Genomic DNA, 144179 nt, shown 5'->3' with positions numbered 1-144179 from the left:
TCTTGGCATAAATATATAGGAAAAAGAAAACCCAATAGTGTCCCAGGAAATTTGATTAAGAAAATCAGATCAAGCATGTGAAAACTTGGACTTAAACCTACTTTCTTCCATAATCTGGACAAGTTGCTTTGCCTCTTTGCTGAGGCTTTCCTTTCTGCATAGTAATATATGGGGAGTAACCAGCCACCAAATCCATCTCCGGCATTGTGTCAGTGGAGCAGGGCTCTGATCTGCATGGAAGAATGCAGAAAAGCCCCATGATAGTGCTGCTGACAGTACCAGCTTGAGCCATGTGTTTAGCAGAGTAATGACTCTGAGTATAGTGCTCGGGAAGGTGGAGGCCTACCTCCCAGTAGGGTCCACTTTTCCATCAGAGAAGCTGGGCTGAAGTTGGAGTAGGAGAAGAGGAGGTCAGTATGTATTTCAGTGCCTGAGAAGTAGGAAGAGTGATCAGGTACCTAAGACCACTTATCTTGAGGTAGGGAAAACTCTTTAGAGTGATTGACGGCTATTTGTCAATAGCAAAGAAAGGCCTTTGGTGTGCAAAGGAAGCAGTGCTACCCTTGAGATTTCCAAAGGGCTGAATTCCATATCAGAGAGAGAAACTTCCAGAGGAACAATTCTAAGGAAATACCTGGATACAACTGTGACTCCAAGATAAAGGAAGATGGTGGAAGTGGAGCTATGGCTTGAGTCGTAGGGAACTAGCCTTGAGCAAAAAAAGCTCAGGGACAGAGCCGAGACACTAAGTTCAAGCCCCAGACCCAGCGCGCACGCGGCGCGCACACACACACGGAAGGAAGATGGTTAGGGTTATTCCACCATCAACTTCCTCTCTAATGGCACTCCCCCAAAATTAATTCTTGGTCTATACAAAGAATTAAGACCTAAATTCAAATCTAAGCTCTGCCAGGAATGGGTTTGTGGTAGATAAGGAGACCCCTATAATGGGAGTACTGAAGAATTTGGCACCAAAGGTCAAAGCCTCTTTCACCTAGTCACAATCATCAATATACATAAGTGAAAATGGAAACAGGTAACTTGAGGCAAGGGTGGGGTTAGGAGAGATGAAGGAGATTGATGGAAGAGGTGGCATTGGTTGAGATATACTATACTCATATATTGACAGGTTGAATTGAAACTTCTTTGCACACTGCTTAAAGATAATTTAAAAACTTAAAATAACAAAGCCTCTTCCAGTCCTGGATCTATGAGAATCTTGTGGTGAATCTTCCCTTTCCCCATATTGAATATAACATATGGGAGAAATGAGTGTGGTTCTGTTTGGCCTGGTACTACTCAAACTCTTTGTGTAAGTGTGTTAAGTAGGTGTTTACTTGCAGAAGGACTGTCAGAAAGTCCAGGCTAACTTTCATGTCAATGAGCACCCGATGAGCTGAACTCAGTTGTGGCCTTCTAAAATGTCTGTTTCCTTCTTTGTATCATTTTCTTAAGTGCAAGTGCCAGACAGACTTAAAGTGTAACAAGGACTATTGAGTCTTGCTTTATAGATTAAACAATTGAGAACAGAACCAAAACAAGACATTACTTAGACTCTGTATTAATACAGAAAGGCATTATATACTTTCATTCTGCTGTGACAAATCAACTTTTGTTGATGAAAATCCATCTTATAATAGTGACTCTATTCATTTTCCATAACCTTCACCTTCATCCATTTAAGTCACTCAGCCCCATGGTCAAATACTTTTACTTTCTCCCATCCAAGATAATCTAACTACATTCAGTTCTCATTCAGCTGCTATTCCAGAGGCCTATCACCTCCTACCCACCCAGTGTATGGAAGCTTGCCACCCCCAACCTCTCTGTCCCCCAGGGCCAGACTTCTTTCCCTCCTCCGTCCCTTTTAGGACTTGTCCCATCTTGTAAAAGATTTCAACCTAAGTTGAATCTACTTCCTATTTTATTTAAGAATATAAGTAGCTGCAAAACACTGCTGGCAACACACCTATACACATACATTCATGTCCTTGGTGAACTCATCTTTGTCTCCAAGTCCAACTGAGCTTTCCTTATCAGTCATACATCCCATTTTTCCCATCTTCTGAGAGCCATTTCAAATTGTGTCCACTCCTCCACAAATTCTTGCTGCTTTATTGACCTACTCTTAGATGTCTTTAGGTCCTTTGCTGGGAAAGCTGAAAGCTTCACTAGACTGAGTGATTGTTCAAATTTTACTATACCTCTAAGCTCTCCTTGGTATGTACCTCATCCTCGGCTCCCGCTTTGCTAGTGAAGGCATCTTTCAACATAACTTGAGCAATGAATTCAGTCTGACATTTTAATTTCCTCTCTGCTGTATCTCTAACCATTTTGTTTGTTTTACTGGCTGACTTTTTTTGAGGCAGGGAGGGGAATGCCAATAATAGGGTCCTCACATTCTTGCTTAGCTTTCCACTCAAGGCTGGTACTCTCCCAATTAAGCTTTTTTACTGTTTTTTTTTTCTGGTTAATTGAAGATAAAAGAACCTCATGGATTTTCCTGCTCTGCCTGGCTTTAAACTATAATCCTCAGAACTCAGCCTCTTGAGTAGCAGGAATTACAGGCACTTACTTCTCTTCCAAATTTTAACTTACTATTTTTCTCCCCTGGGCTGAGCCATCTCCTTCACTTTGTTTCTTCTTTGAGTCAATGACATTACCACCATCCATCTGCTAACTAATTGAAGCCACAATGCTGGCTGCCAATCAGTCCCACTTTCCTCATCTTTTCCTGAATACTGCATTAAAGAAGTGGCCAGGATCTGCTTATTCTTCTTCCTATGCTAATATCTTTAAAACCTCTGTATTCCATATGTGAGCAGTCCCCATCTTCCCTGACTTCTAGTCCATTCTTTGGGTGATTTATTGGATGTTCAGTGGGAGATCTCATTATGCCCAGCCCACACTAAATATCACGGTTTCTGATCGCTTTTAAGTGATGAACGTACATTTAGGGGGACAATTCTACATAAAATCACTTTCAAAGTGCCCTTTACTTTTGTTTCACTGAAAGTTTATGGAGAAAACTGAGCACGTCCACCATCTTTGGATACAAGCTAAGCATACCCTAAAATTCAAGTTCTATGATTTTTAAACTGAACATGCTCGGGAATGTACTTGTTAACTGAGCGTGGCCAGGGACGAGTCCACCCATAAACTATCATCATATGAATATGCATAGGCTTCTTAATAAAATTCTCACATTTCCTTTGTTTAAAAAGGGCATGGATAGCTGGGCACTGGTGGCTCATGCCTGTAATCCTAGCTACCCAGGAGGCTGAGATATGAAGATCATGGTTCAAAGCCAGCCCTGGCAAGGAAGTCCATAAGACTCTGATCTCTAATAAACCACCAGAAAACTGAAATTGGTGCTGTGGCTAGTAATAGAGCACTAGCCTTGAGCTGAAGAGCTGTGGGACAGCTCCCGGGCCCAGAGTTCAAGCCCTATGACTGACAAAAAAGGGGAGGGGGCATGGCTTTAGAAATAATTCCCATTCTCCTTACCTGCTGCAGGTAATAGATTGTTCTTCACTCTTATTTCCTGGCCATGCCTGTTTTTGCCTTTGTACTCAACAAGACTTGAATTCATTGTTAAATTTCCTCTAAAGGGAAAGCCAAACTTCCCAAATTGAACCCCACAATCCTTCATGTCCTGACCTCTGTTCTAGAGACCAGGGTTTCTCAACTTTGGCACTTTGACATTTTAGGATGAAAAACTCCTTGTTCTGGAAGGTAATCATAGATATCCTGTATGTTTACAGCATGTTTAATGACAGCCTTTCCATCTACCCACTAGACACTGGTAATATGATCACTCTAATGGTGATAACCAAAAATTTCTGAAAAAGATGACCAACTGTCCCTTCAAAGTCAAAATTAGCCCTGGTGGAGAGCCACTGCTTTAAATATTCTCTTGGGAGGCAGAGATCAGAAAGATCTTGGTTCAAGGTCAGCCCAGGAAAAGTTAGCCAGAATCCTATCTTAACCAATGAAGCAAGCATGGTACTGCACAATTGTGATCCTAACAACATGACAGGCATATGTAGGAGCATGGGTCTGAGAATGACTTTAAGTAAAAGTATGAGATCCTATCTGAAAAAATAAACTAAAGTAAAAAGAGCTAAGGGGCATGGATGAGGTCATAGAATGCAAGACTAGTAAGTGTAAGACCATGACTGAGTTCAAACCCTAGTCCCGCCAAAAAAGTAATAATAATCATAAATATACAAATCAATGATTTTAGAATGAATGTGTAGAGTAGTTAAACATTACCATAACCAATTTTAGAATGTTTACATCACTCAAAAAGAAAATCAACATCCATTTATCAATCACTCCCAATTTTCTTCCAATTTCCCCAGTCCTGGGCAGTTATTAGCCTATTTTCTTCTAGATTTCATGTAAGTGAAGTCATATCATACATGATCCTTAGTGACTGTTTCTTTAACTTATTCTTCAAGGTTTGTCCATGTTGTCATTCCATCTATACCTTTATATGACTTAATATCATTCTATATAGTGATGTTTCTGAAGTTTGTTTTGATGGGCATTCTGCATTGTTTTTTCAACTGTACATTGATCTTACCTTTACTACATGACTCTGCCTTCACACACTGCCAACCTATGATCTCTGCCTTCAACTGTAGAAACAAAGACAAAAGTCTTTGACAAGCCCTCATAGCTCTAATCTTATATAGAACTTATACAGAACTTCCTTTCTCCCTGGTGACTTTCTTCTCCTCTTTCTTCAGCCTGTCCTTATTTCTCATCTCCCCCCTCATTCTTGCCACTAAGTCTGGTAAGGTCAGAATTTTTGAATGGTCAAATTGTAATTTAATGCCTATTTTTCTAACTACAGATGTTTCCTGTCTTACAATAGTTTAGCAGGCATTTTTTAAACTTCACAATAATGCCAAAGCAATGTTCCTTCAGTTAAAACTATGCTCTAGCATGCAATAACCATATACAAATGGTGAATACCCATCCAACTATTCTGCTTGTCACATTTGGTGTAGTATTTATTTGTACCTTACATGAGATATTCAACTCTTGATTATAAAATGAGCCTTGTGTTAGATGATTTTGCCTATGAGCTAATGTAATTTTTCTAAGCATGCTTGCAGTGGTCAGGCTAAGCTAGTATGAACAGTATATTAAGTATATTATATAAAGTATATTGTTTTTGTACTGGTCCCAAGGCTTAGACTCAGAGCCTTGGACTCAGGGCCTGGGTGCCATCCTTGAGCTTTTGTGCTCAAGGATAAAACTTTACACTTGAACCACAGCTCCACTTCTGGGATTTTGGTTGTTAATTGGAGATAATAGTCTCGCAGACTTCCTGCCCAGGCTGCCTTCAAGTGACAATCCTCAGATCACAACCTCTTGAGTACCTAGGATTACAGGAATAAACCACTGATGTCCAGCTCAGTGCATTTTGACCTAGGATATTATCAATGTATAATGGGAATATTGTGATATAACCCCACAGTATATATATAGAATAATCTCTAGCTTAAAACTTTTGATGATAGAGACAATAGATTAATATCAGTTATTACCAGTGCACATTTGAGCATTTTAATAAATTATTGTTACAAAAATGATTAGAAATTTTTCATCACTTGATAACCTGACAGAATTTTGGCTTTCTGGGACCTATAGCAGCTCTGACTGTGATTAGGATTCCAAGAAATGGAGGTTTTCCCTCTTCCAATGAGGAAATGGGAACTGGGACGGGGACTTGCTATCAGTCTCTCTGATCACATGTCCTGTATCGCTGACTGATGCTTTGCATCTACTTTTGGCTGAAATGCACCCGAATTTGTCTCTCTTGGATCACACTGATCATGTAGACATAGTGACTTCTGTCACCCGAGCCTCACAAAGAAGCCAGTGACAGTGCCTAGGCCCTGAGTGCAAGCCCCAGGACCAGAACCAAAGAAAAAAAGAATTAGATTTCATTAGTCAGGCACTTGTGGCTCACACATATAAATCCTAGCTACTCAGGAAACTAAAAGCTGAAGATTGTAGTTGCGAGCTGGGCTGGCCAGAAAAGTCCATCAGACTCTTATCTTCAGTTAACCACCAAAAGCCAGAAGTGGATCTGTGGCTCAAGTGGAAGTTTTGAGCAAAAAAGCTAAGAAAGAGGACAAGGCCCTGAGTTCAAGCTCCAGTACTGGTACCAGAAACAAAACAAAAAAAGTGGACAGCACTATTTTAATAAGCAAAATGGTTATTATAGAAGACTCACAAAGCTGAAGAAATGTATCCCTGAAGTGTCTATACCACTTCTGAACTTGTTTTTAGCCCCAGACATGTTAAGAGGCACATTAAAAACGAGCATATTACAGAAGATTCTCCATTCCTTACTACCCATTTAACCTTTTCCCCTGGGTAGCAGCTGTGTGATGAGGCCAGCAGTGGTAAGTGAACTTAACTCACCCCTAGCCACAGAGGAAGTGTCAAGACAGATCTGTCAATTTGTGAGATGTATTTCCCTTTTAACAACAAGATGTTTCAGTTCTCCAGCCTGAGCCAGGTGGCTGTTTCTCCTGCTGGGTCATATAACAAGTAGAGGCAGCTCTGAAATTGCAGCATCTACATTATTTCCTTAAAGAAAGCCAGCTTTGGGGTGAAAGCAACATCCTAGAAGCAGAGAAGGGAGTTGAAAAGAATTTGGTTTGTGACAATAACATTAAGATTAAAAAATAGCAATAACAACAACAACAAAAACCCTTGTACAGCTCAGCTTATCTCAGACAACTGAACACCTGTTATGTAGAACTGTTCACGTTAAGTTTCCTAGCCATTATAACATAAAGAGTGAACCAGTATATAGGAGCCTACCTAAGAACATGTGAGCTAAGGGCATAGAGCATGAGGACAGACCAATGAGGCTATTACCCAGATCTAACCTAAGTAAATTCCCAAATCACACACAAAAGGGAAGAAGCCAGAGCAAAGAATGAGAACATACTAGTAGGATTTGTTGGCTCATGCCTCTAATCCTAGCTACTAAGTAGGCTGAGATCTGAGGATCTCAGGCAGGAAAGTCCTTGAGAGTTTTATCTCCAATTAATCACCAAAAGCCAGAAGTGGAGCTGTGACTCAAGTGTTAGAGTGCTAGCCTGAAGCAGAAAAACCAAGAGAAAGTGTAAGACCCTGTATTCAAGCTCCAATACTAACACACAAAAAACATCAACCATGTGCCAATGGTTCATGCCTGTAATACTGGCTATTTGGGAGGCTGAGATTTCAAAGCCAGCCCTAGCAAGAAAGTGAGACTCTTACCTATAATGAAAAATGCCAGCAGTAGAGCTGTGATTGAACTTGTATAATACTACCCTTGAACAACAACAAAAAAAAAACCTCAGAGACAGCACCCAGGCCATAAGTTGAAGCTCCAGCACCAACACACACACACACACACACACACACACACACACACACACACACACAGGCCATAAGTTGAAGCTCCAGCACCAACACACACTCACACACACACACACACACACACACACACACACACACACACACCCAGGCCATAAGTTGAAGCTCCAGCACCAACACACACACACACACACACACACACCCCTAAAAGAAATTGACTATTCTACCTTGTGTTCCTTGCCTACAGTTCCCATACCTCTGGAATGCAGGATGCCAGGGAAATACCAATGTAAATCTAAACCTTACTAGTTCCTTACAGTTTAGACCAAAATGTTTTAAAAGATTCACAGATAATTCTTGTGGGATTCAAACTTCACATCTGATATGGAGAATGTACAGGTTTCTGGAATCAAAGCAACATCTTTCCATTAAACAAAATTGCTTTTTTATCATGATTTTTAATTTGTATCCTGAACTTGTATTTCTTTGAATACCACCATGAAGTTTTAATAGGAAAGACCCCGAAAATAACGAATATCATCAACAAAACATAGCCAAACAAGGGGATACTAGATACCAAGGAAGCCCAAGTCTGGAAGAGAACATTAGGGTCTCCCCAAATCAGTAAACAACTGAACAAAAAGGTATAAGAAAAAATGCAGTTCCTATTTATATATAAAATAAAATATGGACAAAGGGGAGAGGAGAGGAGTAGGAGGAGAAGAAGGAATGAGGAGGAGAAGGAGGGAAAGAAAAACAATAAAAGAGGTAAGAGATCAAGCCAAAGGATTTCATAAAGAGCAATCAAAAGTAACTAAAAGAATTCTACAGGGGGGGACCAAGATGGCGACGGGGCAGTAGGGAAATGCCACAGCTCTCTCCAACCAAAAAGAGAGTTCGAGTTCCTACGCTTAATCTCCCCAAGAGACCTACAACAACAAAAAGACGAACACTCAGAGAAAAACCAGAGGTGGAGAATAACAAAAAAAGAAAGAGAGAAAAAGAAGAATTTCAAAACAGAGAAAAGCGAAGACCCCTCCCCCAACCTTTACTGGCCGCGCGGCAGTGCGCCAAGCCGCCGGCCAGCCGGCCCCGGCGGGGGCTGGGGGAGCCCCAGAGACACAGCAGAGACACAGGGGGCCGCTTTCAGAACATCAGGTACTGGTTTGCAGAACAGCAGATCGCCAGGAACAGAGAAACCTACCAGCCGGGAGTCTCCACGAGGATCCCACCCCCACCCCTCACTCTCCACCCGAGCAGAGAGGCTCCATCCCGCCAAAGCCGCTCGGCATCAGCAGAGTGACAAAAGGACCTGCCAGCAGACCACCCGGCCCGCCTGATCGCGATCGCAACGATCCAGCACTCTCCACCCGAGCAGAGAGGTTCCATCCCACCAAAGCCGCTAGGCGCCAGCAGTGCGACAAAGGGTCCTGTCTGCAAACCACCCGCCCGCCCGATCACGATCGCAACGACCCGGCGGGGTCACTTGGGCCCCAGAGGTACCGAGAAGAAGCTGCCTGAGCGTGGACACTCTTGACCCGATAGCTTCGACAGAGGCAGAGACAGAAAAGAATCACACAGAGCCACCACCGCCCAACCCAGCCCGGATTGCAACAACAACTGACGACCTACACCACACAGAAACAACCAGCTCCAGGGTGAGTACCCCACAGGGGAAGTGTATCCCTCAAGGGAGACCAGAGCTGGAGGGAATCCCCAGACCCTGACCTAGACTCCCTACCCCAGCACCCGGACCACAGGACCCACTAAAACTGGGAACTGTTTGAGAGCTCCACCAGCCCGTGGAGCACACTCAGCTGGCCAGGCTAGAGCAAGAGCACCCCTGGAAGGGAGCTTAAATGCCCAAGCCAGGAACAGCGCCCCTGGGTCAAGACTACCAACAGTAGAAGAAATTCGAACTGTGTCCCCCAGGCTGTATAACCTAGGTGGTATACACATCAGCACAGGCCTAACGAGTGCGCTCCAGGCTGCATAACCTAGGTGGTATACACATCAGCACAGGCCTAACAAGCGCGCTCCAGGCTGGGGCCGGAACCAGGCCCGGGGATCCGGCGCCTGAACAACACAACCACCTCCTCCCAATTGAAGTAAAAAGCTGAGCATACGCCTCAACAGAGGGGAGAAAACCAGGAAACAACACTCCCCCGGGAAGCACGCCTGTGACAACAAAAGACCTGGAGGCCCAGGACAAGAGAAGCCCAAACCCCACCAAAACTCCACCCATATACCCTAGACTGAGAATTGGGCAACACAGGCTGCCAGCACCTGATAGTAAGCAGGAGCTCAGACTGTTAAGGCGGCTCAGCAATAGAGTGATAGTCTTGGATGTATGAGGCCCTGGATCTGATTCCTCAGCATCACAAAAGCAAAAAGGGTCAGAAGTGGTGCTGTGGCTCAAACGGTAGGGTGCCAGCCTTGAGCTGAAAAGCTGAGGGACAGCACCCAAACCTAGAGTTCAAGCCCACAACCAGCCCAAAACAAATAAACAAAAACACATCAGGAGCTCATAGCAGACTCCAGCATTTGGGAGAGTGCATCCAGAGCATCTGTTCTTCACAAGAGCACCCGTAGGAGCAAACACAAGCAGTCTAGGCTGCTCAACCCTTCCAAAGGCGGGAACTGCCAGCAATCTACAGCAGAGAGCTGAGAATCCTAAGTAGGTCAGAATAGCAGCTGGAAATAGGCTCCCAACAGAACCCAGATCAGGCACAGACTCTCTCTACCAATACAGAATCAGCAACCAAGCAAAGACAGACACACCAAAACAAAATTGAAGAGCAGTCTCCTGAACCTCCATGCGAAAATCACAGAGAAAAATCACAAGGTTTACTACCACCCAGGACAGCAAGCCCACCTCAAAAGCCAGCAGCCACACAGGGGAGAGCCCCAGTGGGAGCAAAGCAGGAATGGAAGACAAAGGCTACTTCCAAGGGTTGCTGGAGGCAATGACTCAAGAAATAAAGCGAGAAATTGATCAGAAATTGAAAGAGCACAAGGATGAACTATCCAAAGAGATACAGGGTATCAAACAAGAGATGCATGCAAAAATAGAAGCTGCACAAACCTCAGTAAGAAGTGAGATAAATGCCAAATTAGAGGTAATGCATACCTCATTGAGAGGTGAGATCAGTACTCTGAGAACCAACATTGAATCCATAAAGGGATCCATTTCCTCCATGCAAACCACAATAGAAGCCACTGTCAACAGAGTGAATGAAATGGAAGGTAGGGTGTCAGATACAGAAGACAGAATACACCAACTGGACCAAAAAGTGACAGATATGGAAAAAACACTCAAATTAAACCAAAGGGATATTCAAGAGCAAGCAGATAATGCTAAAAAATTTAACCTTCGCATAATTGGAGTGGACGAAGGTGAGGAATTCCAGAGCAAGGGAATGCAACACGTATTTAACAAGATAATCAATGAAAATTTTCCCCACCTCAAAAACGACCATCTTAACTACATCACAAAAGCTTATCGAACACCCAACAAGCAAGACCCCAGGAGAAACACTTCTAGACACATTATAGTAAAAATGATAGATCTGAATAATAAGGAAACAATCCTGCATGCAGCAAAAATGAAGAAGGAGCTATACTACAATGGGAAAAAAATAAGAATTACTGCAGATCTCTCCACACAAACAATGAATGCAAGAAAAGCCTGGGAAAGCACCATACGAGCCCTGAGAGCCAATAACTGCCAACCCAGACTGATCTACCCGGCAAAGCTAGCATTCACATTTGATGGAGAACTGAAAACTTTTAATAGCAAAGAAAAACTAAATGAATACATAAACATTAAGCCAGCATTACAAAGAATTCTAAGAGGGGGGACACAACCTGAAGAAAGCAGCCAGGAACTGGGGCCTGCCCCAAACAGGCGTTACTCAAAGTCTAACTGAGCAAGCACAGGAGGAAAGGAAAAAAGAAAAACTTAGGAAAACAGAATGGCAGGGACAACAATGCATCTCTCTATACTTTCTCTTAATATAAATGGGCTGAATTCTCCAATTAAAAGAAAACGAACTGAGGACTGGATAAGAAAACAAGACCCATCCATCTGTTGCCTTCAGGAGACCCACCTCTCAGCCAAACATACAAACAAACTCCGAGTGAAGGGGTGGAAAAGGATCTACCAATCAAACGCCCCCAGTAAGAAAGCAGGTGTAGCTATCCTGATATCTGACAAAATAAACTTTTCATTAAAATCAGTACAGAAAGACAAGGACGGACACTACATATTAATAAAGGGAACAATCCAAGAGGAGGATATAACCATCATCAACTTATATGCCCCAAATATTGGTGCACCCAGATATGTCAAACAAATGCTCTCAAACTTACAGAATAAAATAGATCCCAATACGATAATACTAGGAGACTTTAACACACCACTCTCACCAAAGGACAGGTCTACCAACCAGAGGATTGGCAAAGAAGCTACCGAATTAAGAGAGGCCATACTTCAAGCGGAATTAACTGACATCTACCGAGTATTTTACCCTAAAACAACACAGTACACATTCTTCTCAGCAGCTCACGGAACTTTCTCCAAAATAGACCATATCATAGTTCATGCAAGGAACTTAAGCAAATACAAAGGGATCGACATAATCCCCTGTATCCTATCTGACCACAGTGGAATCAAGCTAGCTCTCAATAACAAAGCATACCGCAGAAATTTCTCCAATACATGGAAATTGAACAGCACACTCCTTAACAATGCCTGGATAACAGAAGAGATCAGAGAAGAAATAAAGCATTTCCTACAATTCAATGAAAATGAAAACACCTCACAAAGAAACTTGTGGGACACAGCAAAAGCAGTCCTGAGGGGCAAATTTATTGCCCTCAGAGCCCACATCAAGAGAATGGAGACAGACCAAGTAAATAATCTCATGTTGCAATTAAAACAGCTAGAAAAACAGGAAAAAATGGGACCTAAAGCTACTAGAAGAAGCCAGATAACCAAATTAAAAGCAGAGATTAACCAATTAGAAAATCAGAAAACCATAACCAAAATAAACCAAACAAAAAGCTGGTTCTTTGAAAAAATAAACAAAATTGATGGCCCATTGGCTAGATTAATTAAAAAAAGAAGAGAGGAAACCCATATTAATAGGATTAGGGATGCCACGGGAAACATCACCACACGTACCCAAGATATCCAAACAATTCTAACAGACTACTTTCAAAAGCTATACTCTCTAAAGGAAGAAAATCGGGCAGAAATGGATGCATTTTTAGAGAAATACAAGTTGCCCAAACTGAGCAAAGAAGAAGTTAACCAATTAAATAAGCCAATATCCTATAATGAGATACAGGAAGCTATCAAAAGTCTTCCAACAAAAAAAAGCCCAGGACCAGATGGATTCACAGCAGAATTCTATAAGACCTTTAAACAAGAACTAATACCCATACTCCTCAAGCTCTTCAGAGAAACAGAGAAGGAAGGAGCTATCCCAAACTCATTCTACGAAGCCAATATCACACTCATCCCCAAACCAGGCAAAGACCCAACCAAAAAGGAGAATTACAGGCCAATCTCCTTGATGAACACAGATGCAAAGATCCTTAACAAGATTCTAGCTAACAGAATCCAGAAACACATAAAAAAAATAATTCATTATGACCAGGTAGGCTTCATCCCAGAGACACAGGGATGGTTTAACATACGTAAGTCAATAAATGTAATCCAACATATCAACAGAGCCAAGGTCAAGAATCACATGATTATCGCTACAGATGCAGAAAAGGCCTTTGACAAAATTCAACATTCATTCATGCTAAAAGCTCTGGAGAAAATAGGAATAGAAGGAACATTTCTAAAAACAATAAAAGCCATTTATGACAGACCAATAGACAATATTATACTTAATGGGGAAAAGCTGCAACCAATTCTCCTAAAATCAGGAACAAGGCAAGGATGCCCACTGTCTCCACTCCTCTTCAATATAGTCCTAGAACCCTTAGCCAGGGCAATAAGGCAAGAAAAAGACATTAAAGGGATCCGCATAGGGAAAGAAGAAGTTAAACTATCCCTTTTTGCAGATGACATGATACTATACCTCCACGATCCCAAAAACTCCATCCCCAAACTCTTAGAAATCATAAATCACTTCGGCAAAATAGCAGGATACAAAATAAACCCACAAAAATCAGTTGCCTTCCTATACACTGATAATGTACAGGAAGAGAGGGAAATAAAGGGAGCAACCCCATTCACAATAACCTCCCGAAAAATAAAATATTTAGGAATTAACCTAACCAAAGATGTAAAAGAACTATTTAATGAGAACTATAAAAAGTTAAAGAAAGAAATTGCAGAAGACACTAGGAAATGGAAAGACCTCCCATGCTCCTGGATAGGCCGACTTAATATAGTAAAGATGGTAACTTCCAAAACTAATATACAAATTCAACGCAATTCCTATTAAAATCCCAATGACGTACATCTCTGAAATACAGAAAACAGTCCAAAAATTCATATGGAACAACAAAAGACCTAGAATAGCCAAAACAATTCTAGGGGATAAAGACAATATGGGAGGGCTATCCATGCCGAACTTCAAACTCTACTACAGAGCTATAATAACAAAGACAGCATGGTACTGGCACAAAAACAGACCCGAAGACCAATGGAACAGAAGATCCAGAAATAAACCCACAGGCCTACAGCCAGCTGATATTCGACAAAGGAGCCAAAGACATACAATGGAAGAAACACAGCCTCTTCAACCGCTGGTGCTGGGAAAACTGGGCAGCCACATGCAGAAAACTAAAAGTGGACCCCAGCCTATCACCATGCACCAACATCAACTCAAAATGGATTAAAGACCTTAACATTAAACCTGAATCTCTGAAACTACTGCAGGACAGAGTAGGAGAGACACTTGAACTAATAGGCACAGGAAGGAACTTCCTGAACAGAGTCCCAGGGTCACAACAAATTGGAGAGAGACTCGACAAATGGGACTACCTTAAAATAAAAAGCTTCTGCACAGATAAAGCTATCGCAACCAAGCTAGAAAGACAACCAACTAATTGGGAAAAAATATTTACCAGCAATATATCAGACAAGGGGTTAACATCCTGTATATACAGGGAACTCAAGAAACTAATCCCTCCCAAACCCAACAAACCAATTACTAAATGGGCAAGGGAACTAAAGAGGGACTTCTCAAATGAAGAAATAAAAATGGCAAAGAAACACATGAGGAAATGTTCATCATCCCTGGTGGTGAAGGAAATGCAAATAAAGACAACCCTGAGATACCACCTTACCCCAGTCAGAATGTCCCACATCCACAAATCAGCCAACGACAAATGCTGGAGGGGATGTGGAGAACGAGGAACGCTATTACACTGCTGGTGGGAATGTACACTCATACAACCACTTTGGAAAGCAGTCTGGAGGGTCCTTAGAAAGCTAAAGATTGACCTCCCTTACGACCCAGTCATACCACTTCTAGGCATCTACCCTGAACAACAGGAACCAATATACAAGGACACGTGCACCTCCATGTTTATTGCAGCACTGTTCGCAATAGCTAGGATATGGAAACAACCTAGATGCCCCACCACAGATGAATGGATCCAAAAATTGTGGTATCTATACACAATGGAATATTATGCAGCCATTAGAAATGACAAAATAATGGCATTTGCAGGGAAATGGATGGAGCTAGAAGGAATCATGTTGAGCGAGGTAAGCCAAGAACGAAGAGACAAACAGTACATGGTCTCCCTGATAAGTGGATGATGAATCCAAAATGTTAGGTGATATGACAAAACTAACAGGACTTAAGAAACAAAGAACTCCCACTCATCTGGTTGAACCACTACTAAATATCCCCATGCTGCTGATCACATATATGGTATATAACATATGAGCACCGTTATATATTACAGACTGTGATAGACAATTTGCTCCAGGAAAGTTAGAATGAACTTGTGACTTTAAATGAGCATCATTATTCCACAATACTGTGAATTTCCGGAAATTAAGTAATCACTTAATCACAATCAAAAAAAAAAAAAAAAAAAAAGAACCTTGGGGAAGGGAGGGAGGGAGGGGATGGTAGGGGGAAAACAATGGAGGGGGTAACAATGTTCAAGAGGAAGTGGAAGTGTACTCATTACCTCACTCATGTAACTGTAACCCTCTGTATAGTATCTTTACAATAAAAAAAAAAAAAAAAAAAAAAGAATTCTACAGGGCTGGGAAGATGGCTTAGTGGTAGAGCACTTGCCTTGCATGCCAGAGGCCCTGGGTTCTATTCCTCAGCACTACATAAGCAAAAAGAAAAAAGCTGGAAGTGGCGCTGTGGCTCAAGTGGTAGAGCGCTAGCCTTGAGCTGAAGAGCTGAGGGACAGCGCCCAGGCCCAGAGTTCAGGCCCACGACCAGACCCAAAAAAAAAAAAAAAAAAAAAAAAAAAAGAATTCTACATAACAATCCCTGATAAATTTTTTTTAAAAAATATGAATGGTGGGAAGGGATAGGAAGGGGAAACAAAGGAGGAAGCAACGATGCTTGATAAGAAATGTACTCATTATCTTGCTCATGTAATTGTAACCCCTCTGTTTGGTATTTTCATAATAAAAAAATTAAAAAAATATGAATGGGTATTGGAGAGGTCTATATGCACCCAAGCAGAGATGGGAGGAAATGGCTTATTTTAGTGGCCTTGGCTTACACTATAATCCTATCTACTCAGGAGGCTGAGATCAGAGGATTGCAGTTCAAAGCCAGCCTGGGCAAGAAAGTCCATGAGACTTTTATCTCCAATTAACCACCAAAATGTTAGAAATGGAGTTGTAGCTCAAGTGGTAGAGTGCTAGCTTCTTTGTTTTTTTTTTTTTTTTTTGAAGCTGAAAGAAGATTTTATTTTATTTTTTCAGTTCAACATGAGATTTTTTAAAAAGATTTTAGTGGAATGTTTATTATTCACTTATTTTTTTTAATTGTGAAAATACTGTACAGAGTGCTAGCTTTGAGCAGGAAAGCTCACAGGCAGTGCCCAGGACCAGCACACACACACACACACACACACACACACACACACACACACACACACACAGAGTTAACTTTAGATGATTTATTTATTATTTACTTAATATTAACTTATTAATATTATTAATTCTATTATTAATTTTAAATGCCAAATGAAAGTTAAATAACAGTTGTAGTTTAAAGGAAAAATATTCAAGGCTGAAAAACTACAAAGATATTTTTACTTTCAAAGGAGGGAAGAGCTTGTCTTAACTCTGACTATATTGGGACTTCCAGAAACCTTGCTTAAACTGTGCTCAGAAAAACAATATGAATAAAAACTCTAGAATAAGGATACCCTTAGTACCTTAATATTTAATATAAAATTGTATTAGCAAATGACATTTTTACCACATTTAAGATACTTCAAATGTTCACTGCTTTGCATTCAGGATTTTGTTTTTGTTTTGCTTTTTGCCGGTCTTGGGGCTTGAACTAAGGGCCTGGGTGCTGTTTCTAAGCCTCTTTGGGCTCAAGGCTAGTCTTCTACCACTTGAGCCACAGTGCTACTTCTGGCTTTTTTGAGTAGTTTATTGGAGATAAGAATCTCACAGGGACTTTTCTGCCCTGGCTATCTTTGAACCTCAGTCCTCAGATCTCAGACTCCTGAGCAGCCAGGATTACAAGTGTGAGCCACCAGCACCTCCACAAAGCAGGAAATTTGCTCAATTTTAGATCACTTCTCTTTTTTTTTTTTTTCTTTTCTTTTCTTTTTTTTTTTTTTTTTTTTGTCAGTCATGGGGCCTGAACTATGGGCCTGGGTGCTGTCCCTCAGCACTTCAGCTCAAGGCTAGCACTCTATCACTTGAGCCACAGTGCCACTTCTGCCTTTTTCTGCTTATATGGTGCTAAGAAATTGACCCCAGGGCCTCATGTTTGCAAGGCAAACACTCTACCACTGAGCCACCTTCCAGCCCTCCAAATAGGAAAGCATCTCACATATAGTTGATGCTCAAGAAAGAGGAATGAGCCAATTAACTCAAAGCAATGCTGCATCAAGTTCAATGCCTTTCCCTCATGTACTTTCTCTTTCTTCATAATGTTCTGATTTACATTCATTGACCTGCTACTATTGAACCATCATATAGTGGTAGATGCATAGTTTATTCTTATCCAGTGTTGGAAATGTCTTGGGATACATATTAAGGTGTCACATAGGAATAAGGACACCAACATGAAAGGAATGTGGCAAGGCAAGATCTTCTGAAGAAGGCCATATTACTACAAACAGCAAAGTAAACAAGCATGTTAGGTAGGCAATTCACCAAGGTTTATCATGAACTGGTTATTGTCCTTTGAACTGGTCAGTATTTACTTTCACAATCTTGTGAGATTGGCTAGTTTGAAAGGGATTAGAAGTTAACCTGCACAGTAAACCAAAACCAGGACACTTGTTTAGGTAACTGCATTGCCAGAAAAGAGTTCCCAGTCAGAACACTAGATTTCCTGGCCATAATGGTAATGATGGCATCGGAGTCATGCTGGACCAGTTAGGTCTCTTCTATGGATTGGAATTGTTGGTAGACCCTTCTGTGGACTGGAATTGTTAGGAGAAAGCTGTTGGGAGAAAGAACTCTAAGCTGATAGAATGTCAGCTTGTACCTTGTGGTAGAGAGCTTGCCAGCACCAGGTAAAATGTGCTTGAAAAGGAAGCAAACACAATGGGAAGCCTTAAATACTTGTTTCTAGCATGCCAAAGGACACATTTCCATATTTTCTGATAACATGAACAATTCTTGTCAGTTTGACAAGAAACACTTTCTAAATTAGAATGACCTATCATTTAGGTTCTGTGTCCTCACCTTATCAAGTTTACTGTCAGGTCCATTCTAGTCCCACAGAAAGATAGAGGGAAATTTTCATTTCATTATACTCTGGACTATCTTAGAAAGCTGATACACCTGTTCCACCCACATTCAGACAGACTGAGAAATAGATGCAGGATTTAGAAAGAAGGAAATTAAACTATAGCACATTCTTTTCTACATGTATGTCTATTTATTATATTCAATAATGGGATATACTAGGAAGTTTTGGTATATGTATACCGGATAGGTGGATTATAGCATTTAACATATGTATCACCTCATTTTTATTTTTATTTTGCCGGTCATGGTGCCTGAACTCCGGGCCTGGGCACTGTCCCTCAGCTCTTCAGCTCAAGGCTAGCACTCTACCACTCGAGCCACAGCGCCACTTCCAGCTTTTTCTGCTTATGTGGTGCTGAGGAATCGAACCCAGAGCCTCATGCATGCAAAGCAAGCACTCTACCATTAAGCCACCTCCCCAGCCCTCATCTCATTATTTTTGTAGTGAGAACATTTAAAAGTAATTTACAAGTATGCACTGTATTAAGTTTTTACTATAATTGTCAACCTAGACTATGGATCTCCCTTTTTCCTTTTAAAACGCCATACTAGATGGAGCTGAAGACCTTACATTTGCTTGGCAGATGCTCTACAATTTGAGCCAAGCCTTAAGCCCCTTGTACTCATTGCTCTTTGTCTTGCCTTACCACAATATCAAAAATCCTTGAATAATTGTATATGCAGAATGTCACGTACTGTGCTGAAATATAAACCTTCCCCAGACTGTGGTCTGAATCGGCCGGGGAGGCCGCTTTGAGGCCCCTTCCTTGGGGTTTGGGCATGAGATTAAGTCATCTTAATATAGGGTTAAGACAGGGAATTGGTTCAAAATATACAGAGTAATTTCAATTCTCCTCTGCATTCTGAGAAAATACTTCTCCTTGCCTGAAAAATAGAAGATAAAGCCAAGAACTGGAGACTCACACCTGTAATTCTTGCTACTCCAGAAGCTGAGATCTGAGGATCATGGTTCAAAGCCAACCTCAGGCAGAAAAGTCCCTGAAACTTTTTTTGTTTTTTTGGTCATTCATGAGGCTTGAATTCAGCCTAGAGCTCTTTTGCTCAAGGCTAGCACTCTAGCACTTTGAGCCACAGCTCCACTTTCAGTTTTTTGAGTGTTTAATTGGAGATAAGAGTCTCGTGGGACTTTTCTACCCAGGAAGGATTCAAACCTCAGATCTCAGCCTCCTGAGTAGCTAGCATTACAGGAGTGAGCTACTGGATTCTAGCTTCAATGAGACTCTTACCTCCAATTAACCAGCAAAATAAGATGACAGTGGAGATGTGGCTCACGTGGTAGAACACCAACTTTAAGTGAAAAAACTAAGCCAGAACACAAGGCCCTGAATTCAAGCCCTAGTGCTGGCAGCAAAAAGTAAAGGGAGATAAGAAAGTTATCTTTAAAAAGGGAAATTGTAGTTGATACCATCTCAAGTGTAGGATAGAACACCCTGTACTAGATTCATTGATTAAAGCCTGAGGAGCTTGTTTATTCTTCTTTTTTTTTTCCACCTTTGGGATCCCAAATTCTTTTTATTTATTTATTTTTATTGTGAAAATACCATACAGAGGGGTTACAATTACACGAGCAAGGTAATGAGTACATTTCTTACCAAGCATTATTGCCTCCTCCTTTGTTTCCCTTACCCATCCCTTCCCATCCCCTGCCCGCCGCCACCCCCCGCCTCACACCAAAGTTGTAAAGTTCGTTTTTTGACATAATTTCTTGTACATCTCATTGTTGCAATGGGTCCACCTGTATCCCTAAACAATTGTTTTTATCCCTTCCCCCTCCCCAAATTGTGCCAATATCAAATATAGTGAAAGCATGGGTTATACCGTGGGGGAGGGACATACAAAGCAACAAAGAAATCATCTTATAAATATGTTAGAAACAATTGCATGAAAAGAAAAAAAACAAAAAACATTTGAATACTTATCTTGGGGTTCATTCCCTCAACATCAACTTATCTGACCTTTTCTGCTTGTCTCAGACATATACTAGTTATTGCAAATAAGGGAAACCATGGGACCTATGTTTCTTTGGGCCTGGCTTACTTCACTTAATATAATTTTTTCCAAGTCTTTCCATTTCCTAACAAATGGGGCAATGTCATTCTTTCTGCTGGAGGCATAGAATTCCATTGTGTATATATACCACATTTTCTTGATCCATTCATCTACTGAGGGGCATCTGGGTTGGTTCCATATCTTAGCTATGGTAAATAATGCTGCAATAAACATAGTTGTGCTGGTAGCTTTAGTATGGTCTTGTTTGTGATCATTCGGGTAAATGCCCAAAAGTGGGACTGCTGGGTCATAGGGGAGCTCTATGTGGAGTCTTTTGAGGAGCTTGTTTCTTCTTGATGAAACAAAGGGATATGTTCAGGCTTCTTCCCACCATATTTGTGAAAATCGAACAATATGAATGTGAAAATGCCTTCTTGGATTAAATCACCAGGAGAATGAAGGTGAATGCCACTGTTAATATCGATGAAAATTAGAATCATAATAAAAACAGGATCAAAGCTCCTCATCACTAGAAGTGCTCATAAAGAAGTTGTACAGCTTCCTTCTAGGGATTCATGGGACATTATAATCATTAATCTCAAGGTCCCGTTTCAATTTTCTGAAAGCTGGTGACTCATTTATCACTTGGAAGAACCCTAAGCCTGGGAATAAAAACCAATCTCTCAAGTTAAACTCAATTCCAAGAATTTGACATCAAATAAGAGCAAATACTCATTGTAAATTGGGGTAAAAGATGGCCTTGTTATGTGGCTGATGCACACAGTCTTCTTTTCCATTAAAGACAGAAAAAAATTATGATGGGAATTTGCTCAACAATATAAACAGTTGCAGCCCATCGGCATCACCCTGGCAGGTTGGGAGAAGAATAGATCCCAAATTTAATTAACAAAATTTGACAAATTCTCTTGCCCTAGGCACCAAGCTAACCTGCTCCTACTGCTTTGCAGGCTCAGATCTCAAAGTCTCCAACCTGTACCTAGATGTGGTATAAATTCATGAGTTTATAGACTACAAGTCATCAAGAAAATGGCGTCTCTATAAGTTCACATATGCAATAGACTCTAAAAGTGAATGAGTTTTGTTAGACGCGCCTTGGAAATTAAACAGCCCCCTCCTCAGAAGTCAAAGTATCAGAGGGCAAAGGAAGGGAGAATCAATCTGGCTATTGAGGTTGGTTGAACAATTCATTCATTCAATCAATATTAACAAAGAATCCTCTATTATGTTGAGACTCTTGGCTCAGGTCCATAAAGACACCCAGAGAACACTGGTGACACATCTTGTTTTGTTGTCATTGTTGTTTGCTTGTTTTTACAGAAAAGTTATTTTGGTTCTTAATGGTGGATAGAACTTTTGGCCAATATTCAAATTAGAACAATTTAATTAAATATGCATTTTTTGCTTTGCGTTGTATTGTTTGAAAGCCTGATTTAATAAGATAGTTCAGTTCTTTCTCCTTTTTTGGGGGGGTAGGTGATTTTAATTGTTGCAATAAAAGAGAAAGAGTCACAGATCCACATGGAAGAAGTTGGCTTACTTAGCTAACTTAGCAAATCATGACACTTTTCCCTTTTCCAGGTATAAGAGGTTAGTCTTCATGTTCTGTGGGCTGTTTCTTTCTCTCTCTCTTTCTTTCTCTTTCTCTTTCTTTCTTTTCTTCTTTCTTTTTTCCTTCTTTCTTTCTTCTCAAATAAAATTCGGGTTCAGTGTGAGTCAGCAGAGCTTGACTGACTTCTCCCTCCAGAAGACCAGTGGGGGGTGGGGTGGGGAGAGAGACTCCTCCCATGGTGCTCAGCTTCCTGTGGACTCAGAGCATTCACCCAGACTGTTCACTGCCCTGGGAACAGGGCTTTCTCTTGCTCCTGCCCCGCCTTTCAGGTCTCTACTCAAAGGTGATTTTCTTCAGGATTCTTCATTCCCATTTCCCTGCGGTCCAATTCCATTCAGTGGGATGCATCAGGACACCTGATCCTTTGGCTCTTCAGCTCTCAGAGGTCAGCGTTTCCGTCCCTCTCCCAGCTGTGTCTCTCTCTGTCTCATCCAGGGCCCAGAACTTAATAGTTGTTCAGTAAGTTTCTGTTGAAAGAATTCTTTCCCTCCCTGCCTCCCTGCCTCCCTGCCTCCCTCCCTTCCTCCCTTCCTTCCTTCCTTCCTTCCTTCCTTCCTTCCTTCCTTCCTTCCTTCCTTCCTTTCCTTCCTTCCTTTCTTCCTCCCTTCCTTCCTTCCTTTTTTCCTTCCTTCCTTTTTTGTGCCAGCAGTCCTGGAGCTTGAACTTAGGGCCTGAGCAATGTTCTTGAGCTTTCCAGGCCTGGGCACTGTACCTGGGCTTTATACTCAAGCTAGTGCCCTACCACTTGAGCCATAATTCCACTTCAGCTTTTGGGTTGTTTTGTGAGATAAGAGTTTCATGGACTTTATGGCCTGGGCTGGCTTCAAACCAGAACTTCAGATCTCAGCCTCCTGAGTTGCTAGGTTTACCAGCATGAGCCACTGGCACCCTGGCTCTGGGAGCTTTTCAAGAAGTTGCTAGTCAAGAATCACTTCACTTCATAATTAGACACAATATACACCGGTTGGTAGCCACCACTAAAAGTAAATGTAATTCCATATTTAAAATAATGTCCTTAATTTCCAAATATCAATTCAAATGGATGAAAGACCTTAATGTAAGACCTAAAACTACTACAGGAAGGAGTGAAAGAAACTTTAGAATTTTTTTTTTGGGGGGGGTCCGGTTGTGGGGCCTGAACTCTGGGCCTGGGCGCTGTCCCTCAGCTCTTCAGCTCGAGGCTAGCGCTCTACCACTTGAGCCACAGCGCCACTTCTGGCTTTTTTCTTTTTGTTTATATGGTGCTGAGGAATCGAACCCAGGGCTTCATGCATGCAAGGCAAGCGCTCTACCACTGAGCCCCTTCCCAGCCCCAAACTTTAGAATTTTTTAGCATTCTATTTTCTAAGAAGAATTTCAGGGACTCTACAAATCAAGAGAATTGGCAGATGGGACCATACTAAGCTAAAAAGTTTCTGCACAACACAGGACATAGCTAATAAGCTAAAAAGACAGGCAGCCTATAGAATAGGAGATCTTTGCCAGCTATAACATTGACAATGGCCTGATAGCCAGAATATGCAAAACTTTAAGAAATAAACCCTCAAAGAATCAATAACCCTATTAATAGCACATTTACTAACCCACTTAATGACACATTTTGACCCTAAAATATTTACAGTATCAAATGCCAGAAGACTATGACAAAGTAGAAAAATCACTGTGATAAGTAGAACGAGGTGAAGGGGTGAGTGGGACATAGGAATGTTGTTTCTCTTGAAAAGAATCAGGGAAAATTTCCTGGCCAATCAGTATCTATGCTCAATTTAGAATAATGAGAGGAAGAGATATACTAACATCTTACCTGAAAAGTGACTAAGTAAAGGAATTGTTCATGAGACAAGGAGTCAAAATAAGGTATTTAACCAATTTTTGCTATATTCTAGAAGATACACAATGCTCTTAAGACAGTTATTTCATTTGATTGGAGAAACTGAGGCATAGAAAAGTTCAAGTTAAATAGCTTAGAAATGTTTAGAACTGATACAACAGCTGGTGGTGGTTATGGTGATATGTAAATGCTACCAATGCTAGATCAAGAGGACACTGGATAACAAATTTAAGAGTCAAATATGCCCTACTCCAGAAACTTTCTCATGCTTTTGTGATGAAAGAAAATATTTAACCTATTTCCTACAAACTGCATTTTCCATGCATCAAAGTAACAGTTAATGTTCCATTACTGTAGCAATATGCCTGAAAGAATCAACTTTAAAAGAGGAATGGTAGCTGGGCACCTGGTAACTCACACTTGTAATCCTAGCTATTCATGAGGCTGAGATCTGAGGATCACTGTTGAAGCCAGCCTGGGAAGAAAAGCCTGTAAGTCTCTTAGCTCTAATAAGCTATTCAGAAATAAAGGCAGAAGTGATGTTGTGACTCAAGTGGTAGAGTGCTAGCTTTGAGCACTAAGAGGCTCAGGGATAGCGCCCAGATCCTGAGTTCAAGTACCAGGACCAGCACAAAAAGAGGAATGGTTTATTTGACAGGCAGTGTTAGAGCTTTCATTCCATGGTTGCATGATCCTGTTACTCATGGGGCTGTGGTGAGTTAACACATGGTGACCAGATCGTGTGGTAGAGGAAGTCTTCACTTCCTTGTGGTTGGGAGCAAAACCAGATAGGAAGGAGTGGAATCTCAAAATCCTCTTCAAGGGGTATGTGTGTAGTGACCAGACTTCTTCCCCTGTGTTCCACCTGCTCCATTAACTCCTGACAACTTCATAGGCTAGTAACACAGTCTATGGCATAAGGGCCATAGGAGACAATTATCCAAACCATAGTAGTTTTGGTATATCTAGTAAACCTAGAGTTCTTTGACAGAAGTGGAAACTATCAACTGTTGTCATTTTTTTTTTTTACCACATGTTTCTTAACGGTGAGTTAAACAGAACCCTGAAATGATCTAAGGGAAGTCTTAGGCAGAGGAGGAATGTACAGCTTTGCCACAAAGGAAATGACTTCCTGGACTAGAATGGGGCCCCACTACCACCTACAGCAAACTGAAGAAGACATGTTTTTGGAAAATAGGTAGAATAGGGTAGAACAAGAGTCTACAAACCAGGGCTAGGTGAAACAAAGTTCAGCTTACCACTCATTTTATAAATAATGATCTACTGAAACTGTTCACTCATTTATTCATTATCTCTGCTTTGCATTTAACAGTGTTTCAGTGCTGAGAAGCTGCAGGAGATACCATGTAGTTTACAAAGCCTAAAAAATCTAGCCCTTTATAGATAATATAGAAAAATCAGGAAAATTCCTACTGCAACAAAGAATGCAATCATTTAATCTATTCTCCCCTCTTGCCCTCCTATTTCCTTTTATCTCACAGTCTGAGCCCTAAAAGAAGAGATTTGCCTAACATCACAGAACTGGGAAGAGGGCATAAACAAGGTCCTTAATATGAGACCAGTGTTCCATCTGCCACATCAATCTTGAAAGTGCAAAGCAACTTGTTTTCTTAACAATTACCCAAAACTTCTGGAGCTATCATATAACCAGCACTGTGTCTTCTAAGAATGCTTTGAGAAGCACAAAAGCAGAAGACTTGATGTCTTCTCATCATGGGACTTACTTTAGAACTGACAGTGACCTCAACACCCTTGGCACATGAGGGAAAATAACACTGCAGTGAAATTTCTCTCTCTCTCTCTCTCTCTCTCTGTCTGTCTCTCTCTGTCTGTCTGTCTGTCTGTCTCTGTCTCTGTCTCTCTGTCTCTCTCTGTCTCTCTCTCTGTCTCTCTCTCTCTGTCTCTGTCTGTCTCTGTCTCTTGTCTCTCTGTCTCTGTCTCTGTCTCTGTCTCTGTCTCTGTCTCTGTCTCGTCTCTGTCTCTGTCTCTGTCTCTGTCTCTGTCTCTGTCTCTGTCTCTGTCTCTGTCTCTGTCTCTCTCTCTCTCTCTCTCTCTCTCTCTCTCTCTCTCTCTCTCTCTCTCTCTCTCTCTCCTCTCTCTCCCTGTCACACAATGGAAACATGGACATTTCTCAACAACCCAATGACAGCCCTTAGCCTTTTAGGACTGGACATGATTTCTGCATTTTGGTAATGTCTCAGGTGAATTCACTGACTTGCCTATAACAGCCATAGGACTCAGGAAGCCTGTGACTCTGCCTGGCATATCTGAGAATGAGGCATGGAGACAGCATGGCAGGCCTCCACTCCAGCAAACTGGGCCTTGGCTTCCCAACTAAAGGCCAGGTAGCATCTTGACACTAGTCTAATTATTTGCCTATTCTTCTCAAGTAGAATTTTTTCTGGAAATAGAAAATGGTGTTTGTATCCAAGATTTACAAAATCTTGGGGTCCACATGTCATCTGAGGTTAAATTGATTCCCATACTAAGGCCAGGGTAGACACTGGGGACAGGATCCATGAAATACTACAGGTGTCTCAGGCTCAAACAACATAAATGGTCAAATATTATTACACTGAAATAAAATTACAAGTTTTAGTGTCAAAGCCACATGAAAGCTGGACATTTAATGGCTCTTACTTGTAATACTAACTACTCAGGAGGCTGAGACCTGAGAATCACAATTCTAAGCCAGCCAGGGCAGAAAAGTCCATGAGACTTTTATCTCCAATGTGTGAATGTTTAGAGTCTTGTATAATTTATCATATCCTTTGCCTTTTACCATCCAATGTGTTACTTGTAGATTTATAGGCACAATCCAGTTATAACAAATGAGGGAAAACAACATTGAGATACCACCTCACCCCAGTTAGAATGACTATAATCAAGAATTCTAATAACAACAGATGCTGGAGGGGATGTGGACAGAAGGGAACCTTACTGCATTGTTGGTGGGAGTGTAAACTTGTTCAACCACTTTGGAAAGTAGTATGGAGGTTCCTCAAAAGACTCCACATAGAGCTCCCCTATGACCCGGCAATCCCACTTTTGGGCATTTACCCAAATGATCACAAACAAGACCATACTAAAGCTACCAGCACAGCTATGTTTATTGCAGCATTAGTTACCATAGCTAAGATATGAAACCAACCCAGATGCCCCTCAGTAGATGAATTAATCAAGAAAATGTGGTATATATATACAATGGAATTCTATGCCTCCATCAGAAAGAATAACATTGCTCTATTTGTTAAGAAATGTAAAGACTTGGAAAAAATTATATTAAGTGAAATAAGCCAGGCTCAAAGAAACATAGGTCCCATGGTTTCCCTTATTTGCAATAACTAGTTTATGTCTGAGTCAAGCAGAAACAGTCAGATAAGTTGATGTTGAGGGAATGAACCCCAAGATAAGTATTCAAATGTTTTTTTTCCTTTCATGCAATTGTTTCTAACATATTTATAAAATGATTTCTTTGTTGCTTTGTATGTCCCTCCCCAACGGTATAACCCATGCGTTCACTGTATTTGATATTGGTATAATTTGTGGAGGGGAAGGGGAAAAACAAATCGTTTAACTAGGATACAGGTGGACCCATTGCAACAATGAGATGTACAAGTCGTTATGTTGAAAAACGAACTTTACAACTTTGGTGGGGGATGGGGGGAGGATTGGGTAGGGGAGGGTTGAGTATGGGAAGGGATGGGAAGGGGAAACAAAGAGGAGGCAACAATGCTTGATAAGAAATGTACTCGTTATCTTGCCCATGTAATTGTAACTCCTCTGTACGCTATTCTCACAATTAAAAAAGGAAAAAGAAATGAGGGAAACCATGCAATCTATGTTCTTTTGGTCTGGCTTACTTTGCTTAATATAATTTTTTCCAAGTCTTTCCATTTCTTTACAAATAGCACAATATCATTCTTTCTGATAGAAAGATAAAATTCCATTCTGTGTATATACCACATTTTCTTGATGCATTCATCCACTGAGGGGCATATAGGTTGATTGTTTATCTTGGATATGGTAAACAGTGCTGCAATGAACATGGTTGTGCTGATAGCTTTAGTGTGGCCTTGTTTGTGATCTATAGAAGAGTTTTTTATCAAGTTTTGCAAAACTTGATAGCTATGTGAATATGATCATATAAAATACTGTTTATCAAAATGAACTCCAAGAAATGGAAACAAGAAGTTTTTTGTTATTTTTCTTTTTTCTTTCTCTCCTTTGTTTTTTATTTCTGTACCTTTTGTCTTGTATGTAAGTTTATCTGTTTGGAGGAAGGTAAGGGGGGACACCGAAATGGTGGGACAAAGGCTGAACAAATGCAGCAGTGATACTCACTAGACACTACATTGAAAATGAACTATATAACTTGTGGAGAAGGAGAGTCAGGTGGGAAAAATTGGGAGAAAACAAGGGAAGAGGTGATACTGTTAAAAAAGAAATGTACTTATTACCTGACATATATAGCTTTAACCCCTCTGTAAAACATTTTTACAATTAATAAAATAAAATTTACAACAGCTAAAAGTGGAGGTGTGTTTCAAGTGGTAGCATGCTTTGAGCAAAAAAGCTGAGCAAAAGCGCAAGGCCTTCAGTTCAAGCCTCCATACCTTCAAACAAAAACAAAAACAAACAAAAAACATAGATCAGTCTTTTCCCTTCTACTTCACTCCAGATGGTTCCTAAGGCTTTTGCCTAAGGTGACAACAAGATGCCCTTCTGACCACATCTCCTGATGATAGAGCAGCAGGATGGGTGGATAATGTGTTCTTATGCATGGATATGACATGTGTGCACATGTACATCTGTGTTGGGATGTATATGGAGGAAGGAGACAATTACAGACATTCTATATTAGCAGACTACAAAATCTGGCAGTGGGGAAGAGGTAGTAGAGAAATTTGAAAAACTAGACAGGTTGTATTTCACAGGACATTACATGCCAAACTCAGATGGATGGGATTTATCTAGAAGATTGACATAGCCAGACAGGCAGTGAAAAGATTATTCATCTACACTATAGAGAAGACACCTGTAGGACCAGGATAGAACAGTCCACTGGAGAAGTACTATAAGAGTTCAAGTAGAGGATGATGAATGAGGCTTGAGCAAATGAGAGGACACAAGATGGAGAGGCACAGAGACCTTTGAGAACAGTTCAGGAGAGAAACTTGGCAAGCCTTCAAGACTGATGTGGAGTGTGAGGTAGAGAGACCGTGTGGGGATCTGGCTAGAGTGATAGGGTAGTGAGTGGACGCAATGCCTCCAAACAGTTGCCACCACAAAACAGTTTTATTCCACACACTCCTTCGAGCCTCTGCAGGAAAAGTTGATGCATTAACTGTGAGAGTTGGTTAGAAGCAAGATAAAGAAAACACTAATTACAGGCAAAGATAATTAACCAGCAAGTCTGGGATCAGCTGCATGTAACCTCAGCTCATCTGTTCCTGAAAACGGTCCAGTGAGGATGCTGGGGAAAGAGTGTGGGCAGGACATTTTGCAAATACTAAGGGAGCAGCTGAGCTCAGACCTCGGTGACACTTGAGCTTGATGGGCTTGGCACTTGGACTCCGGTTACTGGAACCCTTGGGGTACCAAATGCAGGCCAGTTGTTCAAATGTCACTCATGCCTCTGTTCCATTAATTACCAGGCTCTCCTTTAGCCTTACTGCAGCACTCCATTAGAGGATGGTTGGGTGACACACACAGGAAATGGATGGAGGCCATTAGAACATTCAGGCTGAGAAAGGTCAGGTCTTGCTTCCTGGGAGAAAAACCAAGGCATTAGCTTTATAATCCAGTGCATGAATGAGACAAATTTCTCAGAAGAAAAAAAGGGGGAAAAAATTCTTGTCCCAGGCCAGCCATAGGACTTTAGGCATGAAAATCATTTCCCTTCACACAGCCTCTAATTGCTTCATCTTAGTCCTGAAGGTCAAACAATGTCATGAGCCCAGAAGCCCCTAAATAAATAAGCCCATAAATGAATGAGCTGAAGGAGTTGTTGTGACTGTTAATGTTATTCCTTAACATAAACAGTGAAGTATATTGAACTTGGATTGAAGAAAACAGGGTTCTATGCGTATTCCTTCCAATAATAGTTGTATAGCCTGGGCAAGTCACTTCGCTCTATGCTTCTACCCTCCCATCTGAAAACTAAAAAAGAAAAAGAAAGTAAGAAAGAAAATTGGTTTAGATCAGTGATTTTTAATAAGGCTTACCTGTGGAGTTTTGTAAGAATTCCCATCCACACTAGACAAGCTAGGGTAAATTCTCAAGGAAGTCAGACCTTTGTGCTAACTAAGAACCATTGAATGAATGTTAGTCTCTGCTCACCTCTCCTGTGCACACCTGCTTCCCTAACAATAGGAACTACATGAGCACCATACTCAAGGAAGACCTACCACAGCCTCCAGCACTGATCCAATTCTCAGAGGCGAAAGTTCTGAACTTCAGTATCTAAGTCACATGACATTGAGTTGCCTCTGACCTACTGAGTCTATCCACATTTAAACCACCAGTGCCAAGAGGTGATGTCCCTCTTGCTCCCGAGGTGAACTGCATGATATTCTCCTCCAGCCCTGCCTTACATGGTTTGGTCTTGAGTTCAGTGTAAACCCTTGATTAATGATAGGAAACGTATGAGTAGCTCAAGATTACTGTGGGCCATCTGATGGATAGTCCACCATCTTGTATCACTGAGCCCCTTCTTTTATCATGCTATCACCCCCACAGAGCAGTGAACACCTTCTGACCTCATATTAGACACTGTGTTACACTCCCTTTTCAGAACTACATGTGACCTTTTGCCCAACCAAACCAATGGCATTTTCTCCCTGAAGTTTGCCTTCTCTAAATCTTTGCTTCATTCTCTCCTCATTCCCATTGGAATCCTACCCTGTCAAGTTCATTGTGGTTTCTAATAGCCCTCTCAGCTGAAAAGTCAGAAGCAGAGTAGTTGGTCTGGGACTCAGGAAAAGCACCGGGCCTTTCTGTGTCTTTGCTCATGTGTGAAACAGAAGTGACAATATTTGCCTTTGAAAGAATTACCCAGCTCCTATCCCCTTCTGTAATAGTTGTTTGTTAGTTTGTGATAGAATCTCACTATGTAGCCCATATTAGCCTCAAACTCACATTTCTCCTGTCTCAGCTTTCCAAGTGCTGGAATTATAGGAATGGACCACTCTGCCCAGCTGTTAGTGATGGTTAATGTTTTGGTAATACTATGGTTTGAACTCAGGGTCTCATGATTGCTATGCAGGTGCCCTACCTCTTCAGCCACATACCCTAGTTATAATGGTTAATCTTGATTGTCACCTTGTTAGATTGAGAGACACCTAGAAGATTAGTGAGACATATTTCTATGTATGTTGGTGAGAGATTCCAAGATAGCAATGGTTGATGGTTGAGGGGAGACACACTCTCTCTCTCTCTCTCTCTCTCTCTCTCTCTCTCTCTCTCTCTCTCTCTCTCTCTCTCTCTCTCTCTCTCTCGCTCTCTCTCTCTCTCTCTCTCTCTCTCTCTCTCTCCATCATGATGTTCTGGCCTACCATCATGGAGTCAGCAAATCATGAACTAAAAGTATAAACCAAAATAAATCCTTTTTTTCCTCTAAGTTGTTTATTTCAAGTATTTTATCATAGCATCAGAAAGCCAACTAACACAGCATCAATTAACTGAAGAAACTCCACACCCTTTGGCCTTACGTCTTAAACATCGATTCACAATACAGATTTCTGTCACCAACATTCCACCCCTTCTACTGTGTGCTCTGGTAGGAACCTGCACTTTGCTATTTTAAAATAATCCTGTAGTGATCCCTGTAAGCAGTCATGAGTGAAAACCACCGATCAAGTCTAATTGCCATTTTTCCTATGTGTCTCCTTAAATTTATGTAATAACTAGTTATTGGTTTAAAGTCATTCTCCAGATCATAAATTTCATGGAGCCAGAAACCTCTTTGTTCATCACTATTAAAATCTTGCCTGGCACACAGTAAACTTACACTATATATCTGATTTGCAACAAATGAAATGCTGGATTGTCCCAGTGTAATGGCAAAGTCCCAGTGAATATTGCTCCCTTCTTTCTTGTTTTTTCATTTATTTGCATTTTTTTATTTAGCCATGCTCTATAAGAATTCTTTATGAGACCATCTGAATATTTATGATATTAATAATACAATTGTCAGTTATGGGGCTTGAACTCTGGGCCTGGGCGCTGTCCCTTAGCAATTCAGATTCAAGGCTAGCACTCTACCACTTGAGCTACAGCACCACTTCCTATTTGCATTTATTTTATGCTAAATTTATTCCCATGCCATAAGTTTTTATTTCCTCCATTTCTTCTGGGATACCTCTTTCTTCTGTCCAATCACCTCTTCTGGTTTAGGAACAATTTGCTCCTTTTCAGTAATGATCATCTCAGTGTGGCAGGGGAGCTCATGGATAGGTTAATTCTCCCATGGGCTCCATAAATTCAATGGTACATCTTGGGTACTTTGTTCACCTGGAGGTGTTCAGTGACCAGAGAGTCTACATCTAAACCCTTCAGTTCGACATCACTCCCTACATATGTAAACATGTACAGCAGAAGTTCAGCACTCTTTTGGGGCCACCAACCCTGTGTCCAGCCCCACTGTCTGGCCTTGGCACACCTGCTGACTCTACCATTTGTAACACCAGAATGGCACCCACTTTTTCTTTAAAGTGACATTTTTCAGATATGTGGTAGCTTTTCAGATATGCATATCCTGGGTGGACTGGGCTATTTCTCTGGTGTTCTTAAAGTGAACGCAAAGATTTGAACCTCTGGACTTGCATGATTTTGTGTGATTTTCTGGGTGAAGAGAGTAGAGAAGGGCTGGGAATGGGGCTTAGTGGTAACATGCTTGCCTAGCATGCATGAAGCCCTGGTTTGATTCCTCTGTACCACATAAACAGAAAAATCTGGAAGTGGTGCTATGGTTCAAGTGGTAGAGTGCTAACCTTGAGCAAAAGAGGCTCTCAGGGACAGTGCCCAGATCCTGAGTTCAAGCCCAGGACTAGCAAAAAAGACAGAGAGTAGAGAATCATTTTCACAGGTCACCTCAGACTGTTCACAGGAAGAGAAAGAGCTGCTCCCTCCTTTCTGTGGCAAATAAAGCATCACTGAGCTGTTCACAAAGAGGGAACTATAAGCACTGAGAACACAGGACAGACCAAAGCTGTGGCTGGGGCCCAGGTCTGCCTTCCTCTGAGCCCTGTGCAATCTGCAACCCAAACCGGAGCCACAGCAACCAGAATGAAATCCAGATCAGTGGTTAGAACCCTGATGTTTTCAAAAGAGGTCTATTTGGTTTGTTTGTTTTTTGTTTTGTTTTGTTTTTGGTCGGTCGTGGGGCCTGGGCACTCTCCCTCAGCTCTTCAGCTCAAGGCTAGTGCTCTATCACTTGAGCCATAGCACCACTTCAGGGTTTTTCTGCCTATGTGGTGCTGAGGAATCGAACCCAGGGCCTCATGCATGCCAGGCAAGCACTCTTCCACTAAGCCACCTTCCCAGCCCCAAGGGTTTACTTTTTTAATACAACACACAGGGCTAAGTTTTGTGGTTCATTCCTAAAATACTAGTTAAGAATAGATACACATAGGGGCATCCCAGTCCAAAACTTGTCCTGGGGGAAAAATTGAGAAACTATTTCAGAAAAATAAATAAAACAAAACAAGGATATGGGCATGACTCCAATGGTTGAGTGCCTGCCTAAGCAAGCACAAGGATTGTGTTCAAATCTCAAAATCCTACCGCCCCCATCCCTCCAAAAAACCCACATAGAGCTTTTCATGTGGTGGTTTGGAACGTTGTCTGGGTTTTTGTACTTTTAAGTAAGTCCTCCAGGTGATCCATACATGTAGCCATAGATGCAAATCATTTGCTTGGGCCTATTCTCCATTTTTCAGACAAGTAAAAAGCTGAAGTTGGGGAGGAAAAGGAATTTAGCCTGAAAACCCACAGAGCTGGAGCTAGAATTTAAAGACCAACTTTCCATCTCTGGCTTCTTCCACAGCCCGAGGTAACAGAATAAATAAAATCCCCATTATCAAGGGTCCATGCAGCTTTCCTGGCCTCAAACAAGGCTGAGGGCAGAGAACTTATTTTATTCACTCTAGCAGGTCTCTTATTAAAAGCTTGTTTATGCAAAAGGGATATAATTATAAATGAATGAGTATAATTCCTTTATCGTGAGGAATATTAATTGAAGGTAAACACAGCATCAGTATTCATTTAGAGAAAGGTTGAAGCTGAAAGGCAGAATGTTCATGCTAGGATTGTCAATCACATTAGCAAGCTATGAGATGAGAGAGACCTGATAGCACAATGTACCTCTATTTCCTTCACATCCTCTTGACTGCAGAAGTTAGACAAAATGCAAATCTGCCATCAGGCTGGGTTCCATAGCTGTGCTTGTCTGCTTGGGCACAGAGCTGACTTGCTCAGGGCACAGACCTCATGGGGTTTGGGTCTATAAAGATTTCCTGATGTGGGGATAGAACTAAAGGGACAGCTGGCCTCTGTAGCCTTCCACATGGAGGAAGGAGCCAAAGACACCCAGTGACCAGCCATGTTGCCCAGGACTTCCTTCTTCCCCAGGATGAATCTGTAAGGATTCCCCAGGGCTGGTAAATGAGACTCATTGGTACTCAGTGCCAGTTCTGGGGCTTGAGTTCAGGGCCCCGGCTCTGTTCTGAGCTTCTTTGCTCAAGGCTAGTGCTCTACTACTTGAGCCACAGCCCCACTTCTGGCTTTTTGATAGCTAATTGGTAATAAGAATCTTGCAGCCATTTTTTGTTCTTAATATTTTTTATTGTAAAGATACTGTACAGAGGGATTGCAGGCTTTTTTTTTAACCTGGGCTGGCTTTCAACTGAGATCCCCAGATCTCAGCCTCCTGAGTAGCTAGAACTAGTCATGAGCCACTGGCTCATGCTAAGCAGAACATGTTCATTGTAGAAGTTACAGCACATTCAGAAAAGAAAATATATTGAAGAAAACATCCAAAACTCTATTATAGCCAACAATAACTTATGAACTGTGGCTCAGGGAGAACCATCTATCAGGAAGCAGATAACTGGCCCATTTTCTTCCATCTTAGGCCTCTGTTCTCTCTGAAGTAGGAACATTTTGACTTTTTTCCCCTATTAGTTGGAGAAACATATGATTGGCTACAAAACTGAGTAAACCTACCATCTCAATGAGCCCAAATGAGCTCTCAGTCTTGCCTGTTCATGCTCTTTTTCTGTTAGTTATCTTGTGTATGTCCTAGATTTCATGGTCTCTCAGAGCTCAGGAAATCTTTCTACATTTGTGTGTGTGTGTGTGTGTGTGTGTGTGTGTGTGTGTGTGTGTGTGTGTGTGCACCAGTTCTGGGCTTGAACTCAGGTTCTGTCCTTGAGCTTTTAGGCTCAAAGGTAGTGTTCTACCACTTGAACTACTACACATGACATAAACAATAGTGTAGAAACCATGTGTATATCATAATTAAAACATTTTGTCTAGTCTTCCTTCCATTAACATACTCATTAATTAATTCCTGGATGTATCTAGAATCAAAAGTGGAAGGTTGTGGTAGTTACTTGCTGCAACATCACAATCTGGTTGATATTTGTTCTTCAGAATTCCAGAGAGATGATCATCTCAGTTCCTGAACTTTCCCAGGTCAATGTTCATCTACTTTCCAATTCATCCAATTTCAAGTTCAGAAATACACAATATTTTTCTAAGTATTTTAGGAGCTAGAAATAAAACAGAATCTAAAATCAAAGGTTTCGATTTAAAGTCTAGATTTACTATTATCCAACTGCTGGGTTTATCTCTTTAGCATTTTCAACTTCATTATCTTATGGTGAAAGTGGAAGGCGAGTGTTGAGATTCACAGAACTTGGCAGGAAGAAGGTGAGTCTGAGTCTGGCCTGAACGACATACAAACTGTCTCAAAAGAAAAAAGTAAAGCAAGAATGATCATTGATATCAGAAAGTGAGAAATGAATATAAAATATTTGGTGAACAGTGAAACCCTTCGTACTTTTAAGGAAAGAAACAAAAGGAAAATGAAGATAGGTAGAATCAAATAGAAAAGATTCTTTTGTAAGCCAGTTATAGTGGTACACATGTGTAATCTCAGCTACTCCTAAGGTAAATGTAGGAAGATTGTCATCTGAAGCTAAGACAAAAATCACAAGACCATATCTGAAAAAACATAAAACAAAGTACACACACACACACACACATACACACACACACACACACACACACACACACACACACACACGTCTAGGGGGTATGACTCAGGTGATAGAATTGAAATGCCTGTCTAGCAAGCCAGAGACCCTGAATTCAATCCACTCCAGTCCCTCCAATTCAATACTTCTCCAAAGAGGAAGAAATCATTACAATCATAGAATGTCATAGGAACTAGAAATGCATTGTTTTACAAAAGCAACTGAGAGAATGGTCTCCAGATATATGCAGTGCCATCTTCCTGCTTTTGCCCTGTCTCTCTTACAAGTTAAGACCATAGGCTCTGAGTTTGGATTCCAATTCTGCCATGGATGGAATCTTATACAGCCTTGAATTGTCCTGGGTTTCCCTTTCCTGATTCATACAATCAGAGTAGTCATAGCATCTCCATGTAGTGCCCTCTCTTCCTCTTACCTGGTTTTATTTCCAGGACATGTTATTATATCTTCCTATCTCCTCTCCCTTGCCTATCCTTCTCTCCCAAACCCTATACCCACATGGAAAAACCACAAACCTCCTTACTCATAACTCTCTTTCCCACATGCTGCTGCATAGCGTGTGAAAACAATTTATAAGCATATACAAACTGTTCTGCTTAAATTTTAAGACAGTACAACAGGTGCGCCCTTCAGGCTGCCTGGCTGCCATATTGCATTTCCCTCATCTTCTCCCTTGCCCAGCTGCTAGAAACAATTTCACAACTCTTCTTTCCTCAGTCCACCATCACTCACACCTTCAGCTAATGACTTTGCTTTTCAGATTGTGGAGAAAATTGAAGCAATCAAAAGAGCATTTTTAGGAACTCTCACAAATGTATCTGTAAACCTGGCAGCATTTTCGCACAAATGGTCTAGCTTCTCTTCTATTACTTATGATGAGTTGTCGATTTCCTGTTGGAGGCTGTGACGTCTTGAGCTTTGTACTCAGGAAATTCATATGTTGAAATCTTAACCCACTGTACTTCAGAAGGTGACCCTATTTGCAAATAGGGTTGTTGCAGTTATTAGTTGAGGTCATCCTGAAGCAGATGGGTCTTGACCTAAATATGATTGATCCTTAAAGGAATGGAAATGTTTTCCCAGGTCATGGGGAAATGTCTAATAACAATGGGGCTGAGATCACAGTGATGTGCCTGTAAGCCAAGGAAACACAGACTACCAGCAAAACCAGAAGCTAGCAGAGAAGTGTGGAATACATTCTTCCTCCAAGCTCTTAGAAGGACCAGCCATTGCTGGCAGCTTGATCTGAACCTTTTTGCCTCCAGAAGTGTGGGAAGGGAGTTTCCACTACGTAAGCCGCTCAGTTGGTTGTCCTTGGTGTTAGAAGCTTAGCAGCTACCCTAGAAGCCAACCCAGAAGTATCTGAATCTCACACCTTCCCAAGATGCATGTCTGGCTCTCAGCAACATCTACACGGTTTCTTACATATCGTATCCTTATTTGTTTGCTGGTTTCTTTGTTTATGGTAGTACTGGGGTTGACCTCAAGACCTCATACTTGCTATTTAGTTATTTTCGCTATTGAGTTATTTTTTTGATACAGGCTTCCACATTTTTCCAGGACCCACACAGACCATAACTGGGATAGCAAGCATGCACCAGTATTCCCAGTTTCTTTTGTTGACATGAGGCTTAATTTTTGCCCTGGCTGGTCTTGAACTCTGACCCTTTCCATCTCTGCCTCATGCGTAGTTGGGATTACAGATGGGAGCCAATGTACCCAGCTTGGGCTCAAGGGTTCATTATGTTGTATATGTCAATGATTGGTTATGTTTACACCTTCACTGGGCTTCTCTGAACTCCTTACTCACATAGCACAACTGTCCCTGTAATAGACACCACAAACTTAGCATGTCCCAAAGTGAAGTTTACATCTTCTTCTAAAAGAGCCTGTTCACCAATGTTCATCTCCATCTCAGTAAAAGACAACCCTGTTCATCTAGGTCAGAATCTGGTATCATTTTTAACTCTTGGCTTTCTCTCAAATCACTAAATCAAGAAATCCTGTTGGCTCCAGTCTTAAAATGCACTTTAAAATTGCCCTCCTTCTCACCCTCTGTGGAGCTGTAAGTGGGCTTCTCCATCACTCCCGTCATCAGTAGCTCCCTAACTTGTCTCCCTCTGTCCTGGCATCATTCAGTCTAGTCCCCCACAGCGTCCCTAACTGCATTAGGTCAGCTCCCTTTCAATTCCAGTGTCTCCCTGTCTTGTCTAACTTGACTCAGAGAGAATGTTGAGCCATGCAGAGACTCTGGCCTCACTCCACCCCTTTGTCTCTGTCCTTATCCTTCTGTTCCCCTCCTCTTTTCACACTACTCACATGGAGCCGTCTTGGCCCTAACGTAACCGGGTTGCTGACACCTCAAAGTCCTTGCTCTGATAGATTCCTTTGCCCCCAAACACTATGTCCTCAGGAACCCCCCTCCCACATAGTCATCTCCGCTCACATGTCATTTCTTCAATATTTTCTACCTGGAACAACAAAATGATCTTGTGATCTCTGCCTCCCAGCACCCCCTTCTTCTCCAACACCTTCTAATGGGTACTTTAACTTGTTCATTATGGTTAGTGTATGCTTTCTGCTTCTCTATGCCAGAATGCATGAGCTTTGATTTTTGTTTTGTTTCCTGAAAATACTCAATATATAGAATAGAATGGGTGAATATAAAAATGAGTGAATGGAGGGGGGAGTGTAGTTGTGGAGGTGGGAGGGCAGGAATGGGAGGGGAAAAACAAAGGAGAAGGCAGCAATGCTTGATAAGAAATGTACTCATTACCTTGCTCATGTAACTGTAATCCCTCTGCACAGTATTTTCACAATAAAAAACTTATTAAAACTGAGTGAATGAATGACTATAAAATGCTTAGAGCAGTGTCTGGTACCAAATAAGTGATTAATAATCATTAGCCACTACCCATATTACTACGATTATTAAATTGGCTTTTTTGGTACAAAGATCTAGGAACTCAGCTGTCAGAGCACCCCAGGAAGGAGAAACAATGGATGAGGGGTGGAATACTGGAATGAGGCAGGGAATACTGGCAGGTTAATGAAGCTTAACCAAGACTCATTTATTTCCCATCGACTTCGTAGGGGTTCTTTCAGTTTTCATCCAACTGCTCTCCTGTGCCAGCCTTGGATGGATCCCTTGGACTTAGCTTGGCAGGACTCTGCTAAAATCACTGCTCTGTGCTTCTCAGGAGACCCACTGGCCCAATTTAGCCAGCAGGAAATAAAAATTAATAACCTCAAAGAAATCTCAGCCTATTTCTACTATTACCTCATTTCTAGGATTTTTTAGTCATTAAGAATATATAAGAGAATTAAGTTCAAAGCTAAGAGTTGGTAGTGGTTAGTGCTACTGAATAAAAGACCTGCCAAAACAGTCTAATGATCAGCAGAAAATACAAATTGGAATTTTGTTGTTGTTGTTGTTATTGTTGTTGTTTATAGGGCTTAAACTCTGGGCCTGGGCACTGTCCCTTCAGCTCAATGCTAGCACTCTACCACTTGAGCCACAGCACCACTTCCGGTTTTCTGGTGGTTAATTGGAGATAAGAGCCTCAAGGACTTTCCTTGCCTAGGCTGACTTTGCACTGCTATCCTCAGATCTCAGCCTCCTGAGTAGCTAGGATTAAAGCCGTGAGCCACCGGCACCCAGCGCAAATTGTTTTTAATATTGTTATTGGAGGGAAAGATTTATTGACTTACTTACCTTTTTCAGGAACATTGAACCTGTGGGTTTTTAAACACAGACTAGGGAACAAAGGTCAAGAGAAGGGTTGGGAGACCATTTCCATCTTCCCAGAAAGATGATGGCAGCTCTGCTCACAATGGTCACAATACAGGAGGTGAGAAATGGGCTGGTTCTCGGTATGGCTTGAGCGAGATACCATCAGGATTTTCTCACCAGTTGGATCTATGGCAGAAGAGAACAAGAGGGGTCCAAAGCAACAGCATGGCTTGGAAGCTGAGCCCTGGAAGAGCAGAAGTGCCCTTAGAGTAGATGAGGGAGCCGTTCCCCTCACAGGAACTCAGGACACGGTTGGAACTCAGGACACAGTTGGTATGTGTGGCTTGAGCCACTCGGGTTATATTGGATTGTTTCATACATAAGCATGTCACATTTCCAGCCTGTGAATACTTTTGTTCTGTTTCAGAAATGAAAGGGAAGGGACTGGGAAGGGGGCTCAGTGGTAGAGCGCTTGCCTTGCATGCATGAGGCCCAATTGCACGGGTTCAATTCCTCAGTACCACATAAGCAGAAAAAGCCGGAAGTGGTGCCGTGTCTCAAGTGGTAGAGTGCTAGCCTTGAGCTGAAGAGCTGAGGGACAGTGACCAAGCCCAGAGTTCAGGCCTCACAACGAAAGAAAGAAAGAAAGAAAGAAAGAAAGAAAGAAAGAAAGAAAGAAAGAAAGAAAGAAAGAAAGAAAGAAAGAAAGAAAGAAAGAAAGAAAGAAAGAAAGAAAGAAAGAAGGAAGGAAGGAAGGAGAGAAATGAAAGGGAAGGAGTCATCATCAGAGTCTCTAACCTGTAATTCCTCCCCTCTTTGCCTTTTGACTCTGTCCAGGGAAATGACTTTTCTGAATAATTGTCACAGAAAAGAAGCTCTAAGACCTGCACTGCACACAGTCACCCTCTCTCCTGGGTGAACACGGATCATAGAAATACAGTTCTTTCTTGAAACTTCCAGGGTCCACTTAATGGCATTCGGGAAGGGTAAGTCCATACTTGCATTGCAGAACAAGAAATCAAAGAAAAGTATAGATAATATTTTGTATTTCTAAACACGTTGTGTAATGGGGTAGCCCCATTTTCCAGCCAAAAGTCTTCTGGGCAGATGGATCTATGATGCTGCTCATTTATCATCTGTCCACTGATAGCTCCTTGTCCAGAGACAGAGCTAGCCCACAGGAGGGAACTTAGAGAGATGAAAAATAGATTAAAAGTAGGAAATGGAAGTTTAGGGTCTCTGATCCACTCATTACTCATCCACTTTATATATGCTGCTTCTGCTTATGGAAATTTAGGAGCTTATAAAGCCTCAGGATCAAATGAGCACCCTGTCTTGGTTGTTTAGGGGAGTCAACTTGCCTGGGAGGCTCAGGGGGGGAAATGCATGCAATACATGAATGTGTGGCTATCACTGGCACCCAGAAGGCCCCAAAGGAGCTGAGTTACAACCAGGAGCTCTAACCAGAGCCAAGAAGAGCCTCTTTCAAGAATTATGCTGTGGCCATGTGCAGATAGGAGGGGTGCTACTGACTCGTCAAACTCACTGACTCACAGGTCTCCAAATCAAGCTGCAATCATGATTGTTCCTTTAGTAACATCACCCTCAGCCCCTTCCCATTTATCTTCTGAAGGGAGTAGAAGGTGAATTGGGCTCTTCATACTGGAAGTGTTGGTAATTCACGATAGTATCTCAGGAAAGTGGGTATCACTGAAAAGGTGAAGAACAGCTTCACTGGGATGTTGAGATCCACCTGCCTCTCATCTTTCTCCAACCAGAGCAAAGGGAAAGAGGCATTGATAAGTTTAAAAAGAAATATGCTCATTACCTTACTTATGTAACACTAATTCATCATCACCTTTACAGTGATTTTTTTTAAGAAAAGCTGTCATTCTCTAGGCTTGTCACTAGGAGGCACTGTTTCCCCAAGCCTCATTAGAGAAGAAGCACCAGCCCAGGGCAATGGTGGTTTTGTTTCATTTGGTTTTGTAATTATCTTTAAGTAGTTATGCAAACAAGTTGCCATGTAACAATGCAGTTTATGAATATAATGCATCTTGATCAATGTCACCCCTTCAACATTCTCACCCATCCTTCCAACCCACCCCTTCCCTTAATTTTTCTTAATTTCATAGTATATACATTGCATCCCTGACTGCATTCTTCCTGTTCCCTTCTACTCTCCATTCATCTATCCTTCTCCCCTTGGCCCCACCCCTTACAAGTACTCAAAGCAATGCACTTGGGTAATCCTATACTAGTTGTTTTTGACATTTGAGGAAAGGTCTTGGAACTTTTGGAATGCCCCTCAAGAAAAGACCATAGCCATGTTCTACCAGGAAAGCTGGTATGGTTTAACATTTGGGAATGTGAGATGGAAATGAGTGGAAAAGAGCCTTAAACACAGAATCCAACTTTTTCAGTCTTGGGGCTGAATGAACCTACCACTGAGACTTGGTGGGCTTCTCTATGCCTCCTCTATTTCTTACCTGTGAAAGGAATAACATGATTCTGATGGGTTTTATCTCCAACCAAAGAAAGACAAGAAAGCAAGACAATTGTATCAGCTAGTGACTGCTTTTTAGCAAGTCATCCTATAACCAGGCATCTATTCTTTTTCAAAAGCCTACCCAGCAGCTGAGTGGTTCTGCTGGACGCTTAGCTAGACTTGACCAAATTAGACTGGGCTCCATTTAAGTATCTGGGGTTAGTTAACTGGCATGTTTCTAGGGCTCTGTCTTTGGCTCTCATTGCTTATTTCAGCCTAGCACAAGCATGTATTCCTAGCAGTAGCAGGAGTCCAAAAGAAAACAAAAAATCTCTGTAAAGCCCCTGGGACGCTGAGTTTTGCCTCTGTTCCACTGTCAACTATAAGCCTCCAGGCAAGCCAGGCTCTGATGAGTCATACCAATAATCCTAGCTACGCAGCTACTCAGGAGGCCTCAGCTTCCGGATCTGAGGATCATGGTTCAAGGCCAGCACAGACAGTAAATCTGTGAGATTCTTATCTCCAATTAACCACCAAAAAGCTGGAAGCAGAGCCATAGCTAACAGGTAGAATTCCAGCCTTGACTTTGAAAACCTAAGGGACAGCATCTAGGCCTTGAGTTAAAGTCCTAGTATTGGTACAAAAGAGAAAAGAGAAAGAAAAGGGGGAAAGAAAGAAAGAAAAAAGAAAGGAAGAAGGAAGAAAGAAGGAAAGAAGGAAGGAAGGAAAGAAAGAGAGGGAGGGAAGGAGGGAGGGAAGAAAGAAGTAGGGGGAGGGAGGGGGGAGAGAGGAAGGAAGGACGGAAGGAAGGAAGGAAGGAAGGAAGGGAGGAAGGAAGGGGAGAGAAAAGAGGAAAGGAAGGTAAGAAGGGAAAAGGAAACGTCTGTCTCTTTCACTGTCTCTGTTGTTCTTGGGATAGTGTGTGTGGTATAAAAGCAGCCAGGCGCTTAATATTTATTTGTTAAATAAAGAAACTATGAGACAAAAACTAGGAGTCATTATCCTCCTTGTATATTTGAGACTCAGAGTCCCACAGTTAATAAATGGCAGCGAGGATCAGGCAGAGCTTTCTAATCCCAAGTCATGGCTGGTCCTGTTGTCTTATGATGCTTCTGGGTCACAGGCTTTGGGATGCAAAGAAGCTCACAGGCCCAGGCAGGCATGTGTGAGTAGAGCTCTACAGCAGAGAGCAGCAGACAGAGTCTCTGGGACTTCCTAGCACTGTAAAACCCAGGACAGAAGTGTGGCAGCGGACCTGGGAAGAGTCAGCCTGGGTAAGTTCCCAGCAGGCAGGTGGTATTGGAGACATGCATGGCTCTCTAGTGCCCCCTGCAGCACAGCTTCCACATCAGCGCTTCCAAGGAAGCCCAGATAAATGGATGGTTCACAGCCAGGCACCAGTGGCTCATGTCTATAATCCTAGCTACTCAGAAAGCTGAAATCTGGGCACTGCAGGTCAAAGTCAATCTGGCAGGAAAATCTGTGAGACTTATTTTCAATTAACCATCAAAAAAGCACAAGTGGAGCTTTGGCTCAAGTGGTAGAGCACAAGATGAGTGCAAAAGCTAAGAGGCTGTACCCAGGCTCTAAGTTCAAGCTGTAGTACCAGTACACCACATACACCACACACACACACACACACACACACACACCCACCCACACACACACACACACACACACACACACACGATGGCCCAGTAGATAGCATCACCTAAGCTGCGGCACTCCTGATCCCTATTGTTCATTTAGAGGCAACAACTTTATAAACTTATAAACTAGGAGGCTGAGGCCGGCACCGGTGGCTCACGTCTGTAATCCTAGCTACTCAGGAGGCTGAGATCTGAGGATCGCGGTTCAAAGTCAGCCCAGGCAGGAAAGTCTGTGAGAGTCTCATCTCCAATTACCCACCAGAAAACCAGAAGTGGCGCTGTGGCTCAAGAGGTAGAGGGCTAGCCTTGAGCTGAAGAGCTCAGGGACAGTGTCCAAGCCCAGAGTTCAAGCCCCACGACCAACGAAACAAAATAAAAATAAAAATTAGAAAAAGTAGGAGGCTGCTGTTGTACATAGCTGTAGAACATGACTGTGGTCTGTTACCTGAGACTCTGGATCACAGGTCTTAGAGCTGCTAAAATAACATGTATATGGTGAATGTTTTAGGATAGCAGATCCACAGAGGGCTTTCTGATTCAAATCCAGCCTCATGACAATCTAGAATTACCCCTTAACCTCACAACTGCCCAAGTTTAGCAAGACACCAGCACCGTTTGCTGTGTTCAGGTCTGTTCCCAGAGAGTGGGGGGTACACAGGTTCTCCCACTATGCCCAGAGCAGAAAACTTCCTTCCCCTGTGTCCACTCTGCGGGGCCGAGGCAGAGCTGTGAGGTGAGGGGACTGGGAAGGTTCCAAAACACACCTGCAGGCATCTTAAAGGGCTGCTTTACATTTTTGTATTCAAAGACATCTGATGACAACTTTCAGTGCATCTCTCCAAATGACTTTTCAATAAGAATTTCTACCCACACTTTTCAAACTGGCTTTACATACAAGATCAGGTATGGCCCCAAATTTAACTGGAACATTCAGGAAAAGGTTCAGGTACTGTAGACATAACCCCAAGTTTGTGCTGAAAGAGATCCTCAGGTGCCATCTGGTGGCTCCTATTATTACTGCACCTTTCACAGTATATTTGTACCTGCCATATTAGGAATCTCAGAGATTCCGAAATTGAAATCAGTACCCACTGTTCTTACACATGAACTGGGGCTCAGGGATTTTGTAATCACTGTCACAATCAAATAACTTTTCAATGGCAGAGCCAAAGCAGGCTTAGGCCTTTCTTCTCATTCCAACTTGTCATAATGACTCCATGTGTCACCTTTCCAATCGCTTGGCCACCTCCCCTGGATAGAAATTTCTCATCTGAAACTGAGGTCTGGCTGTTTGCATCTCCTCATGCTATTAGGTTCCTGAATCTCCCTGTGTACCAGCACCCTCTGCCCCCAGGAAGTCAGTGTCTCCGCAGAAGATACTGCACCCCAGGGCCCGTCCTGGAAGCTGGAACCATGCACAGATGGAGAGCAGGACAGCCTGCTTGAGACACCTGTCATAACCACCAATCACCACCTTTTGCCATGGAGCCTGGGGAGAATGGGATGTGGTGCTGTCATTCTGAGCTTGCAATGCGGCAGGAGGCAAGCCCACCACTGGCCACAACACCGAGGGGTCTCACACATGGCACCCTGAGCACTCAGGTTGTCAAGATCAAGCTGGGTTTGGAGACTGGAGGGTGACTTTGGATGGGCCTTGCTAGAGGGTGCATTGGCAATGGCTCAGAGGTGTGAGCTGTGCGTGTGTTGAGGGGTCCCTGAAATGCAGGGAACATTCAAGAGTACAGGGGCAACCCAAGAACTTTACAAGGCCAAATCACAAGAGGTGTGCCAGGATACAGAGCTCAGAACCTGAGTCTGGGGCTTGGGAATCCATAAAGGGTTTGAAGAAGCATGGGGAAGGGCAGCTGTGGAGCAGTGATGGGGATTTGTGCTGAGACTCATTTTTCCTCATGACTGGAGTTCTACCACTTGAGCCAGACCTCCAGTTGTGGCTTTTGGGTTTTGGGGTTTTGTTTTTTGCTAGTTAATTGGAAATCAATCTCTCAGATTTGTCTACCTGGACTGACTCTGAACCCTGACCCTCAGATCTCAGCCTCCTTTGTAGATAGGATCACAGGCATTGGCCACCAGTACCTGGCAAGAGAGGTAGCTCATAGATTATAGCTCCTCCAGAGCTGCCACTACTGCTGCTTCCTCTTCTTCCTCTTCCTCTTCTTCCTCCTCCTCCTTCTCTTCTTCTCTTTCTTTTCCTCCTCCTCTTCTTCTTCTCTTCCTCCTCCTTCTCCTCCTCTTCCACCTTCTTGTTCTCTTCCCCTTCTAGTTTCCATTTTCTCTTTTTCTTTTCTCTTTTATTTTTTTTTTGGGGGGGGGGTCCAGTCATGGGGCCTGAACTCTGGGCCTGAGCACTGTCCCTAAGGCTAGTGCTCTACCACTTGAGCCACAACGCCACTTCTGGCTTTTTTCTTTTTGCGTATGTGGTGCTGAGGAATCGAACTCAGGGCCTCATGCATGCAAGGCAAGCACTCTACCACCTTCCCAGCCATTTTCTCTTCTTCTTTCTTTCCTTTCTTCTTTTAGTACTGCACATTGAACCTGAGGCCTCAAGCTTTCTGAGCAAGTGCTCACTTGAGCAACACCCCCAGTTGTGTTAGCATTTTTAGTTTATCTTTCAGATGATGTCTTCTGCTAACACTGCCCCACTGGCCTCCAATAGCTTTCCCACCATCCCTTCTGAGCTGGCTATGATTACAGGCACGTACCACCATACCCAACGTATTTTTTGAGATAAAGTCTTATTGACTTTTTGCCTAGACTGGTCTGGAACTGCAACTGTCTCATCTCTACCTCCTGAACAGCTAGGATTACAGGCATATGCCAACAGCCCTGATACAGATTAAGAACTAGGACCCCAGGAACTTGTACCTTCAGCAAGCTCTTGGGGTGCTTCTGATACAAATGGCTCCTGAGCCACATAGGAAGAAAACTTGAAGAAGAATGGGAGGACAAGAGCCAAGACAGAGGCCTTGTCAGAAATAATGAGAGAGAGAGTTGGAAAGGAAGTATGCCAATGAGAAAGGGGAAAAATGGTGCTAGAAAACTAAGGGATCATGGTTTTTAAAAGGAGAACATAACTCTAAGCCCAACAGAAACGTTAAATTAGGTGTGAACAGAAGTGGTGACTGGATGTGAGGAACTGCAGGATTGTTCATGTTGTCTGGGATAGAAGCCAGACAATGGAGAGGACTAACTAGCTCGAGAAGTAAAATGTTAACACTTGGAAGATATAGTCCTCTCTCTGGATGATGCTTAACTAAGGAAGGGAATGAATTATTACTATTATAATTTCTATTTTATTATTTTTATTTTATTTTATTACTATATTTTCTCTGTGTGTGCCCATCCGGGTTCTTGAACTCAGGTCCTGGGCATTGTCCCTGAGCTGCTTTTGCTCAAGGCTAGTGCTCGATCACTTGAGCCACAGCGCCACTTGTGGTTCTTTTGGGTAGTTTATTGAAGATAAGAGTCTCACAGACTTTCCTGCCCCAGCTGTCATTGAACAATAATCCTCAGATCTCAGCATCCTGAGTAGTTAGGTTTACACACATGAGCCACCAGTGTTCAGCTACTACAACAAAATACAGAATCTTTTGGGTTTGGCTTATTTTGCTTAATATAATATCAAGGAGGACTGTTCTCATTGATCTATGAATACATAATTTATTCTTAATTTTTATGCATCATGTCATGTTGACATGCATATGTTTATGTATGTATATACTATTTTTGTATATAGAGGTTCAGATACTCCATCAGTTTGTAGACTTTCTCCAGATTGCATTACCAATTTGGCCATTTTGGTGGAAACCTTACTTGATTGTAGTGAGTTCTATTATGGCATTTTCTTACCTGTATTTCATGTATCTTGATTACACCCATTCCTCTTCACTATCTATTGTCTCCCCTCACACACAATTTCCCCCTTCCTCTTTTTGGAAATCTTCCTCCATTGGTCTACATATCTTTTTCTATAGGAAGAATAAGTCCTATTCTATGAAACCTTCATTTCATTGCTTAGGATAAGCTCAGTTACTGTGTTAAAAGTTCTTCTTAGTCAGTCCCACACCTGTTATCCTAACTACTCAGGAGGCTGAGATCTTAGGATTGCAATTCAAAGACAGCCCAGGAAGGAAAGTCCATGACGAAGTTGGAAGTACCACTATGGCCCAAGTGGTTGAGCACTAACCTTGAGCAAAAGAAACTCAGAGACAGTACTTAGGCACTGAGTGCAAGCCCCAGGACCAGCAAAAAAAAGAAAAGAAAAAAGTGTTTTCTTATTGAGGACTATAATAAAAATATTTTTTTGAGGGGAGGACAGTTAGGCACTAGGAATTCAGACCTGTAATCCTATCTACTCCAGAAGTTGAAATCATACGATTGTGGTTCAGAGCCAGCTCAGGTAGGTAAATCTATGAGACTCTTACCTCCAATAAGCTACCAAAAAGCTAGAAGTAGATCTGTGAGTCAAGTGAGAGTACTAGCCTTGAACAAAAAAAGCTAAGGGACAGTACCCAGGCCCTGAGTTCAAGCCCTAATATTAGCATTGTACATCTGTATTTATTTATTTATGTGTATTTTTATATATTTATTATATATAATTTGTTTAGTCAGTACCAGGTAATAAGACATAAAAAAGAATCCTAGAATAAATAAATAGGCTACTGGCATTTACAAGAGGTCATGGAACAGAGTACAATGTCATGCTATACTCTGCAGAAGGGGAAACTGAGAGCCATGGAGAGGAAGTAGTTTTCTGAGATTGGTAAGACCTGGTAGTGCCTAGAGACGCCCAGGTTCCCACTACACCAGCTGCCTTTCTTCCCCTTGGCAGCACAAAGATAAAGAACTAGAGTGGACCAGAGATGATGGGTTATGCATGAGCCTGTGGTATACAGGACCAGGCAGGGGCCCCAGAAGGCAGCCAAGTCCTTCCCTTCGCTCCCGTGTGTGGGAGCAGTCTCCCTGCAGTCACTGCAGTGCCTCTTGGACCCAGCCACGGGCGACTGTGTCCTCTGCCCTTTGGTGTGCCCCTCCTCCTCAGGCCATGGAGGAGGTGGCTTTCCTCTCCAAATGAAACAAAGGAGCATTATAGACACCAAAAGGCATCTTGCTGAGAATCTTATAAATAACCCCTGGACATATGAATTGAATTTCCCTCAACTCACCCAGGAATGTAATAAGCCAGAGCTGTGGAGGAAAGCTGCCGGCCCAGGCCCTCTAAATGCTTAAAAAGGTTCTCATGTTCTCAAGACCAGAGACTTTGTATCTGGGGAAAATCCCGGCCTTTTCAACTTCCTCGAGAGCCTCTACTCAGCAAGGCTCTGAACCTTGGGCGGCGTGGCCCTGTCCCTGCCAGGCTGGGCCCAGTTGTGTTGGCAGCGACCCAGGCAGCCCAGACCTCATTTCAGAGGAGGATGTGCTTCAGACTTCCCTCTATAGCAGAGTGGCCTGCACCTGTTCACTAGTTCACTCATTCACCCCTTAACTAAGCTCACCGTCACTGCGTAATGGGTCAAGAACATAGCAATGAGCCAAAAGACACAGTCCCACTTTCGAATCTAGTGAACGATCTTACCAGCACAAAGCTTTTGGAAAGAGGGTGAATTTCCAACACCACAGGTGTTGAACCAACTACTTGTTGTTAGCAATCTACCATAAGACAAAAAAGAAAAAGGCGGTTGGCCACCGAGATCTCTCCAAAGCAAGCTTCTAAGAGCATTTTCAGGCTGTGCAAGCTGCCCTTGCTCCTCCTCCCTGCCTGTGCTGGTCTCCACTGCAGTACCTACAGGTAGACACAAGAGGTCTCAGGAGAAGCAAGGATGGGTGGGTCTGGGAGAAGCAGGTGACCACATTTCCTGCTTGAGGAAAGCTTTAACTGTCATTTCTTTCTGTTGCTTTTGATGTTGTTATTGTTGTTTTCTCTTCTCTGTTCCCTCTGAAGAGATCTGAGAGTTTTCTCCTAGGTAATGTTAGATCTGAAGAAAAAGTTATGAATAGAACATTCTCATGGGGGAAAACTGACCCATGGCGAGATTCTACAGGGCATCTTTCTATTATTTCTTATTACTGGATGTAAGTCTGCAACAACCTCAGATTAAAAAGCTCAATGATCCACAAGTTCTTGATAATTGTACAATGCTAAAACAAAAAATTAAGAGGTTGTAAGCATTATGCCCACCTTTGGTCCTCAGCTCCACCCACACCTGAGCTTCTCCCTGCCTTGGAGTTCCTACCATACAGCTGGCCCCTCCCTCTCTCTGCCCAGACCAACCTGAACTCCCATCTACCTCACTTCCTACCCCAGACCCTGCTGCTACCTAGATAGTGGAGGCTGCCAGGTGCTCTCTCTCTCTCTCTCTGGGGAAATATGGCTCCTCCAGTAAAGCTTGTAATCATCTTTCTCCTGTGCCTGCCTGCCTCCGCATGGTCCCCTGGCATGGATGTGATGGATCCTTTCATTGATCCTTTCAGAGGTCACCACCGCAGGAAGAATGAGGGAATATAAGGGAACTTAATACACATGATTTTCAAAACTTTTCTACAAATTCAAAATGACTTCACACAAAAAAGTTAAAAAATGGTTTTTTTTTACCAGGCACTGATGGCTCACTCTATGAGGATCTCAGTTCAAAGCTTGCCTGAGCAAGAAACTCTGTGAGACTCTTTTTGTTTGTGTTGATGTTGTTGTTGTGTTGTTGTTGTTGTTGTTGTTGGTCAGTCATGTGGCTTGAACTCTGGGCCTGGGCACTGTCCATGAGCAATTTCATTCAAGGCTACTGGTCTACCACTTTAAGCCACAATGCCACGTCTGGTTTTCTGATGGTTTATTAGAGATAAGAGTTTCATGGCCAGGGCTGGGAAGGTGGCTCAGTGGTAGAGCGCTTGCCTTGCATGCATGAGGCCCTGGGTTTGATTCCTCAGCACCACATAAGCAAAAAAAAAGCCGGAAGTGGTGCTGTGGCTCAAGTGGTAGAGTGCTAGCCTTGAGCTGAAGAGCTGAGGGACAGTGCCCAGGCCCAGAGTTCAGGCCCCATGACCAGACCCAAAAAAAAAAAAAAAAAAAAGAGTTTCATGGCCTTTCCTGTCTGACTTCAAACCATGATGCTCAGATCTCAGCCACCCAAGTAGCTGGGATTACAGACATGAGCCACCAGCACCCAGGCTGTGAGATTCTTATGTCCAATTAACTAGCAGGAATCTGAAAGTAGAGGAGCAGCCAAGTGATAGAGTGTTTTGAGTGAACAAGCTAAGGAACAGCCTAAGGGGCCTGAGTTCAAGCCTCTGTGCCAGCATTTTTTAAGTATTTCTTTTTATTATCTTTAAGTAGTTGTACAAAGAAGTTACTAGTCAACATATGAGCTTATGAATACAATGTGTACAATATATCTTGATAAGTATCATCCCTTTTGCCATTCCCCATCACCCCTCCCAACCCAGCCCCTCCCCTCAATTTTCTTAGTTTTATAGGATATACATATTGAATATTATGACGGCAATCTCTCCTCTTCCTTTCTTGATTCATCTAAGTCTCCCTTCGATCTCCCTGCCCCTGGCCACAACCTCTCAAGAACTAGTTCCCTGGTGTTCATTTTGTTTGACTGTGAATTCGTTTTTGAAGGAATCGCACCATTTGAATTCTTCCCTGTAAATACTATATTTCAATTAATGTGTTTGTGTACACTTGCATACAGCCCCGTATGTGTTTACTTGTACATTTATAAATTACTTCTAGCTTGTACATATGAGAAACAACACACATTCTTTGTCTCTCTGCGCTCAATTTACTTCACTTAAACTAATTTTTTCCAGGTCTGTCCAAGCAATTATTTATAGATACATTGTAGGCAGAGCCCTGGGTTAAGAATTCATCAGCATTGACTTCCCATGTGACCTTGGACACGTTCTTCCTCCTTTCTGAACCTTAGCTTCTCCATTTGTTAATACAAAGTACAAGTAAGATATTCTCTCCTTGTCCTTCATGCATGATCCATCCTCTGTGTTCCAATCTATTATCCTACACTTTTTCCCAAGCCCAATTCTTCAGGTTCCCCACCTGTAAATACAAACAGATCATCTATACTTTGCAAAATCCACGTCCCCCTACTGTCCACTTTTTCTGGGCTTGTCCTGGGGTTTGAACCCAGGGCCTGGGCACTGTCCCTGAGCATTTTTGCTCAAGGCTAGCACTCTACCACTTGAGTCACAGTGTCACTTCTGGCCTTTTGCAAATCTCACAGGCTTTCCTGCTGAGGCTGACTTTGAAATACAATCCTCAGATCTCATCCTTCTGAGTAGCTAGGATTATCAGAATGATCCATCTGTGCCTGGACAAAGTTCTTTTTTTTTTGGTTGGTCATGGGACTTGAACTCTGGGCCTGGGTGCTGTCTCTTAGCTCTTCATCTCAAGGCAAGCTCTCTACCACTTGAGCCACAGCACCACTTCCAGTTTTCTGAGTGGTTTATTGGAGATAAGAGTCTCACAGACTTTCCTGCCTGGGCTGGCTTTGAACTGTGGTCCTCAGATCTCAGCCTCCTGAGTAGCTAGGATTACAGGCGTGAGCCACCAGTGCCTGGCTGGACAAAGTTCTTAAAGTAAAATGAAAGAAAACAGTAGATAGTAAGGGCCAGGTCAAAATAATGCCCCTTTTGCCTACAGCAACATCAGCCACCTCTTCCCTTTTCTGTGTGTCTGGACAGGCACACAGCATTAACAGAAACTTCAAAGTCCACACAGAGCTTGGCAAGCAGCAAAGTGGAATGCTCAGGCTCTCTGCTTATTTTTATGGTATTTTCTTAAAATAGAAGCCTTCAAACTTGTTTGTGTGTATGAGTCCCTGAGGGGCTGGTAAAAACACAAATTGCAATTGGGTGCTGGTGGCTCATGCCTGTAATCCTGCTACTTAGGAGGCTGTGATCTGAGGACTGCAGTTTGAAACCAGCCCAGACAGACACATCTCTTGAGATTCCTGTCTCCAATTAACCAGCAATAAAGCTGGAAGTGGGAGATATGGCTCAAACATTACATCAGTCTTGAGGGGGAAAAAAGAAAGCCAAGCACGAAGTAGAGGAATTGAGTTCCAGACCCTGAGTTCAAGCCCCAATACTAACATAAAAAATATTAAAAAATATATATAACAGGCTGCTAGACCCAACCTCTGAAATTCTTCTTCCAGAATGTGATGTGATACTTGGTGAATCTTCATATCCACTAAGTTCCCACATGCTGCTGACATGCTTGAGCCAATTGGACAGTTACCACCCTGGGGTCTAGAGCAAGTACAGACAGACTTCAGGGAAATGAGGCCCTGGGGACTGAGGCAAAACCTCCAAGTAAAGGAGCAGGAGACCCAAAAGCCTAAAGAGAGGGAGCAGAAGTCCTGTAGAAAGAGGGAGGGGTTGCTCCAGCTTTTGTTCTTTTCATTCTCCCTTCTAACACACAGTCTCATCCCATCTTCTAGGAAAGAGAGGTGAGAGGGCAGGGAGACCAGGATGTGGCTCAAATATTGGCTAAAGGGGCAGAGGAAGGAGGGAGAGTGAAGCAAAGTACCACAACATTTAGGACTCATGAGCAGGGAGGGAAGTGGCAATTTAGACTATTACACACTGAGTTATAGGGAGAAATGCTGCTGGGTGGTTTGGAGATCTGCGTAAGTTGGAGGTTGCCCGAGGAAGTGTTTGTCAACACCGTGAGCTGTAGCAGAAAGTAATGTGGAAGGTGGAGAACAACTAACTTTCAGTCACATTTGAGTGAGTGCCTCACCCTATGCTACATGTTACACATTCTCCCTTCCTGCGTGAAGCAGGCTGCACTGCCATTTATACATAGGGATGCTATATAACAGAAGTACTCAGGCTGGCTAAGTCCTGGAATCAGACTCTTGCTCTCCTCACTGAGTTATTTCATAACCTCCTGGGCTCTGTTATTTCCTGCAAGCTGTGTGATTTTCAATAAATCAACTTTTCTGAATGTCTATATTTCTCTGAATAAAAGAAGTGAGGGCCACTGGTAGCTGGTAGCTCACACCTGTAATCCTAACTATTCAGGATGCTGAGATAGGAAGGTCCAGGTTTGAAAAAAAATCTGTGAGGGCTGGGAAGGTGGCTCAGTGGTAGAGCGTTTGCCTTGCATGCATGAGGCCCTGTGTTCGATTCCTCAGCACCCTCATAAGCAGGAAAAAAAGCTGGAAGTGGCACTGTGGCTCAAGTGGTAGAGCGCTAGCCTTGTGAAGAGCTGAGGGACAGCGCCCAGACCCAAAGTTCAGGCCCACGACCAGACGACCCCCCCCCCAAAAATCTGTGAATCAAGGAGGAGGAGGGTGGAGGAAAAAGAAGAAAGAAGGAAAAAGAGAAGGAGAAAGGGGAAGAGGAGAAAGAGGAGGAGGAAAGAGAAGAAGAGGAAGAAAAGGAAGAGGAGGAGGAGGAGGAGGAAGAGGAGGAGGAGGAGGAGGAGGAGGAGGAGGAGGAGGAGGAGGAGGAAGGAAAAGGAGAAGAAGAAGAAGGAGAAGAAGGAGAAGAAGGAGAAGAAGAAGAAGAAGAAGAAGAAGAAGAAGAAGAAGAAGAAGAAGAAGAAGAAGAAGAAGAAGAAGAAGAAGAAGAAGAAGAAGAAGAAGAAGAAGAGGAGGAGGAGGAGGAGGAAGGAGAAGAAGAAGAAGAAGGAGAAGAAAAGAGGAAGTTGTTACTGTTGTTGTGGCAAATAGCCCCCTAAGGGATTTTGAGGCTCAGATAAAATAGCAAGGAAAATCTGCTTGATGGAAAGCAGGATGCTTTCCATGTTCTGAATCTCAAGGACCAAACCTAGTGCTAACTAGGATTACTAATGATAAGCAAGCCTAGGACTTTCATAATGGTCACCACTTCAAGATTTAACATGAGGTTCTGGGCATCATTGAGTTAACAATTTGCTCTGTTTTAAATAAAACCATCGCTCACAAGTGTAACTAATGTTTTATTATTACTAATTCCAGAACCATTACACCATGGAGCCTAAGTTTAAAAAGAATTCAATTGAAGACCAAAACATGGTCAGTAGCAAATGCTTGTTTTTGTAAATAATTTCCATTCCAAATTGTTAGAAGAAGTTATTTTGGTATATTTTTCTTTTTTTCAGTACAGTGATACATAATGTTTTCATTGTATCTCTTTGTAGAGTTCTAGAAATGTCCAGGAGAAAAAATCACAATAACAATCCTTCACAGAGTTTAGCTAGAAGATGGCTGGGGTTCTATCATTGTAGACTAGTTACATGGATACTTAAGGTACCCAGGAAGACTACAGCATGTGCACTCATTCAGCTTTGTGTTCAGGCTCAGGGGTCTTTGTCTTATACCATGCATCTTTCATAGGATATCTGAGAAAAACATATTCTATCAGTCTTGCTTTTGCCCTTGTAAGCACCTCTCATCATATGGGAGTACATTTGTAATAAGCCAGGAAACACTCCCTGATATCCACACCATCTCAGAGCTGTAAAAACACTTGGAAGTATAGAAATTCTGATAAATCTTGAGACAACATAGCAGTAGGGGCTGAGACCCCTACTTGATTACTTGGTCTGAGAAGAAGCTTTTTCCAGTTAGCCACATAACTACTAACAGAAGATGGTACAAGTTAGTGGAGCTGTGGCTCAAGTGGTACAGTGCCAGCCATAGGCAAAAAAAAAGCCAAACAAGAGCATGAGGCCCTGAGCACAAGCCCCACCAACATGGAAGCAAGGAAGAGAAAGGAAGGAAGGGAGGAAGGAAGGAAGGAAGGAAGGAAGGAAGGAAGGAAGGAAGGAAGGAAGGAAGGAAGGAAGGAAGGGAAGAAGGGAGGGAAGAAGGAAGGAAGGGAGGGAGGGAGGGAGGGAGGGAGGAAGGAAGGAAGGAAGGAAGGAAGGAAGGAAGGAGGGAAATAAAGAAGGATAAGGAAGGAAGGAAGGAAGGGAAGAAGGACACAACAGTACTAGTATAAAAAGGAAAAAATTCACAGAAGATGCAGAAGCAAAAGACACTTAAGATATAGCTGTTGGGAGATTTCTGAACATTAGAATGTGAATATCTATATAGCTTTTCAGGAGAGTCTCTCCCAATTAAATTATAATTTATGTCTATGAGTTATCAGTTAATTTGTAGAACTATTAATGGTTGAAGCTGAATGAGATCTTTTTATTTTATTTTTTTTTTTGGGGGGGGGTCCGGTCGTAAGGCCTAAACTCTGGGCCTGGGCACTGTCCCTCAGCTCTTCAGCTCAAGGCTAACACTCTACCACTTGAGCCACAGCACCACTCCTGGCTTTTTCTGCTTATGTGGTGCTGAGGAATCGAACCCAGGGCCTCATGCATGCAAGGCAAGCACTCTACCACTGAGCCACCTTCCCAGCCCCTTGAATGAGATCTTAATCTACTCATTTATTCAAATGGAAGTTCAAAGACCAAAGTCCCATGTCCTTCATCATGACCAAGGCAGTAATTAGTAATACTATTGAAGTACAAAAGAGTAGATACAGTATCAGGAGATTGTTCGTGTTCTGTCTCCAACAATGCTCACAATAAAGGAGAGTCAAAGACTCAGGGGGTCAAGCCTCCCCTAGGTCAATCGTCTAGGAACTGCTGGAGTCCAGATTCATAAACAACTCTGTTGGTCTTCAAGTTCATATCTCCAACACAACTCTATCCATTGTCACTTCTTTATCTGTGCTTAAGGGTTGATTGCCAGTGAGTATAGGCAGAGGTGCATTGAAAGGCAAGAGCCTAGAAAAGGGAAAGCCAGTTCAGACATGCGCACAAAGGTCCTGTTGACAGCAAGGGCTTTAGTAAGGATAGATCCTTAGTAGCATTCACCTCACCTCCCTATTAAGACCTGGCATGGACGTGAAGATGAGGGTAAAAGCCGCTGGACACAGGAAAGTCTTTATGGTCTATGGCATATGGCATATATATTCATATATATTCAGGAGGTACTGACTCTGATGGTTAGGAGAGTTCCAGATCTTTCTGAGTACATTTCTGTTACAAGTGTAACATTCTGTTGCAACAAGACACAGTGGAGCATATGAATAAAAGTGGCTACAAGTTTTTAAAAACCTCAAACCAGGGCAGGGGCTATGACTCATACAGTAAAATGCCTGCCTAGCAAGCACAGGGCTCTGAGTTTAATCCCCTAGTACTGCTAAATAAATGAACGCCCCCAAATCAGCATGAATGGAAATAATAGAAACCCATCAGGATTATAGATCCTTACCTGGGCCCAGTAGTTTCTTACTGAAATACACAAGTCAATATTATTTATACTACTTGTCATTCAGACACCCTTAGGTGACTCAACACATTCATGGACTGTGAAGCAATTCTAACTAGGTGAAACATTGTAAGTCACCTTAAAATATTTGACAAGGAGGTACTTATAGCTGACAGCTCAATCAAAAGCCTAAGATGTGCCTGTAATGCAAGGTGACTTTTAATAGGTGACCTAGAAGCTCGGAAAGTTTAGAGAACACACTTCTGGGTGGAGAGGTGTGTCGGAGGAAGCAGTTAGGAAGGCTCCCTAAAGAAGATGGCAAACAACAACATCAACTTAGAGAATTTCCCCAATGTTCACTCTATACCTTCACAAGGCATAGGGAAAATCTGAAGGGCAGGGTGGGAGGGTACTACAGAGCAAGGGACTGAGATCCACGAAGGTGAATATGTTTGTAAAAGTTCACTGCACTAGAAACAGCGCTGGTGACTGAAAATGCAATGCTAAAATCGACATCTCTGATCCTGGTTTTATCAGGGGTGCAATTGTGCCCCTAAAAATATTTGGAAAGCCCTTTTTTGCATGGTCTACGTCTCCCCAACCCCCACAGCTCCTAACCCACAAGGGACCAATTTTGTGGAGCCATTCCTCAGAGCCTGGGAATGACTTTGGGTTGGTGTTGACCAACTAGCTATATGGAAGAGCTTTGTTGATCTCTCTGGGGAGCTATATAGATTCATAGGGCCCCAGGAGTTTCCTGTTAGACCATTGTCCCAGAATGACTATTAAATTACTTGACTATTTCTCAGAAATACAAGCATGAGGCATTTCCTGGAGTCACCATTGATGTGTCCCTTGACTATTTATCATAATAAGCAATGGGGTAGTGTGGTTAATATCACAGACTCTATCATCGCAGGAATGCCGGCAGTTGCTAGATGTATGACTTTGGATAAGAACCTCTAAACCTTGGTCACCCAAGTCTGCACAACCGAAATAATAGTGCTAATTCACAGGGCTTTGGGCCTATACTACGTAATTGACGTATGTGACCTCTTTTTTAAATTGTGCTTTTCCTAACTTCCCAAAGTATATAGACTTTTCTACTTCTAGGGCAATATTTTTTTAAATGAACAAATAAAATCTCCTGATATACAAAACGTTGAAAAAATTTATCACCAGCTGACCCACATTAAAAGAAACATTCAAGGAAATGTTTCAGACACTTCCTTGAATAACACCAAATGGAAATCTAGAACACACAGGAAAGAACACCAGAAACAGTAACTACAAGGGTAAATGTATGAGACTTCCTTCATTACAATCTAAATCTTTCTAAGTTTGTTTAAATCTTTTTTTGGGGGGGGGGTCCGGTCGTGGGCCTGAACTCTGGGTCTGGGCGCTGTCCCTCAGCTCTTCAGCTCAAGGCAAGTGCTCTACCACTTGAGCCACAGCGCCACTTCCAGCTTTTTTTTTTCTGCTTCTATGATGCTGAGGAATCGAACTCAGGGCCTCATGCATGCAAGGCAAGCACTCTACCACTGATCTACCTTCCCAGCCCATGTCTAAATCTTTCTAAATATGTTTTCCTGCTTAAATAAAATGAAAACAACACATTGTGGGTGTTGTACATTTAAATTTTATACATTAAAACCAATTATTATAGCAATATAATCATATGAAACAGGAATATTATTGTTCTTAGAGTATGCTTGAACTGGGAGGCTATCCGTTGAAGTTACACAATGGTAAGTTAAACCAGAAAACAAACAAGAAAATAACAAAACAAAGCTAATTATAGCTAATAATGGGAAGTGGCAGAGACTGCTCTATGTATTTATTGTGTGTGTGGCCCTGGGTTTGATCCTTGTACTGCAAGAAAAAATAAATATAAAGGAATTATCTAATAAGCTAACAAAGGACATACAAACAAGTCATAACAAATACACAAATTCTAATCTAAATGAACCCCAAATAAAAGTAAGAACAAAGTAGGCAAAAAGAAAACAGGACAAAATAGAATACTAGCAGCTCTGTAATATCATGATGTGCAATCATATCAATAATCACATAAAATGTTAGGTTTCTGGGTAGTAAGTTGGTCTCTGATTGTATCCCTGCTGCTACAAGAAGCTGATAATCATACATGGACACAAATGTGGTCCAGGGCTCCACAGGGAGAGATGGTCCCTTGTACTCCAGGAGATCCCTTGTCTTCCAGGAACAAAGGCTCATCTTTGTTCCACAGAAACCCTGTGTTAGCTCCATAGTTTAGCTCTACAAGCTCCCCTCTGTAGTCTGAGAGTTGCCCTGCTTTCCCAGAGGCCCTACCCAGTGACTCAAGGAAAAATTTCCAGGGACCCAGAAGAACCACACCTGTTTACATACAGGTAACAAAAGGATCCAAATAGAGAAGTCTGAAATAGTTCCTCCATGCCAAGCTTTATTGTCCTGCCTCCTCAGTGACCAGAAAAGACCCATGCCCACTCAGACCCCTGGGATCAGACTCAGCACCTGCAGGCATCCCTGAACACTCAGGAGTAATCTTGTAGCCCAATTCCATGGAGACCTGGAGATCATGGATATCCTGGATACCACCTCCCAGGAAAGCCTCAAAGCCCTCATTGCATAGGTAGGGAACTGATTTTGACAAGGGTATCCAGAATGGTGATAAGCATAATGGTGCACACCTGTAATACCAGCACTTGAGAGGCTGAGTTAGCAGGATCATGAGCTCTGGCCCACCTAGACTACATGCAGTGATACAGGACAGCGTGGTAGACATGCTGTCTCAAAACTATAATGAGTTATCATCTCACACTTCTTAAGACAAGTGATAACTAGTATGTTGACAGGGTGAAGAAAACAAAAGCCTGTGCACTGCTCCTGGGCAAGCAAATTGGTGAAGCCATTGTAGAAAATAGAATAAAGATTCAAAGTACTATAGAACCCAGGCAAGTCCACTTTTTGTGTTATTATTCAAATAATGAAATCAGTATTTCAAAGTGATACTGCACTGTCGTTTTCATGTTCATTGAAGAATATTCACAATAGCCAAAATGTGTGTGTGTGTGTGTGTGTGTGTGTGTGTGTGTGTGTATGTGTGAGGGAGAGAGAGAGAGAAAGAGAGAGAAAGAGAGAGAAAAATGGATTCTTCAGCCTTAAAAGATAAAAGACTGGGCACTGGTGACTCATGCTTGTAATCCTGGCTATTCAGGAGGCTGAGATCTGAGGATCACAGTTTGAAGCCAGCCTGGGTAGAAAAGTCCAAGAGATTCTTATTTTCAATTAACCACCAAAAAGTTGGAAGTAGAGCAGTGACTCCAGTGGTAGAGTGTTTGCTTTGAGCAGAAAAAGCTAATGGACTGAGCCCAGGTCTAGAGTTCATGCCACAGGACTGGCAAAAAAAAAAAAAAAAGAAAAAGAAAAGAAAGACAACAGGATGTGGTGATGCATGTGTATAATCTTGGTTTCTTAGGAAGCAGAGATCATGAGAATTATAGTTTGAGGCCAGCCCAGTCAAAAAAAAAAAAAGCAACATCTCATCTCAACTAACAAACTAGGTAGGGTGATACAAACCATGACCTAGCTAAGCAGGAAGCATAGGTAGAAGGATTACTGTTGGAGGCTGGCCCTGAGCAAAAAATACAAGACTTTATCCAAAAACAAAACAACAAAAAACTAAAGCAAAAAGGGCTGAGGTATAGCTCAAGTGGTAGAGATCCTGTCTAGTTAGTATAAGGTCCTGAGTTCAAATCCTAGTACTGCCAAACTGAGTAAATAAATAGGGGAAATCCTGCCATGTGTAGTAACATAAGTGAGCCAAACATCATTACATTCAGAGGACTGTTCAAACACAGAAAGTTCTGAATGAACTCACCTGTGTATACAATCTAACATATTCAACTCACAGAAGCAGAAGAGATTTAATTACTAGGGAAAGGGTAGGGAGGAGAGATCTTAATAAGGGATATAAACCTTTAACTAGACAAGAGATCTGAGGATTGAGATTCAAAGGGTTTGAGATTACCTCCAACTAGTCAGAAAAAAAAAGCTGGAAGTAAAACTGGTAGAGTACCAACTTTGAAAGGAAAAACTAAGAGACAGCGCCCAAGCCTTGAGTCCAAGCCCCAATACTGGCACTAAAACAACATTTTATATCTAGATATAGATCTAAATATAATATATGCACATACATACATACATATACATATATGTATATATACAGAAATGTATACATATATGCTTCATTATATATGTATATTTTCCATTATGTATGTGTGTATTTATGGAAAATGCCTAAGAAATAGCCACTTCCTTAAGATGCTTTTCTGTGACAAAGTATTTTTATTTTTAAAACATAGCTCTTTTGAAAAGGCCCTTGTCATCCAGGCATGTGGTGTTGTGACAACTGAAAGTGTTTAAATCTGCCCTGTGGTTTGGCGAGCAAACACTGAGGGCCACCAGGCCCACGTGCACCACATGGCCTGGCCCTCAGCCAGAATCTACCCCAGCTTGTCTAGCCTGGAGCGCCTTCCAGTTCTTTCCATATGACTTTTGCTTCCTGACATTCTTCCTGAGTTGTGGGAGCATCGGGAGGGCTGGGAGGCTCCCGTACAGAAGAAATGATTAGCTCCCGAATGGGTCCTTTGGGGTTTCACCTCCTTCTCATCTTCCAATCTGCTGTCAGTCAGGTTTTATTTAAAGATGCATTTATTTATCTTTATTAAGTAATTGTGTAAAGTTTCAATTCCAGAAGTCATTATGAATACACGGTCACACTTTTCATTGCTCTCTCTCTCTCTCATCTCTTCACTATCCCAACCCTCCCCTCCCTAAGTTACATAGATCACTTTTTACATCGTGTACACTGAATATAGTCATCGCATTTGCACACCTTTCCTTTCTCCATTCATGTGCCCCCTGTCTCGCTGCTCTCCCCCACAGAACATGTTTCAGCTTCCCTGGTATTCATTTTGTCAAACGTTTTATTAGTTGTTCAAAGGAGTTACACCCCTGGACCCCTCCCCTAAGTATACTTTCCTTTAGTCAATTTGCACATGTATGCATAAAACCTGCATATGTTTGTATATTAGATCTAACTTGCACATGAGAGAAAACGTGTACTGTTTGTTTCTCTGAGTTTGATTTACCTCATGATTTGTTTTAGGTCTACCTATTTCCCTATAAATGACATAAAATTATTTATACTAATAAGTAAAATTCCATTGTGTATATATACCACGTTTGCTTGACCCATTCATCCATCCATTCATCCATCATGGGATGATTCCATAATTTGGCTATGGTAAATAGTGCAGCAGTGAACATGAATGTACAAGTGTTTTTACTGTATCCTGACTTGTAATATTCTGGGAAGATGCTCAGGAGTGAGATGGATGCTTGGGAGGACAGTTCTATGTTTAGTTTTTGAGGAATCTCCAAACCACCTTCTGGAGTGGTTGCACTAGTTTACATTCCCACCACAGTGTAATAGGGTTCCTTTTTCCACACATCCCCGCCAGCGTTTGTTATTGTACAAATTCCCAATGTTGGCCAGTCTTACTGAGGTGAGATGGAATCTCAATGTTGTTTTGCTTTGCATTTCCTTTATGGCCAGGGATGTTGAGCACTTCCTTATGTGTTTATTGGCCATTCTTACTTCTGAGAAGTCTCTATTTAGTTCCTTTGCCCATTTATTAATTGAGTTATAGATTTGAGGGGAGAGAGCTCCTTTTGTATTCTGGATATGAGGCCTTTGTCAAATGTACAGTGGGAAAGATCCTCTCCCATTCTGCAGGCTGCCATTTTAGCTTAGTAACTAGTTCCTTAGCTGTGCAGACACTTTTTAGTTGATGCAATCCCATTTGTCATTTCTCTCTCCAATTTGCACTGGAACTGCACTCAGAAAGTTGCTACCTATACCAATAAGTTCTCTGTTTCTCCTACTTCAATTTTTTTTTCCCTGTTAGATATGAGGTTGAGTTCTTTTCTTTATTGTAAAAATGTTGTACAGAGGGGTTATACATGAGCAAGGTAATGAGTACATTCCTATTGAGCATTGTTGCCTCCTCCTTTGTTTTCCCCCTCAAATTTTTAAAATACCATCTAGTCATATAATTTCCATTTTAAAACATTTTCCTTTTTCTCTGTTGCATAATAGTCCTCTATTCTAGTCCACTGTCTCAAGATTCTAGGTCAGTTAGATGGAGGTTGCAGCATAAATTTGTTTTTATTTTTTAATTCTGTAATGCTAAAATTTGAACTCAGGACCTCCTGCTTGCTAGTAGGAATTCTATCATTTGAGCCATGCTTTTAACCTTTCTATTTTAGTTACATTTTGAATAGTCTTATGTTCTTTCCTAGCTGGCCTTGATTTTTAAAAAAATCCTATTATATGCTTCCTGGGTAGGTAGAATTAAAGTCATATGTCCTTGTGTTCAAACTGGTCCTGCTAGCTTTTTGACCAAGCAAGTTTTGGACTATGATCCACTCAATCTCTGCTTTCCCAAGAAATTGGGATTGTAGGTGTACACTACCAGGCCCAGCCAGAAGTGTTTATTTGTAAAGTTCCCCCACAGGGCTCTGATGTTCAAGTCTGAGCTGATAGTCATTGTCCTACCTAGTAAGTTTTTGGGTGCAGCCCAGCACTGAAGGATTCCTATTCTCTGACCCCTACCTGCCCCTCCCACACATACACCAAAAGTCAGAATTCTGAGTATTGTCATTGATTTCATCCTGTTCTTTATAGCCACATTCAGGCTTTTCTTGTGACAGATAGATTGTGCCTCTCCCTTCTTGCCCCTGCACATGCTTTCGCTGTGCTGGCCCATCCATTCTTGTTACCCAGGGGTGCTTCATAAACTCCCTCATAAATTAAAATAATATGAAAAATGATGCTAGTGCTATGCACTAACAAATGCAATATAAGATCAGTTCACTAATAATTTTTATTCAGATTTTAAGATAAATTAAAATTAAACGTTGTCATGGACCCAAACTCTGTGTCCATTATGCCTAATGCCCAAGTGGGCCTGGACCCTAGCTCCTACCACAGCCTCCTAACTCCTCCTCCTGCCCCCCCACACTACAAACTTCTTCCCCATCACACCCAGAGGGATCTTTTTCCTTATTTATTTTATTTGCTTATTTACTTATTTTATTTTTTTTTTGTTAGTACTGAAGCTTGAATTCAGGGTCTTCTGCTTGCTTAGCTGGTACTCTATCACTTAAACCACATCTCCAGTCAGTGTTTTGCTAGTTACTTTGGAGATAAAGTCTCACAAAGTTTTTTCTCTGGGATAACATTGAACTGTGGTTCTTCAGGTCTCAGCCTCAGCAGCTAGGATTTGGAGGTGCAAGCCACCAGCACCCAGCAGCACCAGTGGGGCCTTTTGTAAATATACAAGTCACCTCAACCTGATGGAAAGACATCAATGAGTGTCTGTTGTACTGAGAATACAACCAAACTTCTGACTGGGACCTTTGACAAAGCTTAGCCCTAAAGGTTTTGTAGTCTTACAGATAAGAACCAAATCATATAAAGTATATGTGGTGATACCTGCTTATAACCCTAGTTCATGGAAAGGCTGAAGCAGAATGATCTCAAGTCCAACCAGAATAGGCTATACAATAAGACCTTGTCTCAAAAAGTCAATAAGTAAACAAATAAGTTATTTATAGATTACACTACTAACTCACAGTAAATAATTATAAATAGGTAAAAAATCCTGTAAGTACATAAGCCTGTCTACTGGAAGATTAAATGAAAGATTATTAGACTTTGCTAGAAAACCACACAGATATCCAGTACAGAGAACAAAGAAAGACATTGCCGGGAAAGGGGCAGGCAAGACTCCTTCTCACAAAGGAGAAGTGAGAAGAAGCACTGGCTATTGTCTGAGGTGACCTATCTAACCTAGAAGGCTTAGGAGGGGCTAGGAGGCAGAGACCTTGGTGTGGACATGTGGGCCAGAGGCTTCATCATGGTGGACTAGGATGTATGGCTGCCATCCAAATAGTAGATAAGGGGCCCTGCAGCTGCTCAGACCTGAAGGTCTCTCTAAGGGGCTCTTGTTGCTTTATATGGTGGCAGCTACCCCAGAGAAGTGCCATCGCAAGGCAAAGAGGGCTGGAAGTTGATTAGTTACTGCCTTTACTACATGGGTTTAATGTTGCATAGGAAGGGAGCATGCTAAGCTGTGGAGAAGGGAAGGAATGGACTAAGCTATGGGAAGGGACTCATTTCACTAACATCTTTTGGGGGGGGGGGTCCGCTCGTGGGGCCTGAACTCTGGGCCAGGACGCTGTTCCTCAGCTCTTCAGCTCAAGGCTAGCGCTCTACCACTTGAGCCACAGCACCACTTCCGGCTTTTTTCTTTTTGCTTATGTGGTGCTGAGGAATCGAACCCAGGGCCTCGTGCATGCAAGGCAAGCGCTCTACCACTGAGCCACCTTCCCAGCCCTAAATCTTTTTTTTTTTTTTTTTTTTTTGGTCAGTCATGGGGCTTGAACTCTGGGCTTGGGCACTGTCCCTGTGCTCTTAAGCTCAAGGCAAGTGCTCTACCGCTTGAGCCACAGCGCCACTTCCTCACTAACATCTATACTTGAAAAAAAATGAATAAAATCTCCTTTACACATTTTGGTTGTGCATGTTTGATATCTCTTTCCTCATTTTTTCTATTATATATATATATATATATATATATATATATATATATATACATATCACGTACCTATCATAGGTGTATACAAAACCTGTATTGTTCAGAGAGCCTATTGATTTTTTTAATTAAATAAATGGTATAGGTGTATACAAAACCTGTATTGTTCAGAGAGCCTATTGATTTTTTTAATTAAATAAATGGTATAGGTGTATACAAAACCTGTATTGTTCAGAGAGCCTATTGATTTTTTTTAATTAAATAAATGGTCTTATTGTATGTATCATTATTCAACCTGCCCTTTTTATTCAACAAAAGGACTAAATGGGGTTAAATCCATGTTAATCCTTGTAGATCTCTATCATGACTTCTAGCTATAGCTTAGTATTTTATGTTATGGCTATGCCATAGTATATTAGTCACTCTTCACCAAAGCCTACGTTATCTTTCAAAAGTAATGCTACAATAAAAATACATATACAAATGAGAGTGTTTCTAAGACAGAGATCTTTATTGTCAAGACAAATGTGTTTTAATTTCACTAATACCCCCAGGTTACTTTGTCTTCCCACATACATTGTATGTGTGTATCCATTGTTCCACATACTGCTAACATTAATCATCCCTCTCTTGGAATACATGCTCCTGTAACGACTTCTGTAAGGGGCCCAAAAAGGTTAAATTTTACAGTCTGAATATGTCCTTACTCCAGCTACATTCCTGCATACTCTATCTTTTATTTGTATCTAGAAATTATACCTTTTGGTCAAACAAATGCAGCAGAGGTAGTCGCTAGACACTATTTTGAAAATGAACTATATAACTTGAAGGTGGGCATGGGAGGGAGAAACAGGGGAGGGGGAAGGGTGATCGTTATCTAACTTATGTAATTGTAACCCCCTCAATACATCATCTTTATAATAACAATACGGAAAAAAATTTTAAAGAAAATGTGCCTTTTTTTGCCTGTGTTAATTTTTTGGGGGGGTCCGGTCATGTGGCCTGAACTCTGGGCCTGGGCGCTGTCCCTCAGCTCTTCAGCTCAAGGCTAGCGCTCTACCACTTGAGCCACAGTGCCACTTCCGGCGTTTTTTCTTTTTGCTTATGTGGTGCTGAGGAATCGAACCCAGGGCCTCAGGCATGCAAGGCAAGTGATCTACCACTGAGCCACCTTCCCAGCCCTGCCTCTGTTAAATTTTAAGGGTTTTTTTGTTCCCATGATTTGCTGAACTGTTAGCACAAGAAGTCCAGGTGCAGCATCTCCACTGTGTCCCACTTGGGGCCTTAGTAGATCCTTTCAGTCTGAGAATTTAGGGTTGTTTTAATTTTTGGAAAAGCAAAACCAATATTTCTTCATCAATGAGGTACTGAGAGCCCCAAGTCATCCAGGGCATCAGGAGGAACAAAGGAGAGACAAACATTGGTTACAGGTACCTGCATGGGTGCCTTTTATGAGAGGAGAGAAGTAGGTGACCATGACAGAAGGGAGGAGAAGGTGAAGGAATAGCCCAAGTGAGAAAAAGGCAGGGAGCTTGGAAAGAGGGGGTGGTAGTTAAGAAACAGTCGTGGGTCATTAGGGAAGCATGGGCCCCAGCTTCTACCTGACCAGAATTCTGTCTCCCACACAATATGACCTGGTCTGAATGCCTGCTTCCTGCAGCCTCTTCCTCCTGCCCTGGGGAAAACCCTCTTGGCCAAGTGGCTTAGCATCTGGGAACTTCTGGGAGGCAACACTATCAGTAGGCATTACTGTAATTGGTATGATTGGTATAGAATGGACATAGATGTACAAAGGTAAGGGAAGTGTGAACGTATGTTATTTGTTCAGGATGTTGTAATATCACAGACTTTGAGTGGGGCAAGTGTGTGTTTAAACCACAGAAATCTGTTCTCATGTAGTTCTAGGTAGTGGAAGTCCAAGATCAAAGTTCTGGTAAGTTTTGTTTCTTTAGAAGAGTCCATCCGGGATCTGCAGATGTCTGCTTTTTCCCTATGTCTCCATGTGATCTCCCCTTCATGTCTGTGTCTTCATTTGCTTTTATAAAGATGCTCATCATATTAAACTGCAGCCCATGCCAAACACCACATTTTAACTGAATCACCTCTTCAAAAGACAAATATATGGCCAGAGAATAAACAGAACTAGAGCTTGTTATGTGAGGTGAAATATGCCAAATGGAGTAAGACAACTATCTATTCCAGGTTCTCTCTCAGATGTAGAATTTAGTCTTTAAAAATGAATGACAAGAATGTAAAACTAGGACAGCAGGAGGGATGATAAAAGGAAGAGGGCAAAAGTAAAAGGGTGGAGGGTGAATATGGTCCAAGTACTTTACATACATGTATGAAAATAGAATAATGAAGCCTGTTTAAATTATATTTAAAAGGGGACAGAGTGAAAAAGAATATTAGAGGCAGAGAATTTGATCAAAAGATGAGGTATGCACGTATGGAAATACAATGAAACCTCTTTGTGCAACTATTATATGCTAATAAAAATATAAAAAGAATTAAAAAGCCCAACATTTATATGCTGAGATACTAGGAGTTAAAAGTTCAGTATTTGATTGGAGGAGAGCATAAAAAATTCAACCTGCATTGTTGCCAAATAGCTTACTTCTTTAATATAAGTGGCTTTTTCCTTTGTGTGTGTGTGGGGAGGGGGAATCTTGTAGTCACATGATGCCATGGCTCATGAATATTCAAAGTCTACTGGAAGAATCAGAAGTCTGCTGATGAGAGCAATGAAAAGGATTTGGGCTTTAGTTCACATAATCATGCCAGGGAGATTTCAAAATTATAAGTTCAAGTGCCCTACCTGGATTCATTGAGTTGAATTTCCTGGGATGAAGCTCAGGGAATTATTATTTTTTTAATATCATACATTATTCTGAGAATCTGGTAAACTCAGCAACTGTAGCTTCCAAGATACTAGTTATTAGTAAATGGAGCTCTTTATCAGTTTCTTAAATATTCATTAGCAAGCCTGGAGTTGAGGTCTTGCTAAAATAAAATAAAGAAAAATACCACTGATGGAATTCTTGGCATTTTCTGACACATTCACAGAGTTCCAGACACTCTCACTCAGGAGTTGTAAACTAAATGCTGTGGGAGAACATGTAAACCAAAGTGCTCCAGTGACAGGAAAGCTGTAGCATCTCTCCACTTGATAGCTAGAGTTACTGTGGCTTTTGTGACTATCATCTGGGAATGAGGAGCCCACCTGGGTCTTTCTACACTTTGATGATTCTAAATAACCTATTACTCCCTCCAATGAATTGCCAGCCATTTTTGTTGAACTTGTAAAAAACGAATTGAGTCCTTTTCTTCTATATATTACTTTTGTGTATATCTATGACTGAATTATGAACAAGGATGACACTAAGGACAAAAAAGCAAGTGTTGAGATTTTAAGGGACCCTCCCACCTCCTTGGCTCTTCACAGATCTGGCAAGGAAACCCACCTGCTTGTCTTCTCTGTATTTCCCCTAATTCTTCTCATCCCACTTAATATGCTTAGGGAACTCAAAGGAGCCCATCTTACAAAATAATCAACTGATTCCTGCCCCCCAGAAAAGCCTGGCTTGCTGGGGAGGGGGAGGGGGGTGTCTTGTACACTCTGGAGCCCAGTGACCCTCCTTCCAGATCAGCACCCTCTCCCCATCCTTCCCAGCCCCTGGGCTATATTAACAAAGCACAGGGTAATGTCACCAATGTCTGCCTTTGTGAATCAACCCAAAGGGAAACTGTCCCTGAGCGCAGATTGTTCGGGAAGGGAGCAGGAGCTGCAACTGTTACTGTTTTCATGCATATTTGTCTGAGCTTTGGCTGAGACCCAGGGAAACCACACATCCCAGATCTGCTGTATATTGGCAGAACTTTGGCTTAAAACATATTTCACATGCCTCCCATCGAACATTGGCAGCCTTGAGAAAACATGGCTAGGAAATTATTCCAGGAGGTCTAATTGCTCTGTGACACTTTACAAGAGAAGCTGATGGCTGTCTCTCTCCCAAGCTCTTCCCCACTGCTCCCAGAGCCAGGACAAAGGACGCACTTCCTAGTGTGAGCCCTAAATCTAGGGAGAACTCAGAGGCTGTGGGAATCTAGGGGACATCTCCACCGGGCAGGCCTGTGTGTGTACAGTGCTGTGTGCATTTTGCCAAGTTCTTTTCTCCTTTGGTTTTAAAACCCTTGAGTATTGCAAGAGAAATGTAGTCCATGTGTTTCTGATTCGTTTACACTTAAATCATTAAAATGTTGTTTTGCCAGACTTATTTGATGTCTGAGGAGCCTAAGAATCTTCTTAATGGGAATTTTAAAGGCCTTTCCTCTGACCCTGCTTGAAACACAAAGCAATATTTTGCTGAAGTGATGCCTTGGTTCAAATATTAAGTTCTCATCTCAGACACTGGCACCCACATTGTTAACCAACAGTGAAGGTCAACTAACAATGCAGCTAACAATGCAAACTGACCTTCATAATCTTAAGCCTCCAGTCTGCAAAATGAGGATCAGAGATGTTAAGTTTTGTACCCAAAGTACACAGCCAACTTGTGTAGAAAGGAATGGTTACAGCTATGTTCTGACTTTGAGTCTCAAGCTCTTTTCAAAATGATTCCAACTGAATTTCAATGGGGTGTTGTGGTGTGGTGTGAAATTCCACATGCATTAGGATATATTAGTAAGAGGCAATGTCATAAAATGCGTAAGAGCTCAAAAACAAAAGAGAAAAAAGGTCATGGCTAAGTTGCTTAACCTCTCTGGGCAGTTTCCTCATCTAGAGACCAAATAGAGATGTTGTTACTACCACTTAGACAAGCTAGAAAGGTGTTGAAGAGAATTAATATGCAAAGTGGCTGCTCAGGTAACTTAGCAGGGAGTAATAAATAAATAGCTAGTGTTTGTATACCTCAATTTCTTCATTTATAAAAGAAAAATAGCATTAAGTCCTTAGAAAGTGCACAAAAGTAGGGCTGGGAAGGTGGCCCAGTGGTAGAGTGCTTGCCTTGTATGCATGAGGCCCTGGGTTCGATTCCTCAGCACCACATAAGCGGAACAAACAAGAAGTGGCACTTTGGCTCAAGCCGTAGAGCTTTAGTCTTGAGCTGAAGAGCTAAGGGACAGTGCCCAGGCTTTGGCTCAAGCCGTAGAGCTTTAGTCTTGAGCTGAAGAGCTAAGGGACAGTGCCCAGGCCCAGAGTTCAGGTCCCATGACTGACAAAATAAAAGTATAGTATTATTTAACCATAAAGAAAGAAATAATGTCATTGAAAATGGGAAGCATGTTGAGTGAAATATGCCAAGCTCAAAAAGCCAAATATGATATGGGTCGTGTGTGTGTGTGTGGGGGGGTGTGTGATAATGAAACCCACCAAATACTGTTTGAAAAACGGAAGAGAGGAGGAGCCTAAGGAAATATAGTGGAGGAGGTGAACTTGTTTAAAGTACATTGCATGCATCTGTGGAATTAGCGCAATGAAGCCCCATTGTACTATTAATTCAAAAAAGTTTGGGAAAGCTATTTAGATGGCATTTATACCTAGTACAGTGTCTAACTCTGCAAGAACAAAGTACTCAGTAAAACACATTTCTAAACTCAGATGGGTTTCTCCCTATTCTGTGTGGGCCACCCAGAGGAGAAGGGGTTAGGGTTCAGCCTGATCCAATGTTGATTCTCCATAAGCCATGTGCATTGACACAGGCATAAAGCTCATGTCTTATGAGATCAGGTGGTTCCTGGTCTTCTGGCTGCAACAGCCCCTTTCTAGGCTGGCTTGGATCTCTATGTACTGAGCTGATAAACAGAGTCACAAGTCTTGCTTCTAAGTAGAAACAAAATCTACAGATCTCGAGGTTCCCTCACTGTGGGGGCCAGCGGCATTGTTCGCAGGAAAATATGTAGCTGTCTACAGTTAGAATGAGGTCTTAAAATTTCCATCTTTTCCCCCTCCAAGGATAGTTGTTAGAATTGCCTTCTTACTTAGTTGTTTCTGTTTAAAGGGTGTTCTTTTTCTGGTGCTCTGAAGGAGAGCAAAAATTATAACCCATCAGGCAAAATAGACTTTGCCTGCCTTCTTTCCCCCCATCCCACTTTCCTCTCTCTCCCCCTACAGCACACACACACACACACACACACACACACACACACACACACACACACAGATACAAATACCTATATGCTATGGAGCCTCTCTGGTATTTTCTCTCAGGACTGTATTCTCTCCCAGAGAGGGAACTGGTGAGCAGAGCAGATCTTCCAAGGAAGGAGACAGATTTTGTTCTGTCAGGTCCCTCTGAGCTTGTGGAAGAGCAGTCAGAGAGGAGAGAGGAAAAGCCAGAGGCTGAGAGGGGGAGAGGGGATCCGTTGCAGGCAGGGGAAGGCGTGACCTGAATGGAGAATGCCAGCCAATTCCAGAGACACACAGGGACCTCAGAACAAAGATAAGGCTTTGCCGACACACCGAGGGACCAGCTCCCAGACAAGTCAGACAGAGGGGATCAGAGGCCAGGCACCCAGGCACACGCAGAGGCAGGAAAATGAGGTGAGTGTCAGGGCAGGAGAGGGCACTGTGCCCTTTTTTTGGGGGGGTTGGGGTGGGAATCAAGTGTCAAACAGTCCGGAGAGTCTGACCTTGTGTCTGGGTACACTCACCTGCTTGTCCTGGAAGAGGCTGTGGGTTCAGGGGCTTTGGGGGGGTCTCATGGACCTTTGGAATCTGCAAAGGGAGCCCTGGACATTGGTGGGCGGACGTCTTTCCTGCGGAGACTTGCAACTTAAAACGGGAGTTTGTGCCAACCTTCCTCCAGGCTGCCAGGCGCTGTGGGAGCTCAGATTTCTCTCTCTGCCAGGGCAGGGTGCTGCCCACTGGCCAATGTGACTCTCTTCCTCTTGCCCACAAAGCTGATTTTTTTCCCTTTTTCTCTTCATCCATGAGCACTGATTTCTTTCCCTCCCTCCCTCTCTCTCCCTCCCCCCTCTCTCTCAGTACTTTTGAGAGTTAGATATGTGTTTGTGTGTTTATTTGTTCTAACTGGAAAAGAAACCAGTTTTCCCCCCTCTCCCCCCACCCCCAGCCCCATAGCTCTGCATTGTGGTTTTTGACATCTTTAGAAGTTTGCCAGTTAAACCTCAATTTAGAAAACTAAAAACCTGTCCCCATTTTACAGTTCCCTATAAATTCTGTGTCGCTCACTGAAATCAGAGGCAGCTGGTGACATGAGTCAGGCTATGAATTGCATCAAATGGCTCTTAAAGAGATAGCACTTTTTTTTTAAGGGGCGTTTGGAATTCTAGGGAGTTTAAATTCTGCTTGGACTGATGCTCATCAATCTTTCCTATTTCTCATCCTACTTCAATGTTCTGACTAGAAATTCCTTACCAGGTTTATTTTGGCAGTTCTGAAAACTCAACCACTCTGATTATTTTTGTTACTTGCAAGTGTGAACACTGCTAAAAACTCTCTCACACACACAAAAGGTGAAAAACACGTGCTACAGATGTGTTAAGTTCTGCATACCTTTTCCCCCATTGTTTTTCCTTAAAATCAGGAATGTTTCTGTTTGTGTCTTTTCTACAAAGTCACTAAGAACTTTGCTTTGTGAAGCCAGCTAGGGGCTTTTAGCAAAGTGACTCATTGATTTTCTATTACCTATGGCTCCAAAGGGATAACCAAGTCCTTAAAGTGTTAATTCAATCAATCTTTACCTTTAAATTCATTGCTTTTTAAAAATTGTTGTTGTTTTGTTTCGTTTGTTGAGACAGCCCGTTGGCTATGTAGTCCAGGCTATCCTCCAACTCAAGATCCTCCTTCCTCAGCCTGGGTGGGGAAGGTGGGGGAGGTGGGTAGAAATTACCGGTGTGTGTGTGTGTGTGTGTGTGTGTGTGTGTGAGAGAGAGAGAGAGAGAGAGAGAGAGAGAGAGAGAGAGAGAGAGAGAGAGAGAGAGAAAGAGAGAGAGAGAGAGAGAATATGTGTCTGTGTGTATGTGTTTGTCACCACTCCAGGCTTTGTTGTCATTTTGAGCCTGTCATCAAACTTCATTTTCCTTCCTCCTAAGAAAGCAGAATGATATCTCACCCAATACCTCACTCAATACCTCAACTGTGTAACTGAGTGATGGTCATGTGTCTTTACCTAGGCTTATCTTCAATGTGGAACAGCCTTTCCACTTATTTTCCACTTAGATGACCAGATTATTTGAGCAGGATCAGGTGTCACTTCCTCTTCCCCAGTGGGAGATTGCATCTCCTCCTTTGTGCTTCAGAGGGACACCTCTTTCTTTAGACTAACTCCTTCATTAAAGGTCCACCTGTTTTCACAAGGTATGTGATCGAAGTTCTCTTCTTTGTACAATGACTTCATCATTGATCCAACAGTAGCTAATATAATGCCTGTTTTCTGCTGGGTATTGATCAACATTTGTTCCATTGAATTGAATTCCTGAATAGCAAAGTGACTACTAGACAAAAATTTCACTAGAAATGTTACCAGTGGGTCTGGCTTCATCTATACAGAGCACTTAAGTGTTACAAAGCCCTTTCCTTGGCATTGTCTTGTCTAATTTTCATGTTTGGGATGAAATAAGGATTAATGGATACATGAGGATAAAAGCAGTTGAGAACTTGTTCAATGTTTGAAAAAGCCCAGACTTAAAAGTTGTGTATTTGGATTCCAATACCAGCACACACACACACACACACACACACACACACACACACACACACACACACACACACACACACACACACACACACACACACACACACACACACACACACACACACACTATATTCTGCTAGACTCAATCTGAGCTGCACATTAGAATGGCTTCTGGTACTCAAAAAAAAAAAAAAAAATGACAATGCCCAGGCCTCACCCCAGACCAATTAAGCCAAAATCTCATGGGGAGCAGCTCAGGCATTAGTGAGGGTTGTTTTTTGTTTTTTGCTTTTTTGGGTTTTTTTTTGATGTCCACATAAAGCCATGGGTTTTTAAATTATTTTTCACAGGATTAATTACTTTGGCCATATGCCTGGGCATGATATGGGCATAGTCCCAATTTTTTTTTCTGTGAGCTTTTGTTATTTCCTTCTTCTGTTGAAGTTAATTCAACATATGGTCTCAGACATGATGTGACATCTCTTGGGGGTCTCCTTTTTATCATCTGTTAAATGACTGTGGTGTGTAAAAGACCTTTACAGTCGATTCCAACTCTTAAACCAAACATGGAGTCTTGGCATTGTGTAGGTTGAAATGAGGAGAGTGAATGGAGAGGCTCAAAGTGCTATTCATTCCAGAACCATAGACACAGCAGAGTCCTTCATGCATCTCCCGCAGACTGCTTCCTCACTGAAGCCTGGAAGATCCCAGCTTTCCTTATAACTTTTGACAGTTTAAACAAAAGAAGCTCAACTTTTTTGATTAATGGGTGTCAGGAATTGTACAGCCGGTGCCTGGGTAGATAAGAAGCCAAAAAGAATCAGAGAGTGTGACAGGGAATGAAAGCTGCCACTTAGATTCTTTGCTTCATAGCCTTTAAGGCAAACCAGCAAGCATATGCTCAAGCCCATTTCGTGAGCAGAGATATTTGCTTCGTATGTTTCCAGCTGCCTCAAGATGCGCAAGAGAACAGATCACGTCACAGGCTTTCCTCCCACGCTCATCAGTTGCCTTCCACACATGGCCCTGGGTCCCGGGGCGACCTGGGTTAATGAGCTGCCAGCCCTTGACAGAACTGAACTGAGGGGACTCAGTTTCCTCCATGTGATCTGGATAAAGCAGACATGGAAAAAAGTCGACCTTTCAGCCTTACAAGATCTGGTTGTCACTATTGCTGGAATGCTGAATGTGGGAGTCAAAGCTCATGGCTGATACCTGTTTTTCGGGAAGCGGTGTGATGGAGTCATCACTGATAATGTTTGCACAGGGCTGGACACTTAACAAAGTACTTTCCAATCTTCCCGTGGATAGCAGGAGTGTGATCGTGTAAGAGATGAAGAAGTGAATGAAAAACTTCCATCACTTTCCTAAAATGAGGGAGGCATACAAAGTCAAGGCCTGGGAGTTGAATGTGCTCTCTCCTCCTCAGTAAAACTGAACCTAAGCAGGGAGCCAGTGGCTCTTCTCTGTAACCCTAGCTACTCAGCAGATAGATCTGAGGATCATGGTTCAAAGCCAGCTCAGGCAGGAAAGTCCAATGAGACTCTTAGTCCTAAATTAACCATCAAAAAGCCAGAAGTGGAGCTGTGACTCAAGTTGTAGAACACTAGCCTTGAGGGGGAAAAAATGCTCAGGCATAGCACAAGCAACTGGTAGCAAGCCCAGAATCAGAAAGGAAAAAAATTTGAACCCCAGCCTTAGTAATTACAATTCATTTCCTCCCTTTGACATGGAGGTACCTGGACCCTTTAAATTTGAGTTTCTGGACTCCATTTTCCTCCTCATTGACTGGACATATTGAATCCAAGCCTTCCTTCCCTTTGTCCTTTGTCTTCATAAATTTTTAATTATTAAGGAGTTGTACAAAAGGGTTCCAATTCCATGAGTCAGGGTATGAGTACAATGCTCCTTGGGCATTTCCATCCCTTCCTTTGCTTTCCCCCATTTCCTCCCTCCCATCCCTACCCACAAGTTACATAGTTAGTTTTTTACATAGGGTATATTGAGTACAATGACTACAATGATTGCTCACCCTTCTGCCTTCCATTCCTCTGCCCCTTTTGCCCACCTCCAAGAAAAGAAAAGCAAAATAAATTAAAACAAAAAACAATCCCTCCCACGTTTCCATTGCCTGAAATTCATTTTGATGAATAGTACTTTAGATGGTCAGAGGAGTTACACCTTTGGGTTCCTCCCCTTCATAGGCCCTCCTTTAGTCAGTTTGTTGTGTGTAAATGCATAAAGCCCCAGGTAAGTGACCATATTATTTTTATTTTAGATCTTGCTTCCACATATGAGAGAAAACATGTGTCCTTTATTTTGCTGAGCTTGGCTTACTTCACTTAACATGATTTGTTCTCTTTGCCCTTTCTTGACAGATTGATTTAGAAAAATATTGACATTACCAATTGGATTAAAACATTTTTGTTTTTCTTAATAGCATCCCACAAATTACTATTGTAGAACCCTTGGAAAAAACAAATAACCATGTTTTCCTTTTAATTGAAAAACTGTATGTGTCTTTTTAGACCAATTTTAGCTTTTTAAAAATTTTTGGTCAGTTATAAGGCTTGAATTTAGGGCCTAGGTGCTGTCCCTGAGATTTTTCACTCAAGGCTAGCATTTTTTTTTATCACTTTGAACCACAGCTCCACTTCTGGTTTTCTGGTGGTTAATTGAAATAAGAGTCTCACAGACTTTCTTACCTGGGCTGGCTTCAAACCTTAATCCTCAGACCTCAGACTCCTGGGTAGCTGGGGTTACAGGTATGAGCTACCAGCACCCAGCTAAATATGTGTGTGTGTGTGTTTTATTTTTTTTTTTAAATTGTATTTTATTTTATTTGAGAACATACTGTACAAAGGGGCTACAATTACATGGGTGTGTGTGTGTTTTAAATTAAATATAATCATGGTCCCATTTCACAGACAACCTCTGTTAATGCCTTGTGTCTAGACTTCAAGATTTTTTAGATTGCTTTATTCACCTTTTTTGTTAAAGATTATATAAAACAGCCAAAGTATGTATGCATGTAGCTCTCTGGCTGTATTTACACACCCCAAAACTCATGTGTATGCACATATATACCTGAATACATGAGAAGAAGAATTTTCAGAGAAACAGCTTCCTGATTGGTGAAGACATGGATGTTAACCCCAAAGTCTGGTATCATTTTCCAGCTTTGACTTTGTAGACTAAGACTCTGGCCTCAACTTCTTTCTTTCTTTTATTTATTCATTCATAATGTGTTACATACCATGATCTATACTTGGTCCTTTACATGTATTTTCTCTAATGCTCATACGATCCCCATAAATTAGGGTTTATAGTCCTAATTTTATATATAAGATATATGGAGAAGGAGACTGTTGCCAGAAAACTAGTTTCCTATGTTTATATATACGTATATAATATATATATATATATATATATACATATGTATGTATATATGTGTATATGTATATATACGTATATATGTACACACACACACACACACACACACACACACATATATATATATATATATATATATATATATATATATATAATCAATGTGAAGAACAGGGATATGAACTTAGATACCTTGCACTTCAAAGGCTAGTCCTGAAGCAGGGCAGTATGATAACTGCTTGAATAGAGGCATACACAAGGAGCTGTGGAATTTGGAGAAAAGAAGAAATAGTTTGTAGTCTGGGAATAAACTGGATAGCAGAGATCTACATAAGATGTCAATAGTCAGCAGTGGGTGGGGCATCTACAATGGGGCTGAACCATGGGAAGGCACTGACAGGGAGGTAGACAGGGTGATACAAAAAGGGCCTTATGGGACATCCTAAGACCAGGGGTGTGTTTTGCTGCTGGTATAGTGGAGAAACAAGGTCCTACTTGTGCTTAGAAATCAAGAAGATTGCTATAATGGTATAAAATGGAGCATGGGACAGGAAGGTCCATTAGGATGCTATAAAAACAGTCCAGATAAGAGGGCTGTGAAATTAAGTAATTGGCTAGAAAGGAAGATAGATGAATTCCCCAAACATAAAAAGCCAAATCAGTAAACTGGCGACTATTTCGCGTTGTATAAAGGGAAAGAGAAATGGTAACATTTCAGATTTGGGGACTATTAAAGGAAATCAGAAATAAGAGTGTTTTGGGGAGACTGCGACCTGAACGCAGCACCTTAGACCGCTCGGCCATCCTGACGGTGCTAGAGCAAGTGTTTTGGAAGAGAGAAGCTGGTAGGCAGAGTTTGGGACATTTGAGTTCCAGGTCCCTGGAGTTTGCACAAGAAAAGTGATCTGCTCCACAGGTACCTGGCCTGGTGTGTGTACTGACCAGTAGGGCTTTGTCAACATTGGTTATTCTGCACATTCTTGCATCATCCCCAGTTGGTGTGCTCTGGACATTTTAGCAGGCTTTCCTTGCCCATGCTTGCAACACCGTTTAACAGTCTGTTAGCTCTTATTCCTACAGAAACCATTTATAGACCTCTGTGTGTATGTGCACGTGTGTGTGTGTGTGTGTGTGTGTGTGTGTGTGTGTGTGTGTGTGTGTGTATGCCGGTATTGGGGCTTGAACCCAGAGCCTTGAACTCTCACTTGGCTATTCTCCTCAAGGCTGGTATTCTACGCCCACTTATGCCACACCTCTACTTCTAGCTTTGTGCTGATTAATTGAAGATAAGAGCCTCATAGACTTTGCTGCTCAGATTGGCTTTGAATCAGATCCTCAGATTCAGACTCTTGAGTAGCTAGAATTAGAGACATGAGCCTCTCTATAGGCATTTGACCTTTGTATTAGAACACTTACCAAGAGGAAGAAGAAACACCTTTATTCTGTCTTAATTCAAAACACAGCATACCTTATTTGATTTTTGTGGTTGAAATGTTTCTATCAACTTGTTTGAAGTCTGCAGATTTCTTCTCTGAATAATACTCTCATCCTAATATTGCCATGTTCTTATTACTTATGTCATAGAAAAATGCATACAATTATGATTCTTAACTGGAGCTTGAAATAATATCAATGATAGTTATGAAAACAATTTTTGAGAGTAAAAGAATGTATCTACGAGGCCCAAATATAATACTTTCTGTAAAAGTTAATGCTCATAGCTAATTCTACAATGTGCAAAACTCAAACAAATCCTTAGAAGACATCCAGCTATTTCCTCCCCTATTGCAGACTGGATGGCATGGCCAAATGGGTACAGCGTTACAGCACGAATCCTGACTCTAATTATGTGACTGCCAATTCAGTTCAGTATTAAGCACCTGTGTCCATTAATGTAAACAAAATCATTCATGTCTTTCAGGTGGCTTCTTTTCTACCATGCCCTGTGCCTCTCCCTGTGGAAGGCTTCTACCCACGTCGTAGAGCTAAATGATATGTTTGGCCAGATCCAATCACCTGGCTATCCAGACTCCTATCCAAGTGACTCAGAAGTGACTTGGAATATCACTGTCCCAGAGGGGTTTCGGATCAAGCTTTACTTCATGCACTTCAACTTGGAATCTTCCTACCTTTGTGAATACGACTACGTGAAGGTGAGGACTCCCCCACAACCCAGTTTCCTAACAGGGACGTGTGTTCTCTGCTAGTAGTGCAAGATAGTTCCATGAATATATACCAGCTGATGAGTTAAATACGGCTTTACCCTCCCTCCTGGAGTTGCTTTCACCTCAAGAGGGAAATACACAAGGTGACAATGCAACGAATGAAAACCAGGGGGCGCTATGCCAAGGTTAAACTGAAGTAGGATGATGAGCGTACAGGCTGATGGGATGTGTCTTAGCCAAACACATTGTAATTATTATTATTATTATTATTATTATTAGCAGTAGTAGTAGTAGTAGTAGTAGTGGTAGTAGTAGTATTGCCTAACTCCCCCAAATAATGATCATGCACTTGCAAGCATTGTAAGATGTGAGGTTGGAGGGGAGATGAGGGTACAATGCTGAATGGAGTGGAATGACATGCTAAGAAGTTTGCACTTTGTCAGCAATGGGACTAGGGCCCAAAGGGGAGTCACTGTTAGCAGGGTATATAAAAACACATGAGAGGTGCAGAGAGAAGAAAAGGACCATACTATATGAACTTATTTACTGTAATTGCTATGGATGAGAAGTTATTTTAAGGTAGGACCAAGAAGGGGGATCAGGATGTGATTTTGGTTTTTCTGCTTTGTTTTTGTTTGCTTTGTGCTAATACTGGGGCTTGAACTCAGAGCCTTGTGCTGTTGCTTAGCTTTTTTACCTAAGAATGATGCTCTACCACCTGAGCCACACCTCCATTTCTGTTTTTTGCTGGTTAATCAGATATAAGAATCTCATGATCTTTCCTGCCTGGGCTGGCTTCAAACCATGTTCCTCAGTGGGATTGAGGTTATTAAGATGGTACCTATCAAAACATATAGAGACCTAAGAACCTATTTTCTATGCTCTCTCTAGATGCCTCGAAATGGTTTTTATCGAATAATTCTAGTGCTGGCTTTGTGATTACTGTAATCTTATTTTCCCAAAGCTAGTAATTCAGCAAGAGTTAACCTTGTATTAACCAGGATCAATAACAAAGTAGTGAGTTTATACATGCTCGTACACTTAAAATATTCAATCCTTACAACTCTCTATGAAACAAGAACTACTATTCCATTTCACAGCTAAGAACCTGGCTCTGAGCACCCAGTTGGCAGCAAGTCAAGGTTCCAATCCCACACCTTGTGGCCTCTCCATGTTTTGTTTTTTGTTTTTTGCCAACATCAAACTACTCACAAGCTATGTCCCCACTGAGCTAGGGAACACTGCAGTGCTTTTAAGAGCCATAGAATAGGCAGAAAGGCTGCTAAGAGGGGCTGTGGCCCCCTCCTGCTTCCAGCTCTTTTTATTTGTGGGGTGCTGCCATTCAATCTGTGGGGTCCATGTGAAGTAGCCAGGGTGCCCTGTCAGAGTTCTAAATCTTTGCACTCCTGAGAGTTCTTTCTGAGGGAGAGGTTAACGCTTTAGCGTAATCTTTAGTGTAACCTTCAGCCTTGTAGGAATCCTAGCAACATTCATAACTTCTCCTTGTTAAATGTCAGTGAGTGGCGGCTCACTTCCCATTACGACACCAAAAAAAGTCTCCAGATGTTGACAGTATCCCAGAATGACTGCTTTAGAGGAAGCTGCCCTCTGAGTCTCCTAAGGACTATGGGATTGTTAAGAGAAAAAGACCTGGTCCCCTGTAGAGAAATAGGCTTAGAAAACATAACTTCTGGGCACTGCAAAGACTTGAGGCATCTCACTGACTGATCCGTCTACTTGAAATGCCCTAGAGTCCTTGAATCTGTGAATCAGTCACATTTTTCTAATTCCTTTGGGGGGGGGAAGGATTTCTACAAAGGAGGTAGCTTGTACTACCAGAACACCTTCCTGGTATTCTCATTCGCTTCCCTGCAGAGGTTCTGGCAGCCATGAGACATGAGCAAGCCTCTCCTTACAAAGATGCTGTACCCACATCCGTCAACAACTGGGGCTCACACGGAGACAGAGCCCTTGTGCACACATGTCCCACAGAGTTTCACTCCAGGAGTCAAGACTTTCTGAATGGCAGGATACAGACCCTCTGGAGACTCGTCTAATCCTCATTTATAGGATTGTCCTAAATGTTGTTGTTATTGTTTTTTTTTAAGTGATTTCTCCTGAATGAACACATTCATTTAACAATCCTTCAGTTAGGTCCAATAGAGAAAAGAAAGCAAAGTGGAATTATTCAGATTGATGTGATGCTAGCGCTCACTGCTTGCCCAGCCTTGGCTTTGCAGCACCCGCTTCATGGCTTGAATTTTGCCACTCTGATCAACTTCCCACAGGAAAGAAGAAGGGACTAAAGGTCAGAGTGTAAAAAGAGGGCTGGAACTTCTGAACTCTCAAACAGAGAAGCCTTACCCACATAGTTAAAACCTTTTTATTGCCTTCCCAATTCAGAATATGAGCTTCTCCTGGCTTTGAATGAGAAAGGAGCTCTTTTCTTTCCATATATAAATAAAAGCAGAGCATGCCATGTGTTTCCAGGGTAAGCCAACAGCTCTCTCCAGAATTCTGTTTGTTCATCTGTTCAAGGAGAAGGTGGGATAAGATGATTGATTCCTAAGTTACCTTAAATTCCAGAATTCTCATCAGAATCTTCCTTACCAGAATTTCCCAGATGACTCTATCGCACCTTCATTATCTTAGGATAACCCCAGAAAACCATGTAGTATGTTTATAATAGCCAATAGAGCGTGTAGTCTTGGAATCCCAATGAAAGGTTATGGTCTGCTGAAGATGCCTTGGTGGCAAGTTATTTGAGTAGAGATGATGAACATATCACATACCACCACTGTGGTTCACCAGGGCACTTTAAACATCATAAACTTGCCTTTGACAGAATAACTTCTCCAGTTTTAAGCCTATTTTATTTTATTTTATTGTTTTGTCGGTTGTGGGGCTTGAACTCTGGATTTGGGCACTATCCCTGCACTCTTCAGCTCAAGGTGAGTGCTCTACCACTTGAGCCACGGCACCACTTCTGGTTTTCTAGTGGTTAATTGGAGATAAGAGTCTCATGGACTTTTCTGCCTCGGCTGGCTCTGAACCATGATCCTCAGATTTCAGCCTCCTCAGTAGCTAGGATTATAGACGTGAGCCACGGATGCCCAGTTTAAGCCTATTTGAATCCATGAGTGAGTTCCTATAGGATCCAAGGAGTGTGTTTGAGGGACTTCCTGGTCCACAAGAACCCTTTCCAGCCCTACCCAAGCCCCAGACTGCCCTTCCGCCCCATTAGGGAACCTTCTCAGGAACTACTGACTGCATCAGTAAGAGGAGAAAGAAGCAGGAGTGCAAGGCTGTGGACCGGATGCTCACATTTATGAGAATTCCTCTCCAGCCTGACTTCTCTCAGTCCTTGTGTTTCAAGGCCTGTGCACATCTGCAGCATGTGCTTCCTTGGAATGTGGCTGCAACTGTGGATTCCTGCAGTGCACAGATGAGACATAGGAATCTAGGCTGGTTGGTGCTACAGGCGAAGGGCAGAGCTTAGACACTGGAAAGTTCAGAGGCCTCAGTACTGGTTATCATTCTGTCCTAACCTTAGACTGCTTTGACAAGGGACATTGGCTCTTCTCTATAAAACACAAAGAGTTCAACTAGATGATCTATAAGATCCACTGAATCCTTGTATTCTCATATCGAGTTCTACTTTCATCATTGTTTCCAAAGATTAATAAAGGATAATTATTTGGCCAACATCACCCTTGGACCAGAATTTATGTATTGAGACTCTCAGTCTTTTCTTCATTTAAATTAATTAAACTATGCTGGGTCAGAAAACTGAGATCTGAGGATATGTTTTGAAGTCTGCTTGAGCAGGAAAGTCCATGAGACTCTTATCTCCAGTTAAACACTAAAAAGCAGGAAGTGGGGCCATGGCTCAAGTGATAGACTGCTAGCTAGCCTTGAGTAAAAAGCTCAGAATAATACCAAGGCTCTGAGTTCAAGCCCAAGGACTGGCACATGCACACGCATGTGCACACACACACGCGCACACACACACACACGTACACACACACACACAAATAACAATAATTAAACTATGGTTTATCCCCATTTTGTGAATGTTTCGGTTTTAAGTTGTGATATAAGACATATATTGCCTATAGTCAAACTTACCCTTAACCATCTCTTAAGTAAAGCCAGTCATTATAATCCTAGTACTAAGGAAGCTGAAACAGGAAGATTTTGAGTTCCAGGTCAGCCAGAGTTACATAGTAAGAATGCTACCTCAAAACCTCAAAAGAGGGCTGGGAAGATGGCTGCCAGAGTTACATAGTAAGAATGCTACCTCAAAACCTCAAAAGAGGGCTGGGAAGATGGCTCAGTGGTAGAGCACTTGCCTTGCATGCATGAGGCCCTGGGTTCGATTCCTCAGCACCACATATGCAAAAAGAAAAAAGCCGGAAGTGGCGCTGTGGCTCAAGTGGTAGAGCGCTAGCCTTGAGCTGAAGAGCTGAGGGACATTGCCTAGGCCCAGAGTTCAGGCCCCACAACCAACAAAACACACACACACACACACACACACACACACACATTCACACATATTTAGCTGGGTGCCAGTAGCTCACACCTGTAATACCAACAAAACACACACACACACACACACACACACACACACACATATTTAGCTGGGTGCTGGTAGCTCACACCTGTAATATGAGCTACTCAGGAGGCTGAGATCTGAGAATTAAGTCTCTTAAATATATTAGAATATTATCTTTTGTTATGCCCAGAAAAGACATTGGTTTTTCTTTTTTCCTAGAAACACAGCAATTTATGTTTCCTTTCATGGAACACCAGCTGAAGTGGCTGGTTTAGAGGGGAGCCAGGAGGAACAGTTATGGACAGAGGTATAATTACTGAGACCTCAGAACACTCAAGAGAAAATCAGATTCACACTTCCCATTGTCAAGTTCATTTCATGGCATCTGTTCACTTAAAAAGAAGACACAAATGGCCTACAATTATTTTCTATTGTTTATTCTCTCTCTTTTTTCTCTTATTATGTGTAAAACTTTAATTGGCAACTTTGAAAAGTTTATATGATGCAATACTACAGTTCTTTTGTTAATCCTACATCTCTGAGACCTCCACAACTTCCTACATCCTTTCCACATTACCTCTAAGCTTTATCTAGTTTCTATTCACCTGTTAGAAGACTATTCTATTGCAATAGTCTTCTAAATGTCTTCTAGGTAAACGGCTCCCAAAAGTTCACCCTCTCTACATATTCAGAGAGACCTTCTTAAAACATTGCTTTGATTATATATTCTCAAAATCTTTTGGTGGCTTCCCATCTTCTTTTCAGTGAAGTCCAAGAATTCTATTAAAAAATTTTCTGAAGCTGAATACTATATCCAAACTGGGTCCTGTTAGGTTTATTAAAGAGGTAGGTTTAATTAGATAGCTGATAAAGAGAACATCACCCAGCATTCAGGCAGGAAGATAAGTTGATTGTTTTATGGAACTGCTACACACACACACACACACACACACACACACACAGCACCACTATGCATGGTGGAGACCTCATGGCCAAGGAGGTGGGCTGAGGTCCAGCTTGGGTTTAAGAAGGGGCGGGGAGAAGGTGGGGCCAGATGAGGGAAGATGTGGCCACACTGGATGCGGATGTCACCTCAGGGTCTGGCCCATGGGTAGGAGTTACCAGGATGTGACTTTGGAGGAGGAGGAGGAGGTGACTGCCTCCAAAAGTGCCATTTACCTAGGTGACACAGGTACTGGGCCAAGACTTAGCCAAGAGGAGGGAGGAGTCTGTCTTGCCTTCCCAGGGCGGACCTTGCAGGTCCCTCATGATGAATGTGGTCAATGTGGCCTCCAAGGAGCCACCATTTGAAGTCATATAAGGAAACAATTGCATGATTAGTAAGTTAAAGACAATGTAATAGTATAAGGCAATATTATGTGCTTGGGAGTAGTCGTATAGCCAGGAAAGTTCTTAGAAATGATGTTTGAATTGCTTCTTAAAGGATAATAGAGAATTCAACAATGTAGTGCATTAAGTAGGATGTGTCAGCAGAGCTCCAGGACAGGGGAGGTTGAGAGGGAGGTGCTGTAAAAGTCAATGTTAGCATGTTTGAGGAGATAGAAAACAAAAGCCCAGTGCTCGCTTCGACAGCACATATACTAAAACAAAAGTCTAGAGAGAACCTGTGGGGAGGAAACGGCAAAAACGTTGTGTAAACATGGCTTAGTTACAGTCAACGGGTTGAATTAATTCCGTAGACATATTTTGTTGGCCAGCTCAGTGTTAGCTCATTCAGAGCTTTGGAGAAAAAAAAACCCACAAAAATGGGAATGAATTAAAATCAACATAAAACTTCTGATTTCCCCCAGAAAACCCCACAGCTCCAAATTTGCTTAGAAAATCAGGCAATCCAGCAGCTTCCTGTGTGCCAACAATAGCTCGTACCCAGTGGAGATAGTACTGTCCATGGCTGGCACCACTCCCTACTGCTCCTCCAGTAAAAGCTTTCTTGTGGTTTCCAGGCACCAGTGGCTCACACCTGTAATCCTAGCTACTCAGGAGGCTGAGATCTAAGGTTAAGGTTTGAATCTACCTGGAGGGGACAAATCCAAGAGATGCTTATCTCCAATCAACAAGTTGGAAGTGGAGGTGTGACTCAAGTGGTAGAGCACCATTCTTGAGTGGAAAGAGCTAAGCAAGAGTGCAAAGCACTGAGTTCAAAGCACCAGTACACACATATACATGTATAAGTATTTATATGTATGTACATGTATGCGTATATGATATATGTATATATAATGTATATCATGAAACTCCTCTCTCCCACACACCATTTTCTTTCAAAAGTAGTAATGATGTAAGTGCTTAAGAAGGATGTATATTTCAAGAAAAGTCATTCTCAGACAATTTTTGTGATGTGAGGAATATTTTCCTGATTTTAACGTGCAATGTATGTTTCTGTCTAAAGAAAGCTTCACTCTTCATGCTTTCTGCCTGGCATCTTTTAGCATTTCAGTCTAGGTTATCCAGTTAGCAGCTATAAAATATTTGGAAGAAGGGAAGAGGGTGTAGGAGTTAACATAGCCAGGATATATTTGACAGTTAAGCAGTGGAGCCAAAAGAAACAAGATTCATTCAATGAGGCTATGTAGAGAGCTGTACTGAGAAGACTGAATATGGCTATTGGATATAATACTTGTCTCAGGGAAACCCCATAGGCCTCTAGGGGAGCAATGGAAACCCAGGTAGAGATATGTGAAGGTTGATGCCACAGGAAGAAGGAGGAATGAGAGGACTCCATGAGATTATAATGGCATCGTGGCTACTTTCTCAGAGATTATGGATTTAGACATGTTTGGAGTGATTGAGAATGGTTAAACACACTTGTAAGCCAGGCTACTCAGAAAATGTAGATAGGAGGATCATAGTCTGAGGCTAGTCTAAACGAAAGCAGGAGAGCCTGTGTAAAAAACAAAGAAAAATGACTAGGAATATAGAACAAGTGGTAAAGGACCCGAATCCAATACCAAGTACCATTAAAAAACAAAAAGAGAAGAGAAACGTAAAGAAAAGAAAGGAAAGGAAGAGAAGGAAAAGAAAAAATAAATATATAGCATGTGCTGATGTGCATTGAGTTTGGAATCTAGTTGCAAATGCTAGTCCAGATGTTGAGACAGGAGGTAAAGAGCCATAGGAGTAAACTCTTAACTCTGTCACTATCTGAGTGACACTAACTCTGTCACTATCTGAGTTGAGAACCATCAGTTTAAAAAAATAAAGTTCACAATTGATGAAGTGTGCCACTCAGATCGCGGGAGGGCTTAAATAAACAGTGGCCTCAGGTGACTCAGTGATCTGGGCCCAGCATTCGGAAAGACAGACCCAGGACCAGGTCCTATCTGTGTCTGACTGATGCCAATGTTTTCAGCTTTGCCTCTCTCCATTGTAACATGAGAATAGTTATAATTCCCTTCTCATGAGCTTATTGTGAATGCCAAATGAGGTAGATCCTAAAGGGCATCTGCTCAATACATAGGTAACTAGCCTGGGAATAATGGCAACAATGGTGACAGTACAAGCAAGATTGCTTGCCTGGCCTCTGCAGATGCTCTATGCAAGTGGGCTCTCTCCTCTCCTGACTCTACCACTGCCAAAAAAAACTATAGAGGCCCTTGTTTATGTTACTCCATGTCTTCAGCTTATTAGTGTAATGACTTCAAAGAACTCTTCACACTGACAGGAGGCTGGTCATTGTTCCCACGTGTTCATCTTATAGCATCTCACATTCTGGGAGTATCTACCCTATCACGACATTGGATTCTCATGGAACAGGAAGAGCAGAGATGGATATATCTAACTCACAGAAAAGGTCACTGAGGCACAAATAGATTTGTCCCCATTTCTCTAGAAAAGCCAGGTCTCAACTCCCAAGTCATAGTTCTATTTCTCCATGGGGCCATTCTCTGGCTGGCTCTATTCTGGAAGTGTTCTGCACTGGCTTTTCCTATGCCTTCTTTTGGACAACAACACTTTGCCTGTTGTCATAATATTTAACAAGCTTGGTAAAAAAAAAAAAGGATCTTTATGATTCCCATGGGTTCCTATGTTATATGGATTTTTTTTAAGAACTTTCTCTTGTTTCCTGACTTTGAGAGAAAAATCATTTTTGGAGATTGGAATCTGGGCAACCTAGCATGGAAAGATACTCAATGGATCTGTCTGTGGTACATAAGTTCTAAGAGTGAGTTCAAGGCCCCTCCCTGTCCATAGTTTCTCAGTAGCAAACAGTCTCAGGGACAAAAAGGAAAAGGCATGCATCCTCCAACAGTGTGTGTAAAGAAAAGGATTCTGGCCTAGAAGTCAGCCTCTGACTTCCGATGAGACTTGAGCAAGTCACCAGTCATTCTGGGCCTCAGTTTTCCCCCATGAGGGAATTGGATTAGCCTCTCTACAAGCCCTTCCCATTCTGACTGTCACCCTTCCTCCTCCTGCCCCCAAGTGCAGTTCAGGGCCTTGGCCCCAGGCCACAGGGGTCAGTCTGCATCCTGCTATATAATTGAGAGATAAGTACCTCTGACCTCAGCTCCTAATTTCTGTGCAGAGCTCTGTGTTTACTTTAGAACATGCCCTCAACCTTCAGACCACTCTGACCTCAGCTGCAACAACTGCTCTGTTCATTCTCTGCGATCAGACAGGAGGCCTCAGCCTCAGAAGGAAATGAGAAGCGGATCAACATTTCTCATGAATTTCAATTGTAGTCCCCAGTGGGATGCTGCCCTCAGAGACACCCATTCAAACTAATGCAGAAGAATCAGCAATTGAAAATAAGCTTCAGAAAAGTGTGATCAGAGCTCATTTTATGCAGGAAACCAAACATTTCCTGTGTGGGGGCAGGGAGGAGAATAAGGGGATCGTGAAACATAGAAAGAAGCTTCCAGGACTGGAGCAAAGAATGCAAGTGAACTCGCATCAGTGAGGGATGGATGTCCTCTGGGAGGAGGAGGGGCCAGGGTGCACATCTGTGTGTTTATGTGTACATGACTCTCTAGTATAAAGTAGATCTTGAATTTACTTTCCCTACAGAGAGCAATAGTAGGGAAGGAAAGATGCTCATTTATTCAACAAATATGTGTAGAGTCCCTATAATTTACTTATTAGAGCTTTAGGTTGAGCAGTATTGGCACACACAGAAATCTCTGCCATGTGGTGTTCATACCACAACGAGGCAAGAAGACAATAAACACGAAACCCAATCCATAGCATGTTGTGCCCTAGCAAGTTCAAAGTTAAGGAATGAAATAGAGAGGGTCAAGAGGCTCTATATGACTTGTGGTGGGTTTTATGATTTCAATTTGGTGTCCTAGGTCTCACTGAGAGCCTTAGATTTGAGCAGAGACATGGTCCTAGGTCTCACTGAGAGCCTTAGATTTGAGCAGAGACATGCTTCAAGAAGCCAAGTCTTTTAATCAGAGAACTGGAAGTGTAGTCCGGAAATGGAGAAGTACCTGCTGCACTTGAAGAATGCAAGGGAAAGGAGAGGAGTGGAGGAGAAGCTGGGAATACAGGTGGGAAGTGGGAGGGAGGTTGAGAAAGAGTTCCTACAAATTGTTACCAGGTGATGGCAGACTTTACAAGGTATTTCCATACCCATGTCTCTTTTGATCTCATTCTTGGAGAACAATATTTATATTCACGAGTTTATTTGTGTGTGTGTGTGTGTGTGTGTGTGTGTGTGTGTGTGTGTGTGTGTGTGTGTGTGTGTGCAGGTGCAACAGCTTGAACTCAAGGCCTGGGCACTGTTCCTTAGCTTTTTGTTCAAGGCTGGTGCTTTCCCACTTGAGCCACAGCTGTACTCTCAGCTTTTTGCTGAAGATAAAAGTCTGACCGACTCTTTTGCTCAGGCTGGCTTTGAACCTTGATCCTCAGATCTCAGCCTCCTGAGTAGCTAGGATGACAGGCATGAACCATTGGTGCCTAGCAAATGTCATGTTTGGGACAATCAAGCCTGGAAAACATGGTGTGTATACTTGTAAATGATGATCAACTGGGAGTGGGGAAAAGAAATAGGAGGGAAGATATAGACTCTAGCACATCATTCACCATTGAGCTACAATAGACACCAATAGCCTGAAGGACATTAGTAAGAGGACAGCATTAACATACTTGGGAAGCGATGGTTTTATATAATTTATTGGTTTCTAATGTAATTGTAAATTTATGAAACTTAATCTTCTAAGAATGCCAGTGTTTAACAACAGAGTAGCAACCTTTCTGAAAAGTTGACAACTGGCTCTTATAAACTAGAAGAAATCTTCCCACCCCCACCCACCAAGTTCCAACACAGAACTGGCGGGAGATTGAAGTAACTCATGAGGAACAGAGTGGTGACCAGAACCTAGGGTCCTTTGGTCTCTATTCCAGTGGATTTATGGGCCAAGATTTGAAGGTAGAGTGAGACGTGGTGAAGGAACACACATGTTTATTTAGTGTGGGAAGCTACCACACCACTCTGCCTTAGGTGTTGGTGTCGGGTGCTCAGTACTGGCTCATCACTGCCTTCCCACCCATCCTAAGTGTGACATACCTTGAACCAGGCAGCTCTGGCTGGCTGCAAAGGAACACAGAGGAACCTTTTGTTATTGTTGTTGTTTTACCATCCTCAAGCAATTTTCCTGAACTGAACCATTTGGGGCCCAGCCTCAAACAGCTGAAGAGATTTGCATGTGAATGAACAGTCTCAAAGTCCCAGAAGGGGTGGGACTTGGGAGTCTGAGCCTTTCACAGGCCCAAGAGGTTAACTCCTCCAGGGCCTTCCTCCCCTGCTAGAATTCCCAGACTTTCTCTGCCTGCTGGGCAGACCCCAGGCCTCTCTGAGATGGTGGGCACTCCTGGTTTCCCACCTGCGGGATGCCATTTCCCAGGCTCTGGCCGAGACCTCTTCCCTGCCAGCTCTTTCTTCCCTCCCTGCTTACACTGCCCTTTTCTGTTTGATGCCCTTCCTGAGAATGGGCCATCCCGCTTGGCACCAGTGGATTTTTGTGCTCTCAGTGGCTGGGAGCACTTTCTCAGGCCCCCTTATTCTTTCTGGTATCTGGCCTTTGCATGTACATAATACTGTCTTATGGGTTCACACGGATTGGTTAGCTGGGTTTTTTTTCCCCCTGTGATTAAGAAACAACAAATAAGCATAGTGGGTCCTAGTCTTGGCTGTGCCACTAACTGGCCATGATTTTGAGTGAGTTTCCATTCCTCCATCTAAAAAAGAAAAGAGTATACATTTGTGAGCTTTGAATGCCTTTCCCAGCTCTGAACACCTATATAATAGTTGTCTGATAATAATTACTGAACCAGCCCATCAATCCTATCTCAGATCTGCTACTCCTGGGTTGTGCATCTTTGAGGAATTCACATACTAACTCTGTGGGCTCAGAATTTTAATGTCCGCATAGTTTCATGACGTGACTGCTGATAGGAGCAAATACAATAAATGATAACGCTCCATCCACTGGAAAGAGAGAGAAGTCATTATTGTTCTTATCATCACCACCATCATCATCATTTAGTTTTCATGGCCAAGATTGGAGCATCAGCCTCCAGCACTTCTTGTCTAAGGTCAACTATGCTCCTAGATCTGCTGACTGTGGTGTTTTTATATGTATGACTTTCAAGAACCTCTGTCTTGTGTGTGTGTGTGTGTGTGCGTGCACGCGCGCATGCACGCGCATATGCACGTGTGCACCAATATTGGGCACTGTCCCTTACCTGTTTTGCTTAAGTCTACACTCTACCACTAGAGCCACAGCTCCATTTCTGGCTTTTGGATAGTTAAAGATAAGAGTCTCTTGTACTTTCTTACTAGGCTGGCTGTGAATCAAAGTTCCCAAATCTCAGCTTTCTGAGTAACTAGAATTACAGGCATGAGCCTCCAATGAGGTGTCTCTTTATTCTTATCTTGTGTCTGACACCTTCTACCATGCTTTAATTGAAATTTGGGGCCATTTGTAAAGATTGTATGATTGTATAGTTGAGCCATCAGCCACTGGCCCAGCCCTTGGAGGTAGACTATCAGTGACAGTAAAGCAAGAGAACAAAGGTCCTACTTGAGGGTAGGAGCGCTGGGCACAGAGCTATCACTGGATTAATAGGACACGCACACACACACATCGCACACACAACATACACCACACCACACCACACCACACACACACACACACACACACACACACACACACACACACACACACACAACACACCTAGAAATATTCTTGGAAGCCTAGCAAAGTAAAAAGAGTGGTTCTTCAACTTGAAACTATCTTCTTGTGGATCAAGGTCTTTAGATTCCTGACTTTAAATCCCTGATTTTCTCTTGCTTAATAAACCTAATGGGCCTTTCTGTGGTACTCTCACTATGATGAGTGGGCAGTTTTGTGAAGTACACAGAGCCAAACAGTTCTAAAAAGGTACCTGCCAAATCAGGAGGCTGGGCTGCAGAGGCTATAAGTTGTTTGCTAGTGCTGATAGCTTCAGTGAAGTTAATAATGAAGGAACAAAGTCTCGAAAATGCACACAGGAACTGCCCAGACCCCAGCTGGAAGCCCAGGAGGGCATCATCTTTGTGGCTGGGTCCAGCAGTCCTGTTTTCTTCAGTGACTTGCTGAATGCTGGCTGTATGTTCCAGTGATTGCCTATACTAACTCACTTTCATAGGCACCAGTCCTGAGACACAAATAACATTATTCTCACCATACGAGAAACACTACAGACAGATGTATTATTCATTTCTTTGGGGCATGAACGAACACAAACTAGATGTCTTTAAAACCAGTAAGAATTTATTGTCCAATTCTAAAGGCTACAACTCTAAAAAGGTGTAGCAGGACCATGATCCCTTTGAAGGCACTGAGGAGAATCCTTCTTTGCCTGTTCTAGTTCTGGTGGTTGAGGGGAATCCTTGGTACTCATTGTTTTAGGGCAGCCAAACCTCCAATCCCTTTCTCTGTCTTTGTTTCTTTTCTGTGATCTCTCTCTATTCCAATGTCCATCTTTTGATAAAAATATCAATTCTTGGATTAGGGGCCACCACCCAAACTCAGTATGATGTCATTTTAGCTGGATTACATCTCCAAAGACCAATTTCCATATAAGTTCACATTCAGAGACCCCAGGGATTAGGACATATTTGGGGAGAACACAGTTAACTCGACAATACAGAGAGTTTAACTTTCCCAATGTCCAGCAGTTGGTGAAGACCATGTACAGCCCACACACAAATGAGTTCCACATGGTACAGTCCCTGTTGAATCCCAAATTGCATATTAGGAAACAGAAAACTAAAGAAACAAAGCAATTCACAATTTCACTCACTCTCACTGTTTGGAGAAACAAGACAAAAAAGATAGAGGTGTTATTATTTCAAACTTCCTTATGATTCTCCCTCCCTCTCTTCTCCCTCTCTCTCTCCTCTTCCCCCTTTTACCCTCCTCCTTTCTCTGACCTCTAGGCTAAGAAACTCTTCTATCTTTAATCTTTGTACCTACCCACTCACTCCTTGGATTTTATATGACTCAATAGGAGACAGAGTAAAATATCTTTTGAATCAAGTTTATTTTTAAATATAAATGCAAAGGAATAAAAAAACCTACCTTTAATTCCAGTAATTATTGCTAACAGTTTATACTAATTCTTCCTGTTTTCTATTTTCAATGCACTCTTTCAACATAAGTTTAAGTATACAATTATACAATTAATTTGTATAAAATTATACAATTATAATATTGTATGAAATTTTATATAAATTGTATGTAATTATAAAATTGTACAAAATTATACAATTTTTTCTGCTGTTTTACTTACTAAGAATCTTTGTCAGGTGCCAGTATCTCAACCCTGTGATCCTAGCTCCTCAGGAGAATGAGCTCTGACAATCATGGTTCAGAGCCAGCCCAAGTAATAAAGCCCATTAGACTCCTATCTCCAATTAACCACCAAAAAGCAGGAAGTAGAGCTGTGGCTCAAGTGGTAGAGTGTTAGCCTTGAGCAAAAATTAAAAAACCTAAAGGACAATGCCTAGGTCCTGAGTCCAAGCCCCAACACACACACACACACACACACACACACACACACACACACACACACACCTCCTACTAAAAATATTTTCAGATTATTATATAATCTCCATTAATGTCTGCCAAGTATTTACTTTACTATTAATTTAACAATCTTATGAAATTACATATTTACATTATTTCTAATTTTCTATTAATATAGATAACTATTATAAATACCTTTGTTCATAAAAGTTTTTTCCTGTTTGTAATATTTTTCTGTAAATTATATTTCCAGGTACAAAATCAAGACACATCGTTTTTTTTATTTTCCCTCTTTTATTGTGTGCTAGTATTGGAGTTTGAACTCAAGGACTCTTGCTCTCATTTGGCCATTTCATTTAAGGCTGGTGCTCTACCACTTAAACCATACCTCTACTTCCAACATTCTGCTGGTTAATTGGAGATAAGAGTCTCACAGACTATTCTGCCTGGATTGGCTTTGAACTTCATATTCTGATCTCAGCCTCCTGAGAAGCTAGGATTACAGAAATGAGCCACGAGCACCTAGCAAAGATATGGCTTTTGGGCCAACTCTTTTTTGGGCCAACTCTTTTTTGTCTGCAGTTCTCTGAACCTAAGGGAAGTGATTTGTGATCCATCTACACAATATCTTCTTTTCTTCTTCATGAGATAAGAGTAAGATAAACACAAAGAACTCCCTCTAATGAGTGACTTGGAAGGCCTACAATTATTTCCTCCAGAGTAATTCTAAAATTGGTCCAAGTATATGTTGTCTACTCCAGAAACTAGGGATATTCCTTGGTGAGAACCTAGTTCTGTCCCTTGGGAATGGCTCCCAATCTACTGCTTTCTATGGCTCTGGACTCTTGCTTTGGTTCTGCCTATGGCTTCTTAGCTTCATCTTGTAAGACATTCTCTTCCATGAAGTGGCTCATGTTTGTAAGTGAATGATCCTTTCATCCCTCTTGCTACACATAGGCCCATAGGCCTCCTCTCGTTCTGAACTGTTTCAGTTTTTCCTAGTTCACACATTTCTTTTAAAAACCCTATTCGATATGTAAGAATATGATTCTCTTCTTTAGAGCAAATTAAGACCATTCAGTTCTTTTCTAACCAGGGACTGTTTCTAGAGGGTATGTCCGGGCTCTGAAAATTCTTAAATGCTTTTTGGTCCCACTGACAGGGAGTACTAGGCACTGTCTTGAATCTTCTGGATTTTAACAAATGTTACAGCCACACTTTTGATTTGAAATTTTCCCTGAAGCTGAGTAGCTAAGATTATAGGTGTGAGCCACTGATGCCCAGCCATTTTTTTTCCTTTTAAAGTCATTTGAGAAGACCACTTTTCAACCAAACCTCTACATGTCCTTTAAGTTGTTACACACAGCTAGCAGAATATGCTATCCCCCTTGGCCTTCTGTCTAGAGGTCTCCTTATCCCTATCTACAAGTCCATTGTGGACATTTGTTTAATTTCCAAGTTGCCATAGGCCAGTTGGTGAATTGTCTCACTATTACAGAATTCCACTGGCTTCCTCTCAAGAATTTCTTCACTGATATACTACCACCCACTTGTTGGCCCACCCAACACCAAGGCCTCAGGTTCTTGTCTTTGATTACGGCAGCATCTACTCTGGTACCAATAACTCTATCAATTCAATCAGGAAAATCATTCTCTAAAGTGTTATTAGATAATAGATATTTATAAGATTAGGATTCATGAAATTATAGAAAGAGCTGACGAAGCTCAAGTTAGAGGTGGGAAGTTAATGAAGCACGGAAAAGATCATCTACCAGTTCTCCTTGAGCCCGAGCATGGGTGGGAACGTTGACATTTTCAAGAGAGTATGTTAAGTTTTGAAGGGGCTTGAGAGGGTCTACAAAATACTTGGAAAGAGGTCCCTGGAAGCTGTTGATTGAGAGAACCTTTACCACCTCTGCACAGTAGTTGGAGGAAAAAACTGGATACAGAGTAGAAGAATAAGAACACAAGTTATTGCCTATATCTGCCTAAAACAACGTTCAGACAGTAATGACTATTCCCTTCTACACTTCCACAAATTCCTCTTAGAACTGTATGTGGAAAATAAATTCTGGTGAATATACTTCCCAAATTAACAAAATCATAGATAAAATAATGCATCGCTCTTCCTGAATGTCTGCTTAAGTCAAATCTAAAAACATTTTTCACAGGCCCAAAGTACATTGCAAAAGGGCTCCAGGGTATAGCTTGTGAGCATACACAAGCCAAGCTGTGATATATCTCAACTACAGAAGAGCCTTTGTTTGTCCAATGTCTTAAAAGAGTTCTGGCCAGGGAGTCTGGAGCACTTGGAGAAGCTTTGGCCAGGGATTCTGGATGCTGCAAATTGTAGACCTAGATCCACCACTTATTACATTCTTATATTACTAGATTATTCATCACTTGGTTCATTTAAATTATCTGGGCTTTGCCTTCTTCATCTATTAAATGAGAACAATCACTCTTGGACTACTTTCTCCTTACATTTGTTGGAGAAACTGATTGGTAGCCTGGCAGCAGCCACAAATCTGTGCATTGAAACTCCTGCTTACAACCTTACAGTCGGTTTATTTAATGTATAGCAATAACGGTGTTTTAGAATACACTAGTATGTTTCTGGGTGCTGGTGGGTCATGCTTGTAATAGTAGTTTCTCAGGATGCTGAAATATGAAGATCAAGGTTCAAAGCCAGTCTAAGCAGAAAAATCTGAGTCCCTTATTTCCAATGAATTCCCCAAAAGCTGTAAGTAGAGCTGTGGCTCGACAGGTAGAGTGCTAACCTTGAGCAAAATGCTAAGGGACAATGCCCAGACCCTGAGTTAAAGCCTTAGTACCAGCATACAACACACACACACACACACACACACACACACACACACCCCACACACACACACACACACACCCCACACACACACGAAGGGAAGGGAAGAGAAGGGAAGGGAAGGGAATGGAAGGGAAGAAAAAGGAAAGGAAGAAAAAGGAAGGGATTAGTATGTTAGGCTTGGAAGGGACTCAAGGCTCAGCAAGTTCAAATTCCTGTTTTGCTATTAATCAATGCAGTTTTGCAACTGCGTTAGTCAATCTACGCACAAATGGAGAGCAGCCTGGGCTAACTTTCCACGGAAATGTAGCCAACTTCTTGCTGCCCAGCCTTAGATTTCTCTAGGATATTTGTGTTTGAAAAAACAAAACAAAACAAACAGACTCTGGACTCTCTTCCTGAGGTCCACTTCCCAAATCACTTATCCTCACAAAACTTTTTCCTATACCAGCTAGTTGAACGTTGGGTGATGTGGAACTTGGTTGAACAGCCCATGTCTTCACCATCCCCTCTGCCTAGATGCTCTTTCTACCCTCCACCTTTCCCTTCTACCTACCTAAATCCTATTCAAATGCCATTCCTCAGCTCAAAGACATTCCTGAATGCTGGAAATCAAGCTCAAGGCACAAGCTGGGTGAGTGCCTAACCATTGAACTAAATTCCCAACCCCTAAATGTTTTCTGATCCCTCTTAACTGCATGAAATGCTTTCTTCCTTGTAGCCCCCAATGTTGACTATCTTTCATTGCATTTACCATATTCTGTCAACACCCCAACATACACATTGGAGAACTTACCTTGTTCTCCTAGTGAACATCACATTCCCAGAGGCAAAGGACTTGTGTATTAAGTTCATGCCACCAAATAAGTTATATTTGGAATCCTCTGTATTGTGGTAGAGACAGAACTTGATGCATAAAGATTTGTGGAATTGAGTTAAAGCATATTGATTACATGTGACCACTTGTTAGTACCTTAAATAGCAATAGTCTGCATAGAAATGTCCACAATTAGAAATAGAGGATCAAGAGTAAGTATATGAAGGGTCATATATGATATGATGTCCCCAGAGATGGAACTTTCCAGACAGCAGCCAGAACTCAATCCTTCTATTCCAGGAGACAAATGATCTCTGTAGAACTTTATAACCCAACTTAGGGGATGCAAAGTATCCACCAGGGCTGGTGACCCTTCTGTTTAGGTTATGACTGGAGCTGTCACTGAGCCACATCCTCTCTGGGAGAAAATCCAGGCACTCAAGATAAGGTTTCAACAAGCTCTTGAGGCAGGAAACTTGTTTGGCCAAGTGTCTGTGTCTTTTGTCATGTACTTACTTTCTGGGCCTATAGTTCCCTTCTCCAGTCTCAGAAGAGTTCCCAAAGCTGATATCCGAAAGTTATCACTCTACCCTTGTGCAAGTCACTTCCCCTTTCTGAAGCTGTTTCCTCTAGAATAAGGGAGATTGAAATAACTCTCAAAGGTCCTTCCCAGCCCTGATATTCAAAGATTCTATTCTAGGCTACATGCTGAGTTCCCAGGGCTCCAAGCGACTCTCCTCTTCTCCAGTTCTAAAAGTGTCTATGACTCAGTTTTGCCATGCCTCTCACCTGGGCATGCTTTCCTGATCTCTGGAACAGTGTGTCTCTGCAGATAATGACTATATATCTGTTATCATGAGAAGGTCCATAAGCCTACAAGTTGTAAGGAGGGAAGAAATTACCACATAACCACAAGAGGTCTCTCTCCAGTAAAAGTGATCTCTAGTTATTTTCACTTTAAAGTCTCTCTGTTTCAGGTGCTACAAAACTCATTGCCCAGGAGAGAGGTTATAGGATGGAAGTTGCTGTGGATGGAACTGTTAATGCTCCGGGCATGAAAATTCCATCTGTCACTGTTTTTTTTTAAAAAATCATATAGCTATGGGTCACAAGCTGAAGTTCATCAAGCTCATCAACAGGCCAGCCAAAATCCATGTGTTGAAACTTCAGTTCACCATGTTATAGATTCGTTTATTTAGCATATGACAATCGTGGCTCATTAGACCACTAGTATGTTAGGCTTGGAAGGAAATCTGGAGCTCAGCAAGTTCAAACACCTGTTTTACAGATGGAGTAGGGATAGCTGAGAGGGGATTGGTAATATAGCAGTTTGTGGTAGAATAAAGAATAGGACCCTGGACCTCTACCTACCAGCTCTGTACACTTTACACCAAAGCAGAGGTCAACAGGATAGAGCTCTCAGTTCATATGATTATGAACATAGGAATCTCGAGTTCTCACTCTAAATCTATTTAGCTAGCCTCTTTCCTTCTCTCTCTCTCTGTCTCTCTGTCTCTCTCTGTCTCTGTCTCTCTCTGTCTCTCTCTCACACACACTGGCTTGCTTCAGTGCTGAGAATTAGACTCAAGGCCTCTACCACTTGCTTTTGTGCTTTTGCTTTTAGGGTGTGTGTGTGTGTGTGTGTGTGTGTGTGTGTGTGTGTGTGTGTGTGTGTGTGTGTGTGTGTGTGTGTGTGTGTGTGTGTGTGTGTGTGTGTGTGTGTGTGTGTGTGTGTGTGTTGTTTTTCAGACAGGGTCTTGTGCTTTTGCCTGGGCTGTCCTAAGACTGCTATTATCCTACTTTTTCCTCCAAACTAGCTGGGACCATTGGCATATGCTACCATGCTTACCTTGTTTTTGAGATAAGATCTCAAGAACTTTTGCCTGGGCTGGCCTTCAACCACAGGCCTCACAATCTCTGCCTCCTGAGTTGCTGGGACTATAGGTATGTGAAACCACACTCTTGGTTTGGTTTCCTTTTCATTAAGTTTCCAGGTTAAGTAGTTTTAAACTCATGACACACTAAAAATAAACAGAAAAGAGAAGTTATGAGACTGATGAAAGACAGAAGAAAACAGAACAGTCTATCAAGGAGACTTAAGAACTGCAAAGGCATATTAGCCTGACAACACTACATGCGGAACTAAATATTCCCCCAGGGTCTCCTTTGAATATAGTACTTCAAAAGTTGAAATTCATAATGATGCCCTGGATCACAAAGAAAAGGTTGAGTGAGCTTCATTTAAGAAAACAGGGATTTGCATTAAGCACTTCTTCAACAGAAGCATTATACCTAAAAGGAAAAAAAAATGTTTTAAAGATTACCGTTAGATAAACGTTCAGCGATCTGGGAAACTCAGCCAACCAAAATAACATTGCAGCTGAGATGCTGGAGAAAGTGGCATGTTAGAAAGGCACATTGTACAGTAGGGAACTGATGTGAGCTCCCTGGGATCTGCAGAGAAGAACAAATAGCAAAGCCCTGACCTCATCTTCTGTTTACACTTCAATTCCCAGCGTTAGTGATTAATTGTCCTTGTGTGTTGTTGCCAGGGCGAATTGTTTTTCTTTAAAAACGCCTTCTTATTTTAAATAAATAAACCATTAGTTTCAAAACAGAAGTGTCAAATGTCAAGATATTCTGACATACTAAGCTAATGAACTGAACAATGAATTTTAGAGGCTACAAGGGATCCAGCCTTTGAGAATTTTCCTTTAATCACTTTGAAGGGCAGTAGAAACCATTCTTGGTAAGATTTTTCTCATGTGTCTAGGGTAAAACAGCACTCCAGAGATGACAAACCGAAACACAAGCTGGAAAGAATTGAATGAGGAGTAAGAAGATAGATTGAGTGGTGGGCAGATCATATTTGTAGTCGAAGGTTCTCCAACCCACTTCCCAAGCCAGACAGAACTCCAGCTGAGGTGACCAAGTCTCCTCTCTGCTTCGCACTCACAATTCACACAGGACTTGTGGCTCTTTCAAAATGGAGAATTATTTTAGCAAGTGGAAATTTTGTTTTGCATATAATTTTCAGATGTTCCCAATATTTTCTGTGTTGTTGTTTTTTTTTTTTTTTTCTTTCTGACAGTCCTGGGGCTTGAAGTCAAGGCCAGGAAACTGTCCTTGAGCTTTTTTGCTCCAGGTTAGCACTCTACCACTTGAGCCACAGCTTCACTTCTGGCTTTTTTGATGCCTAATTGGAGATAAGAATCTTATTCACTATCCCACAATACTGTGAAATTTGTGAAATTAAAAAAAAAATAGTCAAAAATTAAAAAAAAGAATCTATGGACTTTCCTGCCCAGACTGGCTTCAAACTGAAACCCTCAGATCTCAGCCTCCTAGTTGCTAGGATTATAGGCATGAGCCACCAGCACCCAGCTAATTTCTTTATTTTCTTATTCTTATTTTGCCAGTCCTGGGGCTTGATCCATGGGCCTGGGCTCTGTCCCTGAGCTGCTTTTGCTCAAGGCTATTGCTTCTACCACTTGAACCATGGCACCATTTCTGGCTTTTTCTGAGTAGTTAAGTGAAGATATGAGTCTCTATGAGTTTCCTGCCCCAGGCTGGCCCCGAACCCCAATCCTCATATCTCAGCCTCCTGAGTAGCTAGGATTACAGGTGTGAGCCACCGTCTAATTTCTTTATTTTTAAGACTACCTATTAGAGCCACGATTATATGACTTCCTGTTCAAAAGTGTTCAATATTTTCCACTTGCAGAATTAATGACATTATCTACTTTCCACATAGCTTCCAAGCATATCTCCTCCTGCAATCTTCTCAGACTTTCTGGCTTCTCCTAGTTCTGAGCTGGGCCTTGTACTTTTAGTTCTCATTAACAAATATTTATAAGTAACTATTCCATGCTGGGTCCTATTCTATGTCTATGAAGAACAATCCTACTTTCCTGGACCTTCGGTGCTGGTGGAGAGCTTCACCTCAAGTGATTCTATTGAAGTACTTGTTGGCTGTATAATAGCTCTGTCTGTGTCTGCTTCTCAAGCTGAACCCTACCTTCCCGCCCACAGTACTGTATTAACATCTCCCACTGCCCCATCACATACTGTATTCAGTGGCAAGCACAACACTGGATGCTCTTTGAGTAACCTATATTGTTTCTGCACTCTCTTTTCTTTAGAAATGCGGTAAGTGGCTGTTACATACAGAATTCACCTGCAAGATTATTTTGCTCTTTTGTGATTAAACTTTGTTTTTGATGATTAAGTCACTTGGTTGGCAACAGGAATGACAGGTATCAAGCGACTTCTGATGGAACTATACAAAATGAAACAAATCAGAGGGTCCCATTGGCGTACTTACAATGTGTCTTCCTCAATTAGGAGTCCCTAATCCCCTTTCTTTGAATTTCTCTAGCCTACTTAGTCTAATTTATGGGCATGCCCTTCCTTTCGCTTCCTGGAGATTACAAGAGAAGCTATGAAAGGAAACCACTCATCTTCCCTTTCACTTTGACCTCAAAGGTAGAAGCTGAAGACCAGGTGCTGGCAACCTTCTGTGGCCGGGAGACTACAGATACAGAGCAGACCCCTGGCCAGGAAGTGGTTCTCTCCCCTGGCTTCTTCATGTCTGTCACTTTCCGATCAGATTTCTCCAATGAGGAGCGATTCACTGGCTTTGATGCCCACTACATGGCTGTGGGTAAGTTGGGAAACTGGGTGGCTCTTCCCCAGGCCTCTTACTCTCTAAAGATGAAACTGCCTTATGTTTCTCTCCTTTACAGAGAACACCTGCATTCTCGCCACATTAAACTCTACTTTGTTGCCTTGCTACATTTGCTCCATTGTCTATCTACCCATATATCTCTTATCTACCCATCAATCCATCTTTTTTGAGACATTTCAATGCAATGGCAAATGTTAGAATCCTTCTTAAATACTTCAGAATGTACGTAAAATATTTAGAGTTCAATATCGACTCATGGTTCTTTTTCTTTAAGTGTGAAGTTTACGTACAATAAATTGTAAGTATACATTTGTTGAATTTCGAAAAGTTGGTGTCTGCATGTAAGCCAAAATCCTAACAAGATTGGAACTTTACCACTAGCCCATAAAAATACCCTCATACTCCTTTCTAATCAATTTCTGCTCCCAATTTCATAGAAAAAAATCATTCTGATTTTCTTTTTGTTTTGTTTTTCGGTCGTGGGGCTTGAACTCTGGGCTTGGGCTCTGTCCTTGCACTCTTCAGTTCAAGGCAAGCGCTCTACCGCTTGAGCCACAGCACCACTTCCTTTTCTAGTGGTTTATTGGAGATAAGAGTCTCACGGACTTTCCTGCCCAGGCTGGCTTTGAACCATGATCCTCAGATCTCCGCCTCCTGAGTAGCTAGGATTATAGGCGTGAGCCACCAGCACCTGGCTCATTCTGATTTTCTTATGCCGTAGGTTTAGCTTTACCTTTTCTAAATCTTTACATGAATGAGCACGGTGGAAATATATTTGGGAAGTGAAGATTCTTTTATTTAGCATGATGTTTCTGAGATGCATTTATGCTGATTTATACATCAGGAATTTACTACTTTTTTCATGGGGCAATGTTCCATTGTATGAATATACAGTAATTTCTTTTTATCCATTGCTCATTGAGGGAAATCTGGGCTCTCTCAATTTCTTATTCTCATTCATACTTTCAATGAACATTCTGCCACAAGTCTTTCTATGAACATATACTTCCATTTCTATTGGGAAAATATCTAGGAATCATATTTTTGGGTAAGAGAGTAGATATGACATATAAGAAATGTTAATTGTATAAGGAATTTTCAAACTTTTCTGAAGCAGTTACATCATTTTACATCTTCCCACCAGTGTGTGAGAGTTTTGCGTGCTCCATATCCTCACCAATGCTAGATATTGTCAATTAAAAAAATATTAACCTCTCTGGGGGGTATGTATGATACTACCGCAATATGGCTTAAATTGTATTCCCCTGATGAGCAGGAATGGTGAGCATCTTTTCAAGTGTTTCTTGACTATTCATATGCCTCTTTAAGAGAAATGTATATTCATATGCCTAGGATAGGGCCTGAGCCATATTAGATGCGTGGGAAGGAAGAAAGGCAACATGGAGTGGAAGTTAGAGCACACACTCTGGAGCCATCCCACCTAGGACCTCTAGGTCTTCGTTTTACCCTCTCCAATTAGAGGATGGTAATAACCTTGCTTTCTAAGAATATTGCCTGGCTCAGTAATTATTGCGACTGTCAAAGGATAGTGTTTCTACCAGAACCTTGTTTTCTATAACCTTGGGTAAGTTACCTAACTTCTCTGAGTCCTAGTTTCTCCCCTCATAAAATGGAAATAAAGGCTGTCTCTAGGCTTTATATAAATGAAAGAATGTATGAGCCTTGCAGCCCAGTGGGTGGCTCCAACTAAGTGGGCTATGCATGCACGCATGCATTACTTGACTAAGAGGCTCTACCTGCCCTGCAGATGTGGACGAATGCAAGGAGAGGGAGGATGAGGAGTTGTCCTGTGACCACTACTGCCACAACTACATTGGCGGCTACTACTGTTCCTGTCGCTTCGGCTACATCCTCCACACAGACAACAGGACCTGCCGAGGTAGGGCCCCAGGATAATTCTGTCACGCACTATGATGTACCACCTCTAGCTATAAGATTAGAAGAAGGCTTGGAGGAAACACAGATATAGTGTAGAAATGAAGTCAAAGATCTATTGCAGATAGTGTATGGATAAAGATGTTAAAATGCTTGCCTTATCTAGAAGTATGGAATCCAGTTCTCAGAAGAACACAGGTGAAAAGCTCAGACTCTCAGGTCATCTTTTCCAACTGAAGGTTACTACCTTGACCAAATTAAGGGAAAGCTGGGTTTCCCAGTCCTTTCTGAGCCAGAAACTATGCCTCACCCAGAGGTTCCCTTCCCTTTAGTCCCTCTTTAACAGACAGAACCTCATTCTAAAGGACAAAGTCAGGAGAGAAAAAAAGGCAAAGATAGAGACAACAAGAAAGCTTCCTATCCCTTCTATCTTACCTTGTTTCCATTTTCCACCAACGTGTTTCCTTTTTGTAGTCTCAGGCTGGGTCAGGGATGGAGAAATGAAAGGACTTAGTTTCTTTCTAGGCATAGTGCCCCCTGTTGGTGGGTTAACAGCCACACAAACAAATGGTTAGATGACATCAATGCTAGTTACTACATGGATGTAAAGGAAATCTGATCACAGCACAATCAGACCTGAGCCGTCCTAGAGAAGTGGACAAGTGCTTGCCAGATATGATAATCCTTGACAGAGATGAACTAAGCAGGGGAAAGAAGACACTGCACACAGGAAGAACAGCTTCTGCAAATATTCATAGGTGTTATACAACTTGGGATATTTGGGGAACTGCTAATAGATGAGTGTGACCCAGGGTTAGAGAGCTTGCCTACAGTCTGACTGGAAACTGGGTGAAGGCTCATTTGAGGAGGGCAAGACTGGAGACAGGAGGTCTTTGTTTTCTTTCTTCAAAATCTTCTGCTTTTAATATAGGTATCCCTATATTACCCATCAATATAAAATAGTAGCTTAGTGTAATTGTGACTAAATCATACCTGACAGAAACAACTTAAGGAGGAAAGATTTGTTTTGCTCATGGTTTCAGTCCATCATGGCAAAGACAGCAGAGATGGTAGAGCCGAGCAGCTCACATCATGGCAGACATGAAGCAAAGCAGAGATTTAACAGGAAGTGGCCTTAGCAAGATACAGCCTCCGAGGACACGCCCCCCAAGTGACCTACTTCCTCCATCAGGACTCCACTTTCCACAGTTCTATCACCTCCCAACAGTCTATTCAAATTTTGATTTTATCCATGGATTAAACAATTGATTAGATCAGAACCTTTATTAACTAATCATTTCTGGAAACCCCTTCAGGACACACTCAGAGATGTGCTTTACTAATCTCCCAAGCATTTTTCAAACCAGTCAAGTTGATCATCAAGGTTAACCATCAAGAACATTATAAAACAGAACAGACACATTAGCAATTTTCCTAGGCTGTAGCTGAGGCTCCACTGAGTAAGAGTGACTGCATGACAAGTGTGAGGCCCTGAGTTCAAACTCCAGTGCTGAAGAAAAAAAAAGGAATTGGCTTGAAGAAGGTTATTTACATTCAGTATGTAGGTATTAGTATTGACTATCTCTTGTGTACTAAATGCAGTGAGAACAAAGAAATCTTAGGCAGGTTAAAGAGGAATCCTTGCTTGATCTTTGGCTTCATACCCATCCCTCAGGAGCTTTTTTAATATTTTCTTTTCAGATACCATAGACATATGTGTTTATGGACTATATATCTATCTGTGCATTGTGCAAGAATCAATTTTAGTCCTTTGGGGTAAGAGTAACCCCATGAGAATGCTTGGGGTAGAAAATGAAAACAGATGGGGATTCAAGAGACCTGATCTAAACCTCTTTCTGCAGTTCATTGCTGTGGGACTTTAAGTTAGTCACAGCCGCCTTTCTGGACTACAGTTTTCTCATTTGCAAATGAGCAAGAGGAACAAAAGGCTTAGGAAGTATGGACTTGCCAGCACTAGAATGGGTCAGCCCAAGGCCAAAAGTTCAACAGCAAATAAAGGCACAGTAGGGCTAAGTAATGACACTGGGTCTTTGGTGATGGTAAACACAGTGGAGAACACAGCAGAATTCCGTATATCATAGAACTTATTTAATGGGGACAGAAAAAATCAACAAATGAGTATGTGACTTAGTGTCAGGTGGTGGATAACATTATGAAGCACAGAAGGTCAACAACCTGAGAATGCATTACATTTGAATCAAGAAAAACTTTGAAGCAGAGCATTGGGCGCTCTTACCTATATTTCTAGCCACTCAGGAGACTAAGATCTCAGCTAGAAGCCAGCCAGAGCAGAAAAGTCTGTGAGATTCTTATCTCCAATTAACCAGCAAAAAGTGGCTCAAGTGGTTGAGCAACAGCCTTGAGTGAAAAAGCAGGAGGCCCTGAGTTCAAGTCCCAGTACTGGCAGGCACACACACATACACACATACACACACACACGAGAAAGAGAGAGAGAGAGAGAGAGAGAGAGAGAGAGAGAGAGAGAGAGAGAGAGAGAGAGAGAGACAGACAGACAGACAGAAAGAGAGAGAGAGAGACAGACAGAAAGAGAGAGAGAGAGAGAGAGAGAGAGAGAGAGAGAGAGAGAGAGAGAGAGAGAGAGAGAGAGACTTTGAAGCAGAAAACTAATAATGTCTGCATGGGACAAGGGCAAAGAAGCCCAAAAATGGCCAAAAAGAATATCCCTCATGATCATACCATCTCAAAACCCTTTCTTCTCAAAGTTCCTGCACAGTCTCCCAGTCCCAGAAAAAAGGAAAGAAGGGTAAACAGCTCTGGCCAGAGACATAGACTTAGTTGGAGTCTTGACAGAAAAATTACTTAGTTTGTGACTTTCCATAAATCACTTGTCTTCACGGAGCTTCCGTTTTTCACCTGTGAAATGGGGATGATTCCTTCCCTGCTTACCTGGTGGGGACACAGGAAGAGATGATGAGCAAGGGCTTGCTGTGGCTGTGATGGTGGCATATATTATCTCTGCTGTTTCCCCACAGTGGAGTGCAGCGATAACCTCTTTACCCAGATGACCGGCATGATCACCAGCCCTGACTATCCCAACCCTTACCCCAAGAGCTCTGAATGTCTTTACACCATCGGGCTAGAGGAAGGTTTCGTAATCAGCCTACAATTCGAGGACACTTTTGACATTGAGGACCATCCTGAGGTGCCCTGCCCCTATGACTACATCAAGGTGAGCTTGCAATGAACATTTGTCCTAGGGATGCTAGAAGATCCTGGCTGAGTTAGGAAGGCTGATATCCTGGCTTTTTCAACTTCTCATAGAACAGAGAACTAAACCAATAGCTTTCTAACAACTCATTATTTAAATTAACATCTTGATCAGATCTACTACAAGGATCTTCCCCACGTTAGTTCCCTGGCTACCTCCCTGCTTGTTGGGAAGGTGCATGGGGGCAGGGGTGGGGTATCAGACTCACCTTCGTGGATCTGCACCCCATGTAGCCAGGTGGGGCTCTGTTCTCTAACTTATACTTGGTTTATTTGCTGCTGTTACCTTCTTGAACCTCTTAATATGTTTTGACCAAGGAGCCCACATTTTCATGACAAACTGGACCTCACAAATTATGCAGCTGATTCTTCTCGGAGGAAGAAATTGTTCAAATAAAAAGGAGAAAGGATGATGCAACCAATCACCACTGAATTTCAAATTATTTCAACAGTATAGGTGTGATGCAAAGGCAATGTGAATTTCAGCCATGACTAGAACAGTGGAGGAAATAGTTCTTTGATGTATAAGAAGGAAAATCAGCAATCCTTAGTGACTGGCTGAAGCGCCTAAGTGGAATTGCCTATTGGGGTCTGATCTCAGGAGAAATGCTGAGCTGGTGAGGAAATGGGGTGCCATCAAGTGTACAAGCCACATAGACAGTGAGCTCTTCTAGAGAGAGGAAAAAAAAAGCAGAAGCTAGATCACAGTAAGTTCTGAGAACTATACAAAGGAAGAAGAACCATGAATGAGATCAGAAAGAGTTGCCCACAAAGGGAGCTAACATTAGTAGGAGAAAGAGGGAAATCAAAATCTCTAGAAAGAGATGTGACTCTTCTCTGTATCTATATTGCTTTTCTTAGATTAAAGCTGGTCCAAACATTTGGGGGCCCTTCTGTGGAGAGAAAGCCCCAGAACTCATCAATACCCAGAGCCATAAGGTTCAGATCATGTTCCACAGTGACAACTCTGGAGAGAACCAGGGCTGGAGGCTCTCGTACACCGCTTCAGGTAACATCTTCCCCTCTGGTCTCAGCTACTGCGGTGCTCAGTGCTCACCAGGAGGGTGGCTGAGGGAGGAGAAAGTGTGTGCCTAGGACTTTTCTGGAGACTACTGGGATTTGGGGCTGAGGAAAACTTAAAATTGAGGTACATGTTCCCTTGTGACTCAGTTTCCCAGGAGCAAGAGTGGTGGTGAGGTTGGCTCGAACTGGTTGGTCTCAAACTGCCTTGTTGGAGATGGAAAAATGAAATCTTGTTTTCTGAGCCCCACTCTTCACACAGCTATTCATTAGACCTCGATAGGGCCCTTTCTGCTTTCTCTAAGTCAGGGACTGAAATTTGGGTGTGTCCGAAGCTTTAAATGCTTCATTATGGTGTCTTGCATCCATGTGAGCTCCCAGATTGGCAAAGTCCACAGGTCCCGATTTTTTGATGCCCAAGGCAGCCAACTCTGGCCCAAAACCTGACAAAGCTACTTGGCTTAAGAAGTCTGTAATCACTCAAGGAAGAAAAATGTGGACATCACAAAGGAGTGACTAATCCACTTCCTAGCCCTTGAAGCCCTGGCTTCCAGTGCCCAGTCTGGGAAGAAGCATGGACAGGAAATTTACAAAAGAGTTTGCTCTGGAAAAAGTGTCAGGGCTTGAGGAGCTCATCAGAATTAACCTTTAGAAGAGTGGACTCAGAAGCATATGATTGCAGTTGCTTACTTTGAAACAGGATCTTAGGAAGAAAAAGGAAACTAGGGCCATCCTGGGTGGCCCAGTGAGTCAAATTCCCAAGGACATCAATTTTAGCTAAATGAGAAAACATTGTTCACTTCATCAGAGACATCTCTGTGTGGAAGGCCTCGACTTGAGAGGAATTGAGAGCCTTGTCCCTACAGGAGTGCAAACATGTTGGGAACACTGTAAAGCAAGGCTTGGACAGGGTTGAATTCATTAAAGCTCAGAGTTTTAATGAAATCATCTGGCCAACTACCTCAACTTACAAATGAGGACATGGAGAGCTGAGTTAGAACGTGACTGGTTTCTGGCTGCATAGTCTTTTTCCTGAAAGAGCCTACTAGAAGGTTCAGATCTCTGATAGTCAGTCCTGTTGTTTGATCCTCCTTCAGGTCTCGCTTCCTAGGGTCCTTTATGCACACACTTCATTTTCTCACATGCTGCTGTTTCATTTGCTTCCCACTAGGAAATGAATGCCCAGAACTACATCCTCCTGTCCACGGGAACATTGAACCTTTGCAAGCCACATATTCCTTCAAAGACCAAGTGATCGTCACCTGTGACACAGGCTACAAAGTGCTAAAGGTAGAGGCTCCTGCCTACAAGGAGGAGGGAGTGGTCAAGAGAAAATTTCTAGAGCCTTCCAGAACAGATGGGCAGCTGCAACTTGCCACAGTGCCAGAACAGTCTCTCACCTGCCCCAAAGCCTCCCTCCCAAAAGCTCCAGAAATTCTAAACCATGTATCTCAGACTCTCTCATGCCTTACTTTCATCAGAGCATGGATCCTAATAAAAATCTAGGTCCAAACGGCTCTATAATCAGGACTAATAATCTTAACCAAAGGTGGTAGACGAGTACTCCTTTGTCTCCCATCTCCTGAAACAATGGTTTTCAATTTAAGGCTGAAATCAGTGTTATATTTCTTTAAATGTTCTCCAGGTAAGCCAAATGTTCAGTAAAGCTAGAGGGCTGTTGCTGTCAACGAATTGTTCTTAAGGAAGGGTCTCTGGACCCGCAGTATCAGCATCATCTGGAAATTTGTTTGCTATTTTAATTCTTGGGTAGATCCAGCCCAAGAATCAGAAATTCTGGGAGGAGGGCCCAACAGTCTGGCATGACAAGCCCTCCAGATGAGGCTGACCGCCTGCCCAATGTTGAGAGCCACTTCTCTGAAAAAGAAGTCAAGGCTAAGTTTCTCCCTTCAGAGACTATGATTTAAGCCCCTCTTGTACACAGCCCTAGCCAGCCTCTAGAGTACAAACCAGGGACTATGAATTCAGCATCTGTCTTTCCCCTAGCTGCACACTTGCCCTCAGAATTCATGTGGGTGGAAAATGCCAGTCCAAACGAGCCAGGTTTGGAGTTCAAATTAGTTTTGCAGGTCAACCACCACTGACCCCACTCTCTTCTTCTTTTTCTCATTCCTTTCTGGTTTCTGCTCAGGATTATATGGTGCTAGACATATTACAGATGGAGTGTCTGAAGGATGGGACCTGGAGTCATGCAATGCCCACCTGTGAAAGTAAGAAAGCCAAATAGATTAATTATAACTTTAATTAATTGTCACTTTAACTCATTAAAGTTATCCCATGTGGGATAGGAGCAGAGACTATGTAAGTGGGAAAACTCAGCCAGAGGTGATATGCATGCATAGGACAGGAAGTCAATAGACATAGGAGAGCTGGACATAAAAAGAGTTGAATTCTCTTTTAACAAACAGACTATCAGATCCAGAGAGAAACATTTTGTGGGCCTCAGTTTACTTTCTAAATACTAATTTTTTTAAGTCAAATTGTCAAGCTTTGTAAAGAAATAGCATGTCTCCAGATTTGAAAGGAGCTTTGGCATTTGCTAATGCAGGAATGTAGCTTGGCACTGGTGTCCAGGGCTGGATGACATCTTACATACAGCCATTATCCACACCCACTGTGTCTTCCAGGTTAGTTCACAATTCCAGAAAGGCTGCTGTATCAGCACAGCAAGCACAAATGAAAGAAGGGACCAGCTCATCACAAGCTCTTGGGATCCAGAGATCTTATTTTGTGTGCTCTTAATCCACTCAGTACCTGGGGACGTGATCCTTGGCCTCAGCTATCAACTGAAGAGCCTACATTCATTTTAGTATTCTACAATTTATGCCAGTGATTCTAAAATAATATAATTCATAAGAATCATCTGTTATGCCTAGAAAATTACAGATTTCTAGCAACTAACCTTCTTCCCCCTCATACTCAGATAATTCCAAAGTGGGTTTGCAAAGATCATAATTGTACATACTTACATATAACAACAGTGATGAGAAGAGGTATATATAGTCACAGAGTCAGGCAAGGAAAGACAGTAGAGGGAAGGAAGGAAGGAAGGAAGGAAGGAAGGAAGGAAGGAAGGAAGGAAGGAAGGAAGGAAGGAAAGAAAGAAGGAAGGGGAGGGAAGCAAAAGGAAATGATGGGAAGGGAAGGGAAGGAAGGGGAGGGGAGGAGAGGGGAGGGGAGGAGAGGGGAGGGGAGGAGAGGGGAGGGGAGGAGAGGGGAGGGGAGGAGAGGGGAGGGGGAAAGGGAGGGAAGGGAAGGGGAGGGGAAGGGAGGGGAAGGGAGGGGAAAGATTTGCTGTAAAATGGAGGTTTGAGAATTCAAGAATGAGGACTGGTCCCACCAATCTCATTGCATACTTTTCACGTGAACTTTGAAGCTCGCTCTCCCTCCCTTTCTACTGAATGGCTCCCATCTTGCAGGCAGACAGGAGGGGGCTCTGAGGCAAACACCAGGACACATTTGGCAGCATAACGTGCTTGTTTACATTTTTTAATACGATGATATAAACCTTATATGAAGAAGAGTATTGTATAGGTTTAGCAGAAAATCTCAGTACCTACTGATGCCTATGAAGAACACCACAGAGAATTCGGATTCCAGACAGGAGGAGCTCAACTGTTCCTCTAGTAGGTCGCCTAGTGGGTAGTATGGTAACTGGATCCTAAGCCAGACCCTTTGCCAGATGGAGCAAGGGTTACCTTGAAGAAGGGAAAGGAGGGTTTCAGGCACTCAGGACAAATCTGGCTCTAGATTGGGGAAGCTCCACATTCAAATGCAGTTTCTAGCAATTGAGTTCCTCTAAGCAATTTACTTCTGTTCAATTTGGATTTAGTCTCCTATCCTCAAGATTATTGTGAGGACTGGGTTAGTCTATATATCATACCTATAGAGTGCCAGGAAACAGTGAACATTTAATAAAAGCTTCATTCCTCACAGTCTAATCCCTTCACTAGAAGATTTGATACTTCTAATTCACACTTTTGGAAAGTAAGAAACATTAGGAATTATTTTCTCCTGATTATATACACACACTTTTATTATAGTGGACACATTGACAGAACAAAGCAGCTCTATAGTACTGGCTTATATGATTTATGTTATTTGCAACAGAACATATTATCATTTTGTACAAAGACAATACAGCCCGATTTTGGATTATGACTATTATAACCCCCATGTAGACACACCCACATCTCCCAATTGTATGTGTTATTCTAAGACCTAGGGAAGGTACACAGACCAAACTGAGGAGCTGAGAGTCCTGGGGATTGTGGAGAAGAGGCTGATAATAGACAACACGTGTACAATGTGTGATAATAGAAATGTGCACCAGAATAGGAAGTGGGAATCATTGGTTGTTATTTAGCCTCTGCCTTCAAACTATTGTGGTAAGAGAACCTGTTGTATTCTGAATTCTATGTGTCAAATGAGGGTCCAAACCAGATGAATGTAACTCTCCTTGCAAAGAAAAAAAAATCTTACAATCTCAGGAGCCAGGATGTAAGATAGTGCAAACTTTCCTAATGGTACAAATGCGACCATTCCAAACTGTCCTTCGCACTGGCTTTACCTAAACTGTGCATTCTTAATCAATTCTGGTGGAGTATTTCTGTATTTCCTGCAGGAACTATTTCTGCCTTGCTTGCTAATTTTTCTTTCTCTCCTTTCTCTCTTTTTCTATCTCTCCCTTCCTGTCTCTGCTTCCTTTCTCTTTGTCTCCCGATCCCAATTTGACTTTATAGTGACAGAAAGCGAGATCGATTTGGAGAGCGAATTGGAGTCAGAGCAAGTGACACAGTGAAGGATGGGAACCCCACACAATTCAGACATCCAGGAATGGATCACGCACAAAGATCCCCAAGTCCCAGCTACTCTGCCCCTCCCCACCTACCAACACTCCCATTGTCCATTTCTGTGTGGATTAGAATGAAGTCCAAGGAAACCACACAGCCTCCTCAGTTAAAGCTGCTGTGTGTACGTGAGAACAAAGTCATGCCTTTGAGGATTCGATCATCATTCAACATTAATCCAAAAAGCCATGAAAAGACAACGGGGAATTTTTTTTTAGGACCTCTAAGTGGACAGTACTCTTCTCAAAGTAAAAATGCCCTCGGTTCTGGAACCATAAGATTTGATATACAATCATACTGCCTTAGGCTGAATAGACTAACACTGGCTCTGGCTCCTGGTCCAAACAACCCATACTCCCAAGTTTAACTGTGCCAGAATGCTAGTGACTTTATGACTATAAAACATTTTTTTATTGGTCACTAATTTCTTAAGAACCATAAGTAGGTAATGTGAACAATAATTTATAGTGTGGATTTTTGAGAATCTGGATATTTTCTCATTCACAAAATGTCCCTTCTATCATTATTTAACACAGGGCTGAAATTCTATCATTAGAAATTTCTTTCTTCTGAATTTACAAGTTTTGTGTTTCTTCAGCTTTATTGATTAAAAAGATAGGCATCACATGAACACTGTGGTCCTCCATTCCAGGGCCGTGGACACCACTGAGTCATAAGGAGTGGTGAAGAAGGGGCTGAAGAACAACTGCCTTTGTTGCAGAATCTTGGCTTCTGCCTAAACAAGGCCTTGACACACACCAGGGAACCCAGTGACTGTGATTAAACCTGTTTCAGGACTCCATGTCCACTTGATGAGGGCAGACCCCTGCACATGCAGACACTGATCAATCTAGAGGCTGAGGTAACAGATGTGCCACCAAGAAAGGAGACAGACAAACAGATGATTGCAAGTCGACAAGATAGGCACAGACTTATACCCAGTATAACTGATAATATAATTTCAAATGAAGATTTCATGGACATCCAAATAATTGCAGGACCAGGCAACATAAGATGGTATTTACCATCAGAAAGACATGAATAAAAAGTTCCAGAATAAGGAAACTGCCCTGTCCAGGTAGAAGGAATAGATAAAGCTTTTAAGAAGGACTAGTGTTTGATCAAGATCTCAGAGGAGGCCACGTGGACATAGTGTCCCAGGCACAAGAAGGCACAAAACCAGGAAAGGAGGCAGCAGAAGAGATCCTGGTGATGTTAGAGTCTATGATCTACTAAGGGGAGGAAAGAAGATGAGTCTTGGAAGGGGTGCTCAGGCCCAATTCTTGGTCTTCCATTCTAGGAAGAGCTGCTTACCTGTGGTTTCTCAGAAGCCACTGGATTATAGTATATTGCATGCCAAAGAAAGATGGGTCTGAAGTAAACATAAATTGCAGGAAGAGATAAATAGGAGATAGGGTGGGGATGGTACAGTCAACACTAAAGAGTGGTAAGCAAGGGAGGCCAAGGGAGGCCAAGGGAAGGGGAAAGATGTGTGTGTGTGTGTGTGTGTGTGTGTGTGTGTGTGTGTGTGTGTGTGTCTGTCTGTCTGTCTGTCTGTCTGTCTGTCTGTCTGTCTGTTTGTCTGTCTGTCCTGGGGCTTGAATTTAGGGCTTGGGCCCTATCCCTTAACTTTTTTGCTCAAGGATGGTGCTCTACTGCTTGAGATACAACTCCACTTTCAACTTTTAATCTGCTAGTTAACAGGAGAATAAGAGACTCACGGACTTTCTTGCCCCGGCTGGCTTTGAACAACAATCTTCAGAACCCAAGCCTCCTGAGTAGCTATGATTATAGGCTTAAGCCACTGGTGCCCAATGAAAAAGGCCTTTTGATACTAGGGCGTAGATGGCACATCTCCTAAAGTAACAATGGACTAAATAAGGACCCAAGATCTAACACACAGTGATTGTACAGCAGGGCCCTCTTGAGAGGAAGTAGTTGCCACTGATTTATCTTCAGTTGTCTCCCAACGCTTTTTGATTAATTTAGATGGAGGTTCACCCGTTCCTTACTCACTGTAACTGAGACAAAATGGCCTTCTATTTTCCAATATTTTCATCTCTCTGGTTGTGAAACCCATTGTGTTCATGGACAAAATTACTTTTCTGGCGCAATGCAAAAGCAAGCTTTATATCTAAATAATGTCTCTTAAGTCCAAGTCCAGCCCTGAAATTCTTCTAGGAAAGAGCAAAAGGTAGTTAAGGAACCAGCTATCTGTATCTCAAGGATATTTTAAATCAAAGCAACTGCTAACTGTTAATGGAAGCAAGTAATATCGATATTAAGACCAGTCAAGTACATTTCCCAGAGGGAAGGAAAAATCTGCTGAGTCTCAGCAAAAAAATAAGTTGAATATTATTCACAACTTCAAAAAACCAATATTATTTTCTCTTACTATCTTGTATTATCCCGGGATTAACCTTTACACATTTATCTCCCAAACTGGAAGAGTGTTTATACTTTGACATGATCAAAACAAATGGAAACAATTTGTCTAGGGATATCAGAGGCCAAAACAAAACAAGCCCTTCTGATTTTTGCCTTCTTTGTTGACAAGTACTCATATTCACTCCCTTCTTTCATCCATCTCCTTCAACCTGAAGAGCCTTGGAATTACACATATTTTAACTTATATAACCCTCTAGCAATCAAAAGGATGGATGTGAAGCCTTAAATTGAAAATCACAGTGTCTGGCTAGCAATCAAAGATAAGTTTTTCCTCTCTGTTTCTCAAAGTACTCAAGTAAAATTCTGAAGGAAGTAGAACTTTGAAAATTCTGCTGGACCTCTGGAAAGATTGACTACTAAGGTCCACTATTAGCCAGCCAATACCTACTATAAGTCATTTAACTGAGGAGAAATAATAAGATCCTTAGGAACTACTGGTACTATTCACTGAAAGACCACGGAGTTCAAGGTCACATTCAGTTCTCACTCTGACAATAACTTTGGATTAGTCAAATCTCCTATCTGAGTAGATTATATAGAAGACATTCTTGATGTCTTAGGTCAGGTTTCTAACTAGAAAATTCTGCATTTCCTCTGTGATTCTCCAGCTCTGTCACAAACTGTTACATCTAACGTTAGGATTTTCTTAGAAATAAGTGCCATCATCTCCTAAAGGAGACCCATGAAAAGACATTGATAAGTTGAGTCATCAGCTTCTGATGTGGTCATGAAAAGTTGACCTAAGTGTGGATCTCTGTCCATACCAGCAACACCCCTAAAACCTGTATAGCCTACCAAGCTCCTCACAGACCGTCTCTGAGGAGCAGCATCTTTGGTCATATCTTACTCTGTGACTACACTCATCCCCAGTGTCTAGCCACCAGTGAATGGAGAAAACGAGCAGGTGAACACTGAAAGTTGGCCCACTCCTGACCCTCTATTGCTTCTATGACCAAATGAGCTCTGAGTAGAAAGCCAACAGGGTGGAACTGTGTACTTTTGGAGGAGCCTGGTTTTTGTTTGGGGGAATTTTTTTAAAATTTTGTTTGGTTTGGGGGATTTTTTTGGTGCCAAACTCCAATATGGACATATTCACTGTTGTTATTCATCCTGTGGTTGGAACTGGAAAAAAATGGAACCTTCTTTGGTTCAGGTCAGCCAGAATTTTCTCACAGCCATTTGCTTCGTGATTTGGCAGAAGGAACAGAGAAGATTGCATAATAGAACTAAAAAAAAAATCAAAGAAAGACACTATGGTGATAATGTGACTGGGGCTTCTTAAATCTCAACAGATCTGCCCCTGCCATAAACTTGGCACTAGGCCAGGTGAGTTGACCATACAGTATTAATATCATAGTGGAGAAACCTCCAAAGCAGGGACACTATCAGCTGCACAGGTTGGACACTATGCAATTCTTTGGGGGAAACTATAACATGGTTCTCTGCAGTTGTGTGCAGTGTGTAAGCTGCACATCTGCAGAAGATGGACTCATCCTATTTCCTCACAAGGAAGAATATAAGGCAGCTAAAGGGTCTCACTTCTTCTCTCTCAGTTATAGACTGTGGAGTCCCAGCAGGGCTGGAACATGGGCTGATCACCTTCTCCACAAGGAACAACCTTACCACATACAATTCTGAGATCAGATATTCCTGCCAGCAACCCTTTTACAAGATACTTCAAAATACCACAGGTAAGCCCTCCATGCTAAACTATCCCATTCTCAAAGTGCACACTCTGGGCCTCAGGGTTCAATTTGAGGCTGCAAGAGCTCGATAAGGAGTAGCTGCCTACAAGTGTGTGGAATTCATAATGCATAAAGCACCCACACATTGTATCATCTGGGTCTCACATTCTATGAGTTTGTGTTATCGTGTCCTTTTAGATATGCAGGGATTGAGTGTCAGAACCAAATCCCAGGGTTGTTCTTTTAGCTTTTAAATTCAGCACTGATTCTACTAATGAATGTAGACCTTGAAGCCTGGAGTCTTTCATGACAAAATTAAGGAAGAAATAGAGACCTCAAAGAAGTCCAAAATTTCCCAAAATATATTTCCTTAAGTTGTCTGAGGACAACCTAGGATTTCCAGAATGTAGCAAGTGTTGCTAATTTAGCCAACTTTTGCCTTGGCTTCTGGCTAACCAGATCAGTCATTCAACAGGCCTGCAAACCTGGAGCTCTTCCTTCAAAGTCATGCCCTTAGTGTGTGGCAGTGGAGTTCAAATGGAATGGAAAAGGGAAGAGCAGACAAAAGAAAATTCTGTCTATTTTGCTAAATAGCTTATCCCCAGAAAAAGATTCAAATTCAGCTGCAGCTGATCATTACTTTCTATCCCTCTGATAGGAAGACCCTGGGTTCATCCCAGGATTGGGTAGAGGCACCCAAGCCTGAGAGGTAAAGGACCAGCAATAGCCTTGTTTGAGAGGACTTAGGAGGAGAAATACTTGAAGATATGTGCTGCCTCTCACCAGAATGAGTCACTCTGATACCCTTACATAAACACTCAAAATGCCTGGCCAGAAAAAGAGCTCTCAGGAAGATGTAAAGGCCCATCTCTGTGTCAAGTGAATCTAAGCAAACTCCTCTAGTTTCTTAAAGACTACACGTCCTCATTTTTCAATAAGGCAATGGGATATCATTGCCAGAACTATTATGAGACTCAAATGAAGTAGGTCACACATGCATGGCTTATTAAAGAGTGGTATTAACCAAGGTCATTACAACCAATGGAAGGACACCTGCCAGAGAATGGTAACACAGGGCAGGGAGCGGCTCTCAGACTAGCAGGAATCAGATTCCACAGAGCTGTGGGCACTGGACTGGAGAGTATCGTATTTATTTTAGGAGGGTGAGGGTCCATTGATCATTCTAAGCTGAGAAGGCACATGGTTAGATTTCCATCTTAGAAAGTTCCCTTGTATTAAGAGAGGTCTGGCTCAGAGGACCAGACTATTTGGAGGACCTTTTCCATGGTCGGTACTGTAGGAATTAAGAAGTCAAACCTATGTTCTATGTGCTCCACAGCATTCATTTTCTTCTTTTCCTCCCACTTTTTTTTTCACTCACCCAGGTATATATACCTGTTCTGCCCTTGGGACCTGGGTGAATGAAGCACTGGGGACAAGCCTGCCCACCTGCCATCCAGGTACCTCACACACCAAATCTTCTGCTTGAAACTCTTTCATCCAAGTCCTGAGGGCCTCAGGTGCTTTGGCTATAAATAGGGAGTTAAGAGGAAAGAGGCTGTGGTTGTTTTTTTAAGAGATATAAGAAATGTCTTTTGAAGGTCAAAGATTAGAGAAGCTTACCCTCACACTTTCTCAAACTAACTGGACTCTATCCTCTATTCTCCATTGTACAAGGACCACTCTAGCCTCCTCTCTCTCCAGTTCCAGTCACTTCCCTCCAGGTTTTTCTTTCAACCCAGTGAGTGTAGACACCTGTTGTTGCTCAGGAAAATCAAGAAAGTGGGCCTTCCTTGTCTTTGAGCTATAAAGAAGATGACAACAGAAGACAAATACCAAATACTCTGAAGGATGGAGTAAGAACTTCAAGAGCAATATGTACAAGTCTTTCTGATTATGGCCTCCTCCATGTTTTATCTACTGATTCCAACTTGAAATGGTTGTATCTGTGCATCTAGACTTAGGGGATATTTGCTTTAGCATTAAAAGTATAGATGATTCACTTTGAAATCACAACATACAAACAGACATATTCAAATCAGGTTAGAAAAGTATAGCCCCAACACATATACACATTGTAAAGTTAAAGAACCCACAAAACCTTATTCTCTTAAGAAAAATATCCAGAATAGTGACAATGAAAGGAAACAACCATTCAAGATAGCATGGAGGAAGACTGAAAAATGCTATCCTTCTTGGTTTCATATGCACTTTTGCTTGAATAACAGGAGCTTTACAATATGGCTATGCATTGGGTGGCTTTGTATTTTACTGAACTACAAGGTATTACATGAAGGGCATTTTACTAATTCTCACTATTCACTCAGTAAACATTAGGCTAAATGTTAGAATGAAAAACCTAAGGAGTTTTCGACCATTAAACCTTACGAGGTGAAGAACAGAATAACATTTGAGAGTCAGTACACAACCATCACATGTGTGATAGGACCCCAGAGGAGGCTGCACATGTGTGTTCCAGAGTGGAAGATGTGTACCAGGAAGGAAAACTTGACATAGAAGATACTTATCCCCAAGAAAGCATGAAGATAAAGGGAATTAAAAATATAAAGGTCTTCTTATCTACTTTCTGCTGATCCTACTCACCTCAAATTGGCTTGACCATAATCACCCCATGAAATGTGGGTGGTAAAGTCTCAAAGAAGAGGAGACTGGTGACGCTGAAGGTCTATATGGGTGATTCTATTCTGGGAAGCCACATTGCCACCTCTAAGAGAGGAAGATGCACTTGGCTATGAACCTGAGCCTGGTGCAGCTGCCTCCAAACTGGAATGTTTACTGGGTAATCTCAGTTCTCCGGCAGCTGGGAGTCCATGCCACAGAGAAAAAGGAAGCAAGATCAGGAAATCCATAGCATTCTATGATTCTGAATGTTGATTATCTTAGACAATGTACAAAGCATCTTGGATATTGTGAACCATGAAATTCTTATAATATCCAGGGTTGGACAGAACCCAGATTTCTGAATTCTTCCTTTTTGAAAGGCTGACCTGGAACCAGGATGTAAACTGAATGGAAAATCTGCTTCATCTATTATCATAGAGGTCTGCTAAGAGTATTATTTTCCCAGTAAAAACTTGTATAGTGATTGGTGCAAATCTACTTCCAGAAAGAGGCAGAGTCAGAAAATGAACCCAAGACTTCTGATGCCAACACAGTAGTGTTGAGCCTTCTCTGACTGGGGTTATGTTTTATGTCATCCTCACACACTCAGAATCCTGGAGTATGGATGGTTTGTTTTAAGGACCTTCCTTCTATATCTACCATCTACTAGAGCCCAAATCTGACTTTAGCACAGACCACATTGTAACATTTCAAGAATAATCCTTTCTGAGGAGACACTGGGAGTTGAATATCAGCAACCAAGAAGGATGATCTCAAATTTGGATGTGTGATCATCTTGAGCAGCTGCTTTATTTTAGCTAAGTATTGTGTTTCATGCCTATTGTCATAACTACTTATGAGTCTGAAGCAGAAGGATCTTTTGAGCCTAAGAGTTTGAGGCCTATAATCCTAGCTAGTCAGAAGGCTGAGATCTGAGGAGCGCAGTTCAAAACCAGTCTAGGCAGACACATCCAAAGAGATTCTTATATCCAACAAACCGGCAAAAATTCAGAAGTGAATGTGTGGCTTTTAAATGGTAGTATGCCAGCCTTGAGCAAAAAAGTTAAAAAAGAAAGTAAGGCCCTGAGTTCAAGCCCCAGTACCAGCAGACACACACACACACACACACACACACACACACACACACACACACACACACACACACACACACACACACACACACACACACACACACCAATTACCCCATTTCAATGATCTCTCACGACAAAGAATTGTTACTGTTTTTAACTTCTTCAAAAGACAAGAACACATCAAAGTGGAAATCAAATGTTAGCAGAGAAATTAAGCTGGCATCAGGGAAAATGGGTTTCACTTCATCAGGCACTGACACTGAGTGAGTCACTGGTCTTTTCCATCTGTAAATTAGCTATTCCCTGAGCTTCCTTTGGCACTGACCTTCTGTGATCTGAAGTAGGTCACTGGCATCTTGTGCTGGCATGGGCTTTGTTGTAACCATGAACTGAATCATAAATATGTCCCTCACCTCTGTATAAATTCATATGCACAGATCTGCCTTGAGGTTCCCTCTTATAGACTGCTGATAATAACTGGAGGCTGACCCTCAACTTTGATAAAACAGGCTACCAACAGTTACAAAGGCCCTTTCACATCCTCCCTGCGGTGAATGGCATTGTGGCCACAGAATCATGGAAGAAGCACCTGGCATCATGAAGAAGAACATCCAAAGCCATCATGTGGTAGAAAACCCGTCCTCCCACAATTACCAAGAAGATACAAAGGTTCCTTGGTCTCTAAAGGGCTGATGAAAGCATCCAAGGACAAGGATGGCTGTCTTCCCATTGCAACCTGAAGGAGAGTCACAACACCTCAGGCTAACCTACCAGGCTTACATAGCCTGCATGGGAAGGGCCCATGTGAGCTTGTGTTTTAGCCAGGGGGCCCAGTACGGAAGACCTTCTGGCTCATGAGTCAGAGGCATTTGGCTACAGGAGGCTGGTGGTGCATGTGCATGCTTGGGGTGCAACTCAGTGGAATGAAGTTTCCTCAGACCTTTCTCCTTCCCTTGAAGGTACTACAGGGCTCCAGGGTGCAATGATGAGCGGCCCTGAGGAAGGCCCATACATCATTGCGTGTGGATTATGCCACCTTTCCCCTACTTTGTCTGTCCTGGGCTTAATCCACAAGTCAAAGGAGAAAGGGTTAGAAGGCCTATGACCATCATCTTAATATATCCCAAGGCAGAGTGGAATACAGCATTAGACAACAATCTTAGAATCTAGAATCTTCTAACCAACTTGATAGTTATATTACCTCGAGCTGATCTTGTAACCTCTAAAAAATATTTTTTGTCTATAAAGAGAGAGTGGCAAATGAAGTAATAAAGAAAATTGAAATTTTGAGATTATCTTGTCCAAAATTGAAGTGAAACAAATTGAAATCAGCCAGGCATCAATAGCTAATGCTTCTAATCCTAATGACTCAGGAGGCTCATCTGAAGATCACAGTTCAAAGCCAGCCTAGGCAGACAAGTCCATGAAATTCTTACCTCCAGTTGGTAGAGTATCAGCCTTGAATGACAAAGCCAAGCAAGAACACAAGGCCCTAAATTTAAGCCCTAGTAACACACACACACACACACACACACACACACACACACACACACACACACACACACACACACACACACACACGAGTATTGAAATCCACAGAGGAAAAGTACTGCCTTAGAGTCACATAGGAAATGAAAAAGTCAGACCCCAGGCCCCAGGTGCATTGGTTCCCAATTTAGTATAGACTAGAAACTGATGGATAGTCTTTTAGGCTCCTTCCATTTCTCTGTGCCTGTGGAGATGGAGAGAAAATTTTGAATTCTCTGAGTGCCCACAGTATGGATGTATTAGAGTCATTTCTAAGAGAAACAAAAGAAGTGAGGTGACCACTGTTAGTGATAGGCCTGGCTGAAGATGGTTGAGGCAAAAAGTAGTCTTTGACAGATCAATTCAGCTTGGACAAGGCCCAAGCATGAATTAATTGGTTCTGTTACAGTGGAACCAGTCACAGAAATTTAGACCCAGAGAGTCCCAGGGAAACGTTCTTCATAGTTTTTGCAGATTAGAAATTCCAGGGTGGCATAATCTACACTGGGGTAAGAGATAAATGGCTCCTAGTAGCTCTTTTAATATGGCTGACCTAACTGAGCTCTGTTTCTTGTCCCTACTCCATTCATCTCCTCACAGAGTGCGGCCAGCCTTCCCGCTCCCTGCCAAACCTAGTCAAGCGGATTATTGGAGGCCGGATTGCTGAGCCTGGGCTCTTCCCATGGCAGGCCTTGATAGTGGTGGAGGACACTTCAAGGATACCAAGTGACAAATGGTTTGGGAGTGGGGCCCTGCTCTCAGAGTCCTGGATCCTCACAGCGGCCCATGTGCTACGCTCTCAGCGCAGAGACAACACCGTGATACCCGTCTCCAAGGAGCACATCACCGTCTACCTGGGCTTGTATGATGTACGTGACAAATCAGGAGCTGTCAACAGGTCAGCTGCTCGTGTGGTACTCTACCCTGACTTCAACATCCAGAACTACAACCATGACATAGCTCTGGTACAGCTGCAGGAGCCTGTGCCCCTAGGACCCCATGTCAGGCCTGTCTGCCTTCCAACGTCTGAGCCCGAAAGCCTGATCCCACACATGCTGGGCCTGGTGGCTGGCTGGGGCATCTCCAATCCCAACATATCCGTGGATGATGTGCTCGGGAGTGGCATGCGAACGTCCACAGATATCCTGCAGTATGTCAAGTTACCCGTGGTGCCTCACACAGAGTGCAAAGCCAGCTATGAATCCCGCTCTGGCAACTACAGTGTCACAGAGAACATGTTCTGTGCTGGCTACTATGAAGGTGGCAAGGACACCTGCCTTGGAGATAGTGGTGGGGCCTTTGTCATCCTTGACGAAGTGAGCCAACACTGGGTGGCCCAAGGCCTGGTATCCTGGGGAGGGCCCGAAGAATGTGGCAGCAAGCAGGTGTATGGAGTATACACAAAGGTCTCCAACTATGTGGACTGGCTGTGGGAGGAGATGAACTCCCCACAAGACGTGGGGGAGCTCCAGGTAGAGCGGTGAGCTGACTAACTTCCTTGGGGTCTGCCTGTGCTGACCCATATCGAGTGAAACTGCACCACACACTTCCGGCTACACACTCCATGTTACTTACCAGACCAAATAGACTGAATTTACTGACTGACCTAGCAGGGCATTCATCCTCCTGAAACAGCCCTAGGACCCAGGGAGGCAGCATTGTGGTACAGGGGCAAGATATGAGGCAGGAGGCCTGGTCCATGACTTGGACCAAGTCCTTTCCCCTTCCTGAGCCACATCTTCCCTACAACATAATGAAGGAACTGAGCTAGAGGGCCTCTAGCTCTCCTCTCCAGGGCAAGCTTTAGCCTGTTGGCCTTTATTCACTCCTAACCATTTTTTAAACCCATTGGAGCCACTATTGGTGTAAAGCATCTGAGACCTGATAGGAAATGATTCCTTACATTGAACTGAAGTCTATATCAGATATTTTCCCAGTTTTGCTCTCTGGTCGTATACCAAGTTAAGTCCCTCCTCTCAACCATTCAGTTTAAAGAAAGGAGATCAGAGGCCCTCTCTCATGGTGTAACAGACAGGCCTTTCCACAAAGCTCCCTGTAGTACAAGTATTATTCTTTATATTTCCCACTAAAGGAATTTCAAAGGAGGAAAGAAAAGGTTTGTGGTAACTGTGGAAGGAGAACAGCAGCGGGCAGCTCTCCAAGCCCCTTAAATTCACATCGTCCACTGAAAACACATCACTGGGGCCCATGTGCCATTCTCAAATACCAGCTGACCCCACAGTGTTTCAACACTTGCCACTCCAAACACAAAGCAACACTCCAGCTCTGGGATGCATCATCTAAAAAGACTGCATGTCCAACCCCACGTATGGAGACTTAACTGTTACTTAGGAAACAGTGGGATCTACACTGAATCCCACCAGGATGGAAGAAAAATAGAAGAAAGAGTTGACTCAGCATCTAAGAAGTCAATCAAATCCCACCAGGCTACCCCATAACCCTGGACCTGAGCTCAGTGGAGAATACACCCAGCACGATGGTGAGAAGCCTCTACTCTGCTTTTCAGTGCTCAAGGTCAAGGCAGTGAAAAGAGATGGAGCATCTTAGGTCAGAAACCTAACTGGCTACATAACCATTGACAAATCATTTTCTTCTCTGGGCCTGAGGGTCTCCATAAAAGGAAGTCCTGAAACCCACTTCACCATCTCTCCAGCTCTTGTTGTCAGCACCCAGTGATGGCCAGCAGCCTCTCCTGGGCTCTCATAGGTGGATTGTATTCCTAACTCTCTCCTGGGAATCCCCATCCTATAAAGGTACCTGGTAGAGCTTCCTGAAAGGTATTCCAAGAGAATAATTAGGAAATGTCCGATTCTTTTTTCAAGTGATTCATCAAAACACACTGCTGTATCTATGGATTGTACATGTAGAGGATGCTATATTTTGTATATTTAAATATCATATGCTTTGCTACTCTGTAGGGGGCCTTTGCATTTTGTTTCTCCTGGTGGGGGTCTAATGTGGAAATAAACCCTCTGAGGATAATCAGTGGCCTTGTTTTGGGAGTTTGGTTATTGTGGATGAAGGATGTTCATTATTTTGACATTTTACTGGGAAATTAGCCCTTTGTGAAGCCAAAATCTTTTCCTGTCTAGAAACAGCTTTTGGCAGCTGGACGTCATCTCAAAAAGAAGTACTAATGCCAGGCACTGGTGGCTCACACTCTTACCCTGACTACTCAGGAAGCAAAAGCCAGCCCAGGCAGGAAAATCCATTAGTTTTTATATCTCCAATTAACCAGCAAAAGATCAGAAGCGGAGGTGTGTCAGGAGTGGTAGAGCACCAGCCTTGCATGAAAAAGCTAAGCAAAAGTGTGAGGTCTTGAGTTCAAACTCTAGTCTTGACACAGAAGAAGAGGGAGGAGGAAGAAGAGAAGAAAAAGAAGAAGAAGAAATGGGTCGGTTATTGATATATTTCCTTATCAAAAGCTTTGTTTCCTCATGTAAATTCCTGTCATTTAATTCCTTTGCTTCAAAAAGCTCACCCTAGCAAGCAAGATAAGGTTAAGTGCATGTAGGTCTTACATAGGCAAAAGGAGTTGAATGTTATTGAAAGAAGATTTAAGTATTATTGGAACTTAATTAAATAAAGTCATGATTTCATACAGCTGAAAGTGATCAAAATGACTTGGAAGAAGTAAGGGATACTGGGAAACCAAAATTAAGAGATGCTCTTAGCAGAGTGATGATGAGCTAGTAATTCAGGGAATAGACAAGACAGAGCCCAGAGTGTGATCTGTTCCTTCCTCCTTGGCTGCAGTGTGTGGTGTCCCCAAGTTTTCCCGGAAGGTGACGGCTAAGATCTTCAATGGACACCAAAGCCAGAGGGGCACCACTCCCTGGATGGCCATGATGGTAGAGCAGAATGGACAGCCCTTCTGTGGGGGCTCCCTTCTAGGTAAGGAGAAGGTGAGAAATGGAAGGTCCCCCAGTGGGGAAGAATAGGAGCTGAAAAACCCTATTTTCATCCTGGAGACTGACCAGAGTTTCTTTTATTCTTTTCTTTTCTTTTCTTGAGAATCATTGACCACTCAGTGGGGAAGAAAGGGCCTTAACTGGAACTAGATGTACTAGTTGTGGTATTCCTCCTAAAACCTGGTCAGTGTCCAACCTTGTGAAGGACTAATTCATGAGTGATAATAAATATGGTGTGTACCTGTGTGTACATGCACAGGCGTGTACATGTGACAAAGGCAGTGTCACCTGAGCTCTGGGATCAGGTAGATTGTCACCTTTGGGAAGTGAGGGAAGGAAGATTTACAAAATCTTTGAAAGCCAGGCCTAAGAACTTAGATTTTTATCCTGTACTCAACTCAGAAGATAAGCATATCCTGAGAAGTTCTTTCCACATGGAGCAGGGGACACAAGGAAGAGAATCTAGAGGCCACTTCAGTAGATAGCTGTTGTAATCATGAAAAGTCATTAGCCACCCTCCCTAAAAAAGAAAAGGGGCATGAGATGAAAATAAAGTATGCAGGCTCATAAATTCTAGAAAATGAAATTATTAACTTTGTAAGTAGATGGGAATGGGAAGAAGAATAGGAAAGAACAGATTTATATGAACTAAGTTTCATTCAAAGTCTGAGATCTTTAGAAGAAAAGGGTCTAGAGTTCTAAGCCCATTCCAGGTGAAGAAAACTCTGACTGTTCCACTTCTATGTGGGTAGCTTCCAGGCTGTAGGCCATGTCTCTCCCTTAGCCTCATCTACTGCCTGACTATAGTCAGGGTTGGACAACTGTAGGCCAGGGATCCATTGAGGCCTGGGCTAGGGCTATATTTAAGAATATAGGGAGGGTGGGAGAGAGATGGGAGGGCAGGGATGGGAAGGGGAAACAAAGGAGGAAGCAACAACACTTGATAAGAAATGTACTCATTACCTTGCTCATGTAATTGTAACCCCTCTGTATGGTATTTTCACAATAAAAAAAAACTTATTAATAAAAAAAAGAATATAGGGAGGTGGGAAATGGCAATAGCAACTGTAAAACTTCCCTTCAAGGAACTAATCCTTATGTTCCTATGAGAGCAAAGATATACTGTCTGCCTCAGTCAACGAGCCTTTGTAAGAGGTAAGGAGAGTGAGTAAAGGTATAAAAGGGAAGGTGCCAGGCACTGGTGGTTCACACCTGTAATCCTAGCTACTCAGGAGACAGAGATCTGAGTATCATTTGTCAAAACCAGCCCAGACAAAAAGGCTGTGAGATTCTTATCTCTGATTAACCTAAAAGCCAAAAGTGGATCTGTGGCTTAAGTGATGGAGCATTAGCCTTGAATGAAAAAGCTAAGGGACAACACTCAGGCCCTGAGTTCAAGCCTCAGAATTAATACGCACACTCAAAAGAAAAATGTTTGAGAGGAAGGTAAGGCTGGAGCTGAAAGCAATCCAGTGGGGAGAAGGGCAGGGGAGAGAACCAAGAAAGAAAGAGAAGGAAGGGAAATACATAGAGGTTGAGAATCAATGGCAGAATGAAAGACAAAACAATGAGACCTTAAAAAAGACAGAGGGAACTGAAGGAAGAATGACATGGAAATGAAAGAGGTAACAGAAGAGAAAATAGAGCCTAAGATGCCAAAGGGAGAGAAGAAATCAGGAAACAAGAAAGGAACTCTATGCAAAGACAGAAAGGATGGAAGAAGAAAAGAGTGGTAAAGAGCCAAAGGGTAGGCAAAAGGAAGGGAAGGCTTCTTCAGCAGACTTTTCTAATGTTGCTGGAAGCCAAGTTGAAGATGGGCTACATGCCATTGTTTTAAGACTTAAATTCACTTGAGTTCATAATTTTGAATCTGTATTGGTATACATTGCATGCTTATTCCCTATGATCTGTGCTTTAAAGTTGCTTGAAGTTCACTTCTCTATACCCTGTCCAGCTGAAAGATCCTTCACACTTGATCCTCCTCAAAGCTCTGCAGATCTATAATCCTTTCCCTGCTGTGCTCCTCCGGCCTTGTGGAGGGAGGTAAGGAAAGAAGAGGGCAGAGGGAACTAGAAAGCAGATAAAGGAAAAAGGAAGGGGTAAAGTGTATTCTCCTTGGCCACATGAGGCCTGGGTAGAGGAATTGGCAGAGCTTGGGGTCTGGACTGACCAGTGCCCTCTCTGGGACTCCTCTAGATATCCCAGATCCCTGCTCTGAGGAAGAGCTCTTCACCTGGGTACCTCAGCCCACTTTACCCACCCAAGAAACCAACCAAGTAAACCCTGATCATGGCCAGAATAAAAAATACCTCAGATGAAAGATGGTGCCTTGTGTGCACTCCATCCACAATGAGAAGCTGGAGCCCCTAGTTGCTTATGAGAAGCCAAGTGTAGCCTGGGACCTGCTTGAGAAAGCGTCTGTGCCCTTGATGCCAAACTATATCAGCTGTACCCCTGAATCTTACCCCTACTCCCTTACTCTACAGCCTTTTTGTCTGCTTGGCTCCTCCTAGGTCTCTGCCACCTATGCATTTATGATCTGCTCCATTGAAAAGCTAGCCAGAATCCCACCTCACACAAGGTGCAGGTATATATCCATCCAAGGGAAGAAGACAAGGCCCAAGAAATACACTAGGCTACACCAGGAGACTCAGGGCCAACCTCCCCTCCATGAGAGGTCTGAATCAGAGGATTGGTGTTCAGCCCTGGTGGCAACCAATTTCCTCCAGGAACATTGAACCCGTGCTGGTGCTGAGCCCCACCCTCATAACTTCTTTGATCTGATACCGGCCTTCTTACTGACTTTTCTAATTCCCCAGGCAATTTCATGTGCAGCCACATCACTTCTTCTGTACTTGTCAAACTAAAATATGCATGGGAGCTATTTGGGCATGTTTCAGGCTTTAATTGTATAATCTGAGGTGGGCCCTGATATTCTTTATCTCTAAGTTATTCTCGGGTGATGTTGCTGCTGGTGGTCCTACTATCACATCAGAGAGGCAGTGAGTTTTTTTGTTTTTTGTTTTTTGGTGGTGGTGGTGGTAGATCCTGAACTCTGGGCCTGAGTGCTGTCCCTCAGATCTTCAGCTCAAGGCTAGCACTCTACCACTGAGCCACCTTCCCAGCCCTGAGAATGGGGTTTTTATGAACCTGGTTTGGGTTGTCTGGTACTCACCCATACTATAAGGGTTTCTAGGCACAAGGGAGCCCAGAAACCCTCTATAAAATATTTAGGCCAGGTACCGGTGGCTGAATTAATGACTCAGACCTTTAATCCTAGCTATTCAGGAAGCTGATTTCTGAAGATTGCTATTCAAAACCGGCCTTGGCAGAAAATTCCATAAGACTCTATCTCTAATGAACCAGCAAAAAAATTACAACTGGAGGCATGACTCAAGTGATAGAACACCAGTAGTTGAGCAGAAAAGGCTGAGCAAGTGTATGAGGCCCTGAATTCAAGCTTAGTACCTGCCCCCCACTCCTAAATCAGCCCTATCCTTGCTTAAAATAGGCAGTTGAGCTGGTGGTTCTCACTAACGCTAGCTATACAAGAAGCTGAGATATAAGGACCATGGTTCAAAGCCAGCCTGGGCAGGAAAGACTATGAGACCCTTTTTTTATTTGTTGGCTGTTGGGCTTGAACTCTGGTCCTGGATGCTGTCCCTCAGCTCTTCAGCTCAAGGCTAGTGCTCTACCACTTGAGCCAAGTGACACTTCGGGCTCTGTCTGCTTATATGGTGCTGAGGAATCGAACCCAGGGCCTCATGTATGCAAGGCAAGCACTCTACCACTGAGCCACCTTCCCAGCCCTCTATGAGACTCTTATCTCCAATTAAGCCATCAAAAATCCAGACATGGAGCTATGGCTCAAGTGCTAGAGTACTAAGCTTGATTAAAAAAGCTTAGGGACAGCACCTAGGCCCTGAGTTTAGCCCTAGGACTGGCACACACACACACACACACACACACACACACACACACACACACACACACACACACACACACACACACACACAAATAGGCAGTGTTGCTGAGCACTCATGCCTAAAATTCTAGCTAGTCAGGATGCTGAGTTGTTTGACTCCAGCCCAAACAGGAAATCTCTGAAATCCTTACCTTCAATTAACCACCAGAAGTGAAACCATATTCAATTGACAGAACCCAGGCCCTGAATTCAAGTGCTAGAAGTAGCATGGAAAAATAATAAGCAGCTGAAATCACAGGCATAATATCTCATCTTCAAATGATACGATGTTACTATCTGACTTAGGGCATGAAATTCAGGGGAGGGGCTTGAGAGGTGGCCTGGAATAGGTTTAAGGCCCTCAGTTCAAGACAGTTGGAGCCAGGACAGGACAGTGAAGGAACAGCACATGAATGTTCTCTTCTCCAGGCTCCAAATGGATTGTGACTGCTGCTCACTGCCTCCATCGGCCACTCGATCCTGAGGACCCAACCCTAGATGCCTCATACTTGTTCAATGCTTCTGAATTCAAAATCATCATGGGTGAGTGAAGATCGCACTGACCTCTGACCTCCTGAAGTCAGCTGTGAGTTTTGGAACAGGTTCAACGACTGCCATTTTCCAAGGCCTTCCTTTAAAAAATCAGGACATTAGTTGATTCAATCAACACACTGAATGTCAATTGATCAAAATGCACTTACCTGTCAATGCTCTGCCAGAATCTAAGAACACAATATAACCAAGAATGAGTTTCTTCCCACAAGGAGCTTACAGTCTAAGGAATGAATAAGGTATAAGTCTGGAGCCCTGAAATAGAAGGTGAGAAGATGAAGGTTCTGAATGAGAGGACAGATAGAGTGTGCTATGGGAGTTCACAGGGGGAAAATGTCTACCTTAGGTGTCTAGAACTTCCCAGTTACTGAGTCAGTACATGGATTGGACTGTACCAACAGCTATAAAAACAAACATTCTAACACAATGATCAGCTCATGAGGAACGACAGAAGTGAGAAGCCATAATACTCTATGGAAGATTTCAGATTGGCCTAGAGGGCTAGGCTGGGGAGAAGGCAGGTGAGCATTGCTTAAAGGGATGAGTCTAGAAGCACATGTGATGTAGGACCAGATGGCTGACCAGGAAGGAGCAAGGTGTGGCTTTATCCTCCACTGTTCTCATGCCTCACACACCTTCTTCTTGTCCAGGCAAGCATCGAAGGCTCCAGTCAGATGAAAATGAACAGCATCTCCAGGTCAACCGTAGCTACCTCCATCCCCAGTATAACCCTACCACATATGAGAATGATGTGGGTCTGGTGGAGTTAATGGAGGGTCCAACGTTGAATAACTTTGTGATGCCCATCTGTCTGCCAGAAGACCCCACACAGGAAGGTACCTTCTTCTTACCTCTGACTCCAGCTCTGCAGGGCAGCTGAGTCAGCTGATGGTCTCTGCATGATTCCCTGGCTGCCTCCCCACACAACAGGGAAGCCAGAACTGGTTCTGAGGTAGTGGAAATACTGTTAGGCACAAAGTAAACAGGAAGGACTATGGACCTACACAGGAAAATAAAACCAAACTAGTGATTTTTAAGAGAGAATTTACCAGAGCAGATTGGTGATCTAAATAAGTAAAGGGAAAAGCTGAGAATAATAAAAGATAGTACTATAAGATGAAATGAACCTCTTTAGGCCTTAGAGAACCAAAGTAAGCAGCTGAAGTTACAGAGCCTAAGAATTTGGGTAATGGGTCTTTTGGAGCCAGTACTTCTGCAGACAAGACAGATTTGCTAAGGAAAATAGCTGGAGCCACTCACCACAGGGGGGAAGAAAACATTACAATAGTAGAGTCTTCCAGACTCCTTGAAAGAGTCCCTTAGTTGTGGGAAAACAGCTAGCCAAGCTGAATTCCCATCCAATCCTTCCCTCTCATCACAAAGCCAAGTGTAGAAGGGCAAGTCAGATGCCAGAGAACAGTAACTTAAATCGCCAGCACAGGTTCAAATCCTGCTGTTGGTATTTTCTAGTTGAGTGATCTTGTAGAAGATCACTTGGCCTCATAAAGCCTCATAAAACAAAATCTCTGAGCATGGCTATGATATTTAAATGAGATAGTATAAATGCAATGTGTACAACATAGCAGACAAGGCTAGCCAACCTTAGATGGCTTTTCATTCTAAATCTGATCAAGCCATATCATAACTCATTTTTTCTAGCTCAAAGGTATTTACAATTGCTGATATGGAATGTGAGAATGTTCAGATAAAAAGGTGCAGGCATAGCTGACTGGAGTTAATAGAAGGCCATGATATTACCCTGTGCCAGCTGCTTTATGTTCATTACCATATGAAAGTTTTACATGGTAGAGATTAGCTTGGAGTACCATTTTACAGATGAGAAAATTGAGGTACAGCAAAGTGAATGGACCCACCCAAGATGCAGCTTCTATGAAGCTCTAAGAGTTGGGTTCAAGTTTCCTCATGTAAATCCCAGTGTTGTTTTGATTGCTCTATTGGCATTAAATTCATGTTCACATTGTCCTCAGGGCTGCAAGCTTTGTAAGTTTCTCGAACAGCCAAGCTTGAAAATGTTTTAAGAAATACCAAGTCTTGCTGCACCATTTTATGGATAAGTACAAGCCTTATGGGGGCAGGAGAAGAAAGAGAGTTTGCTAGAGGTAGTCTAACATCTTGTTGACTAGAATGGGCTTTTTATTTATTCAGCATTATTAACTGAGCATCTACTATATTACAGCACTGTTACAGGCATGGAGATAAAATGGAGAACAAGAGAGATGAGATCACAACTTTCATAGGTTCTTTGCTAGCTGGGGAGTGAGAGAGAACAGACAGGCAAATGAATAATCAAGCAGTGTATCAGAGAAACCACAGCCCCTTGCAGCTGCAGGTCACCTCCGACCCATCAGCCTTTCCCATCATCCCTCCTCTCTCATTGCCTTTCTCTGAGGAGGCAAATTCAGCCCTTCTTCCACAGGCAGAGGAGAACAGAGCTGCCAGGGGCAGCCCTCTGCACACCCTCCAGACAGCCGTTCCCTCACAGCATCTCCTCTCCTGCAGGAACCATGGCCATCGTCACTGGCTGGGGAAAGCAGTTCTTGCGGCGTCTCCCAGAGAAGCTGATGGAGGTGAAGTTCAACTTATACCCCATAGGCAATGACACATCCGGCCCCGCAGGGGACCTGCCTGCTTCACATCGCCCTGTCAGGGAGGCGAAGGTGTGAGCAAGGGAGAGAGATGCCAGGGGCAGACTCATCGACAGAGTTTAGGTAGACTTTGAACCCCAGAAAGTTTTTAGTTGTTTGTTTTACCCATGGACTCTGCTCTCTAAACACTGTCCACTGTCCCTGGTAGCTTATGTAAGCCTCACCTCATAAAATTTCCCCAGAAAACAGCAGGGTTAGACACCCCAAAGGGTTCTGACTTATCTGCATGCCTTTTGGACTACTACCAAATTAGCATGCGTAGTCCAGGCTTGCAGATCCACAGAAGTACACTTGGTTATTGTACTTCAAGTTCACATTCCTATCATTTCAGAAAGGAACACCAAACCAGACCTAAAGGGCTAGGGCTCCCAGTCCTGGCTTGTACAGAGTTACTGGGTTGTCTGAAATAAGTCATTGATTTGCCCATAGTGCACTATCCCAAACTGAAAAGTTAAGATTCACAGTGGACATGCTCTGAGAACTACCTAGCTTTTACCTCACCAGGTTTGGTAACACAGTTAGGTTGTAATACACAGTACACATTATTTATTGTAATATAACTGAAAGTTTTAGATTTGGAGGGAGCTGGTTCCTGGCCCTCTTGATCAAGTGAACAGGCAGAAAGTTATGGATTGCAATAAAGATATGGAAAGGAAGAAGCACAGAATGTTCTAGAATGTGAAGATTCGGGTGGACTTCCCAAAAGATATGCCACTGAGTAGTGAAGAGAAGTTCTCCAGGGACTCGACAGGTGGCTGACACAAGACCTGTGATACAGCTTCCTCTCCCCACTTACCCAGGGAAAGACCATGGAAATGGCCCCTGGTTCCCTTTTAGTACCAGGTGAATGTGTATATTTGGGGCATGTGGTTGGTATCGGTCTTGATAAGGCTGAATAAGACTCAAACGCTTCTTCTTTTTATTCTAGACATCAATTCCATGTGGAATCAAAGCAATCATAATCATATCTTATTTATATGTAACATTCTATCACCTTAATTTTTTAATGTTTTCTAAGTACCTAATATCTTCCAAGATACAAATGGACTAGAGGACAACCTAATATCTAGGAACTTATGCTGTAGTGAGAGAGAGAGAGACAGACAGACAGACAGAGACAGAGACAAAGAGACAGAGAGACAGAGAGACAGAGAGAAAGAGCAATATAGGTGAATGCTTGCTTTATAGAAAGCAGTGTGAAGCTCTGTGGCTCAAATGGTAGAGCACTTGCCTTGAGCTGAAGAGCTGAGGGATAGCACCCAAGCCCAGAGTTCAAGCCCCAGGACCGACCCCCAAAAAAGTAGAAAGCAGTGTGAACCCTTGATGTCCCTAATAATATGTACAGCATTTGCATTTTACAAAGTACTTGCTTATTTTATTTCCTTCTTGTATTGTGTACATGTACTATAGCTTCTACTTTTAGATAAAGAAACTGAGTTTCAAAGGTCTAGACCCAAAGATTGTGCTACATGTCCCAGGACCCAAAGCAGGGGAAGAGAAAAACTGACCATGGATTTTGTATAGATTGTGATATTTATTTTATGCCAATCCTGGGGCTTGAACTGAGGGCCTGGGCTCTGACCCTAAGCTTTTGTGCTGAAGGCTACCACTTGAATCACAGCTCCACTTCTGACTTTTTCTTTTTGGTAATTATTTACAGATAAGGTCTCATGGATTTTTCTCCCTGGGTTGGCTTGGAACTGTGATCCTCAGATCTCAGCCTCCTGAGTAGCTAGGATTATAGGTGTGAGCCAACAGTGCTCTAGTTACATTGTGGTATTTTAAATAATCAATGTGGGATAAGATGAGGTAGAGTGACAGTCTTATAAAAGAAATGCACTCATTACCTGATTTATGTAACTGCAACCCCCCTGTACATCACCTTTATGATATAAATTACACATATATGTGTGTGTGCATATATATGCATATATATCAAGACCTCCTCAGCCGGGGATGGAGACTAATGTTAGCCTTGTATTCCAGATTGAAATTCCCATCATTGGTCATCATATGTGCCAGAAGAACTATGCACTGACAGGTGATAAAGTGACAGAGGACATGATCTGTGCTGGAGACCTGGAAGGTGAGTCAGGAGCAGATGTACAAGTGAGCACTGTCTGCCAGGGATGATGTGCATTTAGCAGTAGGAGGATAAAGACTTCCCCTCCTGGGAAGAGAAACCCACTACAGAGTATATTCCTATATCTAAGACAATAGAGGAGGTGGGGAGATGGAGGTCTGATCATGGATGAGAGATTCCACTAGAGAAGATACATCAGAAACAAGTGCTAAGCAATTGCGTCATTCCATTCCTGTATGGGCCCTTTGTAGAATTTCCTTGATCTCTCTAGGTGGGCTCACTTGCACCTGCTCATCTTGGGGATTTGGGTCCTGTGGACTGTTCTGCCCTCTGGTGCCTGATTCACTGAACTACAAGCCAGGGATCAATAGAAGAAGGGCTCCCTTAGATTTGGGCTAGAGAAATGGGTATTTGAATCTGCATGTCCTTTTCATTTAGGTGGGAAAGATGCCTGTATGGGAGACTCTGGAGGCCCCATGGTGACCTTGGATAGAGAGAAAGGGCAGTGGTACCTGGTGGGTATTGTGTCCTGGGGTGATGAATGTGGACAGAAAACCCACTACGGAGTGTATTCCGACGTCTACCACAATAAGGACTGGATTCAGAGGACCACTGGAGTGGTGAACTGAGTTTGAAGACCCAGCCAACTGACCACAACTGACTACCTGTTGTAGTTATTGAGCAGTGGGTCTGATGTATGGGTCCTTTCACACACATGCCATTAGTGATCAAAGCAATGATTAAGTCCCATTTAACCTGACTTTAAAGAAGCAAAGTAGCAGTGGCAGAATCCAGGCTTGGCCACTTTTGAATTTTGCAATGTTAGACTTCATTTCTTTGAACCTCTTTATCCATGAGATGTGAATGACACATCTTACCTACCTCATAAGAGTGCAATTAGAATAAATATACATAATTTATATATAAGTATATGTATATAATACTCCAGAGCATGGCTTAAATTAAATGTTCTAAAAGTGTGATTTAAGCCAGGTGTCTGTGTCTCCTAGCTATTTGGGAGGCTGAGATCTGTGGATACGTTCAAAGCCCACCCAGGTAGAAAAGTCCTCCAAGAAAGCTGGATGTAGATGTATGGCTCAAGTAGTGGAGCACCAGCTTTAGGTGAAAATGCTAAGCAAGAGTGGGAGGCTCTGAGTTCAACTCCTAGTATCACTATGAGAAAGAAATGGGGGGCTTTGATAAAGGCAAAATGCTGCTACTATTCCCATGCTTACCTGTATTCCTCATATTCTGGTACCCAAAGATATAGCCCAGGCAAATACAGCCAAAGATCTTACCTTTCTATTCCTAAGAAGAGCATTTGCTTCCCATTTTTAGACTTGCACTGCATAACATGGACTCCTTGGTAGGGTAAACTTCAGGCCTATTGAAAGAAGGGGGAGGGGAGAGCAAGCCCCACTAAGTCCAAATGAAGCCTATTCCAATTTTATGCTGCTTTTCTGAAGGTCTCTCTTCTATCCACCTCCCTAGAACATAATTTGTATAACCAAAGCTGTGATTTCATACCCTGAATGCTGCTATTAGCAATAATAATCATGCCTGGATTTCATTAACAGTTGAAGCTGGTGTTCTTATGGGAAAATACACATTTGTTCCAATAAACATCTGCATCAAGTCAGAGGTCCCTGTCTGGTTTGTATGTTTTTTCATGCACTGATGAGTTTGATGAGTTGTTTCCATGTTTCAAAATTGTCTCTCTTCGATTAGAATCACTGTAGCATGAAGAACAAAAAAGACTATAATGGGAAGGTTGCATTCTACGTACAAAAGCTTGTCTAGGTTTTTGGGTTCATTTAGTTCAAGTCACATTGTACTATTGTTCCTATAAATTACCAAGTATTCCAAAATGCCAGTGTTTCAAGACCCAAATTATATTTCTTAAATGCTACCCATACTCAGAAAAAAAAATCAGATGGCATGTAAGTGTCTGCTTTAGGAAATACGACACCATAGATAGATCAGTGTGTCCTAGACTGGGGTATATGCCTTCCTTCTGCCAAAGTTAATCTTGTACACAAGACATCACTCAAAGAAGCACTACTGCTAAGGTGCCCTTCAGGAAGGAGATTGGTAAGAGTTTTGAGTGGGGAAACCTAGACTACTCCCTCATGCAGCAGAGATTCAGCCAATCTTATTCTATAACGGGTCTTGAAAACCAGAGACTTAAGTTCTAGTATAGTTCTAGGTTGACTCTCTTTGTCTCTATTAAACTGATGGAATAACCTTTGACCTCTTCTACCTGAGATTGTTGAATCACAAGAACCAGCAAATGGGGAAAATCTTTTTTCTTTTCAGATCCTTGGGCTTGAACTCAAGGCCTGTATGCTGCCCCTAAGCCTCTTTATGCTCAAGGCTAGCACTCTACCACTTGAACCAGAGTGCCACTTCCAGTCTTTTCTGAGTAGTTTATTGGAGATAAGAGTCTCCTGGACTTTTCTGCCTGGGCTGACTTTGAACTACGATCCTCAGATCTCAGCCTCCTGAGTAGCTAGCTCATAGGCATGAGCCACTGGCACCCAACTGGAAAAGCTTGATAAACTAATTAACTCAAATATAAAAATATATGTGGGGAAACAATCATCACTAACATTTCTGAGCACTCACTTCTTAGTGGAAACATATGACACTCTTACACATTCACACTCACACACACACACACAATTTAACCTTAACAACACCCTATGATGATATTACTATTATTATCCCCACTTTACAGCTGTGCAGATTCAAAGCCAATTTTTTAACAGTGAAGTTAAAAACATGATCCAGCACCTCAGCAGCAATGAGCATACATGGTGATCAGCTCCTAGTATGGAATAACAACCTCTAATAAAAGCAATAAAAGACCCTGGAAAAATGATTGATGCAATGATTGATTTCAAATATGAAATATACAATATAAGCCCAGAACATCTTTTTTTAAATAAGTTTTTTATTGTGAAAATACTGTACAGAGGGGTTACAGTTACATGAGCAAGGTAATGAGTACATTTCTTATCCAGCATTGTTGGCTCCTCCTTTGAGTCTTTTAGTGCTAAGAAACTGTTCCAAGAACTCCTCTGTGGTAGGGTTGTGTCAGAAGGACACAAAACTCAACTGAAAGTGGTCCAATGGCCAAAGCTGGAACAATTTGAGGGACATAGCTAACAAAGTAGCATTGGATAATAACCCAAAGTATGACGCAAATACTCGTAGTACAGGCTTCCATGAATAAATTATTGAACAAATGTAATAGTGTGATAATAAACCAGTTTCCCATGCAGAAGGATGCCAAATAATGTGAAACTAGAGAATAATTCTCCATCCATCAAGTATAGGCAACAGAAAGTGCTTCCTTCCAAGGAGATGAGTGTGGAAAGAAGGAAAGCAGTAGTTCTATGTGGAGAAATCCCGAACAGCAGTGTCTCAGCCTGAAGTCAAGGTTGATAGGAAGAGTGATGTTACACTGACATTATGTGACCTTCACATGTTATTCTGACAATGGCTCCACAGTTTATGCCCTTCTCTCCCCCGCCTCCCCAAATCTCATAATCACAGTCTAATCATGAGAATCACATCAGAATAATAGTGATTTCTACAAAATACCATTGTTCTCAAACCTGTATGTGTCATCCAAAATGAGGAGAATAGCAATGTCACAGGCAAGAAAAACATAATGCATTTAATTATGTTCCCCACCCCAAAAGACGTTGAAGTCCCACTGAAAGCACCTCAAAGTGTGAATTGTTTGGAAACAAGGTTATTGAAAATGTAATTAGTTTTTAAAAAATGTAGCCAGGCACTGGTGGCTCATACCTATTATCCTAGCTACTCAGGAGGCTGAGATCTGTGGATCGCAGTTCAAAGTCAGCCAGGGCAGAAAAATCCATGAGACTCTTATTTCCAATAAACCACTCAGAAAATTGAACATGGCACTGTGGCTCAAGTGGTAGAGTGCTAGCCTTGAGCTGAACTTCAGAGGGACATGCCCACGCCCAGAGTACAAGCCCCATGACCGACCAAAAAAAATGTATACTAGAGTGAGGTGGGCCTTTAATCTATGACAACTGGTGTCCTTTAGAGAAGAAGCCAGGAAAGAAAGGAAAAAGAAGGGAGAAGAAGGGTGGGAGGACAAGGAAAGGGAGAAGAGAAGAGAAGAGAAGAGAAGAGAAGAGAAGAGAAGAGAAGAGAAGAGAAGAGAAGAGAAGAGAAGAGAAGAGAAGAGAAGAGAAGGGAAGGGAAGGGAAGGGAAGGGAAGGGAAGAAGGGGAGGGAAGGGGAGGGAAGGGGAGGGAAGGGGAGGGAAGGGGAGGGAAGGGGAGGGAAGGGGAGGGAAGGGGAGGGAAGGGGAGGGGAGGGGAGGGGAGGGGAGGGAAGGGGAGGGGAGGGGAGGGAAGGGGAGGGGAGGGGAGGGAAGGGGAGGGAAGGGGAGGGAAGGGGAGGGAAGGGGAGGGAAGGGGAGGGAGAGGAGAGGAGAGAAGGGGAGAGGAGAGAAGGGGAGAGGAGAGAAGGGGAGAGGAGAGAAGGGGAGATGAGGAGAGGTGAGCCAAGGCAGGAAAGGAAGGGGGAGGGGAGGGGGAGGAGAAGGGAAGGGAAGGGAAGGGAAGGGACTAGGAAAAACATGTGATCATGCTTTGTTACAGCAGACTTAGGATAATCAAATGAGAGACATACCATCTAAATACCGTGTGGCTTCCTGTGAAGGATCTTGGCCTATAGGAAAGACACTAAGAAAAAAAATGGAGGAAGCTCAGATAAAAAGTATGGGCTTTAGTGAATAGTAGTGTAGTCACATTGATTCATTATTTGTAACAAATGTACCATGCTAATGTAAGATGCTAATAATGAGTGAAACATGTACAGGTATATATCTGTACCGTGTTCATCACCTTAAAACAAACAATAGATCTAAAATTATTCTACAGGGATTAGAAGCACTGGTCCAGTTGGTAGAGCAGTAGCCAATGAGTAGAAGCCCCCAATAAGGAGTTCAAGTCCTGATCTCTGACAAAAATAAATGACATTATTCTACAAATTAAAGTGTTATTTTAGAAAAATGTGACTCAAGATCTCTCAGCTAGGAGACAAAGGAATAAAGTCTGAAGCCAGTTTCTGGACTCGAACCCAAGCCCTGAACTCTTATACCAGTATTTAGTAAGCTCAGTTACCCACTGGAGTCAAGTGGAAATCTTAAGAAAATACAGATGTCTGGGTCTCTTTCCACATAAATTGTTTTCAAACAAAGATTCTCGGGTGATTCAAATGTGTATCCAGCCTAAAAAGCCTGGTGAGAAAGAATGGTGAGAACATTTATTTTCTTTGAGATCACTCAACATGTCAAAAGCAAAGATAGGATAGGTACTCTTTCTTGTGACTTATCAGAATTTCTTGAGGTTTATCAATGGCAAGACCATTGCTAAGACATTTCTGCAGTAGTGTTTTCCTGCACAGAACTGTATTCTTTTTACTTTGCAGGAATCAACTCAAGAAGGGAGATACACCTATGAGGAAAGAGGAAGAGGCAAGTCCCTGGATATTTGGGAGAAACTGAGTGCCACTGTGTCCACAGAAACATAGTCATGTAGAGAGAACAAACTCCATACCATCTGGGAAAACCTAAATGTAGGTTCATGAAAAGCCCTGGAGGCTCAGATTGGTTTGGAAAATGGGGAAAAACTCAAGGAGAGATGTGATTAATTTGCTTTTCCCATGAATTATTAATCTAATATATGGCTGTAAAACAGCAGAAAGGAGATCTAATGGTCCTGAGGGAAGGTAACCCTATGCAGAGAGAGGAGAGGTATCTACATTCTGGAGCTTCAAGAACCTTTAACGGAGTCCCAAGCACTGTGAATACCTCTGAGTAGAGTAATAGGAAATGGGGCAGGAACTCAAATCCCAACAGTCATGATTCTCTAGGCTTTCTGCGACTTGCTGGCATGAACACTTGTCTCTACAGAGGAAGCTTAAGGATAGTCTGAACTCAAAAGAAGGAGACGGAGCTTTGTTAACGCTCTCTTGCATCTGGTATGCATTGGCCTTTTTTTTCTCAACAAGATTAAGAAAATGTCATTTGGATGCAAAAACACAGGCTCAATTCCCAGCAATGAGCTTCTGATCACAGGGAGACAGAGCCAGGACATTTCAACATCTAGGCAGAACACAAAGGCTCCAAGGGATCTCTCCCCTTCCCTCCACAGAGGAATGGGTATGAGGGCAATGCAGTATTGTGACAAAGAGATGGTATGTCAAGCAGTCAGTGATGCCCAGGGCATGTGTACTGAACAATCATCAGAGTAGTGTGGCTGTGCATGTATCTACCCTCCAACTTCTGCTAGCTCCAGTGAAAGCCTTTGCAAAGTAAGAGGGTCCTATAGTTTCAAAAGTAGTAGTGACTCCTAAAGGTTCAATCTGATACATGGTCCATCATACCACTGTCATCTGGAACATTCATTAGGACAGGAGTATGCAAGCATTATGCTTATGAGGCAAAGCAAACCTTTCTTATTTTCATAAATAGCCTGGATCCAGTGTTTTGATGTAGTAATGGGAAGCTATAAGATACAGAAGTTGTGAAACTCCAAAAGGGATCCTAAAGGTGCAGTGTAGATGCAGCCCAGCCCCATGATCTCAGAAGATGCAGACCTATTTTGGTTTAAGAAATATGAAGGGCTCTCATCTCCCCTTTGGGCTATTTTGTCCTGTGACATTATTCCATCTTGCCCATCTCCTGAGACCATTATTTAATCCATGACCATTAAACGTCCACATGTGGCCAAGGCCTGCCAATGGGATCCAAGGCAACAAAATCCTTCCTTTTAAACCAATCTGACAGCATCTCCCTCTGGTCTGAGTTTGTGTACCCAATGCCCAAATCCATGCTAGCAGTCTAGGCCTCCCACAAAGCCCTTTTATTTTAGTGCAGTTTAAAATGATGAAATACTTCAAACACACTGGGGAAAAAATGGAGACAAAAATTCATGTCCTGCTTAGACTTGACGAAAAAACACACCCCATGCAAAGAACACCAGCAGGATCCAATCCAAGGAATAAGTTGGTACAGGCGAGTAGGTGCCTTGAGCTAGTAGAAAGCATTCTGAATGCTGACTGGGAAAGATCTGGTGCTTCGGGAGCTTGTCTTCCTAGATTTGGAAAGCTCTGTACACATATGCTGTCTGTGCCTCAATTCTAATCTCCCTGTTGGCTTCCCTTTACGTGTTTAGCCCCTGTACAGTTTGTGGGGCTCTTTTCTATCTGCCCTCATGTTCTCTATCATCTCACCTAGTCTCAGGACCTGTAGCATCACCTACACACTTTTGACTCTTTGAGTTCATATCTGGTTTGGATCTCTTCTCTGAACTATGGGTATGAACATTCAGTGGCTGCCTTGCATTTCTCATGCTCAGGATCCAAGAGATTGTATAAAGAGCATCTACAACCTCATGTCCAAAATGTAGTTTCTAATATTTGCCCTCAAGTTGGCTCCTCACCATCTACCCCATCTCAGAAAATGGTGACTCCATTCTTTCAGTTGACTCAGCTAAAAATCCTAGGGCCCACGACTCCTCTCTTTTCC

General features: G+C 42.4%; 1 protein-coding gene across 2 annotated transcripts; it reads left to right on the top strand.

Moving 5' to 3' along the window:
* Positions 1–72126: 72126 nt before the first annotated feature.
* On the top strand, positions 72127–138214 carry Masp1 (MBL associated serine protease 1). 2 transcript variants are annotated; one of them, XM_070029804.1, is made up of 15 exons: positions 79836–80078; positions 102800–102977; positions 104770–104901; positions 107912–108108; positions 109008–109155; positions 110338–110456; positions 111316–111394; positions 118036–118173; positions 119553–119627; positions 127185–127322; positions 131733–131846; positions 132506–132691; positions 134376–134443; positions 136508–136607; positions 137043–138214. In XM_070029804.1, exons 1-15 carry the CDS (start codon positions 79836–79838, stop codon positions 137231–137233), a joined length of 2106 nt encoding a protein of 701 aa, XP_069885905.1. In that variant the 3' UTR covers positions 137234–138214. The 2 variants fall into 2 exon arrangements, with proteins under 2 accessions (XP_069885904.1, XP_069885905.1); XM_070029803.1 differs by lacking the exons at positions 127185–127322; positions 131733–131846; positions 132506–132691; ... (1 more) ...; positions 136508–136607; positions 137043–138214 and adding exons at positions 72127–72419; positions 124008–126413 and having other exon boundaries at positions 79847–80078.
* Positions 138215–144179: the final 5965 nt, after the last annotated feature.

This window comes from Dipodomys merriami, unplaced genomic scaffold (genome assembly GCF_024711535.1).
Source record: "Dipodomys merriami isolate MVZ:Mamm:240054 unplaced genomic scaffold, mDipMer1.0.p SCAF_2, whole genome shotgun sequence".
Lineage (NCBI taxonomy): Eukaryota > Metazoa > Chordata > Mammalia > Rodentia > Heteromyidae > Dipodomys > Dipodomys merriami.
The sequence above is the reverse complement of the archived record's forward strand: the minus strand, read 5'-3'. Positions and strand labels throughout refer to the sequence as shown.

Coding starts and splice junctions, on each gene's coding strand:
- Masp1 (XM_070029803.1), top strand. Junction 102,978..104,769: donor TGCCCACTACATGGCTGTGG/GTAAGTTGGGAA, acceptor CCTGCCCTGCAG/ATGTGGACGAATGCAAGGAG. Junction 110,457..111,315: donor CAGGCTACAAAGTGCTAAAG/GTAGAGGCTCCT, acceptor GTTTCTGCTCAG/GATTATATGGTGCTAGACAT.